The sequence below is a fragment of the Plecotus auritus genome (assembly GCF_963455305.1).
Source record: "Plecotus auritus genome assembly, chromosome: 2".
Lineage (NCBI taxonomy): Eukaryota > Metazoa > Chordata > Mammalia > Chiroptera > Vespertilionidae > Plecotus > Plecotus auritus.
The window spans coordinates 226278354-226418495 of NC_137771.1; the positions used below are offsets into that span (position 1 = coordinate 226278354).

General features: G+C 51.0%; 7 protein-coding genes and 1 pseudogene across 14 annotated transcripts in view; all 8 read right to left on the reverse strand.

Annotated features, from left to right (window-relative positions):
* MORC3 (MORC family CW-type zinc finger 3) overlaps positions 1-5532 on the reverse strand; it is a 50068-nt gene extending 44536 nt beyond the window's left edge. The window contains exon 1 of one of the 2 annotated variants that reach the window (XM_080658288.1): positions 5421-5532. Coding sequence is in view for 1 of the 2 variants with exons in the window: in XM_080658287.1 (XP_080514413.1) it covers positions 5421-5459 (39 nt within the window). In the remaining variant the exon portion in view is untranslated. The remainder of the gene's footprint in view (positions 1-5420) is intronic. The other variant, XM_080658287.1, reaches the window with a different exon arrangement.
* Positions 5533-18818: 13286 nt separating this feature from the next.
* On the reverse strand, positions 18819-19131 carry LOC308241877 (mitochondrial import receptor subunit TOM5 homolog; annotated as a pseudogene). The gene has a single exon. The product of its transcript is annotated as a mitochondrial import receptor subunit TOM5 homolog (transcript).
* Positions 19132-20932: 1801 nt separating this feature from the next.
* DOP1B (DOP1 leucine zipper like protein B) lies at positions 20933-84919 on the reverse strand. 6 transcript variants are annotated; one of them, XM_080658286.1, is made up of 37 exons: positions 84721-84919; positions 79026-79190; positions 68722-68903; positions 68235-68405; positions 65730-65919; positions 63880-63978; positions 63477-63600; positions 61489-61598; positions 61149-61263; positions 59785-59905; positions 56996-57115; positions 55448-55550; positions 54522-54713; positions 52699-53380; positions 50890-51161; positions 49701-49853; positions 48891-48991; positions 47751-47941; positions 45628-47236; positions 44567-44678; positions 43805-43993; positions 42833-42955; positions 40905-41036; positions 39024-39079; positions 38515-38619; positions 38358-38424; positions 36248-36392; positions 32176-32258; positions 31837-31946; positions 31575-31721; positions 30357-30418; positions 29494-29622; positions 28163-28299; positions 26701-26756; positions 25860-26021; positions 22405-22534; positions 20933-21446 (listed from the first exon to the last, which is right to left on the reverse strand). In XM_080658286.1, the coding sequence occupies exons 2-37, from the start codon at positions 79161-79163 to the stop codon at positions 21195-21197; spliced, it is 6870 nt and encodes a 2289-aa protein (XP_080514412.1). In that variant the 5' UTR covers positions 79164-79190; positions 84721-84919; the 3' UTR covers positions 20933-21194. The 6 variants fall into 6 exon arrangements, 5 of the variants coding, with proteins under 5 accessions (XP_080514412.1, XP_080514411.1, XP_080514410.1 ...); XM_080658285.1 differs by having other exon boundaries at positions 32176-32261; XM_080658284.1 differs by having other exon boundaries at positions 38515-38622.
* Positions 84920-92732: 7813 nt separating this feature from the next.
* CBR3 (carbonyl reductase 3) lies at positions 92733-100309 on the reverse strand. The gene is made up of 3 exons (XM_080657935.1): positions 99856-100309; positions 98361-98468; positions 92733-93655 (listed from the first exon to the last, which is right to left on the reverse strand). Exons 1-3 carry the CDS (start codon positions 100142-100144, stop codon positions 93192-93194), a joined length of 861 nt encoding a protein of 286 aa, XP_080514061.1. The 5' UTR covers positions 100145-100309; the 3' UTR covers positions 92733-93191.
* A 9812-nt stretch (positions 100310-110121) lies between these two features.
* LOC308242995 (carbonyl reductase [NADPH] 1) lies at positions 110122-117748 on the reverse strand. Its single transcript, XM_080657936.1, has 3 exons — positions 117305-117748; positions 116657-116764; positions 110122-112395 (listed from the first exon to the last, which is right to left on the reverse strand). Exons 1-3 carry the CDS (start codon positions 117591-117593, stop codon positions 111959-111961), a joined length of 834 nt encoding a protein of 277 aa, XP_080514062.1. The 5' UTR covers positions 117594-117748; the 3' UTR covers positions 110122-111958.
* Positions 117749-119341: 1593 nt separating this feature from the next.
* Positions 119342-123679, reverse strand: LOC308242485 (carbonyl reductase [NADPH] 1-like). The gene is made up of 3 exons (XM_080656931.1): positions 123235-123679; positions 122893-123000; positions 119342-121164 (listed from the first exon to the last, which is right to left on the reverse strand). The coding sequence occupies exons 1-3, from the start codon at positions 123521-123523 to the stop codon at positions 120728-120730; spliced, it is 834 nt and encodes a 277-aa protein (XP_080513057.1). The 5' UTR covers positions 123524-123679; the 3' UTR covers positions 119342-120727.
* Positions 123680-125526: 1847 nt separating this feature from the next.
* LOC308240893 (carbonyl reductase [NADPH] 1-like) lies at positions 125527-129989 on the reverse strand. The gene is made up of 3 exons (XM_080654359.1): positions 129413-129989; positions 129071-129178; positions 125527-127343 (listed from the first exon to the last, which is right to left on the reverse strand). The coding sequence occupies exons 1-3, from the start codon at positions 129699-129701 to the stop codon at positions 126907-126909; spliced, it is 834 nt and encodes a 277-aa protein (XP_080510485.1). The 5' UTR covers positions 129702-129989; the 3' UTR covers positions 125527-126906.
* A 3524-nt stretch (positions 129990-133513) lies between these two features.
* LOC308242154 (carbonyl reductase [NADPH] 1-like) lies at positions 133514-136626 on the reverse strand (the record flags this gene model as incomplete). The annotated part of the gene is made up of 3 exons (XM_080656026.1): positions 133514-133977; positions 135698-135805; positions 136338-136626. The coding sequence occupies 3 exons, from the start codon at positions 136624-136626 to the stop codon at positions 133541-133543; spliced, it is 834 nt and encodes a 277-aa protein (XP_080512152.1). The 3' UTR covers positions 133514-133540.
* Between the last annotated feature and the right edge of the window lie 3516 nt (positions 136627-140142).

Sequence of the window (140142 nt, forward strand, 5' to 3'; positions counted from 1 at the left end):
GAACCTGGGACCCTTGAGTCCGCAGGCCGACGCTCTATCCACTGAGCCAAACCGGTTAGGGCTAGAAATATTTTCTTGATGGCAGCTTAGGTAAATGCTGGTACTCGCTGTCTCCCACAACCACATCAAAAGTACAACTGAAATACAGAACAACCAGCATTCAGAACCACCTGAAAGGTGGCTAAATAGAATCTTACAACTATAGAAGAAGAAAGTACATCGAGACAGGTAGGAAGGGCGAAGGCATGGAAATGGCTGGCCTGACACCCATGTGCGCCATTTTTTTAATCGGGAGGGATATTTCTGCTGCAGAGTACCCCTCCCCCTGCCCATGAGGCACATGAGGTCCCAGCCCCACACCAGCCCCCCAGTCCAGGGTTCCAGAGCTGGGAAAAGTCCCCATAACTTCAGACTGTAAAAACTAGCGCGGATGGTGACTGAGTGACAGGGCTGCTGGAGACCCAGCTGTTCCTCTTAAAGGGCTGATGCACGAACTTACACAAACTCGCTACCTCTGAGCTGCAGCACTGGGGCAGTGGCTTGAAAGGAATCAGGGACATTCAGGGAGGAAGTGGATTGTCTAGCATCAGGGTAAGAATTCAGGGGCAGCTTTCTTACAGACAGGAGTGATTGTTCCTATGCTGAGACCTCCCCCTTGCAGAGCTGACTGGCAGCCAACCCTGAGTCCCCATTAGCCTGGATCACACTATTCACTCTGCTCTAGTGATTCCCTGAGACCCTGCCCCATCCAATATACAGCCCCACCCAAGCAGTTTTTCCCTTTGAAAGGCCTGTCCTGGCTCAGGCTTCAGACTTTGCTAAAATCTCTCAAACAAGCATCATGCCCCAACCTATCAATAATAGACCCCAGACCCAGCATTAGCACCAGCCTTGCTCGCCTGGGCACTTACAAGCCCAATACAAGTAGCAGCCTCTGCAGACCTCTCTGTAGCTCCTGTTGGGTGGCCCCAGGCAGTGGCTGACTTTGCACCTTCCGGGAGGCCCCAGAGCCAGTGCACCCGATGGACAGTTTCAGACCATAGCAGATTACAACTCTACACATCCACAAGGGACACACTCAAGGGGCAGACTCAGTGAGCACCAGAGCCGCATTGAAGCAAGGCCTGCTGCTCCACAGGGGTGTCTCCTGCAGAGCTGCTCTTCCACTGCAGTCCCAGCTGGTCTTCACAGCCAACTGGCCTGGAGGTCAATTCCTCCCAAAGAGGCCAACAGCAATCAAGGTTCAACTACAAGACTGCACACAGCCCACACGGGCGCACCTTGAGTGCCCAGCTCAAGTGACTGGGAGGCTGAGCCACTGGGCCCTACAGGACACCTACTACACAAGGCCACTCTACCCACTCAAGGAGACACAGCAGCTCTTCTTAATACATCAAAACAAACATAGGGAAGCAGCCAAAATGTGCAAAGAAACATGTCACAAATGAAAGAATGGAAACAAGCAAACTACTGGATAGAGTTAAAACAATGGCTAGAAGGTTGCTCAAGGATCTTAATGAGAGCTTCAAAGGACTAATGAGAGCTTCAATGAACTTAGGAAAACTTTCAAGGATCTTAGTGAGAATGTCAAAGACACGAAAAAGGACTAGTCAGAAATTAAGCATACACTAACTGAAATAAAGAATAATTTACAGAGATCCAACAGTAAAGGATTTCGAGAATCAAACCAACAAATTTAAGAAAGCAAAAAATACCCAATCAGAAGAGCATAAAGAAAAAAGAATCCAAAAATTTGAAGGTAGTATAAGAAGCCTCTGGGACAACTTCCAAGTGTAACAACATTCGTATTATGGGAATGCCAGAAGAAGAGAGAAAGATATTGAAAACCTATTTGAAGAAATAATGACAGAAAACTTTCCCCACCTGGTGAAAGAAATAGACTTACAACTCCCCGAAGTGCAGAGAGTCCCAAACAAGAGGAACCCAAAGAGGCCCACACCAAGACACATCATCATTAAAATGCCAAGGGCTAAAGACAAAGAGAGAATCTTAAAAGGAGCAAGAGAAAAACAGTTACCTACAAGGGAGCACCCAAACTACAGTCAACTGATTTCTCAACAGAAACTATGCAGGCCAGAAGGGAGTGGCAAGAAATATTCAAAGTGATGAATAGCAAGAACCTACAACCAAGATTACTCTACCCAGCAAAGCTCTCATTTAGAATTGAAGGTCAGATAAAGAGCTTCACAGATAAGAAAAAGCTAAAGGAATTCATCACCACCAAACCAGAATTACATGAAATGTTGAAGGGTATTAGAAGAAGAGGTGGAGGAAAAAGAAGAAAGTTCAAGAAAGAAGAAAGAAGAAGAAATATTAATATGTATCAACAATTGAATCTAAAAATAAATGAAAAAATCTAATGAAAAAATAAACTGATGAATAAAATAGAATCAGAGGCATGGAAACATGGAGCACATTGATGAATCTCAGAGGGAAGGCGGGAGGGGAGAGATTAACCAAAGAACTTATATGCACACTAGAGGCCCAGTGCATGAATTTGTGCACGGGTGGGGTCCCTGGGGGGTGGCCTGTGGGGATCGGGCCCCAGCTTGCACCCCCAGCCTCGCAGCCCCACCTGGCACACCGCCTTGGCCTGGCACCGCCTCTCATCTGCTCCACCATCCCGTATGTGGGGTGATCAATCAGGGCCAGCCCCCCCGCCCGGCTCCCTCAGCGCCTGGGAGCCAGGAGGCAGCCCCAACTCCGTTGCTGCCGCTGGTCACCATCTGCAGGCCCCCCACCACCGCCACTGGTAGCCATCTGCCGGGCGATCGGGCCCCCACTTGCACCTACCTAGGCCTGGCGCCGCCCACTCACCTGCTCCGTCACTAAGATACTGTGCTTACCAAGGGAGAAAACCTCAAAAGAGGAATATGTAGGATGGAGACACAACAAAAAGGGGAAGGAAATTTCTAGAAGAATAGTAAAAGGAAGTCCCCAAATCACAGCTAAACCAATAAAATAGACAAAATATTGGGGTGTCTTGAACACACCTAGAAGAGATTTCCTAGTTCTCTGAAAGTCTGAATAAAAAAGTGATCGATCAATCAATACAGAGAAAACTAAGCAAAGAAAATACAAATCAATTATTAACTTCAGGGAAAACTAAAAGCTGTACAGCAGAGAGCACAGCCACATTTCTGGCTGATTCACTTGTGAACAGTAAGTGATAAATCACACAGTAATTCAACCAAAAAAGAGGCCTAGGAGCACGGGAAGGGTGGGAAGAGATGCAAAGTGTGGGTGTCAGCTAAATGCACAGCAGGATTTCTGGAAAACAACAACAAAATGGAATAAGCACTTTACTTAGTAATATGGAAGCAAAAGGCAAATATTTCAGTAAGTTCTTGTCACTCCACATTCCATTTCAGGATCTCCTAAATTTACTAAGTGATTTTTTAAAGATCTGCATACATTATGGTTCACCCTTTGTGCCTCAGGGTTTTTAACATATTCCTAGACCCTCTCCTAATGCAAGCATTTGAGAGCTATACATAAGTGAATGAAGATGGCTATATTCCAATGAGACTTATGAATGGAAACTAAAATGTCTGTTTCACACAATTTTTATATACCAGTATTATGCAATATTCTTTTCTTTCTTTCTTTTTTTTTTTGGTAACGGTTTAAGAATCATTCTTAGCTCTTGGGCCATACAAAAACAGGTGGCAGGCTGGATTTGGCCCATGAGCTGTAGTTTGCCAATTCCTGTCCTAAAGCAACAAGGCCGGTGGAGATGGTCCAGAAGCTGCAGATGGGAGATTTCCATCAATGAGGCTCCAAACAGCCCATATTACGCACAAAACAAAGATTTAGCACGTGGACAACTGCTTCACCCAGACAGCCGGCTAACAATAGGGGCCTCTGAACACGGTTTTGACCCGCATCTTTGCTTTCTTCCTTACCTCAATCTTGAAGGGCAGACACAGCTACCTGGGAGGGGAGGGGAGGGGCGGGGAGAAGAGAATGCAAGTGCACACACGGGAAAAACCAGCTGGCTGCTTTTCCCCATCACAGGTTTCTGGGCCTGAATTTGGCTCCATTAAGAGGGTGGGGTCTGAGTCACAGATTTTAAACTAGATGAGATCAGACTTTACAGTACCTGAGGCTAACTGGAAAGCATTAGAATCTATCTGCCCAGGTTCACCCAGGTGTGGGGATGAACAACTAGCAAATAAAGTTTAAAGGCAATCGTAAGAAAGAATAAAGTTTCTCTCTACATGCACGCTAGTAAATGCTATCTCATACAATAAACCAGTTATGTAACCAAAGGACCTTTATTCAGAACCTGTAAAGAACGCTTTGGAATCAATAGATTAACATACCCCCCCCCCCACAAAAAAAAAAAGAAAAGAAAAGAAAAAGGGAACAGGACAACGAGCAAAGGATAGTTCTTTTTCAAAAACAACAAAGAGAGTGAAACATGAAAAACTTTCCATTTCACCAGCAGTCAAGGAAATGCAAAGATGCCACTTCCCACTCAGCAGTCAAGTCGGACAATGCCAGGTGCTGCTGAGAAACTGGCTGAGCGAGTGCAAGCCGGGCGAGGGCGATGCACCCTTTCCAGGGCAAGGGTGGTGACGGCGCCAGCACTGAATGGAAAGGGGCTGGAGCAGCCATCCTTTGGCCCGAGTCCACGGCCTCTTAGGAGGAGGTCCATGTTTGCATAATAAACACCCCCAACTTTTTTTTTGGGTAAGCAGGTAGGAAAGCCACGCCCACATCTTAAGAAGGGAAATTTTAATTCATAGTGTGTGACCGCTCCCTGCGATCTTGAGACTCCTAGATTCAGAAAATGCTGCAGGGTTTTCAAAAAGCCAAAACAGACGCGCCGCGGGGGCCGGAGGAGGAGGAGGGCTGGAGGACCTGGCGCCTCGGCCCGAGGGCTTCCCTACAGGGAAGCGGCAGGAATTCCACCGCGACGGGAAGACTCGCTCCGGCGCCGCCTCCAGGAGGTCAAGGCCGCCGGCGTTTCTGGCCGCAGCCCGTCGTTCCCTTCCCCCACCCCCAGTGCCCGCGGGCCGCAGGCCGGGCAGGGTCCGGGGCCCCGCGGTCCGAGGCGGCCGCCGAGGCCTCGCCGCTAGACACAGCGGCCAGCCCGCCAGGACCGAGCCCGGAGGAGGGGCCGCGGCCGAGCCCGCCCCAGAGCCTCGGGCGCAAAACAGAAACCTAACCCGGAGAACGCGGGACGCAGCCCGGGACGCGCCGGCCTGGCCCTGCCCGCCGCCGAGCGCTCCGCCGACGGGGCCGAGACGACTGCCCCGTCCCCCGACCCTGGCGCGGCCCCAGCCGCCCGGCCGGCGAGTCGCCACCGCCCACTGCGGCCCCCCCTCGCCAGCCCGCCTGCCTGCCTGCCCGCCCTCCTGGGACGCGGCCGCTCCACCCCTCGCGCTGCTCACCGCGCTGAGGCGGATCCCGCTGGGAGGCTGCGCCGCCATCTTGAGCGAGCTACACAGTGTGGGCCGGCCTCCGCCGCAGCGCGACTGGGAGGGAAGCCGCGGGGACGGCAGTGGGCGCGCGCGGTTCCGCCCACTTCCGGGGCGGGGCGGCGGGTGCCGCGCCCACGCACTTCCGCCTGCGGGCACCGGCGCGCTGGGTGTGGGAAAGACAAATTGGCGGGCGGGGGAAGGCAGGCGGGCGAAGTCCGCGGTCAGGGCTCGGAGCCGCGAGCGGGCGGGCTGGGGCGCGTGCGGGGCGCGGCGGGCGCCGAGGCGTCACGGCGTTAACCAGACCTGGAGGCTGGAGGGTCCTGAGTTTGAAGCCTGGCGCGATGGGCGCTGGGGGCCCACAAAGATACACCCCAGGCCTGGACCTGCCAGCCTTGAATTGCGCGGAGAAAAGCCATCCCGTGCCCACCAGTGTCAACGTGATTTGAAAGCTTATTAACGAAATGGAGACGTTGCACCTTTTTGGATTCACCCTGAAAATAATCATCCTTCTCCCTGATAAGAGCCCTTTCCTGCATGCACGCCTATTGAGTCAGTCACGAGACAGCCCCCTGAGACCGAGGGTTTGCGGTCTCCTCCCCCGCTCCTGTCACTCTCATAAGAAAGATTTCAGAGGAGTGACCAACAGCAGCATTAAAGCAAAGCGAGCAACTTTATTAAAAACTAGAGGCCCAGTGCATGAAATTCGTGCACTGGGAGGGTCCCTAGCTGCTGCGCTCCTTCCCTTCCCCCCCCCCCACACTCCCTGGTGGAACTCCTGGTCAAGGGCACAATTTGCATACTACTCTTTTATTATTTAGGGTACCCTTGGCATATAGCACAAGCAGGCAACTCAGCTACCTGAGCACACACCCGGTGGAGGGTCAAGGGGTTTTATACCTTATAGGTTTCAGTTTCCGTTTCCCTGCCTGATATCTTGGGTAGCAGACTAGGTTTCAAAGTCCCCTTCTACATGGTTGTGGCTTATCTTGGCATGTTTGTACATACAAATGAGCTTCATGTTTGGCAAGTCCTAAGGCGGCTGACACCTCTGTTTAGTGGGTGAGATAAAACCCCCCTTCTTTCCCCTTTCCCCCCTTTCCTGCTCTCACCTCCCCCAGGTGATTTGTCCTTGGGTTCAGCTGGCACTAATGGTATTAATGGGGTCTTCACTCTGTGTTTTCCCAGGCCAGGGTGATGTGAGCTATGTATTCCCCGGTTAGGGAGGAGAGGAATTAACCACTTGCTCTCAAGTGTCCTTTCTTGGGGAAGGCAAAGTCTTGGGATCCACAAGCTGGCCGCAAATTGCCCAAACTGTTTGGCCTTGTTTAATTTTCTTGCCTCAGTTTCCCCATCCTACTTGCCCAGGAATTTTCCTAGCTTCTTACTATCCTGCCTCGAGTCCTTTCACTCAAGCACACTTATATGGTGTCAACTTGGAGGCTTGTAAGGACTAAAACATTTTTTAACCTATAATAATCTATAGTAATAAAAACGTAATATGCTAATTCGACCAGACATCCTTCCAGACAAAGCCAGGGCTGTGAGGGAAGCCCGGGTCTCAGGTGCCGGAGGGAAGCTGGTGCCAGCGCCAGGAGAAGGAAGGCCTACTCTTGCACAAATTTTGTGCATCGGGCCTCTAGTTAATAAATAAATGAATAAGGAAATGTTAAAAAAAAAAAAAAAAAAAAACCGCCCTGACCGGTTTGGCTCAGTGGATAGAGCGTCGGCCTGTGGACTGAAAGGTCCCGGGTTCGATTCCGGTCAAGGGCATGTAACTTGGTTGTGGGCACATCCCCAGTGGGAAGTGTGCAGGAGGCAGCTGATCGATGTTTCTCTCTCATCGATGTTTCTGACTATCTATCACTCTTCCTTCCTCTCTGTAAAAAATCAATAAAATATATTTTAAAAAATAAATAAATAAAATGTATTAAAAAAAAAACCTAAAATACCTGTGTCCTGTTGTCACCCTGACGACTGAGATTTGGGAGATGACATAATGTGAGTCATCTGAGTAGGAGTGCTAGTTCACCCTGTTTGCAATGCTCTGGAGTCAGTACTTTACCAGGTTTCCGCTAGCTCAGGGGTGGGCAAACTTTTTGACTCGAGGGCCACCATGGGTTCTTAAACTGGACCGGAGGGCCGAAACAAAAGCATGGATGGAGTGTTTGTGTGAACTGATATAAATTCAAATTAAAGGAGCGGAGGGGAGAGCAAGAGAACCGGATAGAACAGCCGGATCCGGCCCGCGGGCCGTAGTTTGCCCACGGCTGCTCTAGCTTCAAGATTGTGAGCCAGGCCCTGGCCAGCGTGGTGCAGATGGTGGGCATCATCCCATGCCCCGAAGGGTTGTCAGTTCAGTTCCTGGTCAGGGCACATGCCCAGATTGTGGGCTTGATTCCCAGTGTGTGGGAGGGCGGGCGGGGGGGAGGGGGGGGGAGAGGGGGAGAGGGGAGGGGGGAGAGCCTGTAGGAGGCAGCCCATTGGTGTTTCTCTCCCCTCCTCTCTCTCTAAAACTCAATTTTAAAATCTTAGAAATTTAAAAAAAAAAAGGAACTGGGAGGCAGGATAGTAAGAAGCCAGAAAAATCTTTGGCCAGTGGAATGGGGAACCGAGACAGATAGCTGAACACACTGGCCTCAGCTGCCCCTCGACATACCCTACTCCTTCTCCACTGAGTGAGCACCCCTGTAAGCATTAAGCCCATAGGACCCTGAGGTTTTTCTAATCAGCATCAAGTAATGGCAGGAACAAAGACTCAGGTCTACTGACCACAGGACAGAGTTTTGGTCAAACTAGAGATAGCATCTAGGCCTCGGCCATGTTTCAGCTGCAGGCCCAGAAAAGCTGCAAAACCAGATGAAAGCAACACCATGGCTGCATCGGGACCAGATGCAGTGACCAATGGCCTACCCTAGCGCCATGACCCCGAAAGGACACCCTGGGGAAGCTGATGAATATTCTATTAAGATCTTCCCCTAAGCTCTGGCTGGTTTGGCTCAGCGGATAGAGCACCGGCCCGCAGACTGAAGGGTCCGGAGTTTGATTCCTGTCAAGGGCAGGGACCTCGGTTGCAGGCTGTGTCTCTCTCACATCAATATTTCTGTCTCCCTGTCCCTTCCACTCTTTCTAAAAAAAAAAAAAAAGAAAAGAAAAAAAATCAATGAAAAAACATTGGGTGACGATTAACAACAACAACAAAATTTTAAAAAAAGATCCTCCCCTGAGACCTCCCTAAAATTCCTGCCGTTAGAAAACAGAAACCCTTAAGACAAAGGGACCAGGGCGTGTGCGTGTACACTCTCTCTCTCTCTCTCTCTCTCTCCTCTCCCCCTCCCCCTCCCCCTTCTCTCCCCCTCCCCCTCCCTCCTTTTCTTCCTCTCTCTCCCTCCCTCCCTTTCCCTCTCTCTCTCCCCCCTCCCTCCCTCCTTCTCTTCCTCTCTCTCCCTCCCTTTCCCTCTCTCTCTCCCCCTCTCTCTCCCTCTATCTCTTCCTCTCCCTCCCTCTCCCTTTCTCTCCCTCCCTCCCTTTCCCTCTCTCTCTCTCCCTCCCTTTCTTTCCCTCTCTCTCTCCCCCTCTCTCTCTCTATCTCTTCCTCTCCCTCCCTCTCTCTTCCTCTCCCTCCCTCCCTTTCCCTCTCTCTCTCTCCCTCCCTTTCTTTCCCTCTCTCTCTCCCCCTCTCTCTCTCTATCTCTTCCTCTCCCTCCCTCTCCCTTTCTCTCCCTCCCTCCCTTTCCCTCTCTCTCTCTCCCTCTATCTCCCTCCCTCCCTCTCTTCCTCTCCCTCCCTCCCTTTCCCTCACTCTCTCCACCCTCCCTCCCTCCTTCTCTTCCTCTCCCTCCCTCCCTTTCTCTCTCTCTCTCTCTCTCTCTCTCTCTCTCTCTCCCTCTCTCTCCCCCTCCCTCCCTCTCTGTCCCTCTCTCTCCCTCCCCCTCTCTCTCACATGCCTGCCCCTCCCCCACCTTCTTTCTTTCCTTGGGCCCTTCCTTATCTTTTCTTTCCCCAGGGGCCCTTGTTTGAGTTGGTGACTAGTTTCCCAGTCTAGCAGCCCAGGAACCTCCCTTGGCCTGTGTGACTTTCTTTCTAAAGGGCGGAGGCAGCCACACCTAGAGTGGGTGTTGATCTTGCCTCTTCCACCTTAAGCCCTTCCTTTGCTTCCCTGTCCCCAGCTGTAGTGAACGCACTCTCAAAATCACCAGGACTCGCCTTGTGACATCTTTCCTGCACCAAGTCCAGAACCGAGTGCCCACAACACCGCTAACAACTGTACTATTTCACGTGAGACTCGGGCCCGTCCTGACTGGCAAAGTCAGGCGCCCAGGGAGCCGTGGTGACCGGAACAGAGAAGTTCCAGGACGTCACGGCTGTGTTTGTGAAATAAGTTGTGCCCCATTAGTGAGAGGTGAAATTAATCTGGGGAGTCTCAGCGAGAACTCTGTCAGAAACAAACCAGAGTTTTAATGTGACAGTGTAGTGCAGTGTCTCTCCCGGCCCTAATCCAACTTCTTCACTTATTAGTTATGTGATGTCCAATGAATTAATTTGCTTTGGAGATGAGATGAGATTGGCTAGATTATCCAGGTGGGCTCTAGATGCAAACACAAGGGTCTCTAAGACAGAGGCCGAGAGATTTGGACACAGAAGACTGACCCCTGAAGGAGAAAGCAAATCTCAGATGCTGTGCTGCTGGCTTTGAAAATGGAGAAGGAGCCCTGAGCCACAGCATGCAGCTTTATTTATTTTTATTTTTATTTTTTTTAATAAAGTGAGTTGTCATTTTTTTTTTAATATATTTTATTGATATTTTACAGAGAGGAAGGGAGAGGGATAGAGAGCTAGAAACATCGATGAGAGAGAGACATCGATCAGCTGCCTCCTGCACACCTCCCACTGGGGATGTGCCCGCAACCAAGGTACATGCCCTTGACCGGAATCGAACCCGGGACCCTTGAGTCCGCAGGCCGACGCTCTATCCACTGAGCCACCCCGGTTTCAGCTTGGCATGCAGCTTTAGACGCTGGAAAAGGCAAGAAAACCTCCTCCTGCAGGCGTCCTCAAACTGCGGCCCGCGGGCCACATGCGGCCCGCCGAGGACATTGATCCGGCCCGCCGGGTGCCGCTGCCTGTCCTGCTTAGCAGCCGACTAGTCCTGGGCCCGCAGTGCACATAGGAATTTGTTCATAGTTTTTTTTTTTTTTTAACTATAGTCCGGCCCTCCAACGGTCTGAGGGACAGGGAACTGGGCCCCTGTTTAAAAAGTGTGAGGACCCCTGTGACCTAGGGCCTTAGAACTTACAAAGGGAGCGAAGCCCTGCAGACACCTGTGTTCAACCCAGGGACACGCGTTGCGGGCATCTGGCCCCGGTACTGGAAGAGAGTACACATGTTCCAGTAGTTTTAAGCCTCTGTGTGTTTGGTAATTTGTTAGAGGAGCAACGGAATAGATGATAGTTCGTTTGTGTACAGGCAAATCCCTACCTACACATACAGACTCTTGGCCCCAACTCCCCTTTTTAAAAAACACACCATTGAGGAACTGTGGAATTCTACATTCTCAAGGCTCACTGCTGAGGATGAAATGTGAGGCAGACGCATATAGGCTAACCTCACAGTAGGTTGGTGTAAAAGCTTGTGTCAGACAACCTCATGTTTACTTGGAAACCTTTATATTTTTTAAAATGTCAAAGCTGAGTTGGATGTGATTTTATTGTGATTAAAAACTCTCTTCGTGGGGAGGGGTTTGGGATGGGAATGGGGGGATGAGGACAAATATGTGATACCTTAATCAATAAAGAAATTAACAACAACAAAAACACACAAAAAAACCCCCACAAAATTTAAAAGGTGAAAAAAAAATAAATAAATAAAAACTATCTTCTTTGGGGAGTGCTGAATGAATGTCCCCTCCCCAAATGCATATGAACAGGATCAGTGCCCTTTATAAAGGAGTCCCTGCCGAGGTCCCTCAACCCTTCCGCCACGTGAAAACACAGCAGCAAGGACCAGGAAGGGGCTTTGATCTTGGGCTTCCCAGCTTCCAGAACTGTGAGAAACAAATGTTTGCTGCAAGCTACCCGGTAGCTATAACATCTTTTTTTTTTTTTTTGCTATAACATTTTAATTATAGCAGCCCAAACCCACTAAAGCAAGGAGAGAGAAATTTAAAAAATCTGTACGAAGGTTAAAATAAGGCTCAGACAAATAAATAAATAAATAACAAAATATTGGTCAGAGAAAATAAAATCTGACTGGTCTACATCAAACACAATGTGGCCCCTCCCCTCCCCACATCATTTCCTTCCAGCCTCCTGCCCCCTCCCCCTCTCTCCTGCCCCCAAAGACCCCGGGGACTTGTACCTTTCCCCCTCTCTCCAGCCCCTCCCCGGGCCCAGCCCGTGGCAAAAAAAATAATAATAAATAAAAATCAAACACAATGTGAAATAGTTACCAAATTTAAGGGGTTTGCCTGGGGTGTTCTATTCAAAAAGGAGACATGGTTGTCAACAGGTAGTTTTATTTACTGGTAGTAAGTAAAGGAGTCAGGATTCACAGCCAAAGCTGTGTCTCCCTGAAGGAAGGCTTAGCCATTGCTTCTTACACTATTTGGTCGCTTTCACAAGCCTATAGTTACGCATCTTCTCTTACATTGAACCGTGTTATCTCAGAGAACCTTCCGGAAAGAGCTCCCTCACATTCCATTCTGTTGATGTCATTTACTTAGCCCGTCTCCTACTGTGGACACAGGGTGTCTCCAACGTTGGCTCTAATCAATAATCAATAATGCTACGATGAGTCACTTGTGCGTAAGTCATTTTGCACATACGTGTGTGTGCGGACCCTGTCTAGAGTGCAAAGGATGTTCAAGGCCACTTGGAGCCCGGGAATCCTAATCGGGAGGGTTCAAGGCTAAGATGCTACACTCCCGTGCAAGAAGCAAGCACACAGCTATCGTGCTGCACGGAGGCTGCGCCAGCGTGCCCTTCCAGCACCCAAAAGACAGAGGTCACTTTTGGCAAGAAGTCTCTTTTGTCTAAGTTAGTATTAAAGTGCCAGAGGCCCGATGCATGAAATTTGTGTGAGGGGCTTGGGGCCTCCCCCCCCCCGCCCGCCATGGCGGCCACCTCTGCCTCGGCCCCCGCCTCCGCGGCTTCCTCCAGAAGGGCACCTGGGAGGATGTCTGGTCTAATTAGCATACTATGCTTTTTTTAAAAAAAATAGGTATTTTATTGATTTTTTACAGAGAGGAAGGGAGAGGGATAGAGAGTTAGAAACATTGATATGAGAGAAACATCAATCAGCTGCCTCCTGCACATCCCCTACTGGGGATGTGCCTGCAACCAAGGTACATGACCTTGACCGGAATCGAACCTGGGACCGTTGTGTCCGCAGGCCGACGCTCTATCCACTGAGCCAAACCGGCCAGGCATATGCTTTTATTATTATAGATGTTACTGACCAGCAGGTGGCTTGCTCGGAGGTGGCTGCTTAGTGAGGCTGTAGCTCCTCTGAGGGCCCCTGGAGGGCTCTCATGCTGGAGGCTAATTGCTCCTTTGCAGGCAAGGTGTATTGTTACCTAGCCGGGTGCCGGTGCACCCCCACTGGAGGGCACTTTGCTTGGAAGAACTGCTCTGTCTAATAGCTCCCTTCGTAGCAGTGGCTACATGGCCATTGGCTCCCACAGTAAAGACTCTCTTGTATGCCCACAACTTCTCATGGCTTCTCCGTCAAATACCTGGCGTCCCAGGAGGTCCAGTCCCCGGCACAGGGGCTCGGACCCGACAGTATGTATATCAGATTAACTCCTGAAAGTAGAATTGTTGGGTCAAAAGAGATATCCATTCATAGTTCTGATAGCAAAGGCCACACTGCCTCCACATAGCTTGTACCAGTTTAGCATATTCCCTGTAGCAATGTAGGAGGGGTCCTGTTTTCTCCTATGACTGACACATGCTGAAATAGTCAGTGGATAATATCTCAGAGCAATTGTAATGTTTATCGTCATGTTGTAAGGTTGGGCATCTTTTCACATGTGTCAAAGCCACATGTTGTGTGCGTGTGGGTGTGTGTCTATGTGTACTCCCTGTACATATCTTTTGTCCCTTTCTTTTCCATTTTTTTTCTTTCGATGGGAGTTAAGTATTGGAGAAACTAGCCCTTGGTAATATGAGTCTCAAATATGTTTTCTCAGTTTGCCATTTTTAAAAAATATATTTCTTTATTGATTTCAGAGAGGAAGGGAGAAGGAGAGAGAGATAGAAACATCAATGATGAGAGAGAATCATTGATCGGCTGCCTCCTGCACGCCCCCTACTGGGGATCCAGCCCACAACCCAGGCATGTGCCCTGACCAGAATCGAACCTGGGACCCCTCAGTCCACAGGCCGATGCTCTATCCACTGAGCCAAGCCGGCCACGCTCAGTTTGCCATTTGTCTTTTACTTGGTTTATGATGATTTCTGTTATGCAGAATTTTAAAAAGAAAATTTGATATAGTCAAAACTATAAAACTATCTCTTATGACTTCTGGAATTAATATTTATGTATGAAAGATCATCTTCATTCTTGGCTTGTGTAAGTATTTTCTCCTGATTCCTCCCAGTATCTGTGATCTGTTTGGAATTTATTTTGGTGAAAGATGTGAGGGATGAATCTAACTTTTCCCCCTTCATTACCCGGTTATCCTAACAATATGTATTGAATAAGCCACTTTTCTTCCCCCTTTGGATTTAAAGTGTCCCTCTTATTGTACACCAACTTGCTCTGTCCCTTTCTCTTTTGCCGCATCGGCCTCCTCTCTGTTCCTGCACTGACACCAGTGATTTCAGCTTCACAATATGTTTAAAGATCTGCTCAGGTGAGTTCTCCTCACTATTTTTCTGTTTTAGAAAGTTTCTGGATACTTTTGCCTGTTGTTCCTTGTACATTTTTATTTATTTATTTTTTATTTTTATTTTTTTTAAATATGTATTTTACTGATTTTTACAGAGAGGAAGGGAGAGGGATAGAGAGTTAGAAACATCGATGAGAGAGAAACATCGATCAGCTGCCTCCTGTACACCTTCTACTGGGGATGTGCCCGCAACCAAGGTACATGCCCTTGACCGGTATCAAACCCGGGACCTTTCAGTCTACAGGCCAATGCTCTATCCACTGAGCCAAACCGGCCAGGCTAGAGGTGGTTTTATCCTTGTACATTTTTAAATGGGTTTATGTCGTTCCCAAATTCCGAATGTTATTTCTTGGGGCATTGCCTTAAATGTATAGAGTAACTTAGAAGTTACAACGTATGATATTAATTGTCCTCTTCCAGATCTAACAGACGTTTCCTTTTAGCTATTGGGCTTAACCCTTTGGTAGTGTTGTCTTCAAGGATCTTCTTTTTTAAAAAAAATACGTTTTTGTAAAAAACTGATTTGAGAAAGAGAGGAAGGTAAAGAGGGGGGGGGGGGGGGGGCGGAAATCAGTGTGAGAGAGACATTCGTCAGTTGCCTCCTGTACTCGCCCCGGCCAGGATGGAACCACAGCCTGGGTAGGTGCCCTGACCTGCCCTGACGGGAACCGAAACGGTGACCTTTGATGCACGGATGACGCTCCACCAACGAGCCACTGGATTGCAGATAGTAGCTGGTAGCAGGCACTGTCTTGCATCAGAGCATGTCATTCCGATGGCACAGAATTCTGTCGGGTCTCCCAGGTCCTTGTTTAAAACTCCATCAACTATTCCCACACACCTAGCCAGTTCTCCTCCTAAGTTAACTGGGCACAGCATGCGAATCCTGGGAGCCAGGCCTGTTCTCCTCCACAACACGCCTCCCACGCTTGGGGAGCCACGAGCCACCCGCTTGCTGTGGCCCTCCGCGGTGACTTGGCGGGAAGCCAGGAGGGCGGGTGGTCTCAGCACTGTCCTCCCGGCATTACCCCCCGGCAGCCTTCTGGAGGTTTCCTTCTCGGGTTTCCTGTCTGACTTCCTCAGCTCGGGGCTGAGAACAGGGCTCCCCGCAGTGAGACTGATCGGTTTCAATTCCTGGCTCTGCTGGCTCAGTCCTCACCTCCTAAGGGTGGGGTCAGACAGACAGCCAGGCACGTGACACAGCAGCGCCCCCGTGGGGACCCTGAGAGCACCCAGTGACAGGCACCCTCCCCGCCCACACCGGGCGGCCCTCCTGCGCCACCTGCAGCTGAGAGAACAGCAGTGTCTCCTGGGCTGGGGCCACCCGGGGCGATGCCCCTGTCCTGACTCACTGCTGGCCCTCAGGGCAGCGGCCCCTGGATTGCTGGGTGGCCATGTGGCACCCACTCCCTGGGAGGAGCCGAGTCAGAGCTGTCATCTCCAAGGCGGGTGCAGAGGGCCCTGGGAGGGAGGAAGAAGATGCTATCAGAGCCGTGAATTTCGTTTTCCTCATAGCTTCCTCCATTTCCTCTTAGGACATACACAGTATAGTTTGTCTTCAGCTGAAAATACTGATTTCCTCTTTTATAAAATATGCAATGTATGTTGGGACTCAGGTAAGTTACTGTAACACGTAGGTAATGGATACTGGGGGTGGGCACAGGCTTCATTTTTATTTTTATTTTATTTTATTTTTAATATATTTTATTGATTTTTTACAGAGAGGAAGGGAGAGGGATAGAGAGTTAGAAACATCGGTGAGAGAGAAACATCAATCAGCTGCCTCCTGCACACCCCCTACTGGGGATGTGCCCACAACCAAGGTACATGCCCTTGACCGGAATCGAACCTGGGACCTTTCAGTCCGCAGGCCGAAGCTCTATCCACTGAGCCAAACCGGTTAGGGCGGCTTCATTTTTATTGATGGGTGCATGATCAAAACTGTTCATGTAGACCTGGCCAATGTGCGCAGTGGTCAGAGCATCGCCCGAGAGTTTGATTCCTGGTCAGGGGCATGTACCTGGGTTGCAGATTCAATCCCTGACCCCGATATGGATGTGTTCAGGAGACAACCCATCAATGTGTCTCTCTCACATCTCTCTCTCTCTTCCCCCTTTCACTCTCTCTAAAATCAATGGCAAAATATCCTAAGGTTAGGATTAACTACAAAAACAAAATACCTGTTTATATAAATCACAGAGGTGGCAGAGATGGTGGCTGCTACAAGTCGAAGAGGTGGTTTCCATTGATAGTCCCACTTTACAGATGAGAAAACTGAGACACAAAGTATGTTCCCAGGCTGGTATGTGGGAAGCTGATTGTCAAACCCAGGCCAGTTGACAACAGAGCCTATATCCTCAACTACTGTAGTACACGCTGATAAAAGAAGAGATTGAATGTGCTCTGCATTTGTAAGACTTTTTCTTTCTTTAAATATATATTTTTATTGATTTCAGAGAGGAAGGGAGAGGGGGAGAGAGATACAAACATCACAGATTGAGAATCATTGATCAGCTGCTTCCTGCACGCCCCCTACTGGGGATTGAGCCTGCAACCCCAGCATGTGCCCCTTTTTTTTTTTTTTTTTTAATATATTTTATTGATATTTTACAGAGAGGAAGGGAGAGGGATAGAGAGTTAGAAACATCGATGAGAGAGAAACATCGATCAGCTGCCTCCTGCACACCTCCTACTGGGGATGTGCCCGCAACCAAGGCACGTGCCCTTGACCAGAATCGAACCTGGGACCCTTCAGTCCGCAGGCTGACGCTCTATCCACTGAGCCAAACAGGTTAGGGCTCATCATTGATGTTTCTATCTCTCTCTCCTTCTCCCTTCCTCTCTGAAATCAATAAAAATATACAGTATAAATAAAATAAAAGCTGTTGAACAAAAAATAAAAAAATATACGTAAAAAACAAAAAGATTTCTCTTAAATAAGTAAGGATTAAATTATATATGGTATTATCAGAGACCATTAAGTTGTTTTAGATATTGGAGAAAAAAATGAAAAACAACACTTGTAAATCTAAATCAGATATAAGCACTACCTTTCACGGCATAATAGCTACTGATGCTATAAATAATTAGGTGTTGTTGTTTTTTTAATATATTTTATTGATTTTTTACAGCGAGGAAGGGAGAGGGATAGAGAGTCAGAAACATCGATGAGAGAGAAACATCGATCAGCTGCCTCCTGCACACTCCCCACTGGGTATGTGCCCTTGACCGGAATCGAACCTGGGACCCTTGAGTCCGCAGGCCGACGCTCTATCCACTGAGCCAAACCGGTCAGGGCAAGGTTTTTTAAAAGTAATCTTTGTTGTTGGAAGTATTACATGTTCCTTTTTTTCCCTCATTGACCCCCTCCAGCCCGCCCCTACTCCCTCCCTCCCCCCACCCCCAGCCTTCAGCACCCTACTGTCTGTGTCCATGGGTGATGCACATATGCATCCAAGGTCTTAGGTTGATTACCTCCCACCCCCCCCCCTTCCCTCTGAGATCCCCACCCTGTTCCATGCTTCCACGCCTCCAGATCATCAGTTTATTTTGTTACTTAGATTCCACATATGAATGAGATCATGTGATACTTGTTTTTCTCGGACTGACTTATTTCACTTAGCATGGTCCTCTCCAGGTCCCTCCACGCTGTTTCAAAGGGTAAGAGATTCTATTTTTTTTACTGCTGCATAATGTTCCATGGTATAAATGTACCACAGCTTTTTTATCCACTCATAAGTGATTAGTTTTGTTGTAAATTTTGATAGATGGAGCCTTATACCTAAATGTTAACTATTTTTTTTCTTTAATTGGTACATTTATTAAAAATATAGACTAATGGTCCTGTGCTTAAATCTTGTTGTGGATGTGCGCTGGCTTCCATAAAACATAACTAATCATAATATACTCCTGACAGAAGTAAAAAGGTCACTAGAAATGACTGACAAGACAGGGCCACTGCAGACATCATTCCCTTATGTAATTAATAATGGCTAGAAAATGGAGTTTGACAGTATTTACAATTATACCAACATCCATGGAGGCCGAGTATCACAGGCATAAGAAACGTGTTTCCTTGTTTCCCAAGTAGTTTTCTGTTTTAGCTATGAAGGTCCGTTACCACAACCGAACTTGTTCTTAACAAGTAGAAATTTTATGTCCATTCAACCAGAGTCTCTTACATCTTTCTGGGCCTGTTCATTTGCAGAGTAGACACTGTAACCAGGTTCTTCATATCATGCAGTCACATGTAACGTCCAATCTTTATATGCTGTCCTATTTCTTTTTTTTATATATATATTTTATTGATTTTTTTTTACAGAGAGGAAGGGAGAGGGATAGAGAGTTAGAAACATCGATGAGAGAGAAACATCGATCAGCTGCCTCCTGCACACCTCCCACTGGGGATGTGCCCGAACCCGGGACCCTTCAGTCCGCAGGCTGGCGCTCTATCCACTGAGCCGAACCGGTTTCGGCCTGTCCTATTTCTTTAAGATAAAAGGAGTGACTCACAGCAGGGCTACATAGATGAGGAAGTTCCGTATGGAAGAGATCATATCCTGGCGCATCTTCCGTTCCATCTCCTCGGGATCCAACTTCGGCGCGAGGCCCTCGATACAGAACATCGCGGCTCTGCCTCACCGGCTTCCCTACCTAAATGTTAACTATTAACGAGCACATAGTTATCTCCTCAAAACCTGGACTAGAGGTCATGCATAGTATGTTACAGAGGATTTATAATTCTATACTTTAATACTTAAAATTGTAGGGGCCCAACTTGCAAATGTTTTCAAAGTTATCCCGACACCCAAAAACAATTCCCAGGTGATTTTTTCCCCCCCCCAGGTGATTTTTAACACCTGTTTGTATAACTGTCACTAGAGGCCTGGTGCACGAATTTGTGCACGGGTGGGGTCCCTCGGGGTGGCCTGTGGGTATTGGACGCCAGCTTGTGCCCCCAGGCTCACAGCCCCAAGTTGCACCCCCAGCCTCACAGCCCCAAGTTGCACCTCCAGCCTCACAGCCCTGGAGCCCCACCTGGCACCCCACCTTGACCTGGCGCTGCCCACTTTCCTGCTCCACCATCCCGCCGAGGTCCCACTCTCATTGGGGCCCATCAGGGCTGGCAGCACCTCCACTGCTGTCCACTGCCAGCGCCACTTTGCCGAGGCTCACCATGTTCCACGCCACCCCCTAGTGGTCAGTGCACATCACAGCGAGCTGTCGAACCCGCTGGTCTCCCAAACTCCTGGTAGAACGACTGCCCGAGGGGACAATTTGCATATTAGGCTTTTATTATATAGGATGATATCTAGCGGCACCTTTGGGTGCTTATTTCTAGCCCTTATTTGGGGAACCATGTGGCTCTGTGCTCCCCAGATCCTCTGTTGGGACTAATGACACGAAGTGCTGACCTGCACACGAACTAGGAAGTAGCGGGATGTTAGGAGAAATTTCACCCATTGTTCGTCAGGCCCCAGCCCGTCTGCGGAGGACAGGACAGGACTTTAGGTGTCACTGGGCCTGGGGAGGGACTCCACGCTCTGCGGCTGAAACGGGTGCGACACAGGCGGGTCTGGGAGGCCAGCCGCAGCAGAGGGGCGCCCAGCCAGGACTCCACGGGGGGTGGTTGGCAAACACACAGGCTTGGAGACAGTGGGTGACGTGCTGCCGGGCTGGGGGGTCTGTGCCGGGGGAGGGATCACTGGAATGAGCAGCGAGGTGTGCACAGGGGCAGAGGCCCCGGAAGGAGTGAGGGGGAGGGAAGAGTCTGAGAGGGAGTTTCCCTGAGAGCTGTGTGGGGCACCAGAGGCTCCGTGACCGCTGATTGGCCTGTGTTAACTGGAACGTGCTGGCAAGGTCACTGTGGAACATGCCTAAGGTGACAGCTGTGAGAGCCGAAGACTAGGCGTTTCGTAGGCAGCTGAAGGTGCCAACACGTGATTTTAATGGCAGGAGTTAAATACTCACTCTCAGATGACCTCTTCAAGCACCCACTGCTGAACGGGCAACTATTGTTTTCAGAAAATACATTTCAGTTCTAAAATGTGGCACTAAAATAGATACTTTAAAGGAATGTGTGTAGCTGAAACCGGTTTGGCTCAGTGGACAGAGCGTCGGCCTGCGGACTGAAGGGTCCCGGGTTCGATTCCGGTCAAGGGCATGTACCTTGGTTGCGGGCACATCCCCAGTGGGAGGTGTGCAGGAGGCAGCTGATCGATGATTCTCTCTCATCGATGTTTCTAGCTCTCTATTCCTCTCCCTTCCTCTCTGTAAAATATCAATAAAATATATTTAAAAAAAAAAAATAATATCCAACCAGTTACAGTTTTTAGGGAAACAGGCTAGGCAGACCCATGTGTCTACACCAGGGGTGGGCAAACTTTTTGACTCGAGAGCCACAATGGGTTCTTAAACTGGACCGGAGGGCCGGAACAAAAGCATGGATGGAGTGTTTGTGTGAACTAATATAAATTCAAAGTAAAGGAGCGGAGGGGAGAGCAAGAGAACCGGATAGAACAGCCGGATCCAGCCCGCGGGCCGTAGTTTGCCCAAGGCTGTTCTACACTGACAAAGAGAATGACTCTTCATACTTCAACTTACAGATTTTGTGCGATCGTTAGATGATATATTAACTTTATTTTCTTTACATAAACTGAGGAAGAAACGTATAATCCAATCCACATATATTACAAGGCCTTTGGGGAGGTGGGACTTGTCGCTCAGCAGGAAATGACCTGAAGTCCGCGTCCCAGTGGAACTAGCGTGTCTGCAGAGCCTGCCTGGCCGCTCCCTGCGCAGAATCTGCCACTTCCGCTTAAGACTCAGGAAAGGGACGGACCCAGCTGTCTCGGAGGTTAACATTCCAGATGCTCCAGAAAATCGCACTCCACACACCCCTCCAGCTGTTTCAAGACCCTCGGGCTGTCCGTGACAGGGCCCCCCAGGAGGGGAGGTCCGCGGGTGTCCGCGGGCGGCTTGCTTTGGGCTTTAAAAGCACAGTTCAGCGTCTTGAAGAAGGGCACCAGCTGCCGCAGGCTGGACACAGAGTGCTGGCGCAGAAGCGGGAACCCGCTCTTCACGGCGATCTCATCAGAGCTGCTGATTTCCTGGCAGAAACAAACACAAAAGGAAAAGACCACATAAATGACACGTCTCAGCTAAGGGCTAGAAATCCAAGTGAAGTGCATGCGGGCAGCCAGTCCCAACAGATGGTTCTTCACGCACCTCATGTCAGCTCTAAGGGCAGCTGCAGACACGCAAAGGCTAGGTCAGGGGTGGGCAAACTTTTTGACTCGAGGGCCACAATGGGTTCTTAAACTGGACCGGAGGGCCGGAACAAAAGCATGGATGGAGTGTTTGTGTGAACTGATATAAATTCAAAGTAAAGGAGCGGAGGGGAGAGCAAGAGAACCCTCCGCTCTTTCGGCTCCGCGGGCCGGATAGAACAGCCGAACGGGCCGGATCCGGCCCGCGGGCTGTAGTTTGCCCACGGCTGGGCTAGGTCTTCAAGCGACCTTTCCCGCCAGGATTTCACCCAAAGCCCAGCCCCACGGGAGGCCCCTCCACTCCTCGCGGGCCCTGCCTCTAAGTAATGAACTGAGTCCACATGACTGTGTTAGCCAGGGAGCCGTGCCTCTTAGCAGCTGGGATGGGAGAGTGACATATAAGTGAAAAACTGAAGGTGGAATTTGTAGCCATCTCCAAGTTTTCATACTCAGATACATTTTTAAAAAAAATATATTTTATTGATTTTTTACAGAGAGGAAGGGAGAGGGATAGAGAGTTAGAAACATCGATGAAAGAGAAACATCGATCAGCTGCCTCCTGCACACCCCCCACTGGGTATGTGCCCGCAACCAAGGTGCATGCCCTTGACCGGAATCGAACCCAGGACCCTTCAGTCCGCAGGCCGACGCTCTACCACTGAGCCAAACCGGTTTCGGCTACTGATATACATTTTGACAATGATTCCAAGTGACTAAAATCAGGTGGCGTACCGACATGCTTCCCTCAGCCCTTCTCCCGTCTTCCACGAGCAGACCTTTTGGAAAGGAAAACACCTACCCCATATTTTAACATTAGAAGTTCTAGAATCCGCACAGTGTGGGGTGTGCATTCCTGCTGACCCTCCTCTAGCTCTGCCAGGAGGGCGGGGCCCGCTGTGTCCACTTCGGGAACAAACGCCCACCTGTACCTGCAGGGAGAACGCAAGGTCAGCACGCTGCTCAGAGCCTCTTCGGCACAGTGTTATTGAGCTAAAGTCCTTGTACCGTACAGTTTGTCTGCGTAAAGTGTACAACTCAGTGGCTTCCAGTATATTGCAGAATTGTACATCCATCACCATAATCAATCTTAGACTCACGTCCCCCCAGTCCCTTGCACCCCTTCAGTCTAGGCAGCCATTCACACAGTGTCTGTCCCTGCAGTTTCTTACTCTGGGCATTTCCTGTCAGTGGAATGACAGGAAACGGGGTCCGTGGTGGCTGGCTTCTTTCCCTCACACGTGCTGTCAAGGTCCCCTGTGTGGTGGTGGGTGCCAGTGCTTCATTCGTATTTATCACCAAAGACCCCACTGCACGACAGACCTCATGTTACTTCCCACTCATCACCTGACGGACAGTGGGGGTGTCTCCTTTCTTTGCCTGTTATGAATGATGCTGCTATGCATATTTATGTACATCGGAACCCACTTTTTAAAAAGTCTTTCTTTTTAAGAACAGTTTTAGGTTCACAGCAAAGCTGAACAGAAAGGACAGAGTTGCCAAGCTCCCCCTGCCCGCCACAGGCATGGCCTCCCCACGATCACATCCCCCACCAGAGCGGTGCACACCTAACCATTGGTGATCCTGCACGGACACGTCACCACCGCCCCGGGGCCCGGTTCACGGGCTCCCTCTCGCTGCTGCTAGGCATCCCGTGGGTCTGGACTAACGCACAGTGGCACGTGCCATTGTTACAGTGAAAGCAGTTTCAGGGGACAAGTAGGCAGGTTTAGGGAGTTTTAGGAATGAAGATGGTCCATGGGAAGGAATGAGACTTGAAGGCGCCAGGTGTTTATCTTACTTGGACAGAGGACAGAGAAATGCCACAGGCAGGTAGAACACATCTGGCCTAAGCAATTAAGACAGCCATAAACCGAGGACAGACAGGGGTATCTCGGGCCTGTGCAGTTAAGACAGCCATAAACCGAGGACAGACAGGGGTATCTCGGGCCTGAGCAGTTAAAGTGACCATGAGTTAGGCCAAAGTAGCCCTGACCTGGGAGCTGGGAGGCTGTAAGCTTCGGCTTTCTCTGCCAGCACGACTGGGAGAGCTGTAAGATCAACCAACAGTGCCTCCAGCCTACACAGGACCAAACGAGGAAAAGGGCAGCTGTTGGGGTCGTGAAAACTAGGACAGGGCTAAGGTCCCACGATAGACAAGGGGGGTCTCATGCCTCAAGACAAAGCGGCCGTCACCCTTCTCAGGTGCCCCTCTGTCCGTCCAGAAGGATAGAGTCTTAGGCTTAGAATTTATTTTTTTTAAAAAATATATTTTTATTGATTTCAGAGAGGAAGGGAGAGGGAGAGAGAGATAGAAACATCAATGATGAGAGAGAATCACTGATCGTCTGCCTCCTGCACACCCCCCACAGGAGATGGGGCCCACAACTGGGCATGTGCCCTTGAGCGGAATCGAACCCGGGACCCTTCAATCCGCAGGCCGATGCTCTATCCACTGAGCCACACCAGCTAGGGCTAGGCTTAGAATTTAGAATTAAGGTTCTAGAGGTAGTGTCTGCTTGCAATGAAGTTTCTGTACTTTTCACCTATCACCTTTGGTCTGTGGCTTCATTCTTCGAAAGCAATCACTCTGCTCAATGAAACAACCTACTCAACAGCACATACGGCAGTTCCTCTGCCCAAAGAAGCCGTGCTCTCCTCCCGCCCCCGGCCCCGGCCCCGGGCACCTCTGATCTTTCTACTCTCTTCCTAGTTCTGCCTTTTAAAGGATCTTACGTAGTTGGGATCACACAGCATGTAACCTTTTCACGCTGGCTTCTTTCATGTGGTAACAAGCACTGAAGGACACACTTTACCACAAACATTCCCACGTGATTACTCTCCTTGGTGGAATGGAAGAGAGGAGTGGCGTCTGGGCCACGCACAAAACTAAACGATGAGCAGCTGTGTGAACCCACAGGAAATGTGAGCCAGAGGGGCAATGTGAATTGGAGATGGCATGTCCCAATCTATATATATAAACCTACATTTGTAAAAGGCTAATATGCTAAGTGTTCCTCCGCCTGTCTGACCGGTCGCTGTGATGTGCACTGACCACCAGGGGGCAGACGCTCAATGCAGGAGCTGCCGTGACATGCTCAGAGAAACGGCACTGTGGACCTGGCCCCCACAAAGCAACACTTGGCTTCCCCCAAGTGGGACACAGGCCCCGCCACCTCCCCGGAGCGACACCCCACCAAATCGCAGACAATGCTGCTGAGACCCCATGGCGCAAAATGTGGTTCACAGCCCAGCTCAGCCCTAAACTGTTGCTGTGGGCGCCAGGTAATGACATCACGTAGCAATGCCTGGCTTCCTCTCCCTAGCTACTAGCCTCCTTGGAGTTTCTCCAGCCCAGGAACACAGGTGGAAACATTTCACACTGTAACCAAATGTCTGTGGAGTGTTTTCCTGTGCCTCATCTCATCTGATCCTCACAGAAGTCCTGGAGTAGGTAGATAGGAGACTTGGTGGAATCCTATTTTCTTTTCATTCGCCGGAAAATGGAGATTTAGGAAGTTTAGAAACTTGACCCGACTGAAAAGAAGTAAGGAATGGTGGACCTTGAAAATGACTTCAAGTTTTCTCACTGCGCAGAATATAGTCAAACACTGCTGCAGTTAAATATTTTACCCTTTGTTCTCCCTGCATGATCTACAATAATAATCTGCTTCATGTTGATATTACTGCTGTGTTGCTGACAATTACCTGAGAGAGAAGCTGGGGTGCTGCACTGGGCTGGAAAAAGTTTAGCTAAATCAGAAATTAGGTCTAATTAAGCAAGTTTATTCTATATCTATAAAAGGCTAAGTTGACTAGCACATGCACGTGTTTCCATCTGTCATTGTTGATCCTGAATTTGGTTGACACTTCCATTATAGAGAATGGGTGAATAGCAATATTAAAATATCTCTTCTAATTAATTTCCTTTCAATGTGCACGAATTAGTGCACCGGGCCACTAGTTATTTAATGAAAAATAAAGACCACAAACAAGTCAACACAAATGCAGTGAGGACCACCAGTGCGTAAACCCTGTTTTATAAGCATTTAGTAGCAAAAAGCACCTAAATACACACACACACACCCCTAACACACTACTGTGAGCCAAATTCACAAAACCACTGCTGTTGGTAATCTGAACCTCAGTGTGCGAAGCAGGCTCACTGGCCACCAGTAATTGTACTGTGGTTTCTCATATGCTGTACAGGAAAGGCCCTCCTACTTCTAAAAGGACAAGTGGTCTTATCTGACTTACGTCTGAAATAAGGGCATCTGGTCAGGTGGAAAAGAAAGTGCCGTGTCCAGGAATTTGCAAGCTGATAAATAGAAGATGAGTTCACTCTGGGGCATCTCCCCCACTGAGGGCCCGTTTCCATCAGGAACCGAAACTTTTGTTTTGTTGGTTTTGTTGCCGTTTCTATAAATGTGCAAAGAAACTCGTTAGAAGCTTATTTGAAACTGCTACAGTCCCTTTGCGGATGCAGCCATAACAGAGTGAAGTGCTGGGCCTCTCTGACTCCACCTGCTCAAGTGGCTTCGCTCGCATGGCCTTCAGGCAAATAGCTTTTGCACACAGACTGCGAATCAGTAGAGGAATTCTGCTTGTGGCTTGAGTTTTACAAAACGGCCCTTACCGGAAGCTGCCTCTCCCAGGATGCCTTGTTTAGCAAAGATCTGCAGGAACCTATGGTCTGCAGACCAAGCACAACCTCCCCCCTCCCCATGCCTGCGGTGTCAATCACTTCTGCCCCTCCCACCTGCCCATCCCTTGACATAAAAGAAGCCTGAACTCTGCACTTTCTTAAGATGAATTTCAAGTACCATTAAGTCCCATCTTCTAGGTTGGTCCCTTCTTGATCAATAAACTTTCCTTACTCCAAACTCTGATGTTTTGAGCTATGGCCTTACGAAGCACACCAACTTAGGACTAGTATCATAATGCCAATAAAAAAGGTTTTTCCTTTTAAGAAATTATCAAAAGAGCTGGTCCTTTCACAAGAACTTCAAGAAAATGGTACTTAGCATGATGTTGGGTAACCCTACATCACAGAGTGACGTCCACTAACGTTCACGCATGTGCACAGACCCTTCCTTACCTCAACGATTCCTCATCCTCTTTCAGATCGTCCTCGAGCTGTATGAATGCCTGAATCTTGAAAATAAAATGTGAATTCAAGTTACTATTTGCGAGAGATTAAACCTAGCTTAATGTTTAAAATTCATATGTCCATAAAAAAATAGCAAATAGAGAAAAAAAAAAACAATCAATCAACAAAATGAAAAGATACCCCAACTGTTAGAGAGAAAACCACAGGACCAAAATGGCGTCACTTGTGCTGAAGCCTGTGACATCCAACTTAGATTTAATACCAGGAGTAGCTGGGGTTGCAACCTCTTCCAAACAATCTTAATCAACCAGTCTGGAATTTTCTGGTCAACACCAATGAGGTCATCTGTCACGAGGGCCCCCACATTTCCCCAAAGAGCAAGCAAACTGCTTGAAATAGCCCTTCCCATTCTGTGTCCTGGAATCCGTTCTCTTTTCTAAGAGCCCCCTTGCCTGCCTGTATCTTCTGCACTAAGTCTCTAAAGATCAGGTGGTGCAGTCTGCGGCTGCGGGAGGAAGCACCTGACACAGAGACTCCCCTGCAAAGGGTAGCTTCCACTTGGTTTTCAGAGCTTCTCCATGCCTCTGTGTCTTCATGTTAACTCGCCTAAAATAATACTGATGCCAAAGAGATGTATGTTGGGGTAACAAATTCTGTTCCCCTGTAACGACATAACGCCTCCCATTAACACTGCTGTATGGTTTATAAGAAAGCTGCTGGGAGAGGAAATCCTAAGAGTTCTCATCACAAGGAAAAACTCTCTCTCCTTTTTGTATCTATATGAGGTAACGAAAGTAACGGAACTTCCGGTGGCAATCACTTCTCAGCACATGTAAGTCAGATTACTATGCTGTACACCTTAAACTTATGTACTGCTGTGTGGCCCTTATAGCTCACTGAAACTGGAAAACCCAGCCTGTTCTCCCCCGCTCCCCGCCACCCCGAGCATGCCCACACCTTTCTCCCCTCTCAGGGCCCATGTCCCAGAGTCCAAGGGACTCCAAGAGACTGGCAACCAGGGGAGCAATGGGCAGTGGCAGCTCCTCCTGGGCTCAACCCCAAACTTGTCTCCAAGGCCCCCTTTTCTCTGACTCCCCAGTGAGCCACAGCGGCCCGCCTCAGCCCCTCTGCTGCTTCTTCTATCCTAGGCCCTTCCTTGTTTTACTGTCCAGGTGTTAGTAAACGTACCCTCAAAAAAACCCCCCAAACTCTCATGTTGTTTGTACAGTAACGTGCTGCACAGGCTAGCGGCCTGGGAGCAGACCACCCCGGACAGCCAGGAGTGCCGCCTAGGTGTGTGAGAGCCTCTCTGACGTCCACACAACCACGAACTCGCCTAGCGACTCACTTCGCAGAACGCAGGCCCACTATCAAGTATCGCATGACTGTATATGAAACAGCATCTGTGAAAGCTCCAACTTCGCGTGCAAGGGTAAAAATGTGCACTTACTAATTCAGAGACCATTATTGGCCACAGGGAAGTCAAATGCTGGGGGGATATTCTTAGCAGCAAAACTCTGAAAAACAGAAACATCTGAGCAGCAACTAGGGGTGTCTGTCCAACTCTGAGATTGTCTGTCAGGCGTTCTAAGGAAAGAAGATTTTAAAGACATCACACAAATATGCAGTTTGGAGTTTCTCAGCAGACAAAAAAGAAAAGTGGAACTGTCAATGCTTCAACATTTCCCAACCACCCAGGTAAGAAGCGGGTGCTGGAAGATGTCTGTGCCCTGGTCCACCCGGCCTCCTCGTCCTTGGCCTTTGCTGAAGGAAGGGGTTCCCGTGGCTCTCATCCCCCTGCCACAGTGGAGGAGAAAGGCATGAGCTTTTGGCTCAAGCCAGAAAGCCATTGGCTGACGAATGACCACCTAAATTTTCTCCTAAGAGTATGAAACAGGAGGCGCAGAAACCAAAGACGGGCCTTGGTGAGGGATGGGACCACAAGACCATATAGGCTGGCTGGTAGGTGACACTATATTTTGGTGGTGAGAAGTAGAAAGTGGAATGAGTGAACAAAATAGATTTATCCAATAAAGTGTGTATTTGACACTCAGGACAACAACTTTAACTCCTGCAGGGAAAAAATGTTGTGAGTTCAACTCTGCAGCCGCTAACAGTCTTTCCCACTTGTCTACTGAAATAATTGTTTGTGCAATGTGGTGTTCCCTGTGACTTGAGGTTTCTTAGGAACATAAACTACCACAGCAAACAGCTGAGTGACGGTCCTGCCAGTCACGACTGGCCGCAGCACCGCAGTGAACCCTTCTCTGTCTGAGCTCGCTCCCTGGTGTTTTCTTGTCGCCTTTCAAGCACAAAGGACACGCACAGCTCAGACACCTGCCAAGCACGCTGGCATTTAAACGAGCGTTTCTGCGTCTGGTTCGGACAAGATGGAGTAAGTATATTACTGTCTATTTCTCTCTGAAACGGAAATTTTAAAAAACCACCCTTGAACCAAATACACACATCAACCAGCAGAAAACTGAAAGGTGAGGGCCAGGTGGCAGGACCGGCTAGGAACCTGGGGACTCAAGGAATGACCTGGAGGTGAGGTCCGTGGGGTTAAACTTTGTTTTTTAAAAGTTCATTCCGGCCTGGGCAGATGCTAGTCTCTGAGCACGGGCGTCCTGATGTGGACACAGAGCTGATCCATGCAGGACCCTGAGGAAGGGATGGGAAGTGCGCCGTGGACCTGGGGAGCCAGACTCTCGCAGCTTAAAGGGAACAGTGTCGCCTTTCCAGTCCCCAATCAGGGCCTTTGTGGGGGTGATGTCTTCTTACCTTGTATCAGAGGAAGGTACAGGTGGTATTGGTCGAGTTCACCGCTGAAGACAGCAAAAGCCTGGCGCTTTAGCAGCATGGCTTTCTGCTCAAAACTTGGGAACAGTTTTAAGGAACTGCTCTGCATGCCTAGAATAAACACAGGAAATAAGTCCCATTTAGTGAGAAAACTACAATTAGAGGTAAGTGACGGGAAATTCTTACTAGTGTAATTCTTAGCTTCCCTGGTGAAAAACCACGATCTTTTTTTTTTTTAAAAACCACGATCTTGATTAAGGAAAGGCATGTGGTAATTACTTGCATATTTATTTGTAAAAATACTTATTTCTTTAGGAAAAATATGGTTTTCATTGATTTGAGAAAGAGGAAGGAAGCGGGAGACAGGAACACGGGAGATGTTTCCTGACGCCTCCGACTGGAAACTGAGCCATCAACCCAGGCAAGTGCCCTGACTGGGAATTGAATCTTGACCTCCTGGCGCATGGGCATAAGCTCAACCAATTGAGCCACACTAGCTGGGCAAGATACTTATGCCTTTAATGAGACTTAGTGATAGGGATTAGAAGAAGATATGAGACATAGGAAAGTGCTCCTGATAAATTATGGTAAACAACTTATCATGACTTTCTAACGCCTTTCTCCACAATAAAGCTGCAAGAGAGCTTGGCTACAGAACGGTGCCAACACCGGGAGCTGGAAAGGCCTCCTCGTCTAGCCTGACGTACCGCACTCATCACACCGCAGTTTGTGGCTCAGGTGGCGCATGAAGGTGCGAGTGGGGCTCTGAACTACGTGGGCAAAGCTGATGCCAGTGGCGTTGGTCCCTCAAAGTGTGACTTACGTGCAAGTAACAGAGAACTCACTCATTAAATCTTTAAACATTGTTTTCTCATGAGTCAGAAGATGGTCAATAATGGACTTCCAACTGGATATTTAAAAAAAGCAAAATTAGTTAAATATGCAAAAGATGACAGTCTGATTAAAAGCATCAAGAAAAGACCATGCCCCTTTAAGATCTATTAAAAACCACATTCCGAAAAGTTAGTGAAGGAGTAGTTTTTATATAAGGGAGAGCTCAGCAAGAGCTTTTCATTTATAAGCGTGACTGGGAATAACTAATGGAATGAGTAACACAGGGAGTAAGGAGTAACTCCCAGTTCACCACAACAGAAAACAAACTGTCAGGTACTCTGGCTTTTCCGAGGTTGCCCTAAATACGTTCACACTTGTGTTGATGGGAAGAACGGGGAGCAGTGAAGACAAACACGTGTCTTCCAGTGGGCTCCCCAAAGGGTAACGGGGTTATGGGGTGCAAGCCACCGTCTCTGGTGGTGGCAGGGCAAACGTCCAGGCCACACAAAGAAAGCTGACCAGTCTCTGCCCTCCTCCTCCATTAACACAGACATGCTCAGCCACGCCAGGAGGACATCACTGAGTGGTTTTGTGGCCTCCGAGGAAAAGGCGTGGGAAGTTCACCTCGCAGCTGGATCTCCACGGACCTCGGCTGCCCGGGCAGGGCCGGGCACTGCAAGGTCAGTGAGTGTGGGTGGGGAAGGGGGACAAGGACGGGCAGTGCCAATGGCCTGTGACTATAAGGCAGTGCGGGACCAAGCACCACTGGGACCCCATAGTAAGCGCTTCAGAATAATACCATCTCTTCATTGACATTCTTTTGATTAAAAAAAAAAGCACCCTTGTATTTTTAAAAAACTTAATTCCTGCCCCAGGAATACCCTGTGAGACTGGAGTGTGTGGCAGATGTCTCAGGATTGGGGCTGACGCCGACTCTGCTGCTGTCGCAGGCGTGGGATTATTTATGAGGCGACTTCCCGGTGGAGACTGAGGACATGGGACAGGGCCGCCTTCCTTACTGCGCACAAGACGTGTACATGGGACAGGGCCGCCTTCCTTACTGCGCACAAGACGTGTACATGGGACAGGGCCGCCTTCCTTACTGCGCACAAGACGTGTACATGGGACAGGGCCGCCTTCCTTACTGCGCACAAGACGTGTACATGGGACAGGACCGCCTTCCTTACTGCGCACAAGACGTGTACATGGGACAGGGCCGCCTTCCTTACTGCGCACAAGACGTGTCCATCTGGAAGAAGGCGGGGTCCAGGAACAAGTCCAGCACTTCTTTCTTCCAGGCCCGCTTCGTGTAGGCGTAGCCACTCAGAGAGCTCAGCAGCTGGGCGCCCGCCCGGAAGCTGGGCGCGTTGTAGGCACTAAATGGGGGTGGCAGGGGAGGGGTCAAGGTCAAAGGCTGCCTAGGAAAGCCCCCGGATGCATTTCCCATAACCTGCTGTCCTGCACAGACGAGGGTACACGCAGGCACGGCACCTGTGGTTGCGCAGGTAAGGAAACACGTAGTAGAGCAGCCGGGAGACCAGCGGCACGGCTTTCTCCTTCTCGTCGCTGCGGTAGACCATGTCCAGGAGAGACGCCAGAACCTAGACCGGGGTTGCGAGACGAGAGAAATCTTCTGAACCGAGGGAAGGAAAGAATGCAGTCCGCAAGGTGTGAACAGCCTGGCAGGAATCTCCCAGCGCAGCTGGAGGCCGAGACCAAGCAGCCCACCTGGGACGCGCAGCCCACCCGCACCGGCACCTGAGGAGACATCTTCCCAAAGATTCGGGCCGCGGTCACTTCCGAAGGGATGACGCTCAGGTGTGTGCTTACCTCCGCCAGCAGAGAGAGGGCCTGCACGCTGTACACCGAAGGGGCGGACGCGGACACCATGGCCGAAGCAGCGGCAGCAGCATCTGCTAACGAAGGAATATCTGTGTGTAAGCATGGTGGACAGGTCGCCACGGAGCCCTCATGAACGTGAGTCACGAGCCCCCAGCTTTCACACTGATTATGTACAGGGATATAACTTAGGTATTCTTCTCTGTCAACACGCTCGATTTCAGCACCGAACCATCTGTATATTTTGATCAAATAAATTAGCACCGCCTCCCTGTCTTCCTCCCCATGTCCAGTCTCGGCATCATTCCTGGAACTTCAACCTTCCTTTGGATGATCTACTGAACACCCTGGCCTCTGAGCCCTTTGACCTTTTCTCTTCCAGAAATCTTTTACTCTGCTCAGGCAGCCACTGTCACTTTTACTCTGCTCAGCCAGCCATCATACCTTTGTCCTCACCAATTTCCAAAAACTCCATTTCCAGCATCTTGAAATTTTTGTTTGTTTGTTTTTGTTAACCCTCACCTGAGGATATTTTTCCCATTGATTTTTTTTTTTAGAGAGAGTGGGAGAGAGGAGAGGGGGAGAGAAACATCAATGTGAGACACATGGATTGACTGCCTCCTGTACGTGCCCAGACTGGGCCAGGGATCGAACCTACAACCCAGATACATGCCCTTGATCTGGAATCGAACCCACAGCCCTTTGCTGGGAGGGCCGACACAGTCACCACTAAGCCACCCAGGCCAGGTTGGACCATGTCTTTTTATTTTTCCTGCTCACGTACTCCTGGAACCCCGCTCTGGCAGCTCCTGAATCTGTGTACAGGCCTCCAACCGCTGCGTCTACCACCCTAACTGCCCAGCAGCTCCTCCAGGTCCTCCCTGCTCTCCCTCCCCCACTGCTCTCCCTGCCCCACTGCTCTCCCTCCCCCACTGCTCTCCCTCCCCCACTGCTCTCCCTGCCCCACTGCTCTCCCTGCCCCACTGCTCTCCCTCCCCCACTGCTCTCCCTCCCCCACTGCTCTCCCTGCCCCACTGCTCTCCCTGCCCCACTGCTCTCCCTCCCCCACTGCTCTCCCTCCTCCACTGCTCTCCCTGCCCCACTGCTCTCCCTCCCCCACTGCTCTCCCTCCTCCACTGCTCTCCCTGCCCCACTGCTCTCCCTCCCCCACTGCTCTCCCTCCCCACTGCTCTCCCTCCCCCACTGCTCTCCCTCCCCCACTGCTCTCCCTCCCCCACTGCTCTCCCTCCTCCACTGCTCTCCCTCCCCCACTGCTCTCCCTCCTCCACTGCTCTCCCTGCCCCACTGCTCTCCCTGCCCCACTGCTCTCCCTCCCCCACTGCTCTCCCTGCCCCACTGCTCTCCCTGCCCCACTGCTCTCCCTGCCCCACTGCTCTCCCTGCCCCACTGCTCTCCCTGCCCCACTGCTCTCCCTCCCCCACTGCTCTCCCTCCCCCACTGCTCTCCCTGCCCCACTGCTCTCCCTGCCCCACTGCTCTCCCTCCCCCACTGCTCTCCCTGCCCCACTGCTCTCCCTGGCCCACTGCTCTCCCTGCCCCACTGCTCTCCCTGCCCCACTACACCCACGGTCTAGCGTCCACCTCGCAAACACCCTTACCTCTCTTGCTTCTCTCTCTCTGAAGTTCCACCCGGAGAAACGCACTGCTGGCTAACCCCCAGGTTCTGCTGAGGGAGTTCTGTGTAGCTAATGCTCTGAAACGATCCTGCTTTATTTCATGGGCGTGAAACTCAAAAGAGACCCGATGCTACCAGGTAATCCCGCCACATGCTCTGCGGCGCATGCTGCTTTCCACTCTGCGACACAATTCTCCCATGTGCTGCCCCGCAGCCCTCACCACCCTCCCTCCTCAGCTGACAACCTCCCTTCATACATCACTGAGAAAAGACACCTACATTAACTCAGTCTTTCATTATCATCTTCCGTGCCCCCACAAGAGCGCAGGCCCCGCTCACTTTGTTGGCTGTGGTGCCAGTGTTCAGGACACAGCGTGTGGCACATACCAGACAGGTACCTACACATAAGGACCTGCACACCCACGGCACGCACAGAATCTTTCAGAGGAGAAAATCACGCCACTTCGAAGCCCCAGTCTGTTTCATGAGTCACATGGCTGATGTGTAAACTGGGTTTGCATCCAAGCACTCTGATTTCTGGTACTCTACACTGTGCAATTTAAGTCTTACTGAGAAGCTCAAAGTTCACCTCGAGCTTTAGAAAGCTATAATTGCTAAAATAAATAAATAAATAAAATCGGGCAATTACTACAGCATTGTCTTGCAGACGTCCTCAAACTACGGCCCGCGGGCCACATGCGGCCCACCGAGGACATTTATCCGACCCGCCGGGTGCCGCTGCCTGTCCTGCTTAGCAGCCGACTCATCCCGGGCCCACAGTGCACATAGGAATTTGTTTATAGTTTTTTTTTTAAACTATAGTCCGGCCCTCCAACCGTCTGAGGGACAGTGAACTGGCCCCCTGTTTAAAAAGTTTGAGGACCCCTGGACTGAGGTTACAGTTCATTATTGCACCAAAGCCAGGCCCCATCACCCACTGGACACAGCTGAGTGGTGGAGACGCAGGTCAATCTCTCACCTCACACGCGGCAGAAACACCTGAGGACAATCAGCCAAGGAGCTGCATGAGCCCTTTTCCTAGAGAAGAGCCATCACCACCGCCCGCGAAGGCATGCTTGCTGGTTTACATGAGCCAATGAGGGTACCCTAGGTACAGTATCTCCTCAAACCACTAAGAAGCTGTCGGAGAAATACGGCCGGACAGACGGGCGCTGGCACCACTGTGTCCAGCACACGCCCTTCCTCCTCCTGGGAGCAGAACCTGCTTTCGGGCGGGAGCCCAGTTCTCGAGGCGCCGTGCACCAATTCCCACCCCCTGCTCCCCCCAACCCCCCAGCTCTGTCAGCCTCATAGGACTTGACTAACCTCATCTGGCACCGTGCCCGCCTGCCTAAAACAGGTATCAAACCTGGCTTTTCACTTGAGGCAAGCAGTTTTGTGTTGTTTTTGGATTTCTGATAAGTATACTTGTCTGATAAGTGGTCTTTAGGGCCATGGTGTAGAGAGCTGTCTGGGAAGGCACATGGATACTTTTTTAATTCTTATCAGCTGAGCCCAAGGGCACTGGCAGAATCCTCTTATCAGTACCCCTGTACTTGGAATGAGGAACAAAAAGGACCTTGACCCACCCAAAATAAGGAGCTTACTCAGATCCTGATGAATAGGATTTGGGCACACCCGAAACTCCTTTTGATCATAAAATCCCTTTTGGAAACCAATAAATATGCTGTGTTGTCTGAGGTGAGTGTGACTGTCTCTCTATCAGAGGACAGGAAGCCACCCGGCACCCAGCTTGAATCTATTTCTGTCTCTTGTCTCTTTCTTTCTCTAATTTCTTAACCCCCAGCTCCTCCCCTCAAGAACCTGTCTTTCTCCCTTTCTGTGCGGGACGCGGAAAAGGAAGAAACACCGCACCACACCAAGGCAATTGACAAGCTACACTACTGCATTTAATTCAGACTCTGAGAATGTCTGGCTGACTGGTGGGCCTGCAGTAGATGATGAGTCTCCCGACCATTTTCCTAGGCAGCTTTAAGTAGTAATAAGGCTGGGTGTGCCTGGTCTATGTGACCCCCTGTATCAAGTCTTCACATGCAGGCAATGATGAAACCTGAGAGGCAAGGGTGTGTGAGCCAGAAACGAAATACAGTGTCAACTGCCTGACAACAGTTGGCTGGTTTACTGTTCCCACAGTCCCTCCCCGCCACCCCCCCTAACAAACCCCACATACATTCTCCTGCTTTCTAATCCCACAAAGATTTCTATCACTGAGTCTTGGGAAGACCCTTCCCTGGACCCCATGCAGGCGTGGTGGGGGAGTAACAGTCATCGGGACACTGTGAGTGGCATCCTGCTGTTCATTACACATCCGACTTGTGCTGTGAGGGTAAAGGCAGAGTTTACTTTTAAGGAAAAACCAGACCCGCCAGCTGGCAGCAGGCACCACTTTCTGACCTTCTGCACCTACCGCACACATCCTCCTCGGCGTCCGAGTCCTCCAGGGAGACCTGAGGCTGCGCCTTCACCTCCAGGTTTCTGCTCAGCCAGCTGGTTTGTTCTAAGGAAGAGCCAGCAATGTTCGCCACGGCGTCCAGGATTTTCTGAGTGACTTCCTGGGAGGAATTGGGAGAAAGAGGAAAGGAAGTTCGTTATGAAAAAGAACCTAAGAGCCCGAAAGAGCATCATCCAATAGAAATACAACGCCGCCACTGCGAGCACGTGGGTAAGATGACGTTTTCAGGGCTCGCGTGAAAAGGGAGTAGAAAGAAACAAGTTGGTAATGCTGAACCCAACAAGTCCAAAACATTACCGACGTGTAATCAGTACAGAAATTATCAATGACAGTTTGCATTCTTTTGGGGCCTGTCTTTGACATCGGTGTGTATTTTACAGTTACAGCACCTTCAACTCAGAGGGACCACCTCTCAAGGCCTCAAAAGCCACGTGCGGCAGTGACTACGGCACTGGCCGACGGAGCTAAAGCAGTATAAACAGGATGTCGTAGCTGCACAGAGCATCTAGCGAACTGCTCTTCTTTAGAACCATGGGTTCTTGCTAGAGATGCACCTTTCAACAATAACACAAGGAACAAAATTAAAGGAGTTAAATGGACTCGATGGGGGTGGAGGGAGGAGGCGTCCAGGTCAGGAGACCATCAGCGAAGCATCTCCTCAGGGAGCTGGGCTAACGGGACAGGACCCGGGCAGGTTTCTCGGGCCAGTGTCACCCAGCATCGCCAGTGAAGCGTGGCTGTGGGTCCTTGATACCTGAGGACTGCACAGTCCTGACACCACTGTGAGCCTGGCAGTTGTGTTTGCATGAAGGGAGAGCACGCCTGCCTGCCTGCCTGCCAGCGGGCGAGGAGGGTGCGTGAGGCCAAAGCTCTGAAGGGGGAGGGGCTGGCTCCAGGTCAGGGGACTGCTCACTCAGGATGATGCTTCCCCCCAGGTGGAAGCCAAAGGAGCCACCTGGGCCTCCTACCGATGCTTTACTGCACCTTATACGGCAGCGATTCAGAACTGGGGCCTGGGACCCGAACCAGCAGCAGGAATAGCACCGAAGCCGGAAACACACATCCCAGCTGCCCTGGCCGGGGAGCGCAGTCGGTCAGCGTGTCCTCAGGGACGCCAAGGGTGTGGGGTGGATCCCCAGTCAGGGCACGTATAACCATCAACCAATGAATGCATCAGCAACCGGAGCAACAAACTAGTGCTTCCGTTTCCCTCTCTTTCTCTCTCAAATCAATAGATAAAAACGAAAACACAAACAAAAAGCCAACCAAACAAAACCCACCTATCCCCCAGCTTACATTAAAGCCGTGACTGAAAAAGCCTTTAAAAGTACCTTTACTGGCCCCAGCTGGTTTGGCTCAGTGGATAGTGTCGCCTGCAGACTGAAGGGTCCCGGGTTTGATTCTGGTCAAGGGCATGTACCTCGGTTATAGGCTCCCGGCCCTAGTTGGGGGCATGTGGGAGGCAACGAATCGATGTGTCTCTCTCACATCGGTGTTTCTCTCTGTCTCTCCCTCTCCCATCCACTCTCTCTAAAAATCAATGGGAAAAATATCCTCGGGTGAGGATTAAAAGTCCCTACACTGGCTGAAAAATAGCGATTTTCTAGCTCCATCATTGTGTCTGTTTACAGTTGCATTGCACTCTAAAGCCAAGATTTTCCTTCTCCTCCGGGTGAGTTTTACCTTGAATTTTCAGCATTTTGAAATTCCCTATGATTATGTATTGCTTTAATTGGGGGTAAGGGGTTGGAGGAGAGAAAGGGTTTAAGGGAAGAAATCCATGCATAGAGATAGACTTTTTATTGCAATCATGCTTAAGGCGAGTTCCACTTGCACCTGCACACAGTGAGAGAGGGCAGCTCACACCTTCCCCGGCAGGTGCTCAAGCTGAACCCAGAACCTCCACAGGGAGGTCAAGCCCTCTGAAGACAAAAGGAGGGAGTGAGACCTGAGCAGAGGTGCAGATCCAGGTCAGATTCTGCCCAGTGCCGATTATCTACAATGCAACCCGCAAAAGATGCACAGCACTTGGGGAAGGTAGCAGCCCGCCCCTTTCCACACTGACCTGCAGGTCCCTCTGATCCTTCTTGCTCTCCAGGCTGGGCGTGCGCGTCACAAAGTCGTTGAGCATGCTGAGGAGAGACAGTCAGCGTCAGACCAGGAATGTGCAGGGATAAACCCTCCCAGCAGAACCCGCGGGGATGTGAACGCTGGACACGCACCTGAGAAGCAGAAAGTACCCCGGGGGCGCCAGGTTCAGCTGCACGGACTCCCTCAGCACGCCCAGCAGCGAGGGGAAGTTCTCCTGCAAGGCTGTCGCTGGGAGCCTACTTCCAAACACAGGAAAGAAACCAACGGTGAGCAAGGCAAAACCAAACACTCTTACAAGCGGGCTTCGGTCCAGACGGTCGGAAAGCAGGGGAAGGAGGCGTAGCTGACCGATCTGTTCATTCTTTTTTCAGTTACAACAGACACGTGTGCCAGGCCTCACCTAAGGCTTTGCTGGCAGAGTGTTCAGCACACAGCACACGGGTTTTATAACGTCAGCTGAGATCTTGCAGGAGGAAGAGGGGGACCGCCAGGGCACTCGCACGCCTCGGGAAGGAGTCAGGACCCCACCGAGGCATTTCCTGCACTAAGGCTCCCGGTCTGTAGCCGAGAGGCGCAGCTGTTATGGGCAAGCTCTGCAGGAGCGTCTGTGATGGACAAGGGGGTTGGGGGGCTGCACTACCTTTGGATGAAGACATAGCAGAACTGCAGCACAGGGACGTCCACGAGCGGCGACTTCTGAAAGGTAAAGCGAAACCCGTTACCCAAGTCGGTGGGAAGGGAATTCAAACAGAGAAGCAGATTCTGCGTCCTAAGGAAGCAGGGGTTAGCCGAGGTCTTTAAATAGAGTAACGGACGGGAAAGCACCCCCACGTGTAACACAAATAAAAGTATCCTACGAGGTCCTAATCACCCTTGCCTGCGTAACAAGCTTGCGGGAGTCCCTCTATGTGACCTGCTTTCTTTCTTTTTTTTTTTTAAATATATTTTATTGATTTCTTACAGAGAGGAAGGGAGAGAGATAGAAACGTCGATGAGAGAGAAACATCGATCAGCTGCCTCTTGCACACCTCCAACTGGGGATGTGCCCGCAACCAAGGTACATGCCCTTGACCGGAATCGAACCCAGGACCCTTGAGTCCACAGGCCGACGCTCTATCCACTGAGCCAAACCGGTTAGGGCAATGTGACCTGCTTTCTATTCCGCTCTTAGCAAGTGCTCGGGGAAAGCGGCCGTTACAACGGACCCTCCCCCAACAAAGAGCTGGGGGCCAGGGTCGACCCTTCTGAACACCTGGGACTAGCTACCGACAGGAGAAACGAAAACTCATTCTCAGCTCAAGGAACCCCCTCAGAGTCAGCCCAGGCAACTTTCCCAAATCCCAAGTGGCTGGAGGCACTGAGACAGTGGTTTCCTCCGGGCGTGGGAACAGCTCTGTGCAGAAATTATAGAGTTGAGCTAATTAACCGAACTAACCACGAGACGTAAGTTTGTCATTTGAGCAGCCAAAACCCAGCCAGGCAGTTACAAACTAGTGCTGTTGTTTTTTTTAACCTGGAGGCAGAAGTTGCAAAAATCTGCAGAAATAAAAGTAACGCGAGGGAAGAACACCTACGCATGCCTACTCCATCTGTACAAAGGCTGTCGCAGAGCCTGCCAGGGCAGCCCACCTGTGACGCCGTCCACAGGACAGCCCGCCAGCGCGGAAGGTCTACCTCCAGACCCCGAGACCCGCTCAGTCACCATACAGATCCACGCAGGAACCCACGGCCCGCCACCGGCTGTGCTCCTCCAGGGCCCAGTTACTCCCACATTTATGCGCCAGAGCGAAAGGCAACGAGACCGCCAGACACTCCGGCAGACGAGCGCCGTGGAGTCCCCATGGCCAGCTCTTGCTCACCATCCCGAGAGCGAGGACCTTAACATCTAAAGGCAATACTCCTTTTTTCCTTATAAAAATGTCTATTGTGGTAAATACACATAAAATTTATCATCTTAACCGTATTTTAAGTGTACACACAGTTCAGTGGTTTCAGTATGTACACGTTTTGGGGCAACCATCACCACCACCATCCGGAACTATTTCATCTCCCAAACTGGAACAACAACCAGGTCACCTTTGCACAAATCAGAACCGAGCTCAGCTCTCTCGCCTCTCACTGTGGTCACTGAGTAAAATGGGTCTTTACACCTTTAACTGGTGTCTGGCTTTATCTGTGATGCGCTTCAGGCTGGAAATTCCTTGAAGCAGGTGGCACTGCCGCTGAGGAAAGGTGTCATTTTGTACGCAGGTACCTGACTGGAACCAGTCCTGGGCAGTGCGCCTGCAGCAAGGAGCAAGGACGGAAGATGCCTGGCCATGTTCCGTGTCCCACCTTCACACAGCACACCGAAGCCTGGGGCACATCTCCCCCATCTCCCCAAAGCCCAGTGACAGCACCTCCATTTTACACCCCAAATGCCTAGGTGCTCTTGTGACCTGTTTTCCTCCCAAACACAATGTATAAGATGTGGCATTAGGAGAATGGCCCGAGTTCATGGGGAGGCCCCCAGGCTCCTGACCTGGTCCCCCCGGATCTGTGGCCTCTTCACCACCTCCTTCACCAGGTGCAGCACCGTGTCTGTCTGCAGGGTGCTGAGCGCACACATCAGGTCGACGAGGGTGAGCTGGAACACACTTGCCACAGGGACTATCTGGCAAGAAAAGAGCAGAGAAGACGGAAGTGAGAGTGACGCAGGGAAAGTATTCTGTAAGAGCTGCCCCTGGAGAGAGATTTCTTTTAACCTTTTACATATTTAAATGAAAACTGGGTAAAGGACTGTTGGTGGGAATAAAGAGAGAGGTAAGCATTTAATCACAATGGAACCAGTATCTGATACAAATTAGGACCAAAAGGCACATTTGCTGACGGGGAGTGAGACTGGTATGTTCAAGCTTAGAAAGCTTTTTAGAATAAAACACCTAATTTGAAGGAAACAGGCTAGCATAGTGACCCAGACATGCCTGGCCAGCATGGCTCAGCGGTTGAGAGTCGTCCCATGCACCAAGAGGTCACCAGATCAATTCCCAGTCAAGGCACGTGCCCGGGTTGCAGGCTCCATCCCCAGCAGGGCGCCTGGAGGAGTTGGCCAATAGATGTTGATGTTTCTCTCTCATCGATGTTTCTCTCTCTCCCTCTCCCTTCCTCTCTCTCTAAAAATCAATTAAAAAAACGTATTTTTTTTAAAAAAAGACATGGTCCTCAAGATCCAAAGGCAGGAAGAAAACCCGATAAATCAGGTTCCACTGGTTGGCCTTGGCAGGAAGCCGGATGTGGGAAGTGCACTATGATGCTAGAAGTCTGCACTACATGGTCACGTGCACTTGGACGTACCAGGTTAATCACCAGGGAAGGACCGCACAGGTGCAAAGCCGTGTGCCTGTGCCTGGGCTGCCAGCCACTCTTGCCTCCCCAGGGAGCAGGAGCCCACTCTCAGGAGCAGTGAGAGTCCAGGGTGGGAAGACCCTCTGAGGGAGGGACAAGGTAGGGACCTGGATGGTCAAGAGAGGGAGAGAAGGAAGAGGGCTGCTGGCTTCGCAGAGACAGGTAAACCGAGCCCTGGAGGATCTCCGATGGACCAGTCAGGAGGTAAAGAATGGATGACATGCAAACTCCAGTTTGGGCACAGGAATGTGATGATGTAGCTTTTCCTTACCACCAGGGACAAGCATTATTTTCATAAATTAAAAAGCCTCACATTGACTACGGACTTTGGGCAGGAAGGATGTGTCACTGGGGAATGCTGACAGAGGGGAGGCCGCGTATGGGAGGGGAGAATATGGGAACTCTCTGTACCTTCCTCTCACTTTGTTGTTAATCTAAAACTGCCCTAAAATATAAAATCTTTTAAAAAATGATTTGGTCCTGGCTGAATAGTTCAGTTGGTCAGAATGTTGTCCCAATAGGTCATGATTGCAGGTTTGATCCCTGGTCAAGGTACATACAAGAATCAACCAATGAATGCATGAATAAGTAGAAAAACAAACTGATGTTTCCCTCTCTCTCTCAAAATCAATCAATCAATCAATCAAAACACTTTCTTTAATGATTGGGAAAAAAGCTGTAAGATGGTAACCGGAGAAGGGCGGCAGGCTCTTCACAGGCAGGACAACTGGCCCTTCCTTAGCTAGGTGGTGGCTCATGGCAGGTGCTCATTCTCTGAACGTACGTTACAGACGTTGCTGCGTGCATGCTGTTAGACGCTGAATGTAAACGGTTAACAGCAGTACTAAACGCTCACCACAGAGAGAGCAGAGCAAGCTGGGAGGGCCCCTCCCCACCCGCCCAGCACAGCGCGGTACTGAGACTCAGCTGCATCATCTCTGCATTTAAAAGGGTGAAACTGCTTCAGTGTTTTCCCATGTTGGCCTCTGACGTCATCTTGGAGGACACACGACTTGGTATTTCTGTCAGGGCGAGGTCAGCGATGGCTCTGATTTGTGAGCTCACCTTCACCTTACTGTGCCGCTTCACTCTCTTCCTGCTCCACACCGCCGCCACGGCGGCCATCAGCTGCACCCCGAGGTGGGCCGTCAAGGGGTTCAAAAAGTCTAAAATTTTTTGGCGTATGGTCTGAAAAATGGGAAAATAAAAAAAAAACAGTCATGGCAGAGTGGTGTCAGGGCCCTGGTGTTCCTGATACTTGACCACCACGGCCGTAAACCCTGGAGCAGGGCCGTGCCGGTCGGGTCAGCGTCCCCAGCACCGTGGGGACAGGAATCCCAGCTTCTGGGAGGCCTGGGTGTGCAGTGGCTGCAGATGTGGGTGGGCAGACAGAGGCCTGGCTGAGCGGACGGAGCAGGGAGAGGTTAGGAGACGAGGACTGCCACTCGCAAGCAGCCGTGAGCAGGGTGGGGGCTGGAAGGAAGCCACGCCATGCTTTGCAGAGAGTGACAAAGGGGAGACCAGGCAGTGGAGGGAGCCCTGTCCCCATCCGAACCCCGAGCCGCTGCCCATCTCAATCAGCCCAGGAGGGGCTTACATCCATTAGGAAAGATACTTTCATTTTCTAGAAATAGACACCCCTGAAATAATTTTATTACTTAATCAACTGAAAATAAGCTTACAACAGGGCCCTGGACATCACTCACCACTCTCCCTTTCATGTTATGGTTTTTTGAGGGTGTGCGGGAGGCAACCAATCGATGTCTCTCTCTCTCTCTCTCTCTCTCTCTCTCTCTCTCTCTCTCTTCCACTCTCTCTGAAAATCAATGGAAAAATATCCTCCGGTGAGGATTAACAAAACAAAAAGAAAAATAACTCATAACAAACAAACTGGAGATTTCTACTCCCAACTTCCTTGTAACGTGGGTGTCACGCAGCCCGTGTTTGACGGTTTGGGTATGCACCCCCAGGTGTCTATTTTTGTTGGGACAACACAAGACGAAGCCACTAACAAAACCACGGAGGAAGCCCTCTCACCTTGGTGGTTTTAAAGTAAACGGAAGAGGATCCCTTCATGGCTCCCAGGAGATCCACGGGCCTCTTCTGTGTCTCCTCCTTCCTGAGCACACTCCAGAGCAGGGCCACGGTGTTCACGATCCGAGGCAGCTCCTCCAGAATGGCGTTCCTGGCGTTCTTCAGGCTGGTGGGGTCACTGACAGCCGCGGTCTGAAAGTGGAAATGAACGCGGGAGGCTTGGCTGCACTGGAGCGGCGCTCCCTCTCTGCGAGGACGGGTTGGTGCCGGTGGATCCCGGGGCTGCAGCCTCTCACCAACAGAGCCCTGGGGCGCTGGTCTGGAAGGGGGACGCTCCCCTGGGCCTCTGACCCAGGGCCTTCTTTGGAAGGGGCGTGAGTCTGAGAGGCCTCATTACGGACGCTCTCCATCATTCAACTGCAGTCCTGGCTGCATTCTCAACTGTCTCCCAACACAGATTTCGTGAACACCACAGAGCGAGTAAAAGGCTCGTGGAAAAAAATGAATATAAGCCTAAAATGGAACAAGTGGCTTTACATTTTATCCCAACTGACTTTCCTGATGGAACAATGGGCCAGGATGGCAGGAGTGGCCAGGAGAACAAAACCACAAAACATACACGTGCACACACGTTTGCATTATTGACATAGATTTGCGTACACGTTTATATTACTTACAAACAAACGTTTCTTATTGGAAACAGTCATAACCCAGACAAAACAATATTATGAAAATTGTCTCCAACTCAGAAAAAAACCCATTTACCTTTTTATTTTGGTTGGGTTGTTCCAAAAGACAAAAATGACTAATGGTTGTCAGGCCTTCCAAAAGAGTGAGTGGGTAATCCGGAGCGATGTTCTCCCTCTTGGAGGTGATGCTTTGGTGGAGAAACGAGAAGGTGGTTTTGAGGATTTTTTAAGAATGAGGCTATAAAGATGTTTAATCCTACATACAAACATAGCACCCAGAGAGCTATCACTATCTTAAACTTGGGCTCTCACCATGAAATATTGTTATACTATTGGTACCATCTTTTGTGCTATTTTTAGGCTCATGCAATCACTTTGAAAAATGTTTTTAGATGTTTTAGAATTTCTTTGAAGGCGATTCCATTTTTATTTCTGTTTTGCAAAACTAACAGAGTGTGACTCTCTTGTCCTGAAACACTGAGCCAGCCTGGGTAGCTGTGTGGAATTAAAAATAGAGGATCGCCGAAACCGGTTTGGCTCAGTGGATAGAGCGTCAGCCTGCGGACTGAAGGGTCCCGGGTTCGATTCCGGTCAAGGGCATGTACCTTGGTTGCGAGCACATCCCCAGTGGGGAGTGTGCAGGAGGCAGCTGATCGATGTTTCTCTCTCATCGATGTTTCTAGCTCTCTATCCCTCTCCCTTCCTCTCTGTAAAATATCAATAAAAAATATATTTAAAAAAAATAAAAATAGAGGATCTGGCCCGGCCAGTGTTGCTCAGTGGTTGAGCACTGACCTACGCACCAGGAGGTCACCAGTTTGATATGCGGTCAGGGCACATGCCTAGGTTGTAGGCTTGAACCCCAGTGGGGAGGGGGGGTGCAGGAGGCAGCCGATCAATGTTGATGCATCGATGTTTCTCTCTCTCTCTCTCCCTCTCCCTTCCTATCTCTAAAAAAATCAACGAAAACCTATTTTAAAAAAATAGCTGATCTGGACATTTAGTTCCGTCACCCTCCTGACAATGCTAAACAGGCTTCTGATTCAAAGCACCCTCTAGCTGGCTTCTCCGGCAAATCAGCCACTCATTGCAAACCTGTCACTAATGCAGTAATAATCCATCAAGGGGTCGCCATACCTGACAGAGAGCTTCGCTGATTCGCTTTCATACTGTTTGACCAGCTCGTCCAAGTTTTTGCAAATCTGGACAATGAAGGGTGTCACTGTCCAGCCCAGGGACTTTCCGAAGTACGGCAAGGAATGCGTGACCAAGCTCACCCAGGCCGGGTGCATGCCGTAGCCGTATGCAGGCTGCAGGCCCCTCACCACGGCAGACACCAGCAGCCCCTGGGAGGTCAGGGGGTGCGGCTGCACGTACTGCATGGCGCTGATGGCCTGCTGGAAGTCCAGGGCCCGCTGCCACTCCCGCGACAGGTCTGGCTGGTGCTCAGCCTCCTCGTGGACCTGGCCCAGGTGATGCTCCAAGACGATCAGCACCTGCAGGAGCTTCAGCAGCTCGATCTGCAGGGGGTGCTCACTCCAGATCTGGTCCTGGCCCAAGTTGATGAGCTGCTCCTCGAAGAGGCAGTCTTCCCGCGGGGCCCGGCCTCGCTCCGTGGTGGCCAGGCTGTAGCGCTTCTGGCTCGTGTACATGGAGGCCGACAGGGACAGCAGGACGAACTCCTGCACCTTGCACCTCTGCAGCAGGCTGCGGATGAACTCCACGCTCTTCCCTTCCATGCACTTGGCCACAGAGACCAGCTGCGTCATTATTCTAATCAAAACCTCCACGCTTTTGACCTGGACATCCCGGTTGCCAAGCAGGTCTCGGTGGGAGATCTTTAAGTAACAAGGGTAGTAGCTGCGCAGGAAACTCAGGCACAGGTAGGTGAGGAGCTCGATCAGCAGGGAGTGGGGGCACACGTTGGGGGACTGGGTCTGGAGTTTGCCATAGAAGCTTTGGCCCACGAGGGCCTCCTGGTGGCGTGCCAGGAGGTTGGAGATGAGGTTGAGGTGCGCGGTGGAGCTGGTGTCCATGCTGGTCCTGGACACGGCCTCGATGAACTCCTTGGGGTTGGTTTTGAGCACGGCCTCCAACACGGAGAAGGCGTAGAGGACTCGCCGGGAGTCGTAGGGCTGCAGGTAGAGCAGGATGTGCTTGAACAAGGCCTCGATCATCTCCTGCCGCTCCCGCTGCTGCTTCAGCAGCCGGGACGCGGTGAGGGCCTGGAGCTCCACGTCGGCCTCCTCGTCACTGGAGAAGGACTCCGAGGCCTGGGTCCTGTCCGAGTCCACACGCGCCAAGCTTAACTTGGCATTGGACTTGAAACTCTCCGCCAGGAAGGCTGCGGGCCGGGGGTAAGCCCTGCTGCCCGTGGGGATGGGCGCACAGCAGCCCTCTTCGTTGCTCAGCTCCTGCGGGTCGTGGGAGGGGGAGGACAAGGAGGATGTGTTCTCGCTGTCCGTGTGGGCGGAGCTCGTGTCTGCGGACTCCGTGTGCTCGCTGCTGTCGGGAGCATCTCGGGCTGTTCTGTCCAGAAGGTCCGTGTAGTAGGGAAGATCTTCCTCGCTCAGCTGGCTTCCTGGCGAGCACTTCTCTGGCTCCTTCTCCACCTCAGCCCAGATGGCCTCGCGGTCCACAGTGGTGAACTGGTTCAGAGGCATGCCTTCCTCCGAGCTGCCCTCGGGCATGCCACATGCCTCTTTGAAAGAGGTTTTCTTCCTGTTAAACCAACGATGCAAGTCTTCTGAAAATCACAAGATGACAAGCCACTTCAGAACAGAAGGGTGAGCTATGATACGTTCGTTCTAGAGTGATCTTTGTCTTAAAGCCAGACAGAAAGGTTACTATCAATAAAATTATCCCCCCAAAATAAATTTAAAAAATAAAATAAAATTCCCCCATGAAACTACAGCACCAGAGTCTAGATTACATGATGGACAAAAGGCAGACAAGTAAAGTGAATAGGTCTTTTAAACTGTTCGAGCAATCAGCCCGGCTGGTGTGGCTCAGTATTTGAGCATCAACCTATGAACCAGGAGGATCAATTTCCAGACAGGGCACATGCCTGGGTTGCAGGCTTGATCCCCACACGTTTACAAAGTACCTTCACACCGTTGGAATCTGGCAAAATCACAAAGTAGGTCTAAGTGCCTTAACTGTAACAGCGGGCAACAGGGTCCAACGCCCTTCCCACCCTCCCTGGCCCGGGCACCCTGGGGACACAGAGCTGGCCCGGCTGCCCGGCATGGGGAGCTCACCTGCCGAGTTCTCCTGCTTGAGGCAGTGAATGGAAGTCCGCTGGGTTTTAGGCTGGAGCAGCAGCAGGAGCAGGGGCTCGAGGATGCGTGCCACGTCCCCGAGGGACAGCGCCCGCACCAGCCAGCCCTGGGCCGCCGCACCGATGGCGCCGTCTGTGCAGGTCAGGCTGTCCAGCACCACGAACAGGGACCTGAGGGTGGAAGTGCATCATGAGGTTGGCGTGCAGCACCATGTGCGGGACACCCCCAGGGAGCTCACCCACGCTGGGCTGTGGGCCCCAGCAGATAAGCACCTGGGAGTTAAACCCTGGCTTCATGCTAGAATCAGCATGGGAGCTTTTAAAGTCCAGATCCCCAGGCCTGGCCAGTGTGGCTCAGTGGTTAAGTGTCGACCTATGAACCAGGAGGTCACAGTCCAATTCCCAGTCAGGGCACGTGCCCGAGTTGTGGGCTCGATCCCCAGTAAGGGAGTGCAGGGGGCAGCCAATCAATGACTCCCTCTCATCATTGATGTTTCTATCTTTCTCTCCCTCTCCCTTCCTCTCAGAAATCAATAAAAATATATTAAAAATAAACAAACAAATGAAGTCCTGATCTCCAGGCCTCGGCCCCATCGGTTAAATCAGACCGGGGATGGGCCCCAGGCATCGCAGTGAGCTGCCAGTAAGGCTGTATCTGACCCCACACCTAGAGTTTTGGAAACAAGAGAGGGGGTTTTTAGAAGACAATGTGGATTATAATGTACCTGCAATCAACTCACATCTTAAGCCAGTGGATGACTTTACAAGTAAACACAACCAGTGTGGCCACCACTCCAATCAAGAACTAGACCTTCTCTATTTCCCTACTCCCCCCGCCCACCACCCTCCCCATGGGGCACGCTCTGATAGCTCCCCCAGGGACTCGAGGCACCGGAGTCTCCTCCCTCCTCAGCCACAGTAGGGACATCCCCACCACGTATCCATTCACGTGTGTCCAGCCTGAAGCCATTTAGGGGATCCTGAGACGGGCTGCTGTGCATCAGGAATGTGAGGTCATGTGGTTCAAGCACGCATCTCCCCTCCCCAGCCCAGCACGCTGACCGGGAACCGTGCAAAGTGCCTTCTGCCTGCGGGTCAATGATAAGGAAGACAGCCTCACCTGTCGAAGGAGCGGTTGTGCGATGTCACTCGGTTGCCCTGGATCTCCCGCGTCAGGTGCCAGAGGACGGAAAATCTGAACAGAGCCTCCAATCTGGTTCCCTTGATTAGGAAATAAACGGGCGTGAGGAGCCTGGTTTCCCAGCAAGACACTGTTCTCAGTCGCATGAAACCCAATGTAAAAGCAAACGAGAGCTCAGGAGCAGGACGGCAGTGCAGCAGAGGCAGGAGGTCACTGGCTGGTGCCCGTCCTGCCCCTCCCCCCTCGCTCCCTGTAACACGGTGCCCTGTCACTAAAGAGCCTGGTTGCCTGGTCCAGCCGTGGCGCTCACCCCTGCCCAGGGCCGCAGAAAGGCCTGTGGTCGCAGGGAAACAGGAGAGTGGGGCTCATGCCCTTCCCTGGGAAGTGACAGGCCCATGGCTCAGAGCACAGGACACCACTGCACTGTGAGGACAGCCGGGCTGCGGGGCCGACGCCTCCTCTCGATGGCCTCCTGTGCCAGCACTTCCCCCAGCGGCAGGCAAGGTCCGCAGGCACCTACAGGTCTGCAAACACCAAGGCAGTCTGGGCAGATTTCCCTGGGGAGCCCTGAGGTGGACACAGACCATGTTTTGGGGACTCCAAAGGGGACAGCTCATGCGGCAGGAGGCCTTCTAGTCCCGACATCCCTAACACTTCTGCTCACTAACCAGGATGTCCACTGGCCCAAAATGACCCCAGCTGGATACATGCAGTCTGCCCTGGCACGTGAGTGACAGGCTGCCCAGCAGTAGGACCCTCGCGGGATGGAGGCTGGGGCTGCAGACTCGCCTTGTCCTGGTCCAGGAGGGCGTGGCAGATGATGTCCTCGCAGATGCTGGCCGTCGGGGCCAGGCAGTGCAGCCGGTAGAACAGCTCCACGCAGGTGACGTGGTGCTCCCGGGTCTCCTGGTTCAGCTGGTTCCATAGCACACGAGCCACCCTCTGGGACAAAGGGGACACGGTGTGAGCCAGGTGTGAACAAGGCCAGTCCTGGTACCAAGGTCCTGGCTTCTGCCTGCATTTGCTACGTGAGAATCCTTAACAGAAAAGGAACGTCGTCAACAAACAAACCAAACCAAACCCAGATCAGACCAGGAAGCCCAGCAGAAGTCATCCCGCACAGGCCAGGATGCGGGCCACACGTGGAGCTTGCCACCAGCTGAGACCCTCCAGCTACAGAGAGGGGGTCAGCCAGGAGCAAGAACCTACGGGTCAACGGGCACAAACCAAGCCTTCCCGGTGCCGGCGCTGGGGCTCCAGAGATGCACCCTCGACCGCTGCTGTGAGGGACACGCAGCACCTCTCCATCTGGGGTGCGCTCTGATCGGCTTCCGGCTTCACTGCCACAAACGTGCCTGTTCCCACTGCTGTGGACAGAGCCGCGGCCGATGCCTGGCTCGCTGTCAGGACCCAAATTGCATCCCACGTGAGTCCTCCGTCTCCCAGCCCTGACCTCAGCTCCGTAAACAAGCGGGGCCAGTGGCCAGCTGCAGCTCCTCCCCGAGTCCAGGGAGCACCCGACCCAACGGGGTGAGGCTCCAAAGCCGGTGGGTCCCCACATCTGGAGGAGGCTATCTGAAGGCATTCTTCCAGGTCACAGAGAAGGCGTCTCCCGGATTACGGTATTATAGGGACAACTTAGATAAAAGAACTTTCTTTGTCCATCTTTTTCCATGTGACGACGCCGTCTTCTCTGCAGAGCACACTGACCCCCGCCTGGCGCATGGCCCTGCCCATGACTTACTTTGACCCAAGGGAATGTGGTTTCCAATGGTCAAGTCACAGCTAAACTGCTGGCACTGGAAACTCACTCCAGGGCCAGGCCCTGTGCCAGAACCCACGGCGGGCACAGTCCTATCTGGTGTCACCAGAGCTGCCACATCCCTCACCACAGTGGCCACAGCCCTGGGGACAGCTTTCTGCACATAGCCTGAGAGGAGGACCCAGGTCCCGCCCACCGCTCTCTGGCCGGAAATACCTGATAGAAGTCCGTTTTCTCCGCGATGACCTTCAGGATTCCTGGCGCGATGGGAGGCACCGTCACCATCTGCAGCTTGCCGAGGAACGGGCTGTACCCAGAGCTTTTATAGCGCCTCATCTTGTCCTCGATGACAAGAGCGAGGGACTGGGAGTGGTTTATCACTTCCAGCAGCGTGGAGATGGCCACGTTCTGGAGGTAGCAGTCGGTCCCACAGCAGCAAATGGTCATGAGGGATCTCAGCCACGCGGGAAAACTGGACTCGCCGGCCCCTGGAAGGAAGCCAACCAGACAGGGTGGGAACAAGCAAAAGCACCCGAGAACGGTGCTCGGACACAGCCTCTAACGCTGCGATCCGGGAGGCCTCCTGGCCTCTGGTGGTGGCCTGGCTGCAGGCAGCTCTCAGGCCAGAGGGTGAAGGAGACTGTGTCTGCTTTCATACGCTGGCAAATTGTTTGCCCTCAACCTCAGGGCTCTGAGATGATTCAGAATGTCTGTTTTCCTTTAAAGACTTAGATACAGTGAAATTTTTGCTTAATGTACATGAAGTAAAATTCACACGTTTGGGTTCAAATTGTTTTCCCAGGGCTCTCCTGGTGGCAGGGCACATGGCATTGGCTTGAAAAGGGCAGAAACAGATGGAGGGACCAATTGTCCATGCAGGTCTATGCCTCTGGCGGCTGGCGCCAGGAGACCAAGGATGTGGAAGTTTAAGGTAATGACTTAGACAGAAAATCCTGCCCTATATTCATTCCCACCACCCTAATCACTCTTTCTTGTTCCCCACCTTCCCCTCTATCTCTTTCTCCCCACCCCCCTTTGTTTAAAGTACTCTCTGCCTGCTATGGACGGAATGATACCTGTCCAAATTCATGTGGAAGCCCCAGCCCCTGGTGGGATGGTCTGGAGGTGGAGCCTTGGGAGGTCCCTGGGTTTAGATGAGGGCCTGAGTGCAGGGCCTTCAGATGGAACATCAGAGACCCCCCCAAGCCCCCAGGCTGTGAGCACCGAGTGAGACGGTGGCTGTCTGTAACCAGGGGGAGATGTCACCAGGAACCGACTATGCTGACACCCTGATCTCGAACTTCCGGTCCCAGAACTGTGAGAAGATAAAGTTCCAGTGTTTAAGCTGCTCGGTCCATGGTATGTCGTTAGGGCCCTGAGCCCAGACAATGCCTGCTATGGGTTGAACTGTGCCCCCCAATATTCTATACTGAAGTCCTAACCCATTATATAGTTAATTACAGTGGGATCACAGCAGAGTGGCCCCAACCCCATAAAGCAGGTGTCCTTAAGAGGGGGAGACCTGAACACAGGGGGGCACACAGGGAGAGCGGTGTAAAGACTGGAGCTACAACGCCTCATGGCAGAAGCGAGGGGAGACGGGAGCACGGCCTTCCCCAGAGCGCCGGGGCGGCGCGGCCCTGCCCACACCCGGAGCTCAGACTCTGGCCTCAGGACTGGAGAGAACACGTTTCTGTTGCTTAAGCCGCTTGTTTGTGGCACTTTTTCGTGGCGGCCCTAGCAGACGGATGCATAGGTCTTTAAAGCCAGCTCTCATGAAATAGTCTACTGGTCATCAAACACCTTTTATGTTCCAGCCCTTTTAATGAACAGACACCCAACGTATAAAAATAAAGACCCAGCTTCACCCATCTGCCACCTGCACACACAACTGATTAGAAACTACGGGAGGAAGCGAGTGTGGCCACGTTCCTCCCTGGACGACATGATCCCAGCTCCTCTGAGACCTCAAGAGCCTAAGTACCATGAGTCCCCAAGAGGGGCCACCTCGGGCCACCCGCTCACCGGAGGGCTGGAAGAGCGTCTCCCAGAGCCGCTCCGTCTCCTCCTCGGACAGGTAGATGGGGAAGGTGGCACAGTCCAGCAGCAGGTGGCAGGCGGCGGCAAAGGCCTCCCTGCAGGCCTCGCTGGAGCCGCCCAGGTCAGGGACCACCTGGTCCACGGCCCAGTCTCCCTTTGTCTGGCCAGGGCTGCTGGGCAAAGGTGATGGTGGCTCCACATTTTTGGTCTTAAATGGAGACCCTCGAACTGTGAACCAGTCTGAGAGCATCTGCTTAAACTGGGGCACGCTGATGGGCCTGGCATCCCACGAGTTCTTCCGGCCGCGGGGGCTGGGCTCCGGGCCCCGAGGCACACCCTCGTCCTGCTGGCCTGCGGGCTCCACGGCCTTGCTTTCCTCTCCGGACGCCGCCAGCTGGACTCCGAAGATGTTCTTGTGCGCAAAGTTGGCAATCAGCTCTTGGAGGTGGAAGAACGTCCTCTGCATACTCCCGCCCGTCTTCCAAACGTCGTCTCTTTCAGGGGAGACTCTGGGGACCCGCAGGTGCTCCGAGAGCTCTGGCGACGACGCACTGAGCCCAATCCCGCTGTCTTCAGACTTCAGTGCAGGAAACGCAGCGTCTTCATCACCTGGGAGTACAGCCTTTGTGTCTGAAATTATGTCACTGTTTTCACCTTTTACTGGACTCTGCAAAAAATGGAAGTTTATAATGTGCACTTGTAAGACCAGGGGGTTTGAATATCAGCCAAATTAGGCAAACAGTAAATGTGCTCTTCTTGGTTTTAAAATCAGAATTCTCTACACCAACAGGACCCTGTGCACAGTGTATAACACAGTGAAGACGGCACACAGGCCGGGCAGAGGCACCGGCCCGAGGAGGGGCAGACAGACCGCCATGCTCTCCGGGTTATTTAGACTCTTCAGCATTAAAAAAAACTTAGTTAAAAACAGTTTGACAGATTTAAAAATATGAATGAGGAAATCGGGCTGAGGGTAAAATAAAGACATGAAGAAATAAAATAAGAGGAGAAAGCTAGAACAAAGTTTTCATACATACATACACATAACACATATAAACACATACACACACATGTATGTGTATAGTAAGTCCTCACTTAATGTCAATAGATTTTGCAACTTTAAACCAAATGATGTAACAGGAAAGCGATTTATCAGAGACTAACTGATATAAACAGGAGTCGAGTTCCCATGGCATCTCATCGTTGTAACAAAACGATGCTGTTCGAAGACCTGCTGTACGTATTTGTGTGGCTTTTCCAGAGGGATGAAACATCAACCTTCAATGAGCCAACCTCTTTTCTTATACTGTTACTTAGATAATACCACATTACGTTTAAAATTCCTTAGCATATAACCTCTGGTGCTTTCTAGGGAAGACTGAAGAGAGTATTTTGCAATTTTTGAGACATTCTTTTTAATTTGTAGACTGCACATACTTAAATTTATATCTTAAGTCATTATTAGAACATTTTTCTCCAATAGCTAGAGCAGAGCCTCTGCCCCAGATTAAACAGATGATCTGCAATAGCTTTTGGGGGGAAATAAGGACTAACTTTGCAACCGAGGCAGCAGTCGGTAACTAGTCAGTGGGTTGAGACTCCAGTCCCTCACACAGCTCATCCCGTGGGCAAGGGGAGGGGGCTAACATCCATGCTAAGAACTTCCATAGAGTGAGGATTGGAGAAGCGTACTGTAGAGATTACTTACAGATCTTCCAGTCCTCACACCTATGCTAACCGACCCTGAGTTACTTTCTGCTCCCAGGAAGGCACAAGCTCCTTCCATTTTGGCTGCTCCTGGCACGTACCGAGTTTCTGCTCGTGGCCTCCGCATCCAGGTAGGAAGGCGGCATCTGGACCTTGCTGAGCACCTTGAAACACGTCTTCAGGGCGTGCGTGAGTTCGGGCAAGCTTAAAGCCTCCAAGTCCTCGGCCAGAGGCTGCACCAGGCAGGCGAGCACCTGTGGGAGGTACTGGGTCTGCACCTCAGAGTAGAGTTCCTGGGAAGTAGACACGGGTTAATGGATGTGGTTCGGCTCACAATCAAGGAAAACAATGCACCTCACAACGCTTCTTAGTTCCATTTTTTTAAAGCGTAAGGAAGCTTCATGTTAACTCCCAAATCAGAGAACAAAACGTATTTCCTTCTGATCTGGACAAATCATAGACTTCTGTCTTCTCCTTTCAAGTGGCTTTCCCCTTTCTAATAGAAAATCACTGCCACCTTTATTTCTACGTCGAGGAAATGAGCTTCCTTTGGGGAAACTGGCCAACTACAGAAGTTTACTAGTAAGCAGGAAATACATTCACTTCCACTCCTAAATACAGCATGACACCCAGTTCACCATCGGCTTACGTGACTTCAGCTCAGCCCCCTTTAAGCTGGCTCAAACGTTATAACCCCTTTTAAATAAGACATAAAATGTAGCAGATTTGTTAAACAGGCCAACCAGACTAATGAAAACGTAACAGAACCCTGGCCAGCGGCCCAGCTGGTTGGAGCATTGTCCCCTACACCAAAGGCTGGCGGGTTCTATTCCCAGTCAGGGCACATACCCAGGTGGCAGGTTTGATCCCTGGTTAGGGTGTGTGCGGGAGGCAACTGATCTGTTTCTCTCACATCGACGTTTCTCTTTCTCTCTCTCCCTTCCTCTCTCCAAAAATCAATGTAAGAAATAAAGATAAAAACGTAACAGCAAGCGCCGAGCCATCCCTCCCCAGCAAAGGCCCTCACCAGGGGAATGACGTCCAGCAGGAACACGAGGAGGGTGCAGAGCTCCGAGACCGTGGGGGCAGGGCTGACGCTCCGCTCAGCAGTGCGATTCTGCTTCGCTGGTCTATGGAAGTCCCAGGAGAGAAAAAGAGATCAAGTCTTTCTCCTACAATAATTCAAACATTTCTTTAATTTTCAATAAAACTACTTATTCTATTTCAAACATAATGAAATGTAGCTTCTATAGGGCCAATCCTTAAGCTTTGGTGCCTCAAACTTCCTAACACAGAGAAGTATCGAGGAGTCTTGAGCCCTAGCCGGTTTGGGTCAGTGGATAGAGCAACAGCCCTCGAACTGAAGGGTCCTGGGTTTGATTCTGGCTAAGGGCACGTACCTGGGGTGCAGGCTTGATCCTCAACCCTGGTCAGGGCACACGCAGGAGGCAACCAATCTATGTGTCTTCTCTCTCACATCGATGTCTCTCCCCCTCCCTTCCACTCTCTCTAAAAAAGCACTGGGAAAATATCCTCGGGTGAGGATTAACAATAAAAAGTAAAAATAAGTAAGTGTCTTGAATCTGCTTGTCTCCAAAACAGGTTCATGTTGATGTGAGTGTCATCAGTTTGGATAAGGGTGGTTCCTACCCACATGGGATCCACACCCAGAGATCTGGAGCGCTGTCAACAGCAACCATTCCAGGCTCCCATCCCAGCCCAAAGGCCTGCTCCCAGGGGAGGAGCCTGGCCAGAGCACAGCACAGGCTGGACACCTGTCCACTCACTGCTCCCCGGAGGTCACCACCACCCGAGATTCTGAGCTGGTGTAATTCACCAGATTCAAAGTGACATAAAGCTGACTATAGCAGCTGAAAAACGAATGCTTTTATCTGACCAGTTATACCAGCCCTGGGCAAAACTACGGCCCGCGGGCCGGATCCGGCCTGTTCGGCTGTTCTATCCGGCCCGCGGAGCCAAAAGAGCGGAGGGTTCTCTTGCTCTCCCCTCCGCTCCTTTACTTTGAATTTATATTAGTTCACACAAACACTCCATCCATGCTTTTGTTCCGGCCCTCCGGTCCAGTTTAAGAACCCATTGTGGCCCTCGAGTCAAAAAGTTTGCCCACCCCTGAGTTATACACCGATTTCAGTAGGAACTTAAGGAGACTGATGATCAAACACTGAGTCCTGTCACAGAGCCACAAAGTCAAGCTTCCTTCACAGATCAAGCCTCCAGAGAGCTGTGTGAGGAAAGCGGATTTATCAGAACAACTAGGAAATGTACGGGGTGGGGGTGGGGGGCCGCGGGAAGAGGGATTGGTGGGGGGAGTTCTATACTTGGACTTTAATAAATGAAGAGGCACAGAATTGTGTGGCAAAGATGATGGGAACCTTCTTGATGGCAATGCCTTTTATTCTATTATAATCTTAAGTGAATTCTTTCCAATTGTGTACTCAGCAGAAACCACCCAACTTTAGCCCGTTACATGTAATCTGAGCACAATACGCAGCTACGAAACCATGAAACCCTCTAATCCTTCCGGAATGTTCATTATCCTGAACTGGACACTTACCTGAAACAATCCTCAAAACACCTCGTCATGTAGTCCCAGAGAAAGTCTGTGCTGAGGGAAGTGATCAGCAAGTTCACCGTTTTAACAATCTCAGAGGCATTTCTGTTTTCTTTTATTGTACTGTAAAGGGAGAGGGATACTCAGAAATATATCTATGAGAAACCCTGTCTGACAAGAGCACCATGTCCGAAAAACAAAGTCACTTTAGCATTCACAACTTATTTCTAGAGAGACCGACAAACGTGGTTTAAGATAAAAAGATCCCTCCCTGCTCTTCTATAGAAAAGAGCATGTACAATGCCACCCTAAGCACTCGCTATGTCGACACATTCTCTTAGAAATAAGCTTAAGAGCTTTCGTAAAAAGAAGGTGATGTAGAAAACCAGTTTTAGTCCTACTGTAGGCAATTAGATGCTCTACTGTTGAAATCACATGGCACAACCACTCAGGGGGGACATCTGGCTGACACTTAAATGTGCACCTTCTATGACTCAGAAACTGACTCTAGGGATTTACCCCCCACAAAGCTTTGCACATAGGGTACCACTGCAAGGTAATTAAAAACACTGAAAAGGTGCCTCAGTGGTTGAGCATCGGCCTAGGAACCAGGAGGTCACGGTTCGATTCCCAGTCAGGGCACATGCCCAGATTTCAGGCTTGATTCCCCGTATGAGACGTGCAGGAGGCAGCCGATCAATGATTCTCTCTCATCATTGATGCTTCTATCTATCTCTCCCTCTCCCTCTCCCTTCCTCTCTGAAATCAATAAAAATATACTTTTAGAAATACCAAAAAAGTGGAAAGCACCTAAAAGCCAATCAGTAAGAGAATGGCAAATCAATCAGAATTTCTTACAAAGTGATAAATCTTTCCCGAGAAATCTAAGGAACCATTATAACCCACAGGAGAGAGTAGAGCTACTCACGACTTGCATTAAAAAAAATAAAGGCAACTAGACAGTGTAATTCCATCCTTAAAAGATAGACCTCTCTCTCTCTCTCTCTGTATACACACACGCACACACACACACCAGTGGCCCGGTGCACAAAATTTATGCATGGAGGGGGGTGGTTCCCTGAGTCCAGCCTGCACCCTCTCCAATTGGGGGCCCCTTGGGGGACATCCCTCTCGCAATCTGGGACCGCTCCGCTGGCTCCTAACTGCTCAACTGCCTGACTGCCTAAATGCCCCTAAATGCCTCTGCCTGCCTGCCTGATTGCCCCTAACCTCTCTGCCTGCCGGCCTGCTCGCCCCTAAATGCCCTCCCCTGCTGGCCTGATCTTGCCCCCAACTGCCCTCCCCTGCCAGCCTGATCTCGCCCCCAACTGCCCTCCCCTGCCGGCCTGATCTTGCCCCCAACTGCCCTCCCCTGCCAGCCTGATCTCGCCCCCAACTGTTCTCCCCTGCCAGCCTGATCACCCCATACTGCCTCTGTCTGCTTGATCACCCCTAACTGCCCTCCCTGCTGGCCAATTTGGTTCTGATTGTTCGGTTTCTATGCCAGTCAGCATCAAAAGCTCTGCCTCTTAGGCAGATATTGGCTCCTCACAGTTCACCCAGATTTGGTTCTGATTGGTTGGTTTCTATGCCAGTCAGCGTCTCCAGGCCTATCTCTGGGCCTGATCAGAGAGGTGGGGCTGATCAGCAGCCCCTGGGGAGGCCCAGAGAGAAACAGAGATGCGGCCAGGAGAGAAAGAGAAGCAACGGCTGATCAACAGCTGCCACGGCGGGTGCAGATCAGACCCTGCCTCTCTCTTCAGGCCTCTCTCTGGGCCTGATCTGCAGCCCCCTCAGCAGTCAGTGCTGGGTCGCTGCACCCACCCCAGCAACCCAGCACTGACTGCAGGACTGACTTCTGGTGTTTGGTCAAGCCTTTGGTTGGTCATTACGGACCCTAGATTTTTATATATTAGGATATATATATACACACATATATATTATACATTGAAAATCTAGAAGGAAATTAAAATGTTTTGTTTTTTTCTCTGAAGGGCAGTGGGATTATGGGTAATCTCTTTTTTCTTGATATCTTCGAATACTGTTATATTCTACAATGGGCATGTACTGTTTTCATATTCAGAAAAACAACATACTACTCGGGGAGAAATAAAGCAAATGCTAAGAATTCTTGGTACACTGACAATTAAAAAACCAGAAAAATCTTCCAGTTGATTTAAATTTTCAATATACCCAATGCCAATTCAGGCAGAAGGAAATTATATCAAGAGTAAAGTAATAAGAGGTCGAACTATCTTAAAAAGAACAAAAACAGAAGAAAAAAAGGAAGAAAAACAAAACATAGGGCTGATAGATAACTAGACACTTCAGGTCAACGTATCTGCTGGCTCCCAAATGCTCCCCTCCCCCTGCCCTCAGGGTCCTGGAGCATGTGGCCTGGGAAGCCCGTACCTTGACCCCCAAAACTCCTCATCTCCTGAAGACTCACGTCCCCGGCTCCCCTTCATGGCCACCCGCAACAGCCTCCCCCCTGTAAGTCACTACTGGGTAATCTAGATCCGCCTGCCTCCATTGACAGCTCTTCATACGTGACCAATAAATACAGTCTGTGCTTCCCAGGCTAGGGCAGAGACTAGATGAAACCCCTTTTAGACTCCTCCCCGGATTCAGGTCAGTCACGTCAGTCACTTCACGTGGACCGACTCATTGTTACGATGACCTAGGCTGCGTCTCCTGTCCCAGATCTGCACAATTTATGGTAAACCACAGAGAAGTGAAATCCTGGCTTTGGGGAGGGAGGAAGAGGGTAAAGTGGGAGGCCCAGCCCAGACCTGGTCAGCAGACTCCCACTCTGTGTGTAGCTAAGCTGAAGATCGGAGCCAAGCGCGTCTCTGCAGTAGGAATAAAAGGCCCGGATGACTTCGAGAAACAAATCCCCAACCACCTGAGGCCCTGCAACGAAAAGGAAAATGGCCAGAGAAAGATTAACAACCCATCTGTAAGTCAGTAAATGACACACACGAAACATATAGAGCAAGCATGTCAAACTCGTGGCAGGCGGCCCTCCAGCCGTGAGTTTGACATGCTTGGTATAGAGTAACTCTCTCTATACAGATGATTTATATCATCTAAAATGCTCAGAAACTTAAAGTGTAGCAATGACAACGTTAACTGGGGATGAGCACCCCTGAAAATGGCCAATATTTTTGTAGAGCTTCCTGTGTGCTAGACACTGCTCTAAGCCTTTTACGTCTATTAACGTATTTAATCCTCACAGCAGCTGCACGACCAGGTGCTAAATTGATGTCCTGATTACAGGTAAGAGGACTGAGATGGAGTTCAGGTAACATCAAGCCAGATTCTGCTGGGTGGAGCAGGGCGCATGCATAATGTTTTGTTTTTCTTGTCCTGAGCTCGCTTGTATTTTTAAAAATTTTTATTGAATTTATTTGGTGACATTGGTTAAGTATGCACAATGTTTTATTTATTTTTAAAAAATATATATTTTTATTGATTTCAGAGAGGAAGGGAGAGGGAGAGAGAGATAGAAATATCAATTGAGCCCTAACCGGTTTTGCTCAGTGGACAGAGCATCGGCCTGTGGACTCAAAGGTACCCAGTGGGGAGTGTGCAGGAGGCAGCTGATCGATGTTTCTCTCTCATTGATGTTTCTAACTCTCTATCCCTCTCCCTTCCTCTCTGTAAAAAATCAATAAAATATATTTTTAAAAAAATCAATGGAGAGAATCATGGATCGGCTGCCTCCTGCATGTGCCCTACTGGGGATCAAGCCCGCAACCCGGTCATGTGCCCTGACCGGGAATAGAACCCTGACCTCCTGGTTCATAGGTCGACGCTCAAGCACTGAGCCCTGCTGGTCGGCCCCTACTTTCTTGAAAATAAAACCGAAGCTCATCTGAAGTCTGATGTTTGATGAAGAAGCGTCCTTACAAAGTCAGCGCTGTGAGTGCTTGGCAGGCACCCACGCGGCCACGCACAATAGGAGCTCAAAGGATCTTCCTAACACAACTGTTCAAACCTCCGTGTAAAGCTTTTAAGTGGTGCCCAGATAGGATACCTGAACCCCATAATACGAGTAACGTACTTCAAGATTCTGAAATTCCCAAGGTTAAATTCTCTTTGAAAGGAGTGCTGACTTTCTCTCACCGTGTTTAATTCCCGTTTCTAACAGTACCTATTTCCGGCTTGTCTAGCAGACTGGTGAGGATGCGGAAGGGCCTCAGGTACGCGGCGTGGCGTTCCTCTGCGTCAGCGTCTGAGAACTCCTGGTGCAGCAGCTCAGCCAGACCCTATGTTTTTTAAAGCCACACGTGAGGATACTGTATACAGTGGAGCATGACATGACTGGCTGTTCTCTGGGACAGAAAGGAAACCGGGTGTGCAGCACTGAGGACACAAATGCTCCTGACCGGATGCCAGCAACATGCCCGACGCCTACTTTGAGGTCCCGCAGAGAAATACTCTGCAGCGCATGATCAGGAATTGGGGTCGACTTCCCAGAAATGTTCCTTTACCTCAACTAAAAGGTCCTTGGAATATTTTTCAAAAAAATACGAGGACTGGTCTTCGTAAGAATTTGAGGTTTCGGATTCTGGCATGACGGCATTTCCTTTGATGTCTGAACCTATGAAAGAACAAGCGTCATGAGCTGTGAAGAGATCTGCACACATAGAGAGCATCAGACTGCAAAGGTCTCATGCTATGATACTTCTAAAAATAAAATTCCTCCGACAAACCAGATTCCCAAGACCAAGGCACACGACCGCCCTCCTGACAGTGAGAGAGAGCTAAGGGTCCGACAGACAGAATTCCATCTCAACGGGCATCAATTTGGTTTGTCCCACGAATTCAGCCCAATTGTGTTTGACAGGAGTGATTACCAGGGTCTAATGGAATAAGTATCATTTTTTAAAACCAGTGTTTATTTGGACAGCATCATGTGACATCAAGGCATTCTCATCTGTGCGTCCTTCTGAACCCTGGGCAGGTCTGGGAGGTCCGCAGAGCGAGGAGCAGCATCCTCGTGGGACAAAGAACCTGAGGCTCCTGGGGCTGCGGCAGGACACAGCAGGACCAGCCCCACTAGAGGGAGGTATGCATTTAACAAAATCATCCTTTTGATAAAAATGCTGAGAGAGCCTGTGAGTATTCACAGTGAAATCCTTCACAAGCTTCCATGCAATGACTTCTGAAACTTTCACAACCAGGGGAGAGAGGGAAGAGAGGGTCAAGGGGGCTTTCTGACTGTGGTGTGCTAAGATCTATATGTTGGGGTTAATAACTACTCTGTATGATACCATGTTGGTGGATACATGTCATCAGATGTTTGTTCAAACCCACCGTATGTACTACACCAAAAGCGAGCCCTAATGTGTGCTGCGGACTCTGGGAGATTGCACATGCCAACACAGGCTCATCAACGGTAACAGATGTACCTCCCTGAGGGCACGCTGACGATGGGGAGGTGGTGCCTGTGTGGGAATAGGGAGGGTAAGGGAAACCTCTGTCCCTTCCTCCTAATTTAGCTAGGCGCCTAAAACTGTTCAAGAAAAATTAAGTCTTTTTTTTTTTTTTGCACATTAGCTCAATTTAAAAGTTTTTTTTTATTTTTTTATTTTTAAATAAATCTTTATTCAGATTATTACAATTGTTTCTCCTTTTTCCCCCCATGGCTCCCCTCCACCCGGTTCCCACCCCACCTTCTGCCCTTACCTCCCCACCACTGTCCTCATCCATAGGTGTATGATTTTTGTCCAGTCTCTTCCTAAACCCCCCCATACCCCTTTCCCCCTGAGAATTATCAGTCCACTCCCTTTCTATGCCCGATTCTATTATATTCACCAGATTATTCTGTTCCTCAGGTTTTTAATTCACTTGATTTTTAGGTTCACTTGTTGATAGATATGTATTTGTTGTTCATAATTTTCATCTTTACTTGAAAAATTAAGTCTTTAAAATGGTGAGCGTCTCAGCCTGTGACTTCCTGGACCCTGTCCCTGTGAAACTGCCGACAACAGTCAAGGGCTCCTTTCCTACAAGTTCACAGGCTGTGAGGCACAGCAGCACGCGCCCCGCGCTCCCAGTTACCCAGGTGTCTCCTGAACATCTCCAGGCCACACGCATGTCCATCTGCGCAAAACTGCCTTTCACACGCATTCCACGTCTGTGGTTTTCTCACAGCCCTCACCCTGTGGAACTTCTCTATAGCAACTGGCTTCTACTTGGATAAGGTTTAGCGGCAGTTTTCATGGTATTCCAAGCTTTTTAAAGTGGAATTCAGTTAGCATTTTTAAAATCTTACGTATTATCTCCCTGTTTTTAAAGAAATAGCTGCCAACTAGGCAGAGTGCGGTGGGGACGGCAGGACCCAGGCGCCCAGGGCCACAGGCACAGGTTATGCTCCACAGGGGAGGCCTCAGACACAGGCCACCAGATGAAGTCTCTGCCACCCACCCGCCTGGGAGGCTCCCTGGACTTGCACTTGCTGTGAGCTTCGCAGTACCTAGCAGCCACGCGTACAGCCTTCTGTTTAGAGACATGTCTCTCCGCAGCAGGGTCTGGGCGGCGGCGGCCAGGATGTGCACGACGTCGGGTCTGAGCAGGGGGATGGCTCTCTCCTCGGAATCCTAGCAGGACAGGGAGACGGTCAGGTCAGTGACTGACCTCCTGGCACGCGGCCCTTCCTCACTGGTCTCCAGAGCTTCCCCCTAAAAGACAGTTCTCCAGGAGCCCAGGGACAGAAGCTATTCCATTCCTGCTGTGTGACCAGCATCCTCACAAACGCGAACAAGGGCCTTTTAGAGGCTGAGAGCAAATGGTGATCACAGAGCAGCTGAGACCAACACTGAGGTCGCCCCTGCTTCCTGAGAAACACCGGGGACCTCACCCTAATAACACCGACTCACCAGACAAGTGTACAACGGGAAGAAGAAGAGAACGATTTCCAGGGTATTTCTTTGCACCAGAACATTGGAGTCCAGCAGTGATGCGCATAAAGCCTTCACCTGTAAATGATAAACGATACAGATGTTTCATTCCCAAGGCGTTTAATGTCATTTGCAGGCTACTCTTTGGTCAGAGAAAGGAAGTAACTTTTCTGGGACCTGGAACCTGCCCTGTTAAATCACGAGGAGAACAACAGGTATAGACATGGGAAGCCTGGGTTCGAGTTCTAGACGCTGGGGGCTGTGACGTGGGGAGGCCGGTCAACTGCAGCCCTCACCTGCTCGTCTCATAGCCAGAGGGCTTTGGACCACATGGTCGGGTTCTGAGACCTCAAATTCTATGATTACAGAAAGGAATGTCTTCAGGTTCCAATAGGCACTTTTGGCTAAACTCAAACTCCAAAGACATTGTGTCCAATGGACTCCAAACCCATTCAGTACCTGTTTTGAGCGTCTTTTCTGAGCACAGAAGGTATAGCACAGTTGCATCGTGGATGATAAGAGTATAAGACAAATGTCAATAAAAAGCTACGAGAATTCAACAGAAGAGAGGGAGAGACCTTTATGCTGGAAAAACCATGAAGCTTTGTGGGAAAGCTCACAGGGCAGGAAGCATCTCCATGGAGACCCCTGGAGAAGATGGGCGAGGCAGCGAGTGCAGGAGGGGGGAGCAAACACAGCAGCCCACCCAGTTTCCAGGCCGGGCTGGGCGGTGGCTCTGGGAGTTGGGGGCCCGAAGGGGAGAGGGAGGTATTTGGTGGGTTGGGAGCAGACTGTTAAGAACACTCTAGAGTTTAGACTTTGGGCAACAGAAGCCAGGTATTTTTCACACAGTGTAGACATGAGCAAAGCTGTGCAAACCTCTGAGTGATGGACAAGGAGGGGATGGGCAGGGGATGGGAGGGAGAAACACCAGTTAGAAATTATGCTGTGGTCCGGAAGCGAGACTGCGGAAGTTGCGGCAGGACCGTGAACATGGAGAGAGAGACAGACAGAAGCGGTACCAATGGGCAGGAGAGAAGGGGACGTATTTATGAGGCTCTCCCGGGTGCTAAGTGCAGGGCGTGTCATCAGTCTCTTCAATAACCCTCAGAGGGCCTGTGAGGAAGACCTATTATCCCCACTCTGCACGAGGAAGGGACTCAGGGGAAGTAATTCACACCAAGGCGCTGCCTTTCTCACAGCTGAATTCAATTTCCAACATTTCAAGTTCCAAGTGTGGGTGCACCACTAGGTGGCGCTAGACAGCAGGCCATTAAACACTCAGGTGCTTTTGGGAAAGGCACCAAGACCTGGGACGTTCCTGTTTTCTAAGGTCCTGAGAAGGCCTGTCAGAGCCAGGACAGAGAGCGGTCCTCGAGGGGGAGGAACGGGCACCGGAGGAACCCCGACAGTCTGGGTTGGAGAGCAGCCAGAAGAGATGTGGCTGGGGGGGGACCCAGGCAGCGGCCAGAGGAGGAGCCTCCTGGGCAGGCAGCGGGCAGAGGAGCGAGCGGGTTTTATAAAACAGCAGACTCTGTGCAAGGCTCTCGGGAACTTCACCCCTAACGTCTGCTGAAGAGCAGGGCCTCCTGCAGGACCCCCTGCCTGCGAACGACACGTGTCCGAATATACACACTGCAATGCATGTGTTAGACACAAGCGCCGCCATCCTGGGTTTCCTTGCACCTGAGGACACTCCCACCTCGTCTGGCTCAGCTGCTCATCATGACACACACTCGGACTCCACTGACGTCCCTTTGTGTCCCCAGGGACAGCCCGTGACCGCGTGCCCAGCGGCCCCACACCCCTAGCGAGAAGCCAGCACCCACCGTGAGCTGGTGATCCGTCCCCAGCATGTGCTTCTGCTCCTTGCCGGGCAAGTCCCTGCTGATGTGACCCACCACAAAGAGCGAGGCGGGCAGGCGGATGGCCGGGCTCGCCAGGACACTCCCCCAGAGGGCAGCATAGAACACCTCTTTGCCGACCACCAGGGACAGTCTCAGGAGCAGAGCGTCTGTCCTGTGGACAAGAGATTACAGAGGTTAAGGGCTCGATCCCCACATGCCCACGTCTCACTGCTGCTCCACGAATAGCCCAGCTCGCTCTCCCTGGCCATGGAAATCACTATTCTGAGCTGTGGCTCTCTTGTCTTTCTGTGTTTGTCCACCTGCCACTGTCATTGAATCTGCTAAAACACACACTTCCTGAGAGCTACAGCTTCCTAGCCTACAGGCAGATTGTGACAGGCCACATCACCGTAGCACCGAGGTCACCGCATCACCAGGGTCAAGGTCACCACAGCACCGAGGTCACCCCAGCACCGAGGTCACCACAGCACCCAGGTCACTACAGCACCAGGGTCAAGGTCACCACAGCACCCAGGTCACTGCAGTACCCAGGTCACTGCAGCACTGAGGTCACCACAGCACCCAGCGTCAAGGTCACCGCAGCTATGCAGCTACTGCACAGGCTCTTAACAAAGGAACTCTGGCCAGGAGCAGTGTGCAGGCATCGGGGTTAGAAAGCCAGCGTGAACACTAAGGCCTAACACTGGCCCAAACTCCCATTTCTACGGTTCACTAACCAGCATAAACCAGCAACACGACACTGTGGGTCACCCGCCTGCCTGAGCCCCAGCCTACCTCACCCCCTTGCATTTCCGCCAACACGACACCATGACCCACCACACCCGCCTTGTGTCCTTGGTACAGTGCTTGCTCGTGGTGTTGGCTCAATTCCGGAGAACTTGGAAGAAACAGCCGCCAAACTCTCTCAGACAGACAGGGATACAGTGACAAAAAAATCCTACGCGATCGCCTCAATGACTGTACCCAGACGTACGGCTCAGAGGTTCTAGAACCCTCGCCCAGCATCTCCTCGGAGAGCTGGTACTGAACCACTTCTGGGGGCTGAAGACACTGGGCTTGGCTTCCTGTCCCAGCCCATCTACCCGTGACCAATGCAGCTTTCCTAGCTCTGGGTTCAATGTCAAGAAACCAAGTGTTAGGAAAAAATAGTGAACCCCCATTTCTCAACTAAGAGAACACACAGAAACACCCCAACTACTGACACCCTTCTACCATTCACGCTTACAGGTTTTTTTAAATGCAGGACATTTGGGGAACTGGTGTTCACTGTCAGATAATGGAAAAAGCACTTGCACACACACAGACATACATGCATCCAGTTGGTCAACATGAATGAGCCAGAACCTCTAGGAAGAGCCTGGGTCTAGGAGTCAAGAGACAGAGCCTGGTAAAGGTCCTCTCACTGACCCCTCTGTGACCTTGACCTTTCACCTCACCATGGGCAGCCACTGGGCATGGTAGTCAGGCTTTGAAATGGCAGGGAGCCAGACTGCCTCCTAAGGCAGCAGATCCAAGTGACCCCACCCACTGTACACGTAATTCTCCACCAGAACTGAGAGCTGCACCCGCCCACTCCATGTGACAGCTGGAAATGGTCAGGCTTAAATTCCTGGCGGCCTGTCAAATCCCACACAGATCCCGGTGACTTAAATCACCCTTGGTCACTAGCACACGCCCTCACGCCGTTCTGATTATTTGGTTCCCTTGGCTAGCAGACCCTGGATCGATTCCTTGATTCCACCCCTGCACCCCCCACCCCCTGCCGGGCAGCCCCAACACCAAGGCAAAGGTGGGGTGACTGGCGTGGAATGAGTGGTGGGTGTGTAATCTAATCACATGAAAACTGTTGCCAGCCCAGAGGTTTCTAAGCCTCCCGGTCGGGCTGCACGTGGGCCCTGAAAACGATCACGTGAACAGAGGCTGATCGCTCTATTCATGTGGGAACAGCCTCCCATCAGTTCTCCAGAAAAGCAGGACACCGTGTACACTCAGCAGTCTGAATGGGTCTGCTCTCTCCCCGCCTAAGCAGGGACTGAAACGCCTGCCGTGTCAGCCTCACAAATTTCTCCAAGTGAAATGCGTCCAGCTACCCTGCTGAGCATCGCCTTTTCACGCCCTGCCCAGCAAGGGGACCTGGCCTGGCTTTCTTATTGGCAAGCAGCCTAGTGCGGCAGGAAGGACTCGGGTCTGCCATTCGTGGGTCAGAACCCCGTCGTGTCACTTGGACTGTGAGACCCGGAAACCTTTCCTTCCTCCCCACCCGTAAATGGAGGTGTTCCCAGGAGAACATGGTATTTGGTCAAGCAGAGACCAGACCAGATATGTACACGGTTGGCCCCACTTTCACACCTGCCCCTGCTTCGTACATCTCTGCACTTTCCCCCAGATCCTCACACAAGACACCAGCAGCTTGGCCCACGACAGCCTGAACAGGGGGCGGGGGAGCCTTGGCGCACTGAGACCCACCTGTCGTAGATCTCCGAGCCCTCCTCCAGGCCGGGCAGCAGGCCGATGACGAAGGCCTGGAGACTGGGCAGGAGCAGCCTCTGCAGTGGCAGGAAGTACTTCTCATACAGGCCCAGCAGCACGGGCCGCACCGACATGGCCGCGTGCGCCAGGAGCGGGAACAGCCCACAGCTTTGGGGAGAAGAGAGAGGGGGTGAGTGAGACCCACTGAGAAGTTCCAGATGGGCAGCTGCTGGCGTCTAAGCTGGAGATGCAGACACCTGCCTGTCCTGAGACGGTCGGGACGCACTGCCAGCACAGAGGGGGCCACGGGCCAGCACACACCCACGCCCTTTGAGAGACGTCTGGAGGACAGGCTCCGGGAAATGGCCCTCATCTGGTGACCGCTGCACACTCTCTGAATTCTACAGTTTATCACTCACTGATCTTGTGAACCAAACATGGGTTACCTGGATAATAAAAGGGGGCCCTGGGGAAGCTGGCGTACCTGTACAGGAACAAATCCTTGGCCAGCCATTTGGTGCCCACAATTTTAAAGATGATCTCATAGGTTTCCAGGGCCTTCAGGTGCACCCCACTGGGCAGGGCAGGGTGCAGGCACTGAGCCAGTCTCTTGCTGATGAGGAGCCGTCGTGGCAACAGGGAATACTTCAGGTTGCTCTGAAGAGCCTGGAAACGAGAAACACACGAGGAAGAAGGTGATGATGACAATGGGAGACACCAGCAGGCCCAGGTGGCTATGAGAGGCGAGACAGAACAGGAGAACAGAGCGAATGGACGGAGGGCCTGGAGCACCAGCCAGGCTCCAGCACACGATGCCGGGAATGCCCCTGCAATGCTGGGGAAGAGGCAGGCTCCGGACTCGAGGGCAAGGGAAAACTGTCTCCCTTGTCAGGCCACACGTAAGCACCTGTGCACGGTGAGGCGTGTGCGTCCCTGGGGAAGGCCCAGTCTGCACAGAGCAGGCACACGCATGCCATGTGGGGCGAGGTGACCTCCGACCCTGGGAAGACTGTGCTCCCTGGATGCCCCTGCACCTCTGTCCAGGGAGATGAGTCTGAATTGCCCCTCACAGCCAGGTGGTGCCCAGAAGAGATGGGTGGGGGCCCTCTCAGCTGTGACTCCGGGCACCTTCCGCAGTCAGTCCCTCAGCTGGAAAACAGGACCCTGCTGGCTCCAGGGTTGCATGCCCGCAAGCAGGACCCGGGCCCTATCTGTACTAACGTATCCCTGGTGTGTGCTTATGGGGTGTGAGCGGTCAATGCCGACCATCCAAGTGCTAAGCACCATGGCCGGGTGGGTCCTCATGACTCAGGCTTATAATACTGCGTGTCTGGCACTATGGCGGACGTACTCACACAAATGTTTACTGAAGGCCGACAGGGTGAAGTCCACACTCCTTAAACCAGCCATTCAAAGGCCTCCACAGCACGCCTCCTGCCGCTTCAGCTTCACAGCCTAACAACACAGCCCCTGGCAGTCCCTCGCTGCCCCTCTGCCGAAAGGCCTTCCTTCCCACCCCGATTTCCTCACACGAAACCAGCTCGGCTCCCCTCGTGGAGGCAGAATGGTCCCCTCCCACATTCAGTTTCTCCTCCACTGGCTTCCACGTGCACACCTGCCACCGACTTACAATGCTGTTCCAGCAACTGTCTGCCTAATGGTCTGACTTAGGCGGCCGGCCACTCCAGGACAGGTCTGTCTCCCTCTCTGACATCCTCAGCCCTCTGTGCCTAACGAAGTGGCAGACTCGGGCAACGCCAACTGCACTCTGCCGTGAGTCAGAGCCGCTGGCCCCCGGACCATCTTAGGACACAACAGCTTTATAAACAAACGAAATGATCCCACCTCTAAAATAAACACTGAGGCTTCAAAGGAGGTAAAGGGATGAGAAGGAAAAGAGTATTTTTCATCAGAAGCCTGTAGTCTAACTAAACTCTCGAGTTCAATAAACTACATTTTAAAAAAACTAGTGACCTGGTGCACAGATTCATGCACATTGAAAGGAAATTAATTAGAAGGTGGCCAGCGGGGCGAGACTGGGCCAGACACGCCCTGGAGCCAACCTCCCATGGCCTCTCCCCAGCCTGCCACATCTGGGGTGACGCCGTGGCTTGAAGGGCGTCTGCAGAATTGGCGGCGGGGGGGGAGGGCGCGGGGAGAAGGGCCCCTCCGGCAGGTGGGGTCCCTTGGCCTGGCCTGTGGGGATTGGGCCGAAAGCAGCTCTCAGACATCCCCCAAGGGGTCCCAGAGTGCAAGAGGGCACTCTGCAAAGTTGCTGTTGTACAGGGTGTGGAACGCAAATGCAAGTGTGCAGAAAACCAGATTCAGGGCCAACAGTGCCCCAGCTGCAACACAATCCACGGTCAAAGGTGGAATTGTGCGGCCCCACGAGGAACAGGGCTCCCTCCTCTCTAGTTTCAGGGTGTGTCACCTGAGAACCGCCACTGCCCAGTCACTGCAGCTTGGCAGCTCCTGCGTTAAGCGTCTGCCCCCTGGTGGTCAGTGTGCGTCACAGCTACCGGTTGGACAAACACTTAGCATATTAGTCTTTTATATACATAGATTGATAAACTAGTGTGGCTGAGTTGGTTGATCATCATCCCGGGCAATGAAAGGTTGCCAGTTAAATTCCTGGTTGGGGAATATGCCAGTTTCAGGCTCAATCCCAGATAGGGGGCTTGTAGGATCTATGTTCCATTCTCACATCGATGTTTCTCTCTCTCTCTCCCTTTCCTCTCTCTCTAAAAATCAATAACAAATCCTTAAAAAATAGATAAACTAGAGATTTACATTGAAACATTATTTTTCAGAGTCTAATATCTTAAAACAAAGGTAAAGCCAACAGGATATTTAAATGTGCTTTTATCCAAAGAATCCCAAAGAACAAACAATGGAGGGAGGAGGTGACGGGAAACGCATGCTTTTGGCTTTGCCTCCCACATGCTCCCCCACCCGGGCCGGGGATAGAGCCTGAAAACTGGGCATGTGTCCTGATGGGGAATCGAACCCCTAACCTCTTGGTTCACGGGATGACGCCCAACCAACTGAGCCACACCAGCCGGGGTCCAAATCTGACCTTCGCTCCGTGAGTTCTGAGGCCACCTGAGGTGGAAAGGAGACACCCAAGTGTCTGTTCGCCTCGGGCTGTGCCCACCGCTAAGTCACATTTCTCTGCCCTTCTGAGCCTAGACGCGGCAGCTAGACTCACACAGGCCAGTGAGGTGAGCGGGGTCACCCGTGTCACTTCCAGCACAGGCTTTAGAAGTCATAGTGAATGAAAATTTTTCGCGTCGTAGGACTGGAGTTGGAATCTCCACGGTGGAAATGCGCTCCTGGCCCCGGACTCCCCCAGACTGCGCTCCTGCTCCCAGTGACAGCACACGGAGGAAACAGGGTTGCGGCCCCCCACCCTGAAAGCCAGCATCCCAAAAACACGCTTGACGTGAAATACGGCCCAACCCGGGGTGCCGTTAAGGAAAGGTGCTCTCTCCCGGTAACCCTGTGCAGCTTGGGGCGGGCCGGTGAGGGAGAACCAGCTGCTCCGACTGAATTCTTCTTCTCTCCCTCCCCTCCAGCTGTTGCAGAGGTTCCCTCTCCCTCCCCTCCAGCTGTTGCAGAGGTTCCCTCTCCCTCCCCTCCAGCTGTTGCAGAGGTTCCCTTCCCCCCTCCAGCTGTTGCAGAGGTTCCCTCTCACACTGCCAGCTGTTGCAGCCCTGACCCTGCTTTCTCCTTCCAGGCTCTGTCCCCTCACTTTGCTGGGAGGACCCTTCTCCAGGAAGAAAGTTGGAGAGCACGGTTCCATTGTTGGGGAAGTTCCATTGTTTGGGTTGTGTTTTTCACGAAACCAGAAACCCAAAGTGACGGGTCACTGAATAAAAATGATGCATAAGCCCTAACCAGTTTGGCTCAGTGGATAGAGCGTCGGCCTGCGGACTGAAGGGTCCCAGGTTCGATTCCGGTCAAGGGCATGTACCTTGGTTGCGGGCACATCACCAGTGGGGGGTGTGCAAGAGGCAGCTGATCGATGTTTCTCTCTCATCGATGTTTCTAACTCTCTATCCCTCTCTCTTCCTCTCTGTAAAAAATCAATAAAATATATTTTTAAAAAAATGATGCATAATAAAATATTTTTGAGACATGTTCTTCTACAACTATAGAATAAATCTCTAAGGAAAACAAATAAATTGGGAAGGAAAAAAGCGTCATGTTTCCAAAAATTACTTTTTAAACATCTAAACAGAAAGGAGAAACTATAATTAAACAGGAAATTAAACTTCCTTATTTATTTCACTCATGGACTATACTAGTTTAAAAGTATTACTTGAGTTATCATTAAGGTATAATTGCAATATTTTTAACATCATTGGATTCATGGGCTCAGCAAAACAAAATGATAAAACACAATAAAAGTTTGAAAAAAATAGGCTTGAACCACACCCGAGCTTCATTAATAGAGACCAGGAAGTGTCTTACTGGCTCCACCCAGATGGCGTCTGTCATGTTGATTTACTGTGACACAGTCTGACCCTCTCGGGGACTTGTAGCCGGTCCAGACCGGTCATGTGAGAAACACCATAAAAACCCCAAAGGGTAGACCATGGGCTCAAAAAGTAATTCAATACACTTAAAATGATTCAAAAGCTGATTCAATAAGTTTTATGTTGTGCATATTTTACTTAACATGGTTAAGATGATAAACTGTATGTGTATTTTATCACAATTTAAAACATTTTAAAGGTAGTTTACAACATGGGCGGGGGAACTGTGTTTGATTCTACACTGTGCTAGCCTGTGAAATGAAATGGTAAATGCTCCCTTTCCCTAGGAGAGAGCCAAGCACCGAGTGAGGGCTGACTCAGAGCGCCAGGTGCTCGTCGCCAGTTAAAAGCATCTCCATCAAGCAAATGGCAAAACACCGCCTGGTATCCTTCCGGAAGTCGGCCAGCTTTATGAGGGCGCTCATTTCCTGCCACGAACACAAAGTAGTACGTGGGTAAGACCGGCCAGGTGGCAGCAGCTGGAACATCGTTACGCATTTGCCACGGGCCACCAGCAGTGCCCACCCTTCCAGAAAGAATGGAAAGAGAACAGGACTGGCAGGGCCTCCCACATTAAAGGAGGCCGAGCACGGATGCTAAGTGTGTCCCGCCTCACCTGGAACGGCAGCGCCTGGCCACCTTGCCAGGCTGGGGTTGGGGGGGGCGGGGCGTGACAGCTGGAGAAAAAGGCACAACACGGGTGGGGCTCACAGGCAGCCAGTGAGGTCAGCTCCTGTTTAACGGGGGGACTGACCGTGTTCAATGCCTCTGTAAACAAGGAGCTGCCTCCTCAAAAGCGTCAGCTACTAAAATATCACCGTCACTACTGCACGCAGGGCAGCCGGTCAGTCGACTCGCAGGTTCGGACAGCCACGTCCCAGATCCCAGGGGCTCTGAAGCCACCGGCAGCAGCTCAGACCGCTGCGTCAGAATACAGTTTCCTTTTTAAAGTTCTTCTTTTGAGTCAGCTTTACCTTGTCTCAGTGAATATTGACTTGCACTTTCTGGGCAAATACCAGGCCAGGCCGCAGAGGCGGGCACAGCGGTGGTGCACACGCAGCTGGTACTAAGCATCTGGACGTAACCCCCTGCTGGAGCCCTGGGCCCGGCAGCTCACACACGCACTCGGAGCAGTTTAGCCGCTGGCTCGGCTGTGGAAGGGGCGCTCTGCTGGACTCACTCGGGAGGAAGAACCCAGAAAGGCAATACTGGGGACATGATGGAGGACATGATGAGGGACACAGGGCCCCACCTCTCATCAGCTGTGCAGCCCGTCACAAGCGACCTGACCACCTGGCTTCGCACACAGAAAGAGTGCCGTCACCTACCGTGGGCAGGTCATGGGAGTGTCATTCCGTCTCCACTTGCCCAGTGTGTCAGGGTTAACACTGAACACCCACACATGTGTGTGCGCATACACACACACATATGCACACACGACAGGAGCACCACGCCCCCCCCCCGCCCAATCTCCTGGTTAAGAGCGGGGAAGCAACACGCTGTCTCACAGACCACCTACAGCACAGGTTCCAATACTGCTCTTTATTCTGTCCCTCCGGAATTTACTACAGCATGCAGACTGTCAAAGCCACTCACCCTCACCATGGTCACCCATGTTCCCCGTCTTCCCATGAAGAAACATAGATGGCTGGTGGCACGCTTTCCATGTCCCCAAACATACATTTCACTCATTTCTCAGCCGCTCAGCACTCCGTGACATCCAAACCCTCACCCCTGACCCCCATGTGGGCCTCCCCGCGGTCCTGGCTCAGCTAAAATACTGCCCGTGGGGCTGGGAGGCCTCAAGCAAGTCTGAGCTTCAGTGTCTTCATCAGCATCTTGACCTGACCCTTGTAGACTACAGCACTGATTCTATTTGCATTTAAAGATGTCTTATTATTCGTCACTAATGTACTCACTGAGTTTCTGTGTACATGCATGAGTCCAAGAAATCTAACCATCACTAAAGCCTTAAGAAAATTCGTTATTCACAACAACTCCTGGCAAGTGCCCTTTTTATTTTTCAGGTGTCCTTTTATTTGTTTATTTTTTCAGGTGGCCTTGAATGCAGAGGCAATGACTAAGGCTTGTCCCTCCAGCGCCTTCTCAAACCCCATCAGTAACTGATCTGGTGCTGACGCTGCCACCGGACACTCCCAGGCTCAGGCTCGCCCCCAGGCGTCAGCCTGAGGGGTTCTCCTACCAGGTGAGGCAGCAGTCACCTTGCCCCAAACCTTCCTGAAGCTCCATGGCTTCCTGCCCTCCCAGGAGACCAGCCTGGTACCTCCTCCCTCCTCTTGTCACCTCTCAGCCGGCCACGCCCTCCCCCACTGCACCTTGGACCCAGGCCCAGGCCCCAGATGGCCTCCCCAGCAGCTCACTCACTGCATCAGGCCTCTGCTCAACCTCAAATGTCACGTTATCAGAGCCATCTCTGTCTAAACTAGCACCCATCCTTCTCCCTTCCTGGTTTATGTTTCCTCTTAGCGTTGAGCACCCAACACCCCATTTCTGTTTGTTGTCTGCCTCCTGCCGCCACCGCCTTGCGCCCCTGAGAGGAGGAACTTGCTATTGAGTGCTGTGTCCCCAGCACCCAGGTGTCCATGCCTGTTTGCCAGGCCTGCTGTAACAAAGCACCACACAGCACGCACCACAACAGAAATGCGCCCTCACAGCCCGGAGGCCCCAAGTCCAAGGTCCTGGTGTGGGCAGGGCTGGTTCCTCCGAGGCTGAGGGGGGCTCTCACTCTGGCGGTCAGCTGGCAATCTCTGGTTCCTTGGCTCATCATTGCCTCACCCAGCCTCTGCCCTCATCCTCACGTGGTGCCTTCCCATACGTGTGTCTGAGTCCAGATTCCCCTTTTTACAAGGACACCAACCACACTGGATCAGGACCCGCCCTACTGACTTCATTTTCACTTGATTCCCTCTGTAAGGACCCCATCTCCAAATGAGGCCACCTTCTGAGGTACTGGGCGTTAGGACCCCAACTTCTTTTTGTTTGGAGGATAAAATTCAACCCATAAAAACCACAGCCGCATGACATTGGGCACGTGAATCTTCACAGTAAAACAGGACTAATCATTGCAGCCAGCTCACTGGGATGATGGAGACAGTGCCCCTTTCACAGAGGTGAGCCCTGTCCCTTCGGTGAGCCTCGCAGACAGGGACATGAAAGAAGCTCAGGTGCTGGGCTCTGCGGCCAGGCAGTCAGGGTCTGAGTCCTCCCTCGGCCACTTGCTGGCCATGACCTTCACAAGCTGCTTAGACTGAGACCAATGTCACGACAGGCTGTGAGGATCACACAGTAACGCATGGAGGTCCTCAGCACACAGTGCGCTCTCTATGAGTGTCGCCTGTCACAGGCAGGGCTGAGGTAGGGACAGTGTCACCCTCATCCCAGCGATATCTTGTAAATGTTTCACGGGGGCTGTTCCCACTCACTGCCTAATCACAGCAGCAGGACAGGAAGCTCGAGCAAAGAGGACACAGCAGTGGGATTAGAGAACTGGGTACCAACTAGATCAAAAAGTGGTGTTTTTAAACTTTTATTCAGTATGACTCACATCCAACTGCCTACACACATCTGCCTGATCACACTAACCCATTCCAAAGGGACCCCGTCTCCCTGCCCACCCGCAGAGCCAGCTCCTCCAGTCTCCCCACCCCATCCTTGGGTCTCCTCAAGCTGAAAACCCGGGAGAAAGCCTGGGAGCCGCACTTGACTCCTCTTTTTCTTACCCCCCACATCCTATCCACAAGGAATCCTGTTAGCCAATCCCGAGAAGTCTGTTTGGAATCCAGACCTGCCCCACAGCACCCCCTCCTTATGGGAACAGCTCTGTGCTGTCCCTATCCCTGCCTCCCCGACCCCTCCCGTCTCCCGACCCGTCCTGTTTCCTGCCCCAGGGAGCAGCTGGAAGTGGTTCCAGCAAACAGGCGGAAGCCAGGCCAGGCCCTCTGCTCAGCTCCCAGCAAACTCGGTGGCCACTGTCAGGCTTGCTTTAAAGGACCTACAAGACCAGGAGCCTCCCACCCCTTGCTGCTGAGGCCTCATCTCCTGTGCTCTCCCCATCCCTCGCTTGCTCTGTGACCTCACTGGCCTCAGACATTGCACAGCCTCGGAACTTGGTCAAATGGCACCTTCTCGGCAAGGCCTTCCTCGATGGACCCATTTAATATTGTGTCATCCCCCCACACTTACCGTCTCCTCCCTCCTTACTGTTCCAACAATATTCATCCAGCTAAGATCCCATGTATTTTGTTTATCACCCAGCTTCCCCTGTTCTCTGCTGTACCCGGATACCTAGAACAGTACTGGCATGTTGTAGGCGCTCAAATACCGAATGAATGAATGAATGAATGAATGGCCAATGCTTGAAAAGCTCCTTAAATTAGGGTTGCAACTGTACTTGATAACCTGCATTTGAATTCCACTCCTAGGTATATGCCCACAAGGGACTTGTACACAATGTTCATCGCAGCACTAAACAGCCCCAACGTGGACACCTAAAGGTTACCAACGGATGAATGGATAGACAACATGTGGTCTAGCCTTACCATGGAATGTTATTTGGTCACGAAAAGGAATACAGTACTGATACATCTTACAACTTGGATGAACATGAACACATGCTAACAACTGCAAGCAGCCAGACACAAAAGGCCACCTATTGTATGTGTGTTCATAGACACAGAAAGCATCTCAGTGGGGCTGGGGCGGGCAGGGCTGGGAAGGATTTCCACTGGGGATGGTGAAAATGTTCTGGAACTAGACATCCACACTGTGAATGTACTGAAATCCCTCTGACAATACAGTCTAAAATGGTTAAATGGTAAATTTTATGTTAGGTGAATTTTACCTCAACATAAAAATAATGAACACACACCCTCCAAAAATAAGTATGCTATCTTTAGATTCTAGGAGAGTCGAGAACTAAAACATCGAAATATCTGGAAGAACCTGCATACACCTAAATCCTACTCCAGCGCCTCTCCCTTTCTCCTAACAAAGGAAGCCACCTTCAGGCACGACAGTGAGTGTGGTGTCAGCCTGGGAATTCCTGAGCCAGAGCTCTAAACCCAGCTCCCAGGCTCTTACTTGCTCTTTTCTGACATCTGTGCATCCAGCCAGCCCCCAGCCGCGACAACCACAGGTTGTAAATATACTTTGCAGGACACACACAGCTTCCAGGCCCAACCTGTAATCACTGCCTATCTGCGCGCGCCCAACAGCCGGGGGAGTGCGGGGAGCTGCTTCCTGGCAGCCAGGTGGACTGCTGCCAGGCACTGCACCAGTGTCAGCCTGCTGGCATCCCTCACTCCCCACCCTATACCTAGAAGAGGTAGATGGAGGAATCCGTTCTCTTTAGTGAGGTCTGTTAGAGTCCCCAGTGTCTGTGACCTGGGGACCCGAAAGCTGCAGAGTAGGGAGGGGCACCCCCAACTCCCACATAGCACTGGGCTCAAAAGGCAGGTATCCCAGCCAGGAGTCCCGGCCCCACAGCCACGGAGCCCAGATATCCTCCACCTACAGGCACATGGTCCTCTGAGCGCGTGGCCATTACTGTGCCATCCTCCTTCTGGGCAGCATGGGAAAATACAGCGGTCCCACCACAGGGCATAAGGTCAAGCCCGCACGTGACCAGTCTGGGTCTTCCTGGCCTGACCTCTTCTCCTCGTCCAAACACACACACAATTTCCCGGTAGATTTCAGTATTTACTTCATCTTTATTATTCCAGGAGTTGCCAATCAGCAGAAAAATGGTCAAAAGAGTAAACCTGATTGCTGTGGCTCAGTGGTTGAGTGTTGACCTATGAACCAGGAGGTCACGGTTCGATTCCCAGTCAGGGCACATGCCCAAGGTGTGGGCTCGGTCCCCAATGGGGGGCGTGTAGGAGGCGGCCGATCTAGGATTCTCATCATTGATGTTCCTATCTCTCGCCCTCCCTTCCTCTATGAAATCAAGAAAAATATTTACTTAAAAGTAAACCTAAGAAGAAAAAGCCATATAAATCCTAAGCAGTACATGGAGAACAATCCATCTTTGAATAATTGATTGGGCAATTTCATGGTTGAGAAAGGACTGTTTAGCTATTCTACTAATGTCCACACATTAATGCTATGCTCAGGGCAAACTCTGGAAGGAGGGATAGGTTAACAGTGGTGTAACAGAAAGACAGTCCCTTAGAAAGAAAAAGGACAGCCGTGTCCTGCCTCCACGCAATCCGAACGCGCTCCGCCCACATACCTTGTTGAGCTTGCCCAGTGAAGAGATGAGATCCGCCCATTCACTGGAGGACTCAAAATTTCTTAAAGCCTTTTCAATCCCTGAAGAGTAATTTTTGTATCGGTAGTCATGTAATAGTTCCTGCTCTTCTGGATCCATCTTACATTCTCACAGCAGAGAAAGTATCTAAAAGCGAAGCAAAAATAAACAAATGAGGCAGCTATTCAAGAACATACATCGCTCCCAGCCCAGAGCTACCGAGGACAGGTGTCCGTCCACAAACTCATGGGACCCGGTAGGTGATCCAATTCAAATATTTAGCAAGGCTTCTGGGCCAGGCACTATGGTAGATAAAAGATAAACAGTTCCTGCCTCCTGGATTCTGAGCGGGACAAAGGGACGGAGCAGGCAGAAGCAAAATGCCAGGGTTTTCCTTCATTGACAAAATAATTCTAGGAGGAAAACTCACAAATTGGATGATACATATTGTTCCTGCTGGGTAACTGTGAATGCAGCTGGCCCCTCCGATTGTAGGGCGTTTATGAAACCTGAGGAAATTAGCTATTTGGCAGTCCAACCCTCTACAACTAGACTAGGACAGAGAGTTAAAAAAACATGAGATGTAAGAGTGTAGCGTCTGACAGCCTGTTCAGTTACGAAGCTGCAATCACCCACCAGGTGCTGCCCTGTCAGCTTTAGGTCACAGTGTAGACTCGCAGGGGTCCTCAAACTGCGGCCCGCCCAGGACATTTATCTGGCCCCCGCCGGGTGCCACTGCCTGTCCTGCTTAGCAGCCGACGCGTCCCAGGCCCGCAGTGCGCATAGGAATTTGTTCATAGTTTTTTTTTTTAAACTATAGTCCGGCCCTCCAACGGTCTGAGGGACAGTGAACTGGCCCCCTTGTTTAAAAAGTTTGAGGACCCCTGGGTAGAGTCTGGATGTATGGTTTCACCAGGGCCCAAGCAACCATCATTTTCTTCTTCTTGCCCTTGGATATTCTTCGATGGACTCTTTTACCCTGTGGTTAGATACATTCATTATATATGAATCCCTGCAGCTATTACAAAGCCCAGGATGTAGCCGATCTATTCCCAACTCCAACAGCATCCACTTCCCTTTATTTTTATCCCCACTGTGGCGAAAGGAAACAAGGAACAGGGAATGCTGCGCTGACCTTTGTGTAAACTTCCATCATTTACACGATGTAATGTACATAATACACACACATGCTTATGTTGCTTTGTTTTTATTCATTAAAAAATCTGATAGCATTTACTGCTGATCTATGAAGTATCCTATATTTACGACTTCAGAGGCTCATAGGTACAAAAGGACACCCTCGCCCTAACCAGTTTGGCTCAGTGGATAGAGCATCAGCCTGCAGACTCAAGGGTCCCAGGTTCGATTCCGGTCCAGGGCATGATGTACCTTGGTTGCGGGCACATCCCCAATAGGGAGGTGTGCAGGAGGCGGCTGATCGATGTTTCTCTCTCATCGATGTTTCTACCTCTCTATCCCTCTCCCTTCCTCTCTGTAAAAAGTCAATAAAATATATTAAAAAAAAAAAAAAAGGACACCCTCCCTCCAGTGTGTCCAGCGCCAGGTCCAACCCCAGGGCTGGGCAGCTTTGTCTGTTCTGTAGGCTTACACATCCAGAATCCTGTAAGGTTCCAGGCTGCCTTCAATAGGTACATTTTGAAATAAAAATATTTCCTATTAAAGATATCTGAAAGTCAACCCATCGGTCTATTCAAACAAATCAGAACTCTGAAAAGTACTCAACAAGATATGGAAAGGTTGGCATTCCTGGCACCAAGCCTTAGGTCCTCTTTCTTTCTCTCTCTATCCTTAGTGATCTCCCCATTCCTATAACTTACAAATATGATCTTCATGCTAATGACCCCGGGATTTGTAACACCTGCCCAAACCTCCCTCAGATGTCCAGACTCATGTAAATGTCCACTGGACCCCTCCACCTGGATGTAGCACAGGTGTCTCCAACTTAGTGCATCCCAACCCAGACTCTCAGGTGGCCCTCAGCAAAATGTGGCCTAGCCACCTTCATTTCCTGGCCCCAGTGAAGGGCCCTCTCCCGCAATGGGCAATGAGAAGGAACAAAGTACTGGTACGGGCTGCAGGAAGGATGGGAAATACCGGCTTAGGGGAAGAAGCCAGTCACAAAAGGCCACGTATGATTCCATTTGTGTTAAATGCCCAGAGGAGCTGAATCTATCCAGTCGGCAAGTAGATTGGTGGTTGCCGAGGGTGGGGAGTAGGAACAGGGAGTAACTGCATATAGACACAGGGATCTTTTTAGGGAAGTGGAAATGTGCTAAAATTGGATTATGACGATGATTGCACAACTCTGCAAATTTACTAAAAATCACTGAGTTGTATACTCGAATGAATATTATGCTATACCTCAATAAGGCTGTTTTCTAAAAATTCTTGATTCTATCTGCTCAGCATGCTCCTTCCTCAGATAGTGGCTCCCCCTTGCCAAAACCGGTTTGGCTCAGTGGATAGAGCGTCGGCCTGCAGACTCAAGGGTCCCGGGTTCGATTCCGGTCAAGGGCATGTACCTTGGTTGCGGGCACATCCCCAGTAGGGGGTGTGCAAGAGGCAGCTGATCGATGTTTCTCTCTCATCGATGTTTCTAACTCTCTATCCCTCTCCCTTCCTCTCTGTAAAAAATCAATAAAATATATTTAAAAAAAAAAAAAAGAAAGTGGTTCCCCATCCACATAACCTCTGACATCATTCCGGACTCTTCCTTCTCTTCACCTGCCACACTCCACGCCCATCCAGTTGGCCCTTCTCCCCAAACACCTGTGGACTCTCTCTCCCTTTATTGCACCTCTGTGCACACACCTCTCCCCTGCAGAGGCCTTCACGCTGGCCCCCTCCAATGCACTTTCACACAGTGCTCCAAGAATCCTCTTCACATGAATTAAAGCACATCCCCATCACATTTAAACTCTTCCCATTAAACTTACAATAAATCCAAACCCCTCCCCACTCACCACGTGGCCTACAAGGCTCCACCTACCTCTCTCTTCAAGGCCCTCTGCTTATCCTAAAACTGACGCATCCTACCACAGGGCCTTTGCACATGCTGGACCTCTCTGCAAAAATATACTGTACTATGCACACGCACCACACCACAGGACGGCCTACTCATTCTTGGGAAGGCCTGCCCCTTTTTCTGAAATGACCTTCACGCTTTGAAAATGTAAGGATGGTAACCAGAGGTGATAGATGTTTATTTTGCCAAGTAAGAAGTCAGTACATTCATACAGTCCATAACTCCCCCTGCTCCCCTCAAGAGATTTACAAGTCTGAAATCCAGCCTCTGAACCACTGCAGTCTCTGTTCACTATATTAAGTGTCTAAGAACTGGGGAAAGAACTATAACTGGGTTCCACTCTCACAGTTCACAGCCCAATAAACGAGGAAATACCTAAATACATCATTTCAATGTAACGTGGCACAAACAGTGAGGGAGGGTGGGCAGTAACAGTAACACTGGCAAGAGGAAAGGACAGAGGAAGCCAACTGCCTTCAGGGGTCCATGAAGTCCACAGGTATGGGCGGCTAGTTAGCAAGAAGAGAGCCTTGTCAGCGATCAGGTGTGTGCTCAGGGCAAGGAGGGTGTCGGCTAGGTAAGGGCAGGTAACTGGAGCAGTTCAATGTTATGGTTGGCTATAAGAAGAAAGAACTACTCAGCCCTGGACGGTTTGGCTCAGTGGATAGAGCGTCGGCCTGCGGACTGAAGGGTCCCGGGTTCGATTCCAGTCAAGGGCATGTACCCTGGTTGCGGGCAATCCCCAGTGGGGGGTGTGCAGGAGGCAGCAGATTGATGTTTCTCCCTTCCTCTCTGTAAAGAGTCAATAAAATATATTAAAAAAAAAAAAAAAAAAAGAACGAACTACTCAGTGTAACTAACAGCATAGTTGAAAAGTTTGGAAATAGTCATTCAAGCAAGCTCCTTTATTTCAAAATGTGGGGCATTCAATACTAGGCTATTAAGGAAGTCTCCTGGGTGGGCTTGGTAAATCCATCATTTATGCATGCATTTATCTCATGTAACACACAAGAGTCCTGTGACATGGGTATCATGGGCCTCCAGATGAGGATGCTGGGAATCAGGCCCTCCAGGATCCCAGCTCAGGTCAGCTCAGAGCCACAGAGCCTTCACTACATTGTGCTACAGGTAAAAGGAAGAGGTCAATCCTTAACGTAGCTCTTTTGATAATGATCTGGTAATCTATCCTGAATAACTTTTCTGTGCAAGACTGGCTAGCTCATAAAACTGATAAGAGTTCTACAGCCCACTAGCAAATAAACAAGACTTGTCACTTAAACAAGTGTATCTCACCAGAGGTATCTGCCTGAAAATCTAAAATGTCAGCAGAAAATCTCTCGCCTTACACATGCTTAATTTACTTTAAAAAACAAAAATCAAATTCGCCCAGCTGGTGTGGCTCGGTGGTTGAGCATTGGCATAAACCAAAAGGTCACTGGTTCGATTTCTGGTCAGGGCACATGCCCAGGTTTTGGCTCAATGCCCAGTAGGGGGAGTGCGAGAGGCAGCCAATTGATGTTTCTCCCTCATGGATGTTACTGTCTGTCTCTCTCCCTTCTCTAAAAATCAATAAAGACACATTTTAAAAAACAAAACAAAAAACAAATTCAAGTGAGAAATCTACTGCCAGATCCAAAAAAGTTCATTGTAAAGATGTTTACATGAAGGCACATTTCCGAGTTAGATGATGAATGACAGCCACCTTCCAAAGAGCAAGAACCCTTATCAACAGATAAGGACCTCAGTCTAAGCACAGAAACACCCATGGGCAATTGGTTAACTGGTTTAGCCAACACTAGGGCACTTTTTCTTTACATGTGGCCTTTCAGAGCGCTAATTAAATTGTGGAAAATTTGAAGACACTAAGGGAGCAGGCGGGGAGGGGAAGAATGGGGAGGGGGGGCCTCCATCTCCTTACCAAAAACATCCTAGGAAGGTTTTCCGGAGTGTGCGGCAGCTGCCCCAGGTTAGGCAAGGCCTGCGGGCAGTCTCCATTAGCAGCTGCACTGCGGGCGGGAAGGGGCCACCCACGCCAGCGAGGGCGGCAGTCCCGCCAGACGCGGGGCCAGGCGGGCAGAGGGCGCCACTGCGGCTCGGTCCCTCCCCCGCGGACAGCCTGGGGCCTCGGGTCTTCCCTCCGCAGGAAAGCCCTCGCTTTAGAAAGGCCTCGGTCCCTGGTCCCTCCTCCCCGACGAGGACCGCGCAGCAAGCAAAGGCGCAGCTTCTCCGCCGCCCGCCGGCCGAGGTGAGGGACCCAGGGGCCGTGACCCACCTGACCTCCACCTGCGGACCAGAGGCCGCGCCTGGCCGGCCAGGGCGTGGCCGCACTTCCGGCACCGCGGGGAGACGCGGGACCAGGGAGGTGACGCTGCCCAGCCTCCTGGGCTGTCCCTCGGGGGTCGCGGGCCGGAGCTCACGCGTAGCCTCGCGGGAGCCGCCCCCGCACTGCAGCAGCGCGGGCCAGGGTCGCGCCGTGGGAACCCCCTCCACTCCAGAGCCTCCCCCTCGGCGCAGCCTGAACCTTGAGCGGCCGGGGATGGACGCCCGCGCAGCTTCGCCGCTGGCGGGCCCGCGGGAGACGCCCGGCTTCTCTGGTTCTACAGGGCGGCCGAGGGCGCAGGCCCGACTTACCACAGCGGCAGCGGCCTTTCTCGGGGACGCGCCCACGGACGCCGCGGAGGGGCCGGCCGGGGTGGGGCAGGAAGACCGGACGACACCGGCGGCTCAGCCGGGAGCCCGGACCGCGAAGGAAGCGCCGCGCCCGAGCCCGTGCAGCCGCGGCTCAGGGAGAGGAGCGGGGCCGGGAGGCGGGACCTCCGCGAGCGGGGGCGGAGCAGGAGGCGGTCCTCTGTGCGTGGGGCGGTGACAAGGGCTGGCTCTAGGGGGGCGGGGCGGGCCATCGGCGCGCGGGGGCGGGGCCATGGGCGGTCCGCTGTGCGCGGGGTGGAGCCAATGGCTGGCTCTAGAGCGGGCCAGGGGGGCGGGGCCATGGGCGGTCCGCTGTGCACGGGGTGGGGCCAATGGCTGGCTCCAGAGCGGGTCAGGGGGGCGGGCCCTCGGCGCGCAGAGGCGGGGACTAGGGCGTGCCCTATGCGTGGGGCAGGACCGTGGGCGTATCCTGGACGCTTGGGGCGGGGGCGGGAGGCGGGCTCTTGACCTGGGGCCGATCAGGAGGCGGCACCTCGCCTAGAGGAGGGGCTGGGAGGCGGGTTCTCAGGTGAGTGGGCGGGACCTGTGCGCAGCTTCCCCGCGGGCGGTGGGCGTCCATCACCGGGGACCACTAGCTCGCGCCCTCGCTGTGAGCCTGCCCCCTAAGACCTCACACAAGTGGGCAGGGTGGCTCCGCCTCTCACCTGGAGTTGCCCTGACCCACCCAGAGAAAGGGGACATCGGTCATTGGGTCAGCCTGCCTGAGGAGGGGCTTTGGAGTTACAGATAGGAGAACCGTGGGATTCTAGAAAGGTGGGACCCATGGCACCTGGCTCACCCCATCCTTCCCATCACCCAAACCCTCTGGAGGAGGTGGGCCGCAGGAGGTTCGGGCACTGGTTACGGTGCCTCCTCCCCACACGCCGCACCTTTCTGACCCTTGGCATCAGCGAAGTGAAGAAATTAATTCACGAAATGAGCTTTCGTTCCACGCACTCTGGCTCAGAAATGGGGCTTCTCGTCAACTCCAAAGAGCATTAATATTTACAGATAAACTGTAACGCCTTCCTGTTATTCTCACGAGCCTTCGGACCTGGCCAGTTCAGACCCGCCCAGCCTGGCCTGACAGCTGCAGGGCGAGAGGCACCTTGAAGGATGTGGTTCACCTGAGCACCCAGTTGCACCAGCTGGGAAGCAGTGCCAGCCAACCCAAGCAGTGCCACCTGTTGACAGAGGTGGTAATTTCTGTAGAGGCCTCCACCCATTTAACCCCTTAAGATCCCTTGGGAATTTTTAGATCTAGTCCAGGGCTCCTGGAGGCAAGGCAGTCGTGAAAGTGTTGTTTTTTGGGGGGATGGGAGGGGGAGGATGGGACTGGGAGGACCATGTACACTATAAATTGTACAGAACCTTTTGAATAGATGAATGTTTCTGGAGAAAGGGTATATATAGTTTGTCTCAGATTCCCAAGGGGATCTATCACTTCTCTCAAATCACCAAGAATCCTCCTAAATAATAAAAGGCTAATATGCAAATTGTCCCCTCGGGAGTTCCACTGACTGGGAGTTCGACCACTCGTTATGACGTGCGCTGACCACCAGGGGGCGGTGCGGAACAAAGGAAGGCCCCTATCAGCCCTGATCACCAGCCAGGCCTGAATGAATTTCATGCACCAGGCCTCTAGGCTATATATATAAAAGGCTAAGTGACCGTCTGTCTAACCGGTAGCTATGACATGCACTGACCACCAGGGGGCAGACGCTCAACGCAGGAGCTGCATGACGCGCATTGGCCATTTAAAAATAAACGGCACCACGGACCTGGCGCCGACAAACCAACACTTGGTTTCCCCCAAGTGGAACACGGGCCCCATCCCACCAAATCGCAGCCAACGCCCCCATGGCACGAAATGCAGCCCACAGCCCAGCCCAGCCCAGAAACGGTGGCTGTGGGTACTGGGTAATGACGTCACATAGCAACACCTGGCTTCCTCTTCCTAGCAACTAGCCTCCTTGGAATTTCTTCAGCCCAGGAACCTGACTTGCTTTATAGCCAGGTGCAAACATTTTACAGTTTAACCAAATGTTTGTGACGTGTTTTCCCATGCCTCATCTCATTTGCTCCTCACAGAAGTCCTGGAGTAGGTAGATAGGAGACTCGGTAGAATCCTATTTTTTTTAGCAAGACACATATAGCGATATTAAAATATTTCTTCTAATTAATTTCCTTTCAATGTGCATGAATCCGTGCACCAGGACACTAGTATCTTAATAGTTGGGGACACTGGATGTCTGGCCTAGCCATCTCCATCTCCATTTGGCATATACCAAGTGCCCCCAATGTACATCCTCTAATGGTCCATTTCAGGCATGGTCTTAAAGTAGAAGCAGAGAAAAACTAAAGTAGTGATCATTTACCAAGAAAAAAATTACTTTCATGAAAATTGATGTTCTAATAAAGATATAAACTTCGTCTTTACAAAAACCGAGTTGACAAATGGTGAGATTTTTAAAATCCTAGCCTCATTCCACGCTGCATTGAACTAATGAGAGATGAAAGAACTGCAGATACTCACCATTTAAAAAGAGAGAGAACCAGTCTATATGTGTCAAAACCACCAGGCGCAACTTTGTTCTAATACATTTATGTAAAATAATATACATGACATTATGTTTTTATGTCACCTCCCTCCGAAGAACTCTAAGTGGGTGGGAAGTGAATTTAAATTAACTTTGGCCAATTCAAATGGTAGTTATACTCGAATTTTCAACTGTGTGGGAGGTTGGTGTCCCTAGCTCCTATGTTGTATTTTTTTAAATATATTTTTTATTGATGTCTGAGGGGAAAGGAGAGAGAGAGAGACAGAGAGAGAGAGAGAGCGAGAGAGAGAGAGAGAAACATCAATGATGAGAGAGAATCATGGATCGGCTGCCTCATGCACATCCCCTACTGGGGATAGAGCCAGCAACCTGGGCATGTGCCCTGACCAGGAATTGAACAGTGACCTCCTGGTTCACAGGTCAATGCTCAACCACTGAGCCACGCCACACCAGACAAGCCCATGTTGCATTTTAAACCCTTAAAATAATAACTCCATTTATAACCAGGATTGGCAGTAAATGTACGGCTTTATTCCTACAAGAAATCTGTTCCTTGGGTCAGGTGGTCTTGTCACATTGAAAAGTCTACTTGGCTACATTCACGTGTTTAAGGTGTAAATAGAGCAGGTTCCTTGCATAACAATACACCAACCAGGACATTTCAGGTTTAATTTAAATCAGAACTTGAATTCTTACCTCTTCTGGTCATAGAGAAGGCAGGTGACTACATTCCCTGCCTCAGGCTGGCCCACCTGTTAGAGAAATTGGCCAGGCAAACACATTCTGATTTCTGTAAGCAGAGAGGTGACTTTTTAAGCCTGTCTCTTCTTTTTTTTTTTTTTTTTTTTTTTTTTTTTTTTTTTTAAATATATTTTATTGATTTTTTACAGAGAGGAAAGGAGAGGGATAGAGAGTTAGAAACATCGATGAGAGAGAAACATCGATCAGCTGCCTCCTGCACACCTCCCACTGGGGATGTGCCCGCAACCAAGGTACATGCCCTTGACCGGAATCGAACCCGGGACCCTTCAGTCCGCAGGCCAACGCTCTATCCACTGAGCCACACCGGTTTTGGCAAAGCCTGTCTCTTCTATACACTCGAGTCTACTCCGCCCAGCCAGATGGAAGTCCTGCAGACTTCTGTATTTGACGCTGTGCCCACTTGTGGTTGCCTCGCAGGAACAGTTAAACCTTTGTCAGGATCGTCATTAACTCCACACTCCATCGCTGTTCAGCTGCTTGGTCTGTCACAATCCTTGTTGCAGTTCAGAGGTGAAGGCGAAGTCCAAGGCCAGGTCTAAGGCGGATACTGCGTGTGGGTTTGCCACACATACAACAACCTGGAAACATGTCTCACAGCGAAGCTGGTGTAGGCGGGATCCCTGGCTCCATCTGGCACCTAAAAAACACATCTGATGGGATAGTAACCCATTTAAAACATGCCACTTTAAAACCATCTTTCACGTATCTACTTCATGGGAAAGTGCACATAGAGGCTAATCTGGGGATCTAATAACCAAATGGCTTAAAGTCACTTGTATTCAGTGTATCACTTACCTTAATTTATTTTTATTTTTTTATTGTTTAAAGTATTACAAATAGTAGTACATATGTCTCCTTTATTTTTTTCCCAATTGACCTTCCCCCAGCCTTCCCTACCCCGCCCCGCCCCCCGCATATGCCCTCACCCCCATCCCAGTGTCTTGCGTCCATTTGTTATGCTCATACGCCTGCATACAAGTACTTACCTTAATTTTTACAAGAAGGGAGTTGCCCATTGTCTAGACCAGGGGTGGGCAAACTTTAAACTGGACTGGAGGGCCGGAACAAAAGCATGGATGGAGTGTTTGTGTGAACTAATATAAATTCAAAGTAAAGGAGCGGAGGGGAGAGCAAGAGAACCAGATAGAACAGCCGGATCCGGCCCGCGGGCCGTAGTTTGCCCAAGGCTGGTCTAGACTCATAATGGTGAGCTGGAAGTGACAGGTGCCAGGTGCCAAGAAAAGCCAGCGGACTCTGCACTAAGACAGTCCTGGAGGCGAAGGGGCTCTCGGCTCTTAGCTGTGTGATCTTGGCAAGCTAACCTCTCCAAGCCTTTACGTCCTCATTTGAAAAATGACATCAAGACCTACCTTTAAGGACGGTCCTGAGAATTACGTAAAACAATGTCGGGAGAAGTCTGAGTATGCCATGGGTTCTTAATTCGTGATTTTTTTTTCTTCTTTTTCCCTTCTGATTCCAAGCCTAATATTTATTTCACTACCGCATACCGTGATACATTTTCATGTACTTTTATTAGACTCCCTTTGGTTGCAAGAACAAGAACTCAGTTCAAACTAGCTTAAGAAAAGGGAAATTTCTTCTAAGGATACAGAGGAACTTGGAGCCTGTCTTAGAACCAGGGATCTCAGGGATGGTGTGAGGTCAGGGAAGGGATGCCACCGCGGGGAGGGGCTGTCTCTCTTTGGGCCACTCCGTAACTGCTACTGGTTTTTTTTGTTTTTTGTTTTTTAAAGTATACACATCCTTGCCGAAACCGGTTTGGCTCAGTGGATAAAGCGTAGGCCTGCGGACTGAGGGGTCCCAGGTTTGATTCCGGTCAAGGGCACGTACCTTGGTTGCGGGCACATCCCCAGTGGGAGGTGTGCAGGAAGCAGCTGATCAATGTTTCTCTCTCATCGATGTTTCTAACTCTCTATCCCTCTCTCTTCCTCTCTGTAAAAAATCAATAAAATATATTTAAAAAAAATAAAGTATACACATCCTTTTATTTATGTGTAACTCCCATGGGCATACCCATCTTTTGGTGGTGATAATATAATTAGAGTTAGCATTTATTGAGTGCTTGCCAAATACTAAGAATTGTGCTATGCATTTTATTTTATTATTTTTTTTGGGGGGGGGGGTTCTGGTTACCTCACGTAACTGCTACTGTTGAGTGTCCATTGCAATGCCTGGCTCCCACGCTCCTTGGACCACAGGGGGTGGGGCGGGGCTGCTTATGGGAGCAGCTCTGAGCTTTCCCTGTTCCACTGCGGCTGGTCCTGGCACTGGAGCAGTCCCCTGAGGACAGCAGGGCAAAGTCACCTTGGGGCTGCTGCAGCTGTAAACTTGGGAAGAAGCAGGCGGAGGGGGTCAGAAAGTAATTGTTGGGAAGAGGGTGCTGGGCAGACCATCCAATAAAGGCCCCCTGAGACTTTTCCATGAAAATGAGAAACGCCATTCTGATCAGCAGTTTACCAGGCAGAGTGTTCGAAGGGGACCACATGCTGATCCAGAAATGTCAAGGAGCCATTAGGCTAGAGACAAAAAAGGGGGTGAGGAAGTAAAAGGGGTCGGCCTATTTGTTGACGTGTGCACTTTCTGTCTGTGATTCCATCAGGGAGACCGGAAAGGGCCCATCGGTGGCTGGCTTCAGACGAAACCCAGCATGTAAGAGGAATTCAGGAAATGATCGAAAGCCATTAAAATGTGTTTAGAGCCAGACAAGAAGTCATTAAAATGTCTAGGGAGCTATGGTCTGAAACGAGCCCAAGAGCAAGCTGGTGTGGCTGGGTGGTTGAGCGCTGACCTATGAACCAGAAGGTCACGGTTCAATTCCCAAGCAGGGCACGTACCTGGGTTTGGGCTTGATCCTTAGGAGGGGATCAGGAGGCAGCCAATCTTTTTTTTTTTTTTTTTAAATATATTTTATTGATATTTTACAGAGAGGAAGGGAGAGGGATAGAGAGCTAGAAACATCGATGAGAGAGAAACATCGATCAGCTGCCTCCTGCACACCTCCCACTGGGGATGTGCCCGCAACCAAGGTACATGCCCTTGACCGGAATCGAACCCGGGACCCTTCAGTCCGCAGGCCGACGCTCTATCCACTGAGCCAAACCGGTTTCGGCAGGAGGCAGCCAATCTTGATTCTTTCTCATCGTTGATATTTCTTATCTTTCTCTCCCTCTCCCTTCCTCTCTCTGAAATCAATAAAAACATTTAAAAAGTGAGGTGAGGGCTGAGAGAGCTAGACGGGCCTTTTGCTGGGAGACCTTGTGCGTGTTCATGGTCACTGATTCCCAGTGGAAAACAGCGTTACCCCACTTCCCTGCAATGCTGTCGTCAGGAGGTGTGACCTTTGTGTTGCTGTCCCCGCTGTGAACAGCCTGTCATAAGCTGGGTACATGTGGGCTTCCTTCCCTTTGTACGTTGTCCACTGTGCACCTGTTGTATGTGTGTTGTTGTCTGGCTAGTCATTCCGACTGAGGTCTTGAATGCTTTGCAAACTTTCTTTGCAAGTATATTTCTTCTTTTTAGCAAGATCCTTTATTTCTACAGGGAATAAACAGAACCTGGGAGGCTGGTTGCCAAACCAATCTCATTTGAAAGGAGTGAATGTGGCCCGGCCAGGGTGGCTCAGTGGTTGAGCATCAACCTATGAACCAGGAGGTCATGGTTCCATTCCCAATCAGGGCACATGCCCAGGTTGCGGGCTTGATCCCCAGTGTGTGACCTGTGGGAGGCAGCCGATCAATGATTCGCTCTCATCATTGATGTTTCTATCTCTCTCTCCCTCTCCCTTCCTCTCTGAAGTCAATAAAAATATATTTTAAAAAATGAAGGCAGTGAATGTGGAGTTGCCTGTAGTCAGAGAGTACAGAAGGGGCAGGGAAGGCCTCTGAAGAATCACCCGGGCTATAGCCCCGAGTGGAGGGGAACAGGTTAAGGAGAAGACATCTGCATATGTTGGAGCAAAGAGATGGTCTGGACACGGAACAAGATGAAAAAGGGGGCAGGACAACCTTGCAAACAATCTGGGGAGAACACAGAATGAAAAGCCTAAAAGAAAAACCCGTTATGGAAGAAATCACATCCCCGAAAAAAATAAAATAAATAGAAGACATTCTGCCCGCGTCCTTCAAGCTACATCTACGACTTAAGAACCAATGAAAGCTGAAACCGGTTTGGCTCAGTGGATAGAGCGTCAGCCTGTGGACTGAAGGGTCCCGGGTTCGATTCCGGTCAAGGGCATGTACCTTGGTTGCGGGCACATCCCCAGCGGGAGGTGTGCAGGAGGCAGCTGATCGATGTTTCTAGCTCTCTATCCCTCTCCCTTCCTCTCTGTAAAATATCAATAAAATATATTTTTTAAAAAAAAGAACCAATGAAAATGCACTCAAATTAGCCCGGCTGCGTGGCTCAGTGGTTGAGCATCGACCTATGAACCAGAAGGTTGAAGTTTGATTTCTAGTTAGGACACATGCCAGAGTTGTGGGCTCGCTCCCTGGGGGGTGGGGGGGCGGGTGGGAGGGTGGCATGCAGGAGGCAGCCGATCAGTGATTCTCTCCCATCACTGATGTTTCTATCTCCCTCTCCCTTCCTCTCTGAAATCAATAAAATATGTCTTTTATAAAATGTACTCAAATGTAATAAAACAATGGGATACAAGGCAGAGGCAGAGGTGCAGAGCTAAGGAAACAGGCTAAGTCATCATCTCTCCAGAGTCAGCAGCCTAGGCACAGCAGAGGGCAGCTGGGAAACCCCCATCGTCTCGAGTCCTCCTAGACCAGCAGCTCTCCAAGGGCGGCCGCAGCCCCAGCAGCCCCTGGGAACTTGTGAGAAGCGCGCATTCCTGGGCCCCGGCCCTGGGCAAGGACGTGCATGCCCTCCCGCTGATCCTGATGCCCGCTAACATTTGACAACCACACGACTAGGTCCTTCCTCCAAGGCCCGAGTTCGGGCGTAACAAAGTCCCTCGGCTGGATTTCAGAACGTGACCTCTTCCCACGGGAGATCTCAGTCCACACCGCTGCAGGACAGAAACACACCAGGCAACACCCCCGGAACCCGTTCGCCCGGCCGCCTTTATTAAGCAGTGAGCACCATAGAAGATATCCACCAGGTCTGGACCACTTTGTCCCGGACTAGCTGGCCCTGAGGCTCGGTGGCATCCGGAGGCAGGAGGGCCAAGTAGACCGGGGTCTCTGCCCCCTCCTCCACCGTCCTGGAGCCGAAATCCCCAGCCATGTCTGTCTTCACCCACCCGGGGCAGCACGCATTGAGCAGAATCCTGTCGGCTTTCCTCTTCTCATCCAAACGCCGGGCCAGGATTCTGGACAGGACCGTGACCCCCAACTTAGACACCCCGTAGGCCGAGTTGGGCCAGCCTTCCCTCTCGTGCACCTCGTTTTTCGCATCCTCCACAAACTTTTTCATGAGCTCCACCAGGTCCCCCTCTGTGAGGGCCTCGCAGCAAAACATCTCCTTCAGGGGCTGGCTGCACTGCTCCAGAGCTCTGGAACCCTGGAGACTGCTGATGTTCACCACTCTGCCTGGAACCATAACGACAACACGGAAGCAGGTCACACAGACAGGCCGTCGCTGGCTGACTGTGCCACGATGGACTGTGATCGAATCATGCTGCAGGTTTAATTGCTGATTAAAAACACCACGCTAGCCGAAACCGGTTTGGCTCAGTGGTAGAGCGTCGGCCTGCGGACTGAAAGGTCCCAGGTTCGATTCCGGTCAAGGGCATGTACCTTGGTTGCGGGCATGTCCCCAGTAGGGGGTGTGCAGGAGGCAGCTGATTGATGTTTCTCTCTCATCGATGTTTCTGACTCTCTATCCCTCTCCCTTCCTCTCTGTAAAAAATCAATAAAATATATTAAAACAAAAAACAAACAAAAAAACAACAACACCAAGCTAGCACAGCCAGTGTGGGCCAGTGGTTGAGCATCGACCTACGAACTAGGAGGTCCTGGTTTGATTCCCCGTCAGGGCCTGGGTATTGGGTTCGAGCTCCAGTGTAGGGCGTGCAGGAGGCAGCCGATGGATGATTCTCTTTCATCATTGGTGTTTCTATCTCTCTCTCTCCCTCTCCCTTCCTCTCTGAAATCAATAAAAATATGTGTATATTTTTAAAAAAACATATATATATGGAAATGGAAGATAGAAAAGAAAATCAAATTATGGGAGCTACTTTATGCCTCTGAGGAAAATACAAAACCTAAGAGGAAGAAGTGTCCTCTTTTAATCCTCCCCGAGGATATGTTTGTGGGTTTTGGGGGGGAGAGAAAGAAATAGGGAAACAGCCCTAACCGGTTTGGCTCAGCCTGCAGACTCAAGGGTCCCAGGTTCGATTCCAGTCAAGGGCATGTACCTTGGTTGCGGGCACATACCCAGTGGGGAGTGTGCAGGAGGCAGCTGATCGATGTTTCTAACTCTCCATCCCTCTCCCCTCCTCTCTGTTAAAAAAATCAATAAAATATATATATTTAAAAAAAAGAAAAGAAAGAAATAGGGAAACAATCAATGTGGGAGAGAAACATTAATTGGTTGCCTCCTGCTCGAGCCCCAACCAAGGATGGAACCCGAGACCTTCAGTGCACAGGACGCTGCTCTCACCAGCTGAGCCCCACCAGCCAGGCAAGTGTCCTCTTTGATCTGGGGACACGCCTCTGGGAGAGGCCAAGGGGTGACAGTCTCAGAAGCCAGATGGGTGCAATCAACCCCAAGAAGGGCTACAGCCATTCCTCCCCCTCCTCTGCTGCGGTCCAGGTGGCCTCGCTGGTCCAGAAACGCTCTTTTAGAAAGAGTGGGCTAGTTGCTCCCCCTAGTGGCTTGACACTTCCTTAACCTATTGACTCAGAATCTCCAACAAATAAGCAAGCAGAAATAGCTCTTTAAAGTGAGATAGCCTGGCGGGAGAGGCTCAGTGATGGAGCAGCTACCAATGAAACAGGAGGCCCTGGTTTGACTCCCAGTTAGGGCACATGCCCAGGTTGCAGGCTCCATCCTTGGTGGTGGTGGTGGGGGGGGCGTGCAGGAGGCAACCAATCAATGATTCTCTCTCATCATTAATGTTTCTCTCCCTTCCTCTCTGAAATGAATAAAAATATATTTAAAAAAATTAACCTGAGCCCTAACCGGTTTGGCTCAGTGGATAGAGCGTCGGCCTGCGGACTCAAGGGTCCCAGGTTCGACTCCGGTCAAGGGCATGTATGTGGTTGCGGGCACATACCCAGTAGGGAGTGTTCAGGAGGCAGCTGATCGATGTTTCTCTCTCATCGATGTTTCTAACTCTCTATCCCTCTCCCTTCCTCTCTATAAAAAATCAATAAAATATAAAAAAAATTAACCTGAATATATATAAACCTATATAACCTATATAAACCTAAATTAACCTATATAAAGCTAAATAAAGAGTGGCTTTTAACTCAGGGAGCTAGCAATTCCCTACAAATCAAGAAGCACCAATGCTCAGCATTTTGCCCTCCAGGGACTCACCTGTCCTGGGTTGATCCCTGAGCCCCACCCTCCCTCTCGCCTTTTTTTCTCTTGCAAAGGGCTTGGTTTGCGATCACAATCACGTGGCAGCTGCAACCCTGACTTCACCAGGACTGATTATCCTGATTTGATTGAGGGGTGTAGTCAGGAACCCTGGTACTGTTTCCAGCTCTCTCAGCACTTGGCTGTGTTCACTTCAGTTTCCTTCTCTGAAAGGGAAGGTGTAGGAACCTAAGGTTTCTCCAGCACCTTGCAGCTTTCAAATTCTATGATTCTATAATCCACAGGGAGAAGACATCCTGGTACTTGGAGAGAGACACCCCCACAGTGAAATGCTACGCAGCAGTAAAAAAGGATAAGAGCCCTAACCGGTTTGGCTCAGTGGATAGGGCGTTGGCCTGCGGACTGAAGGGTCCCGGGTTCGATTCCGGTCAAGGGCATGTACCTTGGTTGCGGGCACATCCCCAGTGGGAGGTGTGCAGGAGGCAGCTGATCGATGTTTCTAGCTCTCTATCCCTCTCCCTTCCTCTCTGTAAAATATCAATAAAATATATTAAAAATAAATAAATAAATAAAAAAGGATAAGAAACCTTTGTCCTGAGCTGGAAAGAGCCCCAGATAGAGTGAATGAAGGAAACCAGGTGGCGAGCATTCTACTTAACGTCCCCCTTTGTGTAAAAAAGGGAGCAAAAAAAAAAAAAAAATGCGCGTTTAGATTTGCTTAGATTTGAATGTAAAACTCCACCCCCTTCGCCCTGGGCACTCACCAACTCCATGAACCAGGACCCAGGGCTTCCTTCTGCCAGTACCTCAGCTCTCCCTGAGGATTTCCCAGGATCCCACCCCAAGAAGAAGCTGTGGGGCTGGACACAGGGGTTGGGCAAGCTGGGGTGGGGGCAGATGGCCCGCCCTACACTGGAGCTCAAGCCCAATACCCAGGCACGTGCCCTGATGGGGAATCAATAAAGGGAATTACCTGTGGGGGCTGGACACAGGGGTTGGGCAAGCTGGGGTGGGGGCAGATGGCAATACAGGTGCAACTCTCTCAGGCAACTTTTTAGATTTTAAGGTTTTTGCACTAGAGGTCATCTTTATTCAAAATGTTAAATTTTAAAAAGTGCATTTCTAATGAGAACAACAGTGTTGTTTTTCCTTAGACTCACAGTTGACTTCTGGGGAAATAAACTCCTCAGGGAAGCAAGCCTTCCCCCCCCCGCCCCCCCCATCTCCCCTCCCCCTTCCAGCGGGGTTGTAATAGAAGCTTGGGATTCTTTGTTAATGACAGTCTCCCCCACTGGACTCAGTGTCTCCGAGGGTGACTGTCTTGGCCCATTGTGCACACATCACCCAGAGTAATGCCTGGGGTACGGGAGGCACTCAACACATATTTGTGCAAAAAACAATTAAAGTTATTTATTGAATACGCTGCAGTGTGGGCAAGGTATTTCCTAGTAAAGAAAATGTTCTGGTGGGTGTTCTGAATCAGCGAGACCAAGCTTGGTGCAAGAAGAAAGACATACAGGGAAACTCATATAATGCTAGGTCGGACACCACCCGCAACCCCAGGGGAGCTGGGTGTGGCCCCTTCACTTTGGGGAGCTGGAGGGGGACTCCCTGAGGTTGCAAAAAGGCAAGAGGACTCATGCCGAAACCGGTTTGGCTCAGTGGATAGAGTGTCGGCCTGTGGACTGAAGAGTCCCAGGTTCGATTCCGGTTGAGGGCATGTACCTTGGTTGCGGGCACATCCCCAGTGGGAGGTGTGCAGGAGGCAGCTGATCGATGTTTCTCTCTCATCGATGTTTCTAGCTCTCTATCCCTCTCCCTTCCTCTCTGTAAAATATCAATAAAAATATATATATATATAAAAAAAAGGCAAGAGGACTCTTAAGACTTGCAACCCCTATTGTTCTAGGGTTGAGTTCATGTCATGGGAGACTCAAGAGCATCACCATGTGTCGTCATACGTACCTTTTAAAGCTAAAGCTAAGATGTTTGGGTGAGGAGCAGATACAGCACTGTAAAGAAATGATGCCTTGCCCTAGCTGGTTTGGCTCAGTGGATAGAGCATCGGCCTGCAGACTGAAGGGTCCGGGTTCAATTTCTGGTCAGGGGGCATACCGGGGTTGTGGGCTTGGTCCCTGGTGAGGGGCATGCAGCCAATCAATGACTCTCTCTCATCATTGATGTTTCTATCTCTCTCTCCCTCTCCCTTCCTCTCTGAAATCAATATATATATATATATATATATATATATATATATACACACTGAGTGGCCAGATTATTATGATCTCTGAACACATAATAATCTGGCCACTAAGTGTATATCCTATATAATAAAAGGCTAATATGCAAATTGTCCCCTCGACCAGGAGTTTGACCAGCAGGTAGGCTGGCCAACCGCCCATGTCCCCTCCCCCTGGCCAGGCTGGCCGGACCCCACCCATGCACGAATTCATGCACCGGGCCTCTAATTAATATATATATATACTGAGTGGCCAGATTATTATGTGTTCAGAGATCATCATCATCTGGCCACTCAGTGTGTGTGTGTGTGTGTGTGTGTGTGTGTGTGTGTGCGTGTGTGTATATATATATATATATATATATATATATATATATATATATATTTAAAAATGATGCCATTTTCTATTTCCCCTCAGAGAACAGCACCCCTGGTGACCCCTGTGGGAAGAGAGCCCCTGGCACTCCTTGCTGAGGGATGCCACGTGACAATCCACACGCTGGACTCACCGTGAGGCTTTATTATGGGCAGCAATTCGTTGCAGACGTTTCTCGTGGCAAAAAAGTTTGTCTTCAGAGTTACCTCGGCTTGAACGTCAAAGGGCGTGGGATCATCAACTTTGAAAAAGAGAAGGAAACAAAGACAAAGTCAGGCAGAGCGGATCCGCTCTCTAATTAAAGGGGGAAGCTAACTTTTCAGCTCTGAAACCACCAGGACAGTGCTTCCCCAACTGCAGCCGTGAACCTGAATCACCTGCAGGGCCTGTTGGAACACCGCCCTCTGGCCCCGCCCCAGGGTGGGATGGAGCCGGTCTGGGTGCGGCCCCAGCATTTGCACTTCCCACGTTCCCAGGTGACGCTGCAGCGGCGGGGCTGCGGGCGAGCCGGGCTTTGGCCTTTGCTTCTCAGACTTGCACGGGCAGAGGGGCGCCTGGTGGGTCTGTTGAGGTGCGGATTCTGATTCAGCAGGTGTGGGGCCACGCCTTGAGCTCGGCGATGGCAGCGGGTGCCCGGGGTCGCAGGGGCTGAGCCCAAGGCACGCACATTGAGGGGCAAGGCTGGCAGCGCAGGCCCGTGTTCCCCCACCTGCAGCTCAGGAAGCCGGGCCCTTGTCCACCAGTCCCTCAGCCACTGGGGAGGGGGTGTCAGCCAGCCACCTGCCTGCGCTCCCAGAAAGCCCGCACACTGAGTGGCAGGTGGGGTGCACAGCAATGGGGAGGGCCCAGGGGATGAAGATTCGCGCTTCGCCATAGCGCGTTTTACTCCGTTCTCCACTAGGTGTGAGTGAGGCCGGCCTGTTCCTTCTTCCTACCCGCAGCTTTTAGCTCAGGAACTTTCTTAATCGAGCAATTGAGTCAGTCATCGCTTTAACCCCTACCCCGCCGCAAAGTATCAAAGATGCTACTCAAAACCACCCTTGTCCGTTTGGTAACCAACACAAGTTCCCCGGGGGGAGGGAACAGGCTCGCTTCCTTTTAGCCAGAGCCTATCAAAGTTCTCCATTAAACAGAGTCTCCAGTCCACTACTGTGCCAGTGCGTGCTCGTCGAGTCTCAGAGATTCATTTCCTGTCCCGAGCAGATGGCTCCTGGCATCTGTGAATGCGCCCTTTCAAGAAAGCGAAAGCCCCGAGTGAGCTTGGAGACCCTACGCAGAGAGAATGTTTCTTGCATTAGACAGAAAGCTGATGAGCTAAGCAGGGCGTGGCCCGCTCCCAGGAGGCGGTTTACTTGCAAACAGGGGCAGCTGACCGTTCGGCGAGGGCCCTGGGCTGCGCACAGGCGCGCACAGGCCTGCGGGCGGGCGGGCGGGGCGCGCTGTGCCCTGCACCCGGGCCCACTTGGCGCTGAGCGAACCGTTCCCGCAACTCCGGCAAGCGAGAACCCTCTACAGGGGCGCACGCTGCCTTTCCCGATCGCTCTAGCGGATGGGCGGGAGCGCCTGCGACTCGCTGTCCCACACCCTCGGGGCACCCAGGGCCCTCCCTGTCCCTCTCCCGCACCTACACTTGAAGGCGATGCCCGCGTTGTTGACCAGCACGTTGAGCCCTCCGTACTCCTTGCGCAGGAAGTCGCGCAGGGCGCGGATGCTCTGCAGGTCGTCGATGTCCAGCTGGTGGAAGCGCGGGCTCAGGCCCTCGGCCTGCAGCTGCTGCACCGCCGCCTGGCCCCGCGCCGGGTCCCGCGCCGTGAGCACCACGTCCCCCGAGAACTGGCGGCACAGGTCCCGCGCGATGGCGAAGCCGATGCCCTTGTTGGCTCCGGTCACGAGCGCCACGCGGCTGCAGGACGACATGGCTGGATGGGGGGCGCGCGGGGTACGTGCACGGAGAGCGGAGCGGTCTAGAGGCCACGGGGGACACCCACTTCGGGGATCCGGCCGCAGTCAGAGAAACCGTGCAGAACTGAGTTCTGGAATTCCGTGCTGCGACTTTGAAGAACGAGGCCCGGCCTCGGTCCCTCCCTCCAAGGAGGGGCCTTCTGTTGCCGAAGCTTTGGAAACGCCCCATTCCCGGGCCCGCCCCCTCCCCGCGCGGCGCCCTGGCCAGCCGCGGTCAGCCTGTGGAGCGGTTGTGGTTCTCGTTCTCCCAAAGCAACACCGGACCGTGACGGGTTGATAGGGCCTAGAGACGCAGGGCAGTTGGATAGAAGAAACTATTTTAGGAGAACCGCAAACGGGGAAAAAGAAGTGCTGACTGATTTTCTTGGGTCTGCGCCCATCATCCCCTGTAAAAGGAGGGTGTTTGCTTTTTCCTTCAAATGCAATGCAATTTTAGACTCGCAACTGCTTCTGAGGACGTTGCTTGCTTAAGAGACACTCCAAAGAGAATTAGGGCAACGCGGTCCTATGAGTAGAGCCACAGGTGCGCGCAGGGTACACCCCTGTGTGATTCCCAGTGCGCCCCCTGGCGGGAGGGGATGCCTGCGACGCTCTTACCGTCTTTTACTGGGATGTTTTCCATGGATCCTTACATGCCCCCCGCGGCTGCGAAGTGGCTGCACGTTAGGTTTGTCCAAGGTGACATAGATAATTATTTTTTCTCCCAGTGAAACCTGTGTACCCACAAAGCTCAACCGAAAAGGAATCCCAAAGGTGTGCCAAGGTGTGGATGGGCAATTAGAACTCCCCACCCGCCCTCTTTAGTGTAATCTGGGTGTGTGCGATCCCCGGGCGTTTCTTGGCGGCTTGTGGGTTTATGGAGAGCTTCCATCTCATCGTGACTCAGCTTTTCCCTAGCAGAGCAGGTGTGCACCTGCTATGTGCGGTCCCTTACTGTGGCTCAACCAATATATGCCCCCCTCCGCCGAACCTGCGGATTATTTGGAACTCTATTAAAGATACAGGGCTAGCCCTAACCAGTTTGGCTCAGTGGATAGAGCGTCAGCCTGCAGACTCAAGAGTCCCAGGTTCAATTCCTGTCAAGGGCATGTACCTTGGTTGCCGGCACATGCCCAGTAGGGAGTGTGCAGGAGGCAGCTGATGGGTGTTTCTCTTTCATCAATGTTCCTAACTCTCTATCCATCTCCCTTCCTCTCTGTGAAAAATCAATAAAATATATATTTTTTAAAAAAAGATATAGGGCTAGCACGATGTGACTCAGTGGTTGAGTGACAACCTATGAACCAAGAAGTCACTGTTCGATTCCCAGTCAGGGCACATGTCAAGGTTACGGGCTTGATCCCCAGTGCGGGGTGTGCAGGAGGCAGCTAATCAATTATTTTTTCTCATCATTGATGTTGCTATCTCTCTCTTCCTCTCTGAAATCAATAATAATAATAATAATAATAATAATAATAGATATAGGGCTATTCAGTTTCTTGTGGGCACTTAATTTGTGTTTTTTTAAAAAATAGTATATTTCATCTAAGTTGTTGACTTTGTTTATATGAATTTGTTGATAATATGCCCTTATCAATCCTTTTAATAGTGGTAGTGATGCCACCCTCTCATTTCTGATATTAATAATTTGTGTCTTTCATGTTTTCTTTTCCTGGCTAGAGGTTTATATTAAACATTTTTTTAATCAAGGCAGCAGCTTTTTGGTTTCATTGATCTTTTTCTTTGGTTATATTATATTTTGTTCTAGTTTTTATTTCATTTTTTTTACTCACTTTGGGTTTTATTTGTTTTTTTCTAGTTTCTTACCATGAAGGTGCGCTCATTGATGTGAGATCTTTCTTCTTTTCTAATAGAGGCATTAAGGGCTATCAATTTTCTTTTAAGTACTGAGTTAGCAGCGTTCAATAAACATGGATATGTTGTGCTTCAATTTCAATCAGTTTGAAGTACTTTCTAATTTACTTCTTAAAATTTTAATTTTTTAATTTTTTTGATTTCAGAGAAGAAGGGAGAGGGAGAGAGAGAGAGAAACATCAATGATCAGAGAGAATCATTGATTAGCTGCCTCCTGCACGTCCCACACTGGGGCTTTATCTGTGATTCTTTTCAAACTGACTTTGCTCTTACTCTGAGCCACTACTACCCCTTGTGTCCCAGATAATTAGGTTATGACCTAAGCGTTCCCAGCAGCGTATGTTCAAAGTTCTTCTTGTTCAAAAAGCCCGTTGTCAAGAGAAACCAAGATGGCGGCATAGGTAAACACTGTACTTGCTGCCTCCCCCAACCACATCAAAATTACAACTAAAAGACAGAAAAGCTATCATCCAGAACCACGGGAAAGCTGGCTGAGTGGAAGTACCACGACTAGAGAGGCGAAGAAAGCGCAGTGAGACTGGCAGGAGGCGCGGAGGCGCGGAACGGGCTGGCACCTGGGTGTGCCACTTTTTTAACCGGGAGGGAGATACAAACTCCAGCTTTCTCTGAACTCCAGTTCCGGGTGAGGCTCTGGGGGACCCAGACACATACGGGGAGAAACTGGACTGTCAGGCATCGGGGCAGGAACGTGAGGGCGGCTTTCTCCCAGATGGAGGTGCTGGCAGCGGTCATTGTTCCTGCGCTGGGACCTCTCCAGTGCAGGGCTGACTGGCAGCCATTGCTGTTTACTCCGCCTGGTGATTCCCTGAGACCCCGCCCCGCCCAAATTACAACCCCACCCAAGCTGTGGGCAGTGGCTTTTGCATAGGAATGGCCTGTCCTTTCTCAGCCTAAAACCTGTCAAACAGGCAGCAGCTGGGTCAGTGGCTGAAAGCAATCAATCTGGCAGCAGCAGCTGGCCTTGCTACATAGCTGGACCTCATCTGGGCACTTCCAAACCCGAGACAAAGAGGAGGAATCCAGATCTTTCTGTAGCTCCTGCTGGGTGGCCTCAGGCAGAGGCTGACTTTGCACCTCCTTGGAGATCCAAGAGCCAGTGTACCCAGTGGTCAGTGTGAAGCCATACCACATTACAACTCTTCACATCCATAAGTGACACACTCAGGAGGCAGACTCAATGAGCGCCAAAGCCCCACTGAAGCAAGTCCTGCCCCGTAAGGGTGTCTCCTGCAGCTCTTCCATTGTAGACACAGCTGGTCTTCACAGCCAATTGGCCTGGAGGTCAATTCCTCCCAGTGTACCAACAACAATCAAGACTTAACTACAACAAGACTGTGCACTCAGCCTACAAAAGGGTGCACCAAGAGCGTCCACCTCAGGTGACTGGGGAGGTTGAGCCACTGGGCCCTATAGGACACCTAGCACACAAGGACACTCTATCAACTCAAGGAGACTTAGCAGCCACTCAATAAATAGAAACAAACACAGGGAAGCAGCTAAAATGTGGAGACAAAGAAACATGTCACAAATGAAAGAAATGGATGAAAGCAAAATACTGGATATAGAGTTCAAAACCACAGTTATAAGGTTACTCAAGAATATTCTAGAAACCTCCAAGGAACTTAGTGAGACCCTCAAGGATCTTAGTGAGAATGCCGATAAAATGGAAAAGGACCAGTCAGAAATTAAGCATACACTGACTGAAATAAAGAGTAATATACAGAGATTCAACAGCAGACTAGAGGATCCCAAGAATCAAGTCAAAGATTTGAAATACAAGGAAGCAAAAAACACCCAACCGGAAGAGCAAAAAGAAAAAAGCATCCAAAAATATGAATATGGTGTAAGGAGCCTCGGGGACAACTTCAAACATACCAACAACTGAATTATGGGGGTGCCAGAAGAAGAGACAGAGAGAGAGCAAGATATTGAAAACCTATTTTTAAAAAATGTATATTTTTATTGATTTCAGAGAGGAAGGGAGAGAGATAGATATATCAATGATGAGAGAGAATTATTGATTGGCTGCCTCCTGCATGCTCCCTACTCAGGGGGGGATCGAGCCCGCAACCTGGGCATGTGCCCTTATCAGGAATTGATCCTGAGATCCTTTAGTCTGCAGGCTGACGCTCTATCCACTGAGTCAAATGGCTAGGGCTTGAAAACCTATTTGAAGAAATAATGACAGGAAATTTCCCCTACCTGATGAAAGAAATAGACTTACAAGTCCAGGAAGCGCAGAGAACTCCAAACAAGAGGAAACCAAAAAGAACCACACCAAGAAACATCATAATTAAAATGCCAAGGGCTAAAGACAAAGAGAGAATATTAAAAGCAGCAAGAGAAAAACAGTTAATTACCTACAAGGGAGCACCCATACGACTGTCAGCTGATTTCTCAACAGAAATTATGCAGGCCAGACGGGAGTGGCAAGAAATATTCAAAGTGATGAATAGCAAGAACCTACAACCAAGATTACTCTACCCAGCAAAGCTATCATTCAGAATTGAAGGGCAGATAAAGAGCTTCACAGATAAGAAAAAGCTAAAGGAGTTCATCACCACCAAACCAGGATTATATGAAATGCTGAAGGGTATTCTTTAAGAAGAGGAAGAAGAAGAAAAAGGTAAAGATAAAAAATATGAACAGTGACAAAAAAATACATATCTATCAACAAGTGAATCTTAAAATCAAATGAATAAAAAACCTGATGAACAGAACAGACTGGTGAATGTAACAGAATCAGGGGCATGGAAAGAGAGCGGACTGACAATTCTCGGGGGGAGGAGGGTGTGGGGGGTGCGGGAAGAGATTGGACAAAGAGCTTACACGTATGGACAAGGTCAGTGGGGCGGGGGGGCGAGGGCCTGAGGTGGGGTGGGAACCGGGTAAAGGGGAGCTATGGGGGGGGGGGAGAGGAACATCTGTAATACTCTGAACAATAAGGATTAATTTAAAAAAAGAAATATATTACTATATTATAAAAAAAAGAAAAGGCCCGTTGTCATCCGGGGGACTGGATGTCCATGGCATTCCTCCACTCATGTCCTCCGGTGACTGTCCGAGCACCTTAGGGTCCAGGCGTGTTCAGGAGTGAGCGGACAGGGGGAGCTCTCCGTGCCCCATGGAGCTGCTCTCGGCTTTGCTGCTTCTGGGCCAGGTGGTCTTGGGCACGGTTCTCAATCTCTCAGTGCCTCAGTGTGCTCATTTGTAAGGTGGGAATAATTGTGGTTTCTAGTCTTGTGATTGCTGCAAAGCTTAAATGAGTTAATGTTATAAAAGTGCTCAGATGCCCTGGCCGGTGTACCCAATGGTTAGAGCGTTGGCCCCCACACCGGAGGGTTGCAGGCTTGATTCCCAGTCTAGGGCACGAACCTGGGTTGCAGATTCGATTCCCGGCAGTCAGGGCATGTGTGGGAGGCAACTAATTGATGTGTCTCTCTCACATTTCTCTCTCTCTCTCTCTCTCTCTCTCCTAATCGATCTCTCTCTCTCTCTACTAATCGATGTGTCTCTCTCACATCTATCTCTCTCTCTTTCCTTCGTTCTCTCTCTCTCTCCTAATCGATGTGTCTCTCTCTCTACTAATCGATGCGTCTCTCTCACATCTCTCTCTCTCTTTCCTTCGTTCTCTCACTCTCTCCTAATCGATGTGTCTCTCTCTCTACTAATCGATGCGTCTCTCTCACATCTCTCTCTCTTTCCTTCGTTCTCTCTCTCTCTCCTAATCGATGTGTCTCTCTCTCTACTAATCGATGCATCTCTCTCACATCTCTCTCTCTCTTTCCTTCGTTCTCTCACTCTCTCCTAATCGATGTGTCTCTCTCTCTCTCTACTAATCGATGTGTCTCTCTCACACCTCTCTCTCTCTCTCCCCCCCTTCCTCTCTCTCTCTCTCTCTCCTAATCGATGTCTCTCTCTCTCTCTCTCTCTCTCTCTCTCTCTCTCTCCTTTCCACTCTCACTAAAAATCAATGGGAAAGTGTCCTCGGGTGAGGATTCCCAACAGAAAGTGCTAGAGCAGTCCTGGCAGCTGGGAACACCACAGGGAGGTGTGCGGCGTATGCTCTCCAGCACGCAGACGGTCCCGGGAAACCAGCGTGTTGACTTGCTTACAGCCGTGCATGGTCTTCCTGGGTGACAGCCAGGACTCTGCCACTTCTTTGCTAGAAGCAGATGGCAATGGAGGCAGAGGTGCGAGATGGGGAGCACCTGTCTCCAGCCCCCTGGGAGGCAGCGCTGTTGACTGCTGTCAGCTTTCACATTTGGGTTGCCCAGGGCAGACCCCAGCAGGAGCCGGGCCCATTGGCTTCCTGGAAGCAAGGTTGAGATGGGGTTTCTGAGCCACCAGGAGAGCTGGACCGGCGGCTGCCCTTGTCCTTTCTCCAGCCCCAGGGTTCAGCCCCTGCCCTTCCCAGGGTGAGCCGTGACGGGGCCGAGGGTCAGAACCAAGCCGAGGGTCAGAACCAAGGCGAGTGTCACATAGGTGGCAAGTCCTGCAAACCCCCAACACGTCACTGCTCCCCGCTCCCCTTCCTCTCCTGCACTGTAGGCCTGCGTGCTGCGGGTGGGGTCCTCCCAGGTCCCCACAGACTCAGACAGGAGGCAGGACCAGCAGGTGTGGATGGCTATTCTTTTCCTTTCTTTTTGAATATATATTTTATTGATTTCAGAGAGGAAGGGAGAGGGAGAGAGAGAGAAACATCAATGATGAGAGAGAATCATTGATCGGCTGCCTCCTGCACGCCCCCTACCGAGGATTGAGCCCATAACTGGGCATGTGCCCTTGACCGGAATCGAACCCGGGACCCTTCAGTCTGTGGGCCAATGCTCTATACACTGAGGCAAATCAGCTAGGGCTATTCTTTTCTTTATTATCCTTTTTTTTTTTTTGGTGAGGAACACATAACCAAAATCTACCATCTTCACTATTTTCAAGTGTACAGTACAGCAGTGTTAACTGTGTGCATGTTACTGTGTAACATATCTCTAGAACTTTCCATATTACTTACCAAAACTATACCCCTTGAACAACAACCCCCATTTCTCCCTCCCCCCGGCCCCTGGTAACCACATTCTACTTTGTTTCTATGAGTTCGACCACTTTAGATACGTCATATACGTGGAATCATACCCTATCTGTCTTTTATAACTAGCTTACTTCACTTAGCATAATGTCCTCAAGGTTCATCCGTGCTGTAGCTTATAACAGAATGTTCTTCTTTAAGGCTCAGTGATATTTCCTTGTATATGTACCACATTTTCTTTATCCATTCATCTGTCAATGGGCACTTTTAATATGTTCTTTTAAAATTTATTTTAGAGAGACAGGATGAGAGAGAGGGAGAAACACTGATGTGAGAGGGAAACACTGACCAACTGCTTCCTGCATGCCCCCTATTGGGGACTGAGCCTGGAACCAGGGCACATGCCCTGGCCGGGAATCAAACCGGCAATCTTCGGTGCATGGAACAATGCCTAACCAACTAAGCCACACTGGTCAGGGCTCAAGGCTTTTTTCTGAGTCTTTCATTTCTTAAAAATGACCAGCCCAGCCATGGTGGCTCATTGGTTGAGTGTTGACCTAGGAACCAGGAGGTCATTGTTCGTTTCCGGGTCAGGGCACATGCCCGGATTGTGGGCTCAATCCCCAGGGTGGGGTGTGCAGACGCAGCTGATCAATGACTCCCTCTCATCATTGGTGTTTCTATCTCTCTCTCCCTCTCCCTTTCTCCCTGAAATCAATTAAAAAATATATAGAGAGAGAGCAGCTTAGAATAATCAGTCCTCCGAAGATGAATTTTGGAGTGTCCCACTCTGCTCTCCTCAGCATGCAGAAGCAGGTGACGGTGACTTCTGAGAGCTGGTGCACTGTCTTCACCACCGTCCCCCGTTCCTCACGAACGTGGGGAAGTTTTTTGTTGGTAAGGATGTTAACTCCTGCTCACAAGGCTGTGTTTTCCCAAGTGTTTTGTTTGTATCTTCTGTTGTCTACGTGGCTCCCTGGCACCTAGAAATCACCAACATACCTGCGTATCCTCCTTTCCCATTTTTACAGCTCTGCCATGCAAATGTCCTCTGCCAATATTCTTTCCAAAAGTTTGCCTACAGTTTTTAGGAGGTTCATCTTCAAAGTATTTTTTAAAATCTGGGTCTTAAATTCTTCCAAGTCAGGTAACTCTACGACAGACAGGCTTGACAGCAACTATGTTGAATCCGGGCTCCGGGCATCTAAACCTACATGGTATTGCCTCCTCCTGGCCAAACACCTGAACAGCTGGAGGTTATTCTTCCAATCTGACAATGGATTTGTGTACTAAACCCTGGTCTTTGATGTGTATATCCACCTTGCCTTAGGACAATTTGTGTTAATAAAAAGCAAGGGGTCCTGAGAGAAAGAGAACTTGGTTTCTTCAGCCAAGCTCCTCTGGTCCCCCAAATGCCTTCCAAAATTATGTTTCATCTCTGCACTCTTGATTAATTTACACACAGCGCTTCTCCAGATTCCTGAACCCTTCTAGATGCTGGATCAAGACCACCGGCAGGGACAGCTGAACCCTCCCATCCTGCCTCTCTCATATCTGTAGGAGAGGGAAGGCTGCGTTTTATTTTATTTAAAATGTTTTTATTGCAATTTTTTTAGAGAGAGAGAGGAAGGGAGAGGGAGAAACACTCTTCAGCTGCCTCCTACATAACCCTCACTGGGGATGGAGCCTGCAACCCAGGCATGTGCTCTGACCCGGAATTGAATTGGTGACCTCTCGGTGCATGGGACGACGATCATTCAACTGAGCCACACCAGCCAGGGCAAGCAAGGCCTTATTTTAAAACTCTAACCCTCTTAAGATCCACTCAAGCACTAGTCTAATTACTATTGGCTCAGCTGTGTTATCTTACTTAGATGAGTTTAATAAAAGCATTCTTGTAGCCAAATTGGCTAATTAGTGCCAAGTTCTCCAGTTAATGGTTCATTAATAGCAATGTTATTATGGAAATTTGAAAACCAAGTCTATTCCTTTACTGTTATGTACAGAGCCCCACCCCCATCATCCTGGCTTCAGTAATTATTAACACACTGACAATCTTGTTTCATAAATACCTTTCTCCACCCCCTTCTCCTTTCATCCCACAGGTAAGTTTTATAATTGAACACATCCTATTTTCTCCATAGATATCCAATATATGCCTCTAAAAGAGAAGGACTATTCTTACAAACACAGTGATCACACCGAAAACTAACAATTTCTCTGTATTGATTATTTGGTCAGTGCTTACATTTCCTTGATGGTCTTAAGAATTTCTGAGTTGTTTTGATCAAACCAGGACTTAATCCAAGTTCATATGATCACATTGTGCCGGGAGCCATAAAAGCAGTTCGGTCTTACTTCCTGGTCAGCCCTACTTCCTGATTGAGCAAGGACAAAGAGCAAGGACAAAGAAAGCCCGCGCGCCCAAGGGCCAGAAGAACCCCCCACATCAGAATAACCGATCAGCTAGGACAGATACCCAGTCCCCAACCAATCATCCCATGGCAACTCCTTATCCTACCCCTCCCCTCCTGAGTGCTGATATACCGCAACACTCGAATAAAAAAAACGAGGCTTGATCAGAACCTTGTCTTGCCTCCGTTCTTCGAGTTCCTTGTTTGTTTCATTCTCTTAGGTGGTTCCTGCGTGCCCTCGTTGCTGCCCTGAGGGCCGGGGCAACATTGCCCTTGATTGACATGTCTCTTAAGTCTCTTTAACCTATGGCTGTCCTGTTACACAGCGCCCCGCCTCACACACACTTAAGAAAAAAAAGGAAACATAATTTGTCCTGTGGAATGTCCCACGATTGAGTGTTAGTTGATTGCTGCCCTTGGTACCTGTTGGCTTCCTTTGTTTTTCTGTAAATGAACCGTTCTATACCCACAGGCTTGGTTAGTCAGTTGGCATGGATATTTCACGGTAGCTGGCGCCCAGGGGAGCATCGCGGTGTCTTCCTTGGTGTGAACCACTCTGTGCGGCCCAGTGCTCATCCTCAAAGCATCCCCACATTTAGCCCATTTTTTTCTTTTTTAAGTCATTTTTAATTTTTCAGTGATAGTTGACATGCCATATTATATTACTTTCAGGTGTATACGCCCTAGTGATTAGACATTATACAACTTACTAATTGATCATCCCAAGTAATTTCATACCCATCGAACACCACACCTAGTTATTATAATACTAGAGGCCCAGTGCATGAAATTAGTGCACTGGGGGGGGGGGAAGGGGGTCCCTCAGCCCAGCCTGCACCCTCTTGCAGTCCAGGAGCCCTCGGGGGATGTCTGACTGCTGGCTTAGGCCCACTCCCTGCCACTGCTGCTGTCCGGCTTCTGGCTGAGCGGCACTCCCCCTGTGGGAGTGCACTGACCATCAGGGGGCAGCTCCTGCATTGAGCGTCTGCCCCCTGGTGGTCAGTGTGCATCATAGCGACGTCATTCCGCTGTTTGGTCAATTTGCATATTAGCCTTTTATTATATAGGATTATTGGCTATCTTCCAGGTGAAAGTCCAGCTTAGGAAATACAGTCAATGCATTGAGAGGTCACCCATGCACTGAGAGGTCACCAATTCCTTCTAAATCCCTTCATCTTTTTCACCCATCCCAACCTCCCTCTCATCGGGCAACCATCAAAATGGTTAGCCCATGTTTTTGCCCTGTGTTTTACAAGAAAGTCCCCAAAAAGCTAAGAACAGGCCAGAATCCAGGATAAGGAGGCACAGCAGGCGAGAGAGGCAGTCCAAAGAAAAAGAATATAGTTAGGAGCCATGCAGTTAGGAAGGGCTGTGTTAAACCTCTGATAACCTAACACGATGGGCTCCCTTGCAGATAGACTTTTGGTTGAGTGTCGGTGATATTTTGGGAGCTGGCTGGGCTTTGAGTCAGATGGATAAAGTGGGATTCACTGTTTACCCATCTAGGATGTGAACAGCAGGCCCCTGGTTGGTGTTTTGGCACTGCCTATGTGGTTTACAAAAACTGGTGTAGGTTTTAGGTGGGGAGGGGCCACCTGTGTTCTGGAACCACTAAGGTTTTTTTTTGTTGTTGTTTTTTTTAAAATATATTTTATTGATTTTTTACAGAGAGGAAGGGAGAGGGTGAGAGAGAGTTAGAAACATCGATGAGAGAGAAACATCAATCAGCTGCCTCCTGCACACTCCCCACTGGGTATGTGCCCGCAACCAAGGTACATGCCCTTGACCAGAATCGAACCTGGGACCCTTGAGTCCGCAGGCCGACGCTCTACCACTGAGCCAAACCGGTGAGGGCTGGAACCACTAAGGCTTTGAGGGAAGTGTGTTCTGAAGGAAACCAGAAGCCCAGCGTGTCTATTGCCTTTCTGCATCGACAATACCGTATCGTTGGAATGTCAAGGTAATTTTCTTCTTTTCTGGACCCTTCAAAGGACAGGCACCGCTCTGCGGAGACCACAATTCCCTCATTGTTAGTGAGTTAACTGTTGACTGTTAGCTATCCTGGCACCCACCTGAGTTAAAGAAGTACGTGTCTATCATTTTACTTTTTATCCAGTCCCAGAGGCTTCCCCGCTTTGCTTTCCCCCACCTCCCTAATCTATCACCAGTGGATTTTGTGTAACCCACTAATGTCTCCTCTTTTGATTCTAATGTATAAAACAAGGTAAAAAACCGCCATTCTCTGGAGCATCATCCCAACCCCTTGAGATTCTGCCTCCCGGCATCGGTCGACAGTTTGGCTCCAATAAACTCACAAAAATTCTTCCCAGGTTTGAATGTTTCTCACAGGAACAATATATATATTCGAATAGAAATGATGTGACAGTGTGCATGTCCCTTTGGTCAATTCAGGACAGTAACACAATGGGGCCCACGGAGGGGGCTGTGGGGAGCTCACCATTGTTCCACCCTTTTCTCCATAACAAACTGTCCGTGAGGCCCCTCAGCATCGGCGGGCAAAAGGGCCAGGAACACAGGGGTCTCCGCGCCCTCCTCTGGGCTTTTGGTGGCTTTAGGTCCGGCCATGTCGGTTCTCACCCACCCCGGGCAGCAGGCATTCAGGAGGATCTTGTCCCCGCTCCTGTGCGCACTCAGGGTCCTGGCGTGGATCCTGGACAGGACCGTGACGCCGATTTTGGTGACGCCGTACGCAGTGTTGGGCCAGCCTTCCTTCTGGTGCACCCCGTTCCGTGCATCTTCCACGAACTTGTTCATGAGCCCCACCAGCTCCTCCTCGCTGATGGTGTCGCTTCTGAACTTCTGCTGCAGCTCGGGGCTGCAGTTTTTCAGAGCTCTGAGACTCACCATGCTCGACACGTTCACCACTCTGCCTGAAATGCAAAGGAAGCTGTTATGGAGAAAGGCAGGCACGAGAATACGGGGGCCAAATCTGCCGGGATTCAGGCCCAGGAAGTCTGCATCTGAGAAATTTAGAGCGTGCCAAGAGCACGGAGGAAGACGGCCTCTATGATGATGGACAGAGACAGCCTAGAAGCCGGTCACACCCAGCATGTCTCAGAGGATGTCAGAGAAGTGGTTAAATGGGGAGGGCGGTGCCCAGAAGTTCCATGAGAACAAGAAGATGGTTTTTGCAGGAACATGCTAAGGCAGGTGTCCTCAAACTACGGCCCGCGGGCCAGATGCGGCCCGCCGAGGACATGGATCCGGCCCGCCGGGTGCCGCTGCCTGTCCTGCTTAGCAGCCGACTCGTCCCGGGCCCGCAGTGCGCATAGGAATTTGTTCATAGTTTTTTTTTAAACTATAGTCCGGCCCTCCAACGGTCTGAGGGACAGTGAACTGGCCCCCTGTTTAAAAAGTTTGAGGACCCCTGTAAGGGAACACAAGGAGGTGCTCCTTGCATTCAGTAGATAGCCTCCTTTCCCCAAGACTATCTCCGGGAACGTGTGAGGATCGTATGGTCACTTGCGCAGGGCTCTCTGCACAGGTGTCTACTGACCGACAAAGAGCAGTTCTAAGGTGAACGGACAACACCTGATCTGGAAGGCTGCTGCTCTGATCACGGCAGATAAAAACAAATTAGTTTGCCCGAGCCCCGTGGTCGGCAAACTCATTAGCCAACAGAGCCAAATATCAACAGGACAACGATTGAAATTTCTTTTGAGAGCCAAAATTTTTAAACTTAAACTTCTTCTAACGCCACTTCTTCAAAATAGACTCGCCCAGGCCGTGGTATTTTGTGGAAGAGCCACACTCAAGGGGCCAAAGAGTCGCATGTGGCTCGCGAGCCGCAGTTTGCCGACCACGGCCCTAGCCGATTTGATTTGGCTCCCTGGATAGAGCGTCGGCTTGCAGACTGAAGGGTCCCGGGTTTGATTCCCGTCAAAGGCATGGTCAAGGGTACGTACTTCAGTTGTTGACTCCTTCTCGGCCAAGGCCCTGGTCAGGGTGCGTGCAGGAGGCAACCAATCGATGTGTCTCTCTCACATTGACATTTCTCTCCCTTTCCCTCTCTCCTCCAATCTCTCTAAAAATCAATGGAAAAATAATCTTCAGTGAGGATAGAAAAACAAACAAACAAAAAACCCCCACAGCCCTAACCGGTTTGGCTCAGGGGATAGAGCGTCGGCCTGCAGACTGAAAGGTCCCAGGTTCGATTCCGGTCAAGGACATGTACCTGGGTTGCGGCACATCCCCAGTAGGAGGTGTACAGGAGGCAGCTGATCGATGTTTCTCTCTCATCGATGTTTCTAACTCTCCCTCTCCCTTCCTCTCTGTAAAAAATCAATAAAATATATTTTAAAAACAAAACAAAAAAACCCACAAATTAGTTCAGTGGCTAATTACCAGGCCAGTGTTACAAACTGTCCAAACCCAGATGGGGAGAAGACTAGCTTGTCTTCTCCCGTGTGGGTTCTGGGCAGCGGGGGAGCAGTGGATGGAGCGGAGGTGGGCAGCTGCAGTGATGCAGAGGTGGGATCATTGCAGACATGTGACTCCTGCACCCTCTGAGCCACAAAATGCCGAAGACCATTCTACCTGGCAGCGAGGGAGCCAGAGACTGCAAGTGGTTATGCGAGAGGACGGCCCTGCACGAAGCTGGCAAGTCGGGTTGAAGGCAGTGGCCGGGGGAGATGAGCGGTCCCTACTGGACCAGAAGATACGGCACCAATTTGGACTGAGAAGCTTTACCTGCAGACCAAGCGACACAGGTGGAGACAGCCCAGTGATTCTGGGCCCGTGTGACCCTCCCCTCCGTGAACAGCAGTGGACTGGAGGGAGGCATGGGTTAGACTAGCGTCCCCAGGCTGTCAGGAGCGGCACGTGGCTGAACTTCACGCCCCTCGGGAAAGTGAAAAAGTTGGGGTAAAACTCACGATAACTGGGGAGAAGTGGGGCGCTAGAAAGGGTGAAGCCAGGTGTTGCCAAGACCACGCCTGCTTTGGGGACTGACAGGTGGAAGGGGAGCTCGCACGGCTGCGCGGCATGGCGGTGGGAGGCAGATTCCCAAGCCCCGGTGATGAACTGAGTGGGACACTGGGAATGCGCCAGCTCCCTTGATGCTTACTCGTCAGGTTCCATGTACAACTGCACTGTGACATGGTGTAACACTGCCTGGTTGGTAACATGCAATGGCCATGTGTCCATGAGCTACGTGATGACACTGCTATCAGTAACCACAGGCATTGGGAGACTGAGTGAGTCTCCTCAGGATGGAAGACAGATGGAAAGCGACTAGCCCAGCCGTGGGCAAACTACGGCCCGCGGGCCGGATCCGGCCCGTTCGGCTGTTCTATCCGGCCCGCGGAGCCGAAAGAGCAGAGGGTTCTCTTGCTCTCCCCTCCACTCCTTTACTTTGAATGTATATTAGTTCACACAAACACTCCATCCATGCTTTTGTTCCGGCCCTCCGGTCCAGTTTAAGAACCCATTGTGGCCCCCGAGTCAAAAAGTTGGCCCACCCCTGGACTAGCCTGATGAGCTGGGTTTAGCGAGCCACCAGTGAATTTCTGTGCTGTGAAGCTAAGGGACAAGGAAGCCATGTCACTCTGGCAGCTCTAACACCACGGTGGCCTACATAGGCAAACTGAAATCTAAGCCTGTACATGCCTCAAGGTTACAAAACCGAAACCTAAGGACCACCAATCAGAAACAGACACCGAGGCTTAAAGCTATAGCCAACCGATAATCCCCTTATTTTGCTTCTGCCTTTTCTCTGTCATAATCTCTCCCCAACACCTGTGGATAGAGCATTCCAAAGCACTTCCGGTTTGCTGTTTCCCAATTCAAAAAGATTTTTTTCTCAAAGAAACTCTTAATCTCTTGATATGCCTCGGTTTATCTCTTAAGAAAACAAAATAGTTCTGCAAAAAGAGTTGTATGCTGGGTAAAGTGTAACTGGCAAAGGTTTGGCCCTTTGCCCAGAGCTGCTGGGGTAATCTTTAAACCCTGGACTGTCCTGCTTGATAAGACTGTCCTTGTTTACTTGGGGGTTTAGGGTCAGGCTACACCATGGATGTTAACAATATGGTTATGGTGAGGCTACCTGGTATTAGGCTACCTGTACCTCTGGGGAGGGCGCTGGAGAGGAAGGTCAGCCCAGAGAGCAGTGGGCCCTGTCTATGAGGCCAACCCTCAGCAGACACACCTGAAACAAGGTGGGGAGCGTCCCTGGAGGGCAGTGCTCCGCGCTACTGTCACTCACAGCTGCTGTCTGCAGGACTCCAGGACAACAGGACAACAGAAGCTCCCTGCGGGCTTCCCTGGCCCCTGGGCCCTGAGAGCTCCCCCACGGCTGACTGGCATCCCTCTCCCTTCCCTCTAACACTGCGCACTGCGGTTCTGAGTACAGTGGCTTCCCTGGGTTCTGAGTCCTCGCAGTGATTCTTGAACCTGAGGGTGGTCGTGGGGACCTCCTGAACCTGTTAAAGCCACGTGATGTTTATCTCAGTGTGTACGGTTGGTTTAGCATCTCCAAACCAATGAGTGCAACACACTGTATCAGGAGAGTACCAAGCAAGGCCGTGTGATCAGATGCTGAAGAGTTTACGGGTCTAAGGCAGTGGTTGGCAAACTGCGGCTCGGGAACCACATGCGGCTCTTTGGCCCCCTTAAAGTGTGGCTCTTCCACAAAATACCACGTGCGGGCACGCACCTACAGTGCGATTGAAACTTTGTGGCAGAAGTCGGTTTCCGCTCTCAAAAGAAATTTCAATCGTTTCACTGTTGATATTTGGCTCTGTTGTCTAATGAGTTTGCCGACCACTGGTCTAATGAGTTGGTGGTAGGAAAGGTCACTCAGGAAGGGAGGGAGGTGAGTGAAGGAAGGATCTGGCCTGGGATCCTCAGGGGACTCCAAAGGTTGTGAGGGGCACCAGCAATGACTGGCATCTCTGAGGAGGCTTCTGAACAAAGAGCTGAAGGATAAACAAGAGCTGGTTGTGCAGAGATCCCGGGGACACAGAGCACAGACACTGAGTCCCGGGCCTGTTGAGACCCCAGGGGGCAGTGCAGCCCAGCCCAGCCCAGCACAGGCCAGGAGCAGGAGCAGGAGCAGGGAGAGGCCTGGAGATGACAGTGGGGCGGGCAGGACTGGATGCTGCCACCAACAGGCAGCCAGGCTCCTACACTCACCTTGGGGTTTCATGAGAGGCAGCAGCTCCGTGCAGACGTTTCGGGTACCAAAAAAGTTTGTTTTCATCGTCACTTCCGCTTGAATATGAAATGGTGTGGGATCATTCACTTTCAGGAGAGAAGGAGGTATAGTTAATAAATAGTAGCCATGTGGTAACATTCCATAGAATGACATAAAATGTGAACTTTGTGTAAAATTGGCGCCCATGCAATGACCGTTTCCTTGTTCCCTGATGTTCCCTAGTGTGTGAGATGGTGCCATTCCCGGAGGCTGGTGAAGGGTGCACGATGGGATCTCTGAACCTGTTTGTGCAATGTTCTTGTTTATTTATAAATCCCTTCAAAATTCACACAGCTGCCCTAAAAGCTAATCCGGAAGAAACTGAAAACTTGAAAAGACTCCCAGGCATCTGAGCCAAGAACACAAAGGTCCTTGGGCCAGAAAGTGCTCAGGTTTCTTTTGCACTTTGATCTTGTGGCACCCTGGCCCCTGCCTCTCCTAGTTCCCTCGGGAGCCATTCTGCACCCCATACACGCGTGGAGCCCCATTGTACCTATACCCCGACATACCAGCCACCTTGGCTGGAGGTGCTGGGCTGATCCCCCCCCTCCCACAACACCCCCAGCTGCGACCACCCAGCCTTTTACCCTTAAAGGCGATGCCCGCGTTGTTGACCAGCACGTCCAGGCCCCCGTACTCCTTGCGCAGGAAGTCGCGCAGGGCGCGGATGCTCTGCAGGTCGTCGATGTCCAGCTGGTGGAAGCGCGGGCTCAGCCCCTCGGCCTGCAGCTGCTGCACGGCCGCCTGGCCCCGCGCCGGGTCCCGCGCCGTGAGCACCACGTCCCCCGAGAACTGGCGGCACAGGTCCCGCGCGATGGCGAAGCCGATGCCCTTGTTGGCCCCGGTCACGAGCGCCACGCGGACGCTGGACGACATGGCCGGGCTGGTGGCTCGTGAAGCACTTGCGTGGAGAGCGGAGCGGGCTGTGGATGCCCAACGGTTGCGACCAGGGCTTCCGCGAGGCTCCGAGCGTCTCCGAGCGCGACTGGAGGGCGCACAGTGCGCACCGGCTGGAACCGCTTGTCCTCCTGCCCAGCACGCAGGCGCGAGCCACGCCCCTAGGGGCGTGGCCCCGCCCCACCCGCCCAAGGTTGTTGGAGTGCGAACCAGGGCCACCTGGCAGGTTTACAGATGGGCGGGCCCTTTGGCTGCTGGCGACGCCTGCCTGTCAGCAGAGAATCATTTTGATTGGTCGTCTGACTACCTTTAAACTGAACCTTTAGCTTTGGTCCTCCATGGGTTTTCCGCTGGTGTTTTAAACAATACAGCCCAGAACAAGTCTTCGGAACGGTAACTGTGGATGAGCTGAGAGAAGGCGACAAGGACTCCCGTGTGTGTTGATTTGTCCCCTAATTGTGTGAAAGCAAAGCTCCCGGCTTTTCCCTGGCTGGTCTTCCCATCACAGTGGCCCCACACGCCTTGCAGGGGTCCTCAAACTTTTTAAACAGGGGGCCAGTTCACTGTCCCTCAGACCGTTGGAGGGCCGGACTATAGTTTAAAAAAAAATTATGAACAAATTCTTATGCGCACTGCAGGCCCGGGACGAGTCAGCTGCTAAGCAGGACAGGCAGCGGCACCCGGCGGGCCGGATCCATGTCCTCGGCGGGCCGCATGTGGCCCGCAGGCCGAAGTTTGAGGACCCCTGATAGACGCTCTACAGGTCTTAGCTGTGCAGATGGTGGCAGCGGGACCTGGCCAGCGGCCTGGGCTGTGTCTACACAGCTGCCCAACGCCCCCCCCCCACCCATCACACACTGGTTGGTAATGCTAATCTAGGGCTTCAGTTGAACTAAAGAAACTATTTCAGGAGAACCCCAAAAGGTGGGAGATTGTGCAGGAGTCATTGGTTTGGACCCAGGCCCATCCTCCACTGCAGAGAGGAATGTCTGCTTTTCTCTAAAATGCAATCAAGTATGGAGACAGGGCAACTGCTTCTGAGGACATAGATCCCCTTCCTTTCTTAAGAGAAACCAAGGCAGAATTAAATAGGTCCTGTGACTGCATTCAGTGTGGGGCCCCCACGTGGGAGGGAGGGTTTATGAAGCTCTTTCTGGGGGCCAAGTTAGTGATGGCATGTGTATTTCATGGTTACATAATCCTGTTTGCTTAAAGTGCCTACAGTAGGTTTCGTCCTTGGTCACAGTTAATAGAGAGAGCGATGTAAAACCCCACGCCCCTCACTGGTTACAAACTGTGGCTGCCTGCATGCTACCACAGCAGATCGGAGTACTCCCAAGAGACTGTGACTGCAAAGCTGAACACATTTACTCTCTGGCTCTTTCTAGAATGTGTGTGAGCCCCTCACTCACACTGTCCCATCCTTGGCTTAACTTTTAGGTCTGATTTCTGAGCGGGTGCAGCTTACAAATGATCTGCAGGATGGATCTGTAGAAAGACCCATTTACCCACCTGCTAATGTTCAGTCATTACTCTCACCCACTCGCCTTTTTCTCCCCATGTCACAGGAGAAATCACAGACTCAGAATTAGCAGTCAACTCAAACTGATACTTCATAAAGGGGCTAACATATGACAAAAAGGGGCCACATGCTAACCTGACTAGCTCAGGGTAGACCTGTGTGGCAGCCTTGAAAACGCAGAAACTGAAAGTAACCACATGGTGGTCTGAGATTAAAACTTTTAATTAAAAATTTTTTAATTGATTTCAGAGAGAAAGGGAGAGGGAGAGACAGAAACATCAATGATGAGAGGGAACCACTGATTGGCTGCCTCCTGCATGCCCCCTACTGGGGATGGAACCCGCAACCTGGGCATGTGCCCTGACCCGGAATTGAAACAGTGACCTTCTGGTTCATAGGCTGAAGGTCAAATGCTGAACCACACTGGCTGGGCTGAAAGGAAAACTTTTTAAATTAAAAAGCAGTTTATGATGGGTAATCATGTTCTAGGCCGACATCTTCCCTGACAAAGGTCAATCTTCACCATAACGGAGCCTGTCTATTGTCTTTTTGCATCTACAATAACATATCATGGAATGTCAAAGGCATTTTCCTTTTTTCTGGAGCCCTCAAAGGTCAGGCTCGCTTTGTGGAGACCACAAATCCCCTCATTACAACTGAGTTACTTATTGACAGTTAACTATCCTGCAGCCACCTCAGCAAAGGCAGTACATGTCTATCATTTTACTTTTTATCCAATCCCAGTGGTCTTCTCCTCCCCTCACCCCGCTTTGCTTTCTCCTGTCTCCCTAACCTATCACCAATGGATTTCATGTAACCCACCTGTTAGGATGGAAAGAAGGCCTTTCCTTTTCTTTGCTGTAGCCTTCCAGAATTTATGAGAAGCACCTGATAATTAAATCCCAGGACGGTTAGCTCCTTTGGTTCAAACAGCCCCTCTGTTCAAACTTACAGACAAGGTAAGTGACTCTGAAGGCTTCCGACTTCCTCCCTGCTGGTTTACAACTCAGGGTAAGACACCTCCCTAGGACTTCTGCCTGGACCATCTCCTGAAGAAATAACAGACAACCCCTGCTGTCTGCGCCATTGCACCTAGCAACAGCAGCTGCCCCCAAATGCCCCTCCCTTCCCTGTCCAAGGCTGTAAAAGGAAGAGCAGTTTTGATGTTCTTTGCCCTTGGTTAGCAGTGAACTGGGCTTTCCCTCTGGGAAGTGAAGTAAACTCTCTCTCTCTCTCTCTCTCTCTCTCTCTCTCTCTCTCTCTCTCTCTCTCTCACTTACTTTCTCTCTTCTCACAGTTGAAGTCCCCCAGTCCCGGGCCCAAGAACCGTACCAGAACTTTCGTCTCCTCTTTTGATTGTAATGGACCAAACAAGGCACAAATCCGCCGCTCTCCAGAGCATGATCTCCATCCGGTGAGAATCTGCTTCCCAGCAGGTGTCGACACTTTGGCTCAAAAAAACTCATAAAAATCTCAGGTTTGAATGTGTCTTACATTAACAATATATATTTGGACATAAATTATGTGACAGTGCACGTGTCCTTTTGGTCTATTCGGAACAGGTAACGCAATAGGGCCCGTAGAGAGTAGCTCACCATTTTACAATATTTTTCTCCAGAACAAACTGTCCGTGAGGCCCCTCAGCATCGGCGGGCAAAAGGGCCAGGAACACAGGGGTCTCTGCGCCCTCCTCTGGGCTTTTGGGGGCTTCGGGTCCAGTGAGGTCGGTTCTCACCCACCCCGGGCAGCAGGCATTCAGGAGGATCTTGTCCCCTCTCCTGTGCGCACTCAGGGTCCTGGCGTGGATCCTGGACAGGACCGTGACGCCGATTTTGGTGACGCCGTAGGTGCTGTTGGGCCAGCCCTCCCTCTGGTGCACCCCGTTCCGTGCATCTTCCACGAACTTGTTCATGAGCCCCACCAGCTCCTCCTCGCTGATGGTGTCGCTTCTGAACTTCTGCTGCAGCTCGGGGCTGCAGTTTCTCAGAGCTCTGAGACCCTCCATGCTTGACACGTTCACCACTCTGCCTGAAATGCAAAGGAAGCTGTTATGGAGAAAGGCAGGCACGAGAATACGGGGGCCAAAAATGCTGAGATTCTAGACCAGCAGGTTTCCATGAGCATTAGTGAAGACCGCCTCTATGATGAAGTCCAGAGACGGTCTAGAAACCTGTCATACCCAGTATATCTCAGATGATGTCAGAGAAATGGTTTTTTTAAAAAATATATTTTTATTAATTTCATAGAGGAAAGGAGAGGGAGAGATAGAAACATCAATGATGAGAGAGGATCATTGATTGGCTGCCTCCTGCATGCCCCAAACTGGGGATGGAGCCCACAACTTGGGCATTGGCCCTGACTGGGAATCGAATCATGACTTCCTGGTTCATAGGTCAACCCTCCACCAGGGAGCCAAGCTGGCTGGGCTCAATTTATCTCTTAATACTAAAGAGTTCTGCAGAAACAGTTGTATGCCAGCTAAAGGTAAAGCAGTTGTTCAAAGGAGGACACAATCTTGGTATGTCATGGCTTTACAGGATGGACTGTGTGTGCCTTTCCATCTCTCCTTAGCCCACACCGGTTCCTCCAAATGGCAGGCTTACTCCCGTACTGTGTCTGTATCTGTTACATAAATTCTATACAAAGTGTGTATGCTCAGTGGTCCTTCGGCTGGAACGGAGCAGGGAGATGGGGGGCGAGGCTGTGAAAATAAAGGATTATGCTTGGCCAGAGCAAGGTTTGGCCCTTTGCCCTAGTCAGCTAGGGTAATCTTTAAACTGTTGGACTGTTCATCCTGATAAGACTGTGCCGTTACTTTGGGGGTTTAGGGTCAGGCTACACCATGGATGTTAACAATATGGTTATGGTGAGGCTACCTGGTATTAGGCTACCTGTACCTCTGGGGAGGGCGCTGGAGAGGAAGGTCAGCACAGAGAGCAGTGGGCCCTGTCTATGAGGCCAACCCTCAGCAGACACACCTGAAACACGGTGGGGGAGCGTCCCTGGACGGCAGTGCTCCGCGTTACTGTCACTCACAGCTGCTGTCTGCAGGTCTCCAGGACAACAGGACAGCAGGAAGCTCCCTGCCCGGGCGTCCCTGGCCCCTGGGCCCTGAGAGCTCCCCCACGGGTGACTGGCATCCCTCTCCCTTCCCTCTAACACTGCGCACTGCGGTTCTGAGTACAGTGGCTTCCCTGGGTTCTGAGTCCTCGCAGTGATTCTTGAACCTGAGGGTGGTCGTGGGGACCTCCTGAACCTGTTAAAGCCACGTGATGTTTATCTCAGATGTGTACGGCTGGTTTAGCATCTCGAAACCAATGAGTGCAACACACTGTATCAGGAGAGTACCAAGCAAGGCCGTGTGATCAGATGCAGAAGAGTTCAGGGGTCTAATGAATTGGTGGTAGGAAAGGTCACTCAGGAAGGGAGGGAGGAGGGTGAAGGGAGGATCTGGCCTGGGATCCTCAGGGGACTCCAACGGTTGTGAGGGGCACCAGCAATGACTGGCCTCTCTGAGGAGGCTTCTGAACAGAGAGCTGAAGGATAAACAAGAGCTGGTTGTGCAGAGACCCTGGGGACACAGAGCACAGACACCGAATCCCCGGCCTGTTGAGACCCCAGGGGGCAGTGCAGCCCAGCACAGAGCAGGAGCAGGAGCAGGAGCAGGAGCAGGAGCAGGGAGGGGCCTGGAGATGACACGTGGGGCGGGCAGGACTGGATGCTGCCACAAACAGGCAGCCAGGCTCCTACACTCACCTTGGGGTTTCATGAGAGGCAGCAGCTCCGTGCAGACGTCCCGGGTACAAAAAAAGTTTGTTTTCATCGTCACTTCTGCTTTAATATGAAATGGTGTGGGATCATGCCCTTTTACGAGAGAAGGAGGGTATAGTTAATAAATAGTAGCCATGTGGTAACATTCCATAGAATGACATAAAATGTGAATTCTGTGTAAAATTGGTTTCTAGTAATAGCACTGTGCAATGACCATTTCCTTGTTCCCTGATGTTCTATAGTGTTTAAGATGGTGCCATTCCCGGAGGCAGGCGAAGGGTGCTCAATGGAATCTCTGAACCTGTTGGAGACCACCCAGCCTTTTACCCTTGAAGGCGATGCCCGCGTTGTTGACCAGCACGTCCAGGCCCCCGTACTCCTTGCGCAGGAAGTCGCGCAGGGCGCGGATGCTCTGCAGGTCCTGGATGTCCAGCTGGTGGAAGCGCGGGCTCAGGCCCTCGGCCTGCAGCTGCTGCACGGCCGCCTGGCCCCGCGCCGGGTCCCGCGCCGTGAGCACCACGTCCCCCGAGAACTGGCGGCACAGGTCCCGCGCGATGGCGAAGCCGATGCCCTTGTTGGCCCCGGTTATTACCGCCACGCGGCTGCTGAACGACATGGACGAGTAAGGGGTCCGTGAAGCACTTGCGTGGAGAGCGGAGCGGGCTGTGGATGCCCAGCGGTGGCGACCAGGGCTCTCAAAGCCTCCGAGCGTCTCCAAGCGCGACTGGAGCGCGCAGAGTGCGCACGGGCTGGAACCGCTTGTCCTCCCGCCCAGCACGCAGGCGCGAGCCCCGCCCCTGAGGGCGTGGCCCCGCCCGGCCGCACCCGGCCCCGCCCGGCCCGGCCCAAGGGTGCTTGGAGTGCGAACCAGGGCCACCTGGCAGGTTTACAGATGGGCGGGCCCAAGGCCAAGGCCTTTGGCTGCTGGCGACGCCTGCCTGTCAGCAGAGAATCATTTTGATTGGTTGTCTGACTACCTTTAAACTGAACCCTTAGCCTTGGTCCTCCATGGGTTTTCCGCTGGTGTTTTAAACAATACAGCCCAGAACAAGTCTTCGGAACGGCAACTGTGGATGAGCTGAGAGAAGGCGACAAGGACTCCCGTGTGTGTTGATTTGTCCCCTAAGTGTGTGAAAGCAAAGCTCCCGGCTTTTCCCTGGCCGGTCTTCCCATCACAGTGGCCCCACACGCCTTGCACAGGGATCATGTAGACGCTCTGCAGGTCGTCGCTGTGCAGATGGTGGAAGCTGGGCCTGGCCTGCAGCCTGGGCAGCGGCTACACAGCTGCCCCACCCCGCCCGGTCCCGTGCAGTGAGCACCGCTTCCCCGAGGACCGCTGCACGGGTCCGGCGTGATGGCGAAGCGATGCCCTTACTGGCCTCTGTCTCCACTGCCCGAGGCGCAGGTGTTAAGATGCCATGGCTGGGAGGGGTCCTGGGGCACTTGAACAGAGAGCAGACAGCGCTGTGGTCACAGGGGTAAGGGGGTGTTGTCGCGCTCTGTGGTGACCCAGACCATCTGAGAAGCAGCACAAACTGAGTTCTGTGTTCCAGGGCTGTGACTTCTATCCTCCGTCCCTCCCTCCAGTGTGGGGCTGAATGTTCCAGGTTTACTAAGGCCCCCATTCGGGTCTGCCCCTTCCTGTGATGTACCTTGGCCCCAAGCAGGACATACACAACCCTCTTTAGATCCCAGCTCTGAGCCCAGCAGCGGACAGGGTGGAGAGGAGTGCTTTCCCCAAAGCACACTGGTTGGTGATGCTAATCAAGGGCTTCAGTTGAACTACAGAAACTATTTCAGGAGAACCCCAAAAGGTGGGAGATTGTGCAGGAGTCATTGGTTTGGACCCAGGCCCATCCTCCACTGCAGAGAGGAATGTCTGCTTTTCTCTAAAATGCAATAAAGTATGGAGACAGGGCAACTGCTTCTGAGGACATAGATCCCCTTCCTTTCTTAAGAGAAACCAAGGCCGAATTAAATAGGTCCTGTGACTGCATTCAGTGTGGGGCCCCCACGTGGGAGGGAGGGTTTATGAAGCTCTTTCTGGGGGCCAAGCTAGTGATGGCATGTGTATTTCATGGTTACATAATCCTGTTTGCTTAAAGTGCCTACAGTAGGTTTCGTCCTTGGTCACAGTTAATAGAGAGAGCGATGTAAAACCCCACGCCCCTCACTGGTTACAAACTGTGGCTGCCTGCATGCTACCACAGCAGATGTGAGTATTCCCAAGAGACTGTGGCTGCAAAGCTGAAAACATTTACTCTCTGGCTCTTTCTAGAATGTGTGTGAGCCCCTCACTCACACTGTCCCATCCTTGGCTTAACTTTTAGGTCTGATTTCTGAGCGGGTGCAGCTTACAAATGATCTGCAGGATGGATCTGTAGAAAGACCCATTTACCCACCTGCTAATGTTCAGTCATTACTCTCACCCACTCGCCTTTTTCTCCCCATGTCACAGGAGAAATCACAGACTCAGAATTAGCAGTCAACTCAAACTGATACTTCATAAAGGGGCTAACATATGACAAAAAGGGGCCACATGCTAACCTGACTAGCTCAGGGTAGACCTGTGTGGCAGCCTTGCAAACGCAGAAACCGAAAGTAACCACATGGTGGTCTGAGATTAAAACTTTTAATTAAAAATTTTTTAATTGATTTCAGAGAGAAAGGGAGAGGGAGAGACAGAAACATGAATGGTGAGAGGGAACCACTGATTGGCTGCCTCCTGCATGCCCCCTACTGGGGATGGAACCCGCAACCTGGGCATGTGCCCTGACCCGGAATTGAAACAGTGACCTTCTGGTTCATAGGCTGAAGGTCAAATGCTGAACCACACTGGCTGGGCTGAAAGGAAAACTTTTTAAATTAAAAAGCAGTTTATGATGGGTAATCATGTTCTAGGCCGACATCTTCCCTGACAAAGGTCAATCTTCACCATAACGGAGCCTGTCTATTGTCTTTTTGCATCTACAATAACATATCATGGAATGTCAAAGGCATTTTCCTTTTTTCTGGAGCCCTCAAAGGTCAGGCTCGCTTTGTGGAGACCACAAATCCCCTCATTACAACTGAGTTACTTATTGACAGTTAACTATCCTGCAGCCACCTCAGCAAAGGCAGTACATGTCTATCATTTTACTTTTTATCCAATCCCAGTGGTCTTCTCCTCCCCTCACCCCGCTTTGCTTTCTCCTGTCTCCCTAACCTATCACCAATGGATTTCATGTAACCCACCTGTTAGGATGGAAAGAAGGCCTTTCCTTTTCTTTGCTGTAGCCTTCCAGAATTTATGAGAAGCACCTGATAATTAAATCCCAGGACGGTTAGCTCCTTTGGTTCAAACAGCCCCTCTGTTCAAACTTACAGACAAGGTAAGTGACTCTGAAGGCTTCCGACTTCCTCCCTGCTGGTTTACAACTCAGGGTAAGACACCTCCCTAGGACTTCTGCCTGGACCATCTCCTGAAGAAATAACAGACAACCCCTGCTGTCTGCGCCATTGCACCTAGCAACAGCAGCTGCCCCCAAATGCCCCTCCCTTCCCTGTCCAAGGCTGTAAAAGGAAGAGCAGTTTTGATGTTCTTTGCCCTTGGTTAGCAGTGAACTGGGCTTTCCCTCTGGGAAGTGAAGTAAACTCTCTCTCTCTCTCTCTCTCTCTCTCTCTCTCTCTCTCTCTCTCTCTCACTTACTTTCTCTCTTCTCACAGTTGAAGTCCCCCAGTCCCGGGCCCAAGAACCGTACCAGAACTTTCGTCTCCTCTTTTGATTGTAATGGACCAAACAAGGCACAAATCCGCCGCTCTCCAGAGCATGATCTCCATCCGGTGAGAATCTGCTTCCCAGCAGGTGTCGACACTTTGGCTCAAAAAAACTCATAAAAATCTCAGGTTTGAATGTGTCTTACATTAACAATATATATTTGGACATAAATTATGTGACAGTGCACGTGTCCTTTTGGTCTATTCGGAACAGGTAACGCAATAGGGCCCGTAGAGAGTAGCTCACCATTTTACAATATTTTTCTCCAGAACAAACTGTCCGTGAGGCCCCTCAGCATCGGCGGGCAAAAGGGCCAGGAACACAGGGGTCTCTGCGCCCTCCTCTGGGCTTTTGGGGGCTTCGGGTCCAGTGAGGTCGGTTCTCACCCACCCCGGGCAGCAGGCATTCAGGAGGATCTTGTCCCCTCTCCTGTGCGCACTCAGGGTCCTGGCGTGGATCCTGGACAGGACCGTGACGCCGATTTTGGTGACGCCGTAGGTGCTGTTGGGCCAGCCCTCCCTCTGGTGCACCCCGTTCCGTGCATCTTCCACGAACTTGTTCATGAGCCCCACCAGCTCCTCCTCGCTGATGGTGTCGCTTCTGAACTTCTGCTGCAGCTCGGGGCTGCAGTTTCTCAGAGCTCTGAGACCCTCCATGCTTGACACGTTCACCACTCTGCCTGAAATGCAAAGGAAGCTGTTATGGAGAAAGGCAGGCACGAGAATACGGGGGCCAAAAATGCTGAGATTCTATACCAGGAGGTTTCCATGAGCATTAGTGAAGACCGCCTCTATGATGAAGTCCAGAGACGGTCTAGAAACCTGTCATACCCAGTATATCTCAGATGATGTCAGAGAAATGGTTTTTTTAAAAAATATATTTTTATTAATTTCATAGAGGAAAGGAGAGGGAGAGATAGAAACATCAATGATGAGAGAGGATCATTGATTGGCTGCCTCCTGCATGCCCCAAACTGGGGATGGAGCCCACAACTTGGGCATTGGCCCTGACTGGGAATCGAATCATGACTTCCTGGTTCATAGGTCAACCCTCCACCAGGGAGCCAAGCTGGCTGGGCTCAATTTATCTCTTAATACTAAAGAGTTCTGCAGAAACAGTTGTATGCCAGCTAAAGGTAAAGCAGTTGTTCAAAGGAGGACACAATCTTGGTATGTCATGGCTTTACATGATGGACTGTGTGTGCCTTTCCATCTCTCCTTGGCCCACACCGGTTCCTCCAAATGGCAGGCCTACTCCCGTACTGTGTCTGTATCTGTTACATAAATTCTATACAAAGTGTGTATGCTCAGTGATCCTTCGGCTGGAACGGAGCAGGGAGATGGGGGGCGAGGCTGTGAAAATAAAGGATTATGCTTGGCCAGAGCAAGGTTTGGCCCTTTGCCCTAGTCAGCTAGGGTAATCTTTAAACCCTGGACTGTTCATCCTGATAAGACTGTGCCGTTACTTTGGGGGTTTAGGGTCAGGCTACACCATGGATGTTAACAATATGGTTATGGTGAGGCTACCTGGTATTAGGCTACCTGTACCTCTGGGGAGGGCGCTGGAGAGGAAGGTCAGCACAGAGAGCAGTGGGCCCTGTCTATGAGGCCAACCCTCAGCAGACACACCTGAAACACGGTGGGGGAGCGTCCCTGGACGGCAGTGCTCCGTGTTACTGTCACTCACAGCTGCTGTCTGCAGGTCTCCAGGACAACAGGACAGCAGGAAGCTCCCTGCCCGGGCGTCCCTGGCCCCTGGGCCCTGAGAGCTCCCCCACGGGTGACTGGCATCCCTCTCCCTTCCCTCTAACACTGCGCACTGCGGTTCTGAGTACAGTGGCTTCCCTGGGTTCTGAGTCCTCGCAGTGATTCTTGAACCTGAGGGTGGTCGTGGGGACCTCCTGAACCTGTTAAAGCCACGTGATGTTTATCTCAGATGTGTACGGCTGGTTTAGCATCTCGAAACCAATGAGTGCAACACACTGTATCAGGAGAGTACCAAGCAAGGCCGTGTGATCAGATGCAGAAGAGTTCAGGGGTCTAATGAATTGGTGGTAGGAAAGGTCACTCAGGAAGGGAGGGAGGAGGGTGAAGGGAGGATCTGGCCTGGGATCCTCAGGGGACTCCAACGGTTGTGAGGGGCACCAGCAATGACTGGCCTCTCTGAGGAGGCTTCTGAACAGAGAGCTGAAGGATAAACAAGAGCTGGTTGTGCAGAGACCCTGGGGACACAGAGCACAGACACCGAATCCCCGGCCTGTTGAGACCCCAGGGGGCAGTGCAGCCCAGCACAGAGCAGGAGCAGGAGCAGGAGCAGGAGCAGGAGCAGGGAGGGGCCTGGAGATGACACGTGGGGCGGGCAGGACTGGATGCTGCCACAAACAGGCAGCCAGGCTCCTACACTCACCTTGGGGTTTCATGAGAGGCAGCAGCTCCGTGCAGACGTCCCGGGTACAAAAAAAGTTTGTTTTCATCGTCACTTCTGCTTTAATATGAAATGGTGTGGGATCATGCCCTTTTACGAGAGAAGGAGGGTATAGTTAATAAATAGTAGCCATGTGGTAACATTCCATAGAATGACATAAAATGTGAATTCTGTGTAAAATTGGTTTCTAGTAATAGCACTGTGCAATGACCATTTCCTTGTTCCCTGATGTTCTATAGTGTTTAAGATGGTGCCATTCCCGGAGGCAGGCGAAGGGTGCTCAATGGAATCTCTGAACCTGTTGGAGACCACCCAGCCTTTTACCCTTGAAGGCGATGCCCGCGTTGTTGACCAGCACGTCCAGGCCCCCGTACTCCTTGCGCAGGAAGTCGCGCAGGGCGCGGATGCTCTGCAGGTCCTGGATGTCCAGCTGGTGGAAGCGCGGGCTCAGGCCCTCGGCCTGCAGCTGCTGCACGGCCGCCTGGCCCCGCGCCGGGTCCCGCGCCGTGAGCACCACGTCCCCCGAGAACTGGCGGCACAGGTCCCGCGCGATGGCGAAGCCGATGCCCTTGTTGGCCCCGGTTATTACCGCCACGCGGCTGCTGAACGACATGGACGAGTAAGGGGTCCGTGAAGCACTTGCGTGGAGAGCGGAGCGGGCTGTGGATGCCCAGCGGTGGCGACCAGGGCTCTCAAAGCCTCCGAGCGTCTCCAAGCGCGACTGGAGGGCGCAGAGTGCGCACGGGCTGGAACCGCTTGTCCTCCCGCCCAGCACGCAGGCGCGAGCCCCGCCCCTGAGGGCGTGGCCCCGCCCGGCCGCACCCGGCCCCGCCCGGCCCGGCCCAAGGGTGCTTGGAGTGCGAACCAGGGCCACCAGGCAGGTTTACAAATGGGCGGGCCCAAGGCCAAGGCCTTTGGCTGCTGGCGACGCCTGCCTGTCAGCAGAGAATCATTTTGATTGGTCGTCTGACTACCTTTAAACTGAACCCTTAGCCTTGGTCCTCCATGGGTTTTCCGCTGGTGTTTTAAAAAATACATCCCAAAACAAGTCTTCGGAACGGCAACTGTGGAATGAGCTGAGAGAAGGCGACAAGGACTCCCGTGTGTGTTGATTTGTCCCCTAAGTGTGTGAAAGCAAAGCTCCCGGCTTTTCCCTGGCCGGTCTTCCCATCACAGCGGCCCCACACGCCTTGCACAGGGATCATGTAGACGCTCTGCAGGTCGTCGCTGTGCAGATGGTGGAAGCTGGGCCTGGCCTGCAGCCTGGGCAGCGGCTACACAGCTGCCCCACCCCGCCCGGTCCCGTGCAGTGAGCACCGCTTCCCCGAGGACCGCTGCACGGGTCCGGCGTGATGGCGAAGCGGATGCCCTTACTGGCCTCTGTCTCCACTGCCCGAGGCGCAGGTGTTAAGATGCCATGGCTGGGAGGGGTCCTGGGGCACTTGAACAGAGAGAGACAGCGCTGTGGGTCACAGAGGTGAGGGGGTGTTGTCGCGCTCTGTGGTGACCCAGACCATCTGAGAAGCAGCACAAACTGAGTTCTGTGTTCCAGGGCTGTGACTTCTATCCTCCGTCCCTCCCTCCAGTGTGGGGCTGAATGTTCCAGGTTTACTAAGGCCCCCATTCGGGTCTGCCCCTTCCTGTGATGTACCTTGGCCCCAAGCAGGACATACACAACCCTCTTTAGATCCCAGCTCTGAGCCCAGCAGCGGACAGGGTGGAGAGGAGTGCTTTCCCCAAAGCACACTGGTTGGTAATGCTAATCTAGGGCTTCAGTTGAACTAAAGAAACTATTTCAGGAGAACCCCAAAAGGTGGGAGATTGTGCAGGAGTCATTGGTTTGGACCCAGGCCCATCCTCCACTGCAGAGAGGAATGTCTGCTTTTCTCTAAAATGCAATAAAGTATGGAGACAGGGCAACTGCTTCTGAGGACATAGATCCCCTTCCTTTCTTAAGAGAAACCAAGGCCGAATTAAATAGGTCCTGTGACTGCATTCAGTGTGGGGCCCCCACGTGGGAGGGAGGGTTTATGAAGCTCTTTCTGGGGGCCAAGCTAGTGATGGCATGTGTATTTCATGGTTACATAATCCTGTTTGCTTAAAGTGCCTACAGTAGGTTTCGTCCTTGGTCACAGTTAATAGAGAGAGCGATGTAAAACCCCACGCCCCTCACTGGTTAGAAACTCTGGCTGCCTGCATGCTACCACAGCAGATCAGAGTATTCCCAAGAGACTGTGACTGCAAAGCTGAAAACATTTACTCTCTGGCTCTTTCTAGAATGTGTGTGAGCCCCTCAGTCACACTGTCCCATCCTTGGCTTAACTTTTAGGTCTCATTTCTGAGCGGGTGCAGCTTACAAATGATCTGCAGGATGGATCTGTAGAAAGACCCATTTACCCACATGCTAATGTTCAGTCATTACTCTCACCCACTCGCCTTTTTCTCCCCGTGTCACAGGAGAAATCACAGACTCAGAATTAGCAGTCAACTCAAACTGATACTTCATAAAGGGGCTAACATATGACCAGAAGGGGCCACATGACAACCTGACTAGCTCAGGGTAGACCTGTGTGGCAGCCTTGCAAACGCAGAAACCAAAAGTAACCACATGGTGGTCTGAGATTAAAACTTTTAATTAAAAGTTTTTTAATTGATTTCAGAGAGGAAGGGAGAGGGAGAGACAGAAACATCAATGATGAGAGGGAACCATTGATTGGCTGCCTCCTGCATGCCCCCTACTGGGGACGGAACCCGCAACCTGGGCATGTGCCCTAACCCGGAATTGAAATAGTGACCTTCTGGTTCATAGGCTGAAGGTCAAATGCTGAACCACACTAAATGGGCTGAAATGAAAACTTTTTATTTTTATTTTTTTTAAGTATATTTTTTTGATATTTTACAGAGAGAAAGGGAGAGGGATAGACAGCTAGAAACATCGATGAGAGGGAAACATCGATCAGCTGCCCCCTGCACACCTCCCACTGGGGATGTGCCCGCAACCAAGGTACATGCCCTTGACCGGAATCAAACCCGGGACCCTTCAGTCTGCAGGCCGACGACGCTCTATCCACTGAGCCAAACCGGTTTCGGCTGAAATGAAAACTTTTTAAATTAAAAAGGAGTTTATGATGGGTAATCATGTTCAAGGCCAGTGGTCGGCAAACTCATTAGTCAACAGAGCCAAATATCAAGAATACAACGATTGAAATTTCTTTTGAGAGCCAAATTTTTTAAACTTAAACTTCTTCTAATGCCACTTCTTCAAAATAGACTCACCCAGGCCGTGGTATTTTGTGGAAAAGCCACACTCAAGGGGCCAAAGAGCCACATGTGGCTTGTGAGCTTCAGTTTGCCAACCACTGTTCTAGGCTGACATCTTCCCTGACAAAGGTCAATCTTCACCATAACGGAGCCTGTCTATTGTCTTCTTGCATCTACAGTAACATATCATTGGAATGTCAAAGGCATTTTCCTTTTTTCTGGAGCCCTCAAAGGTCAGGCTCGCTTTGTGGAGACCACAATCCCCTCATTACAATTGAGTTACTTATTGACAGTTAACTATCCTGCAGCCACCTCAGCAAAGGCAGTACGTGTCTATCATTTTACTTTTTATCCAATCCCAGTGGTCTCCTTCCCCTCCCCTCACCCCCCTTAGCTTTCTCCTGCCTCCCTAACCTATCACCAATGGATTTCATGTAACCCACCTGTTAGGATGGAAAGAAGGCCTTTCCTTTTCTTTGCTGTAGCCTTCCAGAATTTATGAGAAGCACCTGATAATTAAATCCCAGGATGTTAGCTCCTTTGGTTCCAACAGCCCCTCTGTTCGAACTTACAGACAAGGTAAGTGACTCTGAAGGCTTCCGATTTCCTCCCTGCTGGTTTACAACTCAGGCTAAGACACCGCCCTAGGACTTCTGCCTGGACCATCTCCCGAAGAAATAACAGACAACCCCTGCTGTCTGCGCCATTGCACCTAGCAACAGCAGCTGTCCCCAAATGCCCCTCCCTTCCCTGTCCAAGGCTGTAAAAGGAAGAGCAGTTTTGTTGTTCTTTGCCCTTGGTTAGCAATGAACTGGGCTTTCCCTCTGGGAAGTGACGTAATCTCTCTCTCTCTCTCTCTCTCTCTTTCTCTTCTCACAGATGTGAATTCTTTTCACAGTGCAAGTCACCCAGTCCCGGACCCACGAACCCATGCAGCACTTTCGTCTCCTCTTTTGATTGTAATGGACCAAACAAGGCACAAATCCGCCGCTCTCCAGAGCAAGATCTCCATCCGGTGAGATTCTGCTTCCCAGCAGGTGTCGACGCTTTGGCTCAAAAAAATTCATAAAAATCTCAGGTTTGAATGTGTCTTACACTAACAATATATATTTGGACATAAATTATGTGACAGTGCACGTGTCCTTTTGATCTATTCGGAACAGGTAACGCAATAGGGCCATAGAGAGTAGCTCACCATTTTACAACATTTTTATTCTGAACAAACTGTCCGTGAGGCCCCTCAGCATCGGCGGGCAAAAGGGCCAGGAACACAGGGGTCTCTGCGCCCTCCTCTGGGCTTTTGGGGGCTTCGGGTCCAGTCATGTCGGTTCTCACCCACCCCGGGCAGCAGGCATTCAGGAGGATCTTGTCCCCCCTCCTGTGCGCACTCAGGGTCCTGGCGTGGATCCTGGACAGGACCGTGACGCCGATTTTGGTGACGCCGTAGGTGCTGTTGGGCCAGCCCTCCCTCTGGTGCACCCCGTTCCGTGCATCTTCCACGAACTTGTTCATGAGCCCCACCAGCTCCTCCTCGCTGATGGTGTCACTTCTGAACTTCTGCTGCAGCTCGGGGCTGCAGTTTCTCAGAGCTCTGAGACACTCCGTGCTCGACACGTTCACCACTCTGCCTGAAATGCAAAGAAAGTTGTTATGGAGAAAGGCAGGCATGAGAATACGGGGGCCAAAAATGCTGAGATTCTAGACCAGCAGGTTTCCATGAGCATTAGTGAAGTCTGCCTCTATGATGAAGTCCAGAGACGGTCTAGAAACCTGTCATACCCAGTATACCTCAGATGATGTCAGGGAAATGGTTTTCTTTAAAAAATATATTTTTATTGATTTCAAAGAGGAAAGGAGAGGGAGAGATAGAAACATCAATGATGAGAGAGGATCACTGATTGGCTGCCTCCTGCATGCCCCAAACTGGGGATGGAGCCCACAACTTGGGCATTGGCCCTGACTGGGAATCGAATCATGACTTCCTGGTTCATAGGTCAACCCTCCACCAGGGAGCCAAGCTGGCTGGGCTCAATTTATCTCTTAATATTAAAGAGTTCTGCAGAAACAGTTGTATGCCAGCTAACGGTAAAGCAGTTGTTCAAAGGAGGACACAATCTTGGTATGTCATGGCTTTACAGGATGGACTGTGTGTGCCTTTCCATCTCTCCGTAGCCCACACCGGTTCCTCCAAATGGCAGGCTTACTCCCGTACTGTGTCTGTATCTGTTACATAAATTCTATACAAAGTGTGTATGCTCAGTGGTCCTTCGGCTGGAACGGAGCAGGGAGATGGGGGGCGAGGCTGTGAAAATAAAGGATTATGCTTGGCCAGAGCAAGGTTTGGCCCTTTGCCCTAGTCAGCTAGGGTAATCTTTAAACTGTTGGACTGTTCATCCTGATAAGACTGTGCCGTTACTTTGGGGGTTTAGGGTCAGGCTACACCATGGATGTTAACAATATGGTTATGGTGAGGCTACCTGGTATTAGGCTACCTGTACCTCTGGGGAGGGCGCTGGAGAGGAAGGTCAGCCCAGAGAGCAGTGGGCCCTGTCTATGAGGCCAACCCTCAGCAGACACACCTGAAAAACGGCGGGGGAGCGTCCCTGGACGGCAGTGCTCCGCGTTACTGTCACTCACAGCTGCTGTCTGCAGGACTCCAGGACAACAGGACAGCAGGAAGCTCCCTGCCCGGGCTTCCCTGGCCCCTGGGCCCTGAGAGCTCCCCCACGGTTGACTGGCATCCCTCTCCCTTCCCTCTAACACTGCGCACTACGGTTCTGAGTACAGTGGCTTCCCTGGGTTCTGAGTCCTCGCCGTGATTCTTGAACCTGAGGGTGGTTGTGGGGACCTCCCGATCCTGTTAAAGCCACGTGATGTTTATCTCAGATGTGTACGGTTGGTTTAGCATCTCCAAACCAATGAGTGCAACACACTGTATCAGGAGAGTACCAAGAAAGGCCGTGTGATCAGATGCAGAAGAGTTCAGAGGCCTAATGAATTGGTGGTAGGAAAGGTCACTCAGGAAGGGAGGGAGGAGGGTGAAGAGAGGATCTGGCCTGGGATCCTCAGGGGACTCCAACGGTTGTGAGGGGCATGAGCAATGAATGACTGGCATCTCTGAGGAGGTTTCTGAACAAAGAGCTGAAGGATAAACAAGAGCTGGTTGTGCAGAGACCCCGGGGACACGGAGCATAGACACTGAGTCCTGGGCGTGCTGAGACCCCAGGGGGCAGTGCAGCCCAGCCCAGAGCAGGAGCAGGAGCAGGAGCAGGGAGGGGCCTGGAGATGATAGTGGGGCGGGCAGCACTGGATGCTGCCACAAACAGGCAGCCAGGCTCCTACACTCACCTTGGGGTTTCATGAGAGGCAGCAGCTCCGTGCAGACGTCCCGGGTACCAAAAAAGTTTGTTTTCATCGTCACTTCTGCTTTAATATGAAACGGTGTGGGATCATTCACTTTCAGGAGAGAAGGAGGTATAGTTAGTAAATAGTAGCCATGTGGTAACATTCCACAGAATGACATAAAATGTGAACTTTGTGTAAAATTGGCGCCCATGCAATGACCGTTTCCTTGTTCCCGGATGTTCCCTAGTGTGTGAGATGGTGCCATTCCCGGAGGCTGGTGAAGGGTGCACGATGGGATCTCTGAACCGGTTTGTGCAGTGTTCTTGTTTATTGAAAAATCCATTCCACATTCACCCCCTTGCCCTCAAGGCTAAACCGGGAGAAACTGTGACAGCCTAGAAAAGACTCCCAGGCATCTGAGCCAAGAACACAAAGATGCTTTGGCCACAAAGCCCTTCAGCTTCTCTTCCACTATGATCTAGTGGCCCCCCTGCCCCCTGCCCCCTCCCTCTCCTACTTCCCTCGGGAGCCATCCTGCACCCCATACGTGCCAGGAGCCCCATTGTACCGATACCCCGACATACCAGCCACCTTGGCTGGAGGTGCTGGGCTGACCCCCCGCTGCGACCACCCAGCCTTTTACCCTTGAAGCCGATGCCCGCGTTGTTGACCAGCACGTCCAGGCCCCTGTACTCCTTGCGCAGGAAGTCGCGCAGGGCGCGGATGCTCTGCAGGTCCTGGATGTCCAGCTGGTGGAAGCGCGGGCTCAGGCCCTCGGCCTGCAGCTGCTGCACGGCCGCCTGGCCCCGCGCCGGGTCCCGCGCCGTGAGCACCACGTCCCCCGAGAACTGGCGGCACAGGGCCCGCACGATGGCGAAGCCGATGCCCTTGTTGGCCCCGGTCATGAGCGCCACGCGGCTGCAGGACGACATGGCCGGGCAGGTGGCTCGTGAAGCACTTGCGTGGAGAGCAGAGCGGTCTGGGGATGCCCAGCGGTGGCGACCAGGGCTCCCGCGAGGCTCCGAGCATCAGCGCATGTGCTGGACTGGGCGCCAAGGCGCCTCTTGCCCAGTGCGCAGGCGCGCAGTCCCCGCCTCCTCTGGGCGTGGCCCAGGGACCCGCCCACGGGTGTTTGTTACCTAAACAAGGGCCACCTGTAGGTTTACAGCTGGGCTGGCCCAGGTCTGAGGCCACTGTCTGCTGGCTGAGCCTGCTTGTCAACAGAAAATCATTTTGATTGGCTGGGTGGCTACCTTTAAACTCAGTGGTGGGCAAACTCCTTAGTCAACAGAGCCAAATATCAACAGTACAACGATTGAAATGTCTTTTGAGAGCCAAATTTTTTAAACTTCTTCTAACGCCATTTCTTCAAAATAGACTCGCCCACGCCGTGGTATTTTGTGGAAGAGCCACACTCAAGGGGCCAAAGAGCCGCATGGGGCTCGCGAGCCGAGGTTTGCTGACCACTGTTTAAACTGAACCCTTATCCTTGGTTCTCCAAGGGTTTTTCCTGCGATTCCCCTAACGAGGCTTTCACAGTTGCGACTGAAGAAATGGAACATTTGTACAGATTGCCCTCCATCCTGGCCCCCTAGCCCCCCGTCCCCCCGGATTTTTTAAAATATATTTTTATTGCAATCAGAGTAGAAGGCAGAGAGAGAGAGAGAGAGAGAGAGAGAGAGAGAGAAACATCAATGATGATTGGTTGTCTCATGCACGCCCCCCACTGGGGATGGAGCCCACAACCTGGGCATGGTCCTTGACTGGAATTGAACCTGGGACCCTTCAGTCCGCAGGTTCTGCCCACTGAGCCAAATCAGCTAGGGCTCCCCCTGCCGCCATATTTTAAAAAATATAACTTGAAAACGGAAGTCTTTGGAACTGGAACTGTGGAATAAGCTGTGTGAACATGACAAGCGCTCACGTGTGTGTTGATTTGTCCCCTAAGTGTGTGAAAGCAAAGCTCCCGGTTTATCCCTGGCTGGTTGTCATATGACAGTGGGCAACTATTCATGTGACTCATGCCAGGCTTACCACCCCCCTAGACCAGCGATTTTCAACCATTGTGCCACGGTTGAAGACATTTTAAAACATGCAATGCCTACTTATTCAGGGGCACTGACCTCTTTTCCCTTAGGTTGTCAAGGTAAAAAAGACAACAGCCTACATACAAGCATGTCACACTCAAAGGCTACCACGGGCCAAATAAACAAGGTTTAAGTTTATAAGGGCCACAAAAAAGCCCAAAAGCTTCAATTTTCATAGCAACGTAGGTTTATTTCAATAGAGACATACTGAATACAAAGGGCTGACATAAATGAGTAATTGTTAATGAGTATTTGTTGTGTGCCGCATGCGGCCCGTGGGCCAAAAGCTTGACATGCTTAGCCTACACAACAAGAGCTGACACGTGTTGGTGAATCAAAATTATGCTATTTTTTTTGTCAGATCGGAAAAAAAATACATATATTTTTGGTGTGTCGCAGAATTTTAGTAAATTAGTTTGTGTCCATGAAATGAAAAAAGTTGAAAATCGGTGCCCTAGCCCTAGCCAGTTTGGCGCAGTGGCTAGCGCATCAGACTGCAGAATGAAGGGTCCCAGGTTCTATTCTGGTCAAAGGCACATACCAGGGTTGTGGGCTCAGTCCCCAGTGCGGGGGGGGGGGGGGGAGTGTACAGGGTGCAGCCAATCGATTCTCTCTCATCATTGATGTTTCTATCTCTCTCTCCCTCTCCCTTCCTCTCTGAAATCAATAAAAATATATATTTAAAAAATCGGGGCCTTAGTCACTTGCAAGGTCATTTAGTTACCTGTATCCAGATGCTCCAGTGCAGAGGTACCAGGTAGCTTTGTAGCCTTTCTCATACTCAGAATAACTTGTCAGGATGCATCCTCAGAAAGTGGATCCTCAGGAAGTTCATAAATTAGTTGTGATGGGAAATGAACTTTCTTCCTATTTAGTACTCACACCAGAGGAGATAGGGGAGTATAAAGCCCAGTTTCATCTCTGTGCTGTCCCTTATGGAAGCTACGGAGCCACAGGTGGCCATTTAAATGTTATTTTAATCACAATGATACGATTTAAATTCCGTTCTTCAGTTGCACTAGCCACATGTCCAGTGCTCAGTAGGCACATGTGTTAGTGGCCGCTGTATGGGACAGTGCAGACATGATGGTATCAACACAGCAGCAAGTTTGGCGGGAAAGCAAGCTTTAGGCAGAATCCAATTATACTGCAGTTTCAAAGTAGGTTTGGCAAAAAACCAAAACTAATGATCACGGAAAGACCTTTACTTTTTTTGAGTGAAACTTTCATGGTGATAATTGCAGGTTCATTCCCACCCCCCCCCCCCCCCCCGCTCCGCCCCACCGCCGTTTTCCTCAGTGGTAACATTTAGGAAAACTGTAGTACAGCCCGGCCAGGCATCTCAGTGGTTAGAGCACCCTCCCCATACACCAAGTTGTGGGTTCGATCCTCCCTTAGGGCACATACCAGACTCAACCAATGAATGCATCAGTAAGTGGAATAACAAATGGATGTCTCTATCTCTCTCTCTCTCTCAAGTCAATAAATAAATAAAAATTAAAAGAACTTACAGTACAATGTCACAATCAGAATATTGACACTCATGCAATCCACCCACCAATCATATTCAAATGTCCTCAGTTTTACTTGTACTTGTGAATGTGTTTGGAGCTATGCAACTTTATCACTTCTGTAGGTTTGTATATCCACTACTATTGTTAAGATATAAAACATTTCCATCAGCATAAACATCTCTCCTATTGCTCTTTTTTTAACCAAACATACTATCTCTTGCCCACGACCCCCAACCCTATCTCTTAGGAACCACTAATCTCATCTCCATTTCCAAAATTTCACTGTTTCAAAATGTTACATAGATGGAGTCATATGGTATGTATTTAGGATTTTTATTTTCATTGAGGATGACTTAAGAGCTTTGTTTTGGATTTTCTCCCTTGCCGGGGTTCTTTTCCCAGCCTTACAAAGGGTTCAACATTCTGGAGAAAGGGGCTGCGCGTAGATAATTAAAGAGTCCGGAGAAGAAAGATAATTTTGAAAGGCATTGGGGGGTCAGAGGATCTTCAGCTGAAGGAACTAAAGACTACTTCCTTGTCTAGGACCCTGTGCTTTTTTATAAACACAATTTGTCCTAAGGCAAGGCGGAAATATACACTTCAAAGGGTAAGGTATCAAAGGGTAGGGTACAGAAGCATTGTCAGTTTGGGGAATAGCCTACAGCTGTTCAGGTGTTTGGACAACAGGAGGCAGTAAAATGCCCTGAGCTGTCTGGCAGCAGACAATCCTATTCAGGTTTGGGGGAAGTGCGGTTTAGCCGTTTCCAACAGGTAAACTACATATGCGGCTCACCCTTGTTGAGCTGCCCAAGCCCCATCAACCTTTTGATGGAACTCTTGTAATTAT

Bases quoted from the DNA above. Each gene is read 5' to 3' on its own strand.
- LOC308240893 (XM_080654359.1), bottom strand. From the start codon at position 129,701: ATGTCGTTCAGCAGCCGCGTGGCGGTAATAACCGGGGCCAACAAGGGC. The intron at 129,179-129,412 runs GTAAAAGGCTGG...CTCTCGTAAAAG, and splicing joins CGCGGGCATCGCCTTCAAGG to GGCATGATCCCACACCATTT. The intron at 127,344-129,070 runs GTGAGTGTAGGA...TTTGCATTTCAG, and splicing joins GCCTCTCATGAAACCCCAAG to GCAGAGTGGTGAACGTGTCA.
- DOP1B (XM_080658282.1), bottom strand. From the start codon at position 79,163: ATGGATCCAGAAGAGCAGGAACTATTACATGACTACCGATACAAAAAT. The intron at 54,714-55,447 runs GTGAGGGCCTTT...TCTACTTCCCAG, and splicing joins TGCTGGACGTCATTCCCCTG to GAACTCTACTCTGAGGTGCA. The intron at 26,022-26,700 runs GTAAGGAAGGGT...GCACATTTATAG, and splicing joins GAGGATGAGGAATCGTTGAG to AAACGGCAACAAAACCAACA.
- LOC308242995 (XM_080657936.1), bottom strand. From the start codon at position 117,593: ATGTCGTCCAGCGTCCGCGTGGCGCTCGTGACCGGGGCCAACAAGGGC. The intron at 116,765-117,304 runs GTAAAAGGCTGG...CTCTCCTGAAAG, and splicing joins CGCGGGCATCGCCTTTAAGG to TGAATGATCCCACACCATTT. The intron at 112,396-116,656 runs GTGAGTGTAGGA...TTTGCATTTCAG, and splicing joins GCCTCTCATGAAACCCCAAG to GCAGAGTGGTGAACGTGTCG.
- LOC308242485 (XM_080656931.1), bottom strand. From the start codon at position 123,523: ATGTCGTTCAGCAGCCGCGTGGCGGTAATAACCGGGGCCAACAAGGGC. The intron at 123,001-123,234 runs GTAAAAGGCTGG...CTCTCGTAAAAG, and splicing joins CGCGGGCATCGCCTTCAAGG to GGCATGATCCCACACCATTT. The intron at 121,165-122,892 runs GTGAGTGTAGGA...TTTGCATTTCAG, and splicing joins GCCTCTCATGAAACCCCAAG to GCAGAGTGGTGAACGTGTCA.
- CBR3 (XM_080657935.1), bottom strand. From the start codon at position 100,144: ATGTCGTCCTGCAGCCGCGTGGCGCTCGTGACCGGAGCCAACAAGGGC. The intron at 98,469-99,855 runs GTAGGTGCGGGA...TCTTTTTCAAAG, and splicing joins CGCGGGCATCGCCTTCAAGT to TTGATGATCCCACGCCCTTT. The intron at 93,656-98,360 runs GTGAGTCCAGCG...TTATGGTTCCAG, and splicing joins GCCCATAATAAAGCCTCACG to GCAGAGTGGTGAACATCAGC.